The following is a 144179-nucleotide window of genomic DNA, read 5'->3' on the forward strand; positions in this document are numbered from 1 at the left end:
AATAAAAAATTACTGTTAACTTAACCGAAACTAATTTTTTCCTTCATTTCACGCCCACTGATGATGGCGCCAAGGAACTTTACACAATCTAGTTACGCCACAGATATATATATATATATATATATATATATATATATATATATATATATATATATATATATATATATATATATATATATATATAAATATAATATCACTATATTAAAATGCAGCAATCCAGTAAGTGAAGATTAGAATAAATGAAAAATAATTTGTAACAAAATGTTTATTAAGACAAAAGTAAAAAAATAGTATGGAATCTTCACGATTAGATCTTGACAAAAGAATAATGTAATCGTGTCCTTTCCGATATGAGCAGACGACTTTATTCTTTCCATTCATTGCCGATAGATGGCAGCCTCATTCTTAACCGGCTTGAATGGATCCAGCTTGGTATTTGCATATCACAGTTTTCACATCATCGCCGTCACGTTCTAAGGTAGGATGATACCGTATATATAGGGAGTTGACGAAAGTACCAGGGGAGCACTAAAATATAAAATAACAATAGAATCAGTCAAAGAAAAATTAAAAATATTATTTTCAGAGAAAAATGCACGAATTATAGGAAATCTCTATTTTTAATTATAATTTATAAGATTCAAGTATTGTTTATTTTGCTGGTTTTTATATACAAGGAATTTAATTTTTAATTTTAAATACTTAACCCTTTGAGCCCCACCTGGACATATTGGTCCCGCTGATATTTTTAAATCATCCAAAGGAATAAATAAGTATGAATTTATCGAAGTGAATGTCCTAATAGTTTTCTGTGATTACATTCATATGTTAGCGCAATTTTTGTTTCGTATCCACTGTATTTTATAGGGTCACCTCAACCCCAATGCGACACATGTGTCCCATTTAAAAAGACCATTGAGACACATATGTCCCACCTCCAAAATTTCATCTATAGTTAATTTTTGTTTTTATTTTAGCAGAATATAGCTATTTATACTTTATTTGACACATTAGAGCCCTTAATTATCCTAATTATGGAAAAGAAAAGGGTTAAAGAACAATTTCAGAAATTTTTTTAATAAAAAAACAAACTTCGACAGTTTTTTCATGCAGTGAAATGAGTTAAATTTCAAAAAGAGCGGGTGAAATTAAAAAAAAAAAAATTAATGCCGGCTTGTCGGAAGATAAAGGAGTGTTTCGAAAGTACAAAGAAAAGAACATTTCATTTCCTCGTGATACTTCCGTGTATAATTTAAGATTAGGAGTTTTGGCGATCAAAGAGAATAGAAAATAATCCATCTGATAAGAGCTTTCCAACAAGTTGAAATTAAAATGGTATCGAAATGAGAGTTTTAACATTTTAGTTTTCAACACCTCATTTCTATGAAATTACGATTAATCGAAGAGTTTTCAGAAAAATAAAAGTTGCTCATTATGATTAGGCGATTAATCGTTTAATTCGTATTATTTTTCTCTCTTTATTCTTAAGGAAACAATGATCAACTACAAATTCCACCTCTCCACCGTTCTCAAACGCTTTGAGCTAGATGAACTGCCAGTGATGTTTGCAAAGAGTTTTGCTTTTCCTACAGGTATCAGTCACTGGTTCAAATCCATTCAAAGTCAAAATCTCGCCTTTCTTAAGGATATCCCAGTCAGACACACAGACAGAGAATTGCTTATTATGCTATCTAGGAAATACGTATGAAACGAAAATAATTGATAGTTGTGGTAGTATCAGTGGTTACATTGGAACGACACTAAAATCTAATTCTTTTGAAAGAAAAAGATAAGCTCAAGAAATCCGTAATTCTTTAGCATGTTAGCAGATTTAAAAAGCAAGATTTACAAGCAAAAAGCGACGAGGTACATCAATCTATAGCACGACACAAGAGCAGAAGCGCAAAAAGAGAGAAATATTTATCCTCAATGATTATCCTCGAGATTCTGATAAGGATTTCTTTACGCGTGTCGATTTAGGTAAGGGGAATATAGATATCTTTAAAAAGAATTTGCGAAGCTAGACAGATTTTTATCCTTTCACTCGGAATGTGGATACTTGCCGATTTCGGCAGTTTTACAGAGCTCCTGTAGCATTAATTAAATAAAAAGGGTGGAATTGGATCAGGAAATAAGAGAACATTTTAGCATGAAGTTAATATGGGTTAAATTAAGAAATTAAGATAAAAACTAGGAAATTAATTAGGATTTAATTTAGATATATCACTACATACACACACACACACACACACACACACACACACACACACACACACACACACACACACACACACATATATATATATATATATATATTCTTTATTTAGTCATCATATTCTTTGATTTATACAGTTAACGTTATAAAACGAGTTCATAACTCGTTCACATAACCACATGGACGATAAAAGAAAAATTCATCATTCCGAAAATACTAATGGCATGTTACTCTCTTCGTAACTTTCTGCAACAAATTCTTTTTATGATCGCTCTAAACTCTTAGACCCAGCACTGTAATGGCTTTGTCACTAAGAAAAGATATTTATTAATCAGTAGTCTAAGGATAAAGCAACATACCGTATGTCCTTTGCAGCTTCCACAAGCGTCTGGCGATACAGTTAACGTATAGGAAGTCCGTCTCCTATCCCCTCGGAGGGTGCACTCTCGAGTGGCTTTGGGTCCGATTTGCACGACTCCCGAGAAAGGCTCGACGAAGTTCATCTTGAACACCATCTTGCCGGTGTCGCATGACAGGCTAACTAGAAAAGAACACAGCCGATTCATTGTGATTCAGTCTTATAAAATAGTAATTTTGAGCACTTCTCTTACTCGTTTACTCCATTTAAAGCAGTTTTATGATTCTCCATAATTCACCGTTTTTACTCTTTCCTATAAAAAAAACTTGTAAAAGGAAAGCAATTCAATAATAGCAATAATCAACCTCAATCATCTGTTGAATCTCTGTTATTTAGAATCCTTAGTGATTGAAACACAAATTTTGAACTTAAGTTTGTCCGTGAACATGATACCCCAACAACAGTATAAGACAAACGAATGATAATTGCAAGAAGAATTTATACTGCAATTTTAGATCTCTTTTAAATAGTTTGATGAAGGAATGCCTATATATTTGTCCATGTGTATCTGAACTCGTTAACTCAAACTAATAGGAGTGGTCTCGGTTCTCTCTCCATTAAATATTGACCGATGTCTGTTGGAGAAAAGCCTCTGTGTTTGCCCATGTGGTTTGAATAATGCTAACTTAGAGGGAGTGGTCTCTCCGACAGTTTCCCGCATCCTCCCGAACGAAGGTTTTATCCTTCCATAAGAACTGTGGATCTTGCGCAAAGAGTGCTCAGATTTTAAATGACAGAATATTTCACACGTGCGTTTTCTACCACTTATTATATCTCAAATTTATTGGAAATTAGGGATTTGCATAGTAAATGGGTGTAAGTATTATAAAACTGTATTAGTTATATGACTATCAAATTTAAAACTTAAAAATATTTTGCTGGGAAGTTATTGAAACTGAGTCGCATAAAATATTGAATTGAAAATGTTAGCTACCAGTCAACTCTGTAAACCAATTAATCACAAAAGGCGGTTAATATAGAAGAAAATAGAGTATATTGTTATTAAAAAGACAAAAACTGAGCCTCTAAAATCTAGCCAAGTGGAAAGAGTGAAAAATCCATTTCAAAATGACATCTGAACAAACATGAAATATTCGAAATTAAATAATATTGTGTAAAATAAGGCCCGGTATTTCAGTAAAGCATTAAAACTCAGTTTTTAGAGTTTCAGAGTCAAATTTGTAGAACGGCATTTCTGTAATATTAAACGCAGCATAATCATTTTATGACATTGTTATTGGCCACTTCTGAGACATTTTTTGGATTGAAGCTATAAAAAACTTGCAAAAGCTCATTTTTCGATGATACGGGTCAGCAATGTATTTTAGAAAATAGAATTCATAGGTGAATTATCAACTATTTACATCTCGGCCGTTAAGCGGAGAGGAGACTACAATCAGGTCGATTAAAAATTTTACTCTCCTATTTGCCAAATAGATTGGTAAAAAAAAAATAAAATACAAAAGCACTACGGGCATTTTGGATGTTTAACTTTCACTCATTTGGAATAAGATTCGATGCAATCTATGGACAGCATCGTACACCAGATTTCATTTTTATCTGAGCTAGCTATTGCTTTTTTCAGTTATCGCGCTCACATTTAAACGAATACACAAACCGACAATTTATTAACCAATTGATTGTCGAATTTGATCCAAAATTTAAAGCATATCTATAATTTTGATGAGTATAGCTAATAATGATATATATATATATAATTTTCATCCAAACAGACATCTTTGAGTTTTTTGAGGATATATTGTTTATATGCAAATGGACGAATACATCAATTTCAGAGATGGATTTCGTCTAAAAGTTTGATAGAAATCTACAAATTGCATCCATCTAGATCTTTGTAGTTTTAAGTAATCGTACTCATAGATAGAAAGACATAAATCTAACTGGTGGGAATAGTCTCCCCGAAATTTTCTCGCATTATACGTAATAAAGATGTTATCATCCCTTCCTCCAGCATAAAAATGAAGGACCTTAGGAAAGGTTGAAAATATCAAAAGTACTCAGATTTTTATTTTCAGAGTCCCACTCATAAGTATTTTGTGATACACAGAACAGTGGAGGAAAATGAGTATAGATTTTGGACGCCTTTTTTATCAAGCGGTTGAAACTGAAATTTGGCATAAAGCTACAATTTTAATATCACTTATTATATTTTATTTATCTAAATCGATGCATTTTTGAATAATGGTGTTTCATACTTTCAATTGTACAAACTAACAAATGGTCGAACCTTTTACGGTTATGGTTCAAAATCTGATATGAATTTACAATTCAGAAGCTAAAAATTGTACCAAATTTTATATAGCTCGTTACGTTTTTTAGTTATTGTGTTCAGTTGAATTTGGATAGATACACTTACTGTGAATAGATTTAATTCAGAATTTGATTTACAAATTTACAACTTTGGAGTAAAGACCACATACAAAATTTCGCCTGTACAGTTCATAATGTTTTTTAGCCATCGCATTCACGGACATGGGCAGATATAATTCCAAAAATGCGTCTATCGAATTCAGGAAATTCTTAAGCTTGGATATTTATCAAAATTTTGCCATCGAATATTTTCACGATTGCAATACACTCTTTGAATTTATCCTAAATGAATCAAGTTAGTTCATTAGATAGAATTTCAGTATGTGGTCTCTACATCAAAACCATAAATCCATAATAAATTTTGCACGAATTCACCAAAGAGATTTATGTAAGGAATGAATTGTGAGAATTCACTGGCAGATCAATATGATTTCTAGATGAATAGAAGGAGCTTTGCTTATGCTTTTATTACCAGATTGGTTGATTTGTATCAAATTTTGAAACAAATCTGTTAATGGTATAACTCTTTGTCTGTCTGTCTAGATATGTGCATGTAGACACAAAGACATAAATGAAATTTAGAATGCAAACAATATTGAAATAATTTATCAAATTCTGTATTCCACCTATCATCGGAAGATATCCAAACCATTTACTCGAACTCCTCACTATGCGCTAAAGCTCGGGCTGAAACACGTCCTATTGTGGAAATATGAAAGAAAACAGAAATAAAAAAAATGTCCACTACTTTCTGATGGTAATGTGCGTTATTGTTTTGATTTAAGAACTTCTTCAAAAAGTATGGTTGAAAAACTTGAAATGAGAGGTCATTTTGGATCCAACAATGCATCAACCCATTTTACAATAATACCTATGGGGAAGTTAGTTGTTATATATGAAGCACTTTCAAAAACCAATTAAGATCGTGCGAGACAAATAATAATCAAAGCAAATTTTCATTTTGTTTTCTCGAAAATTCAAGGAACTATATCAGTGCGGAATATAGTCGCGAACACTCTATTTGTGTGAAAAGGATAACAACTTACCCTTGCTTTTAGCTGACTGAAATTCGCTGTCCACTTGTGGTTTCGGTCTGCTGACCCACCGCTGGGCTTCACATAGCTGAAATAGGAAAAACGTATTAACCCAGTTCGCTAGAAAAAGTTAATCAATATACAATACCAATTTTTAACAATGAAGTATTGAGTAATTTTGTTAAACGATATCATTATGCAAATCGTATGTTGAGTGTATGATGAATTTAGTACAATAATCTGGATAATGGAGAACGACGCTACACATTATTCAACAAAAAATACGGAACACAGGTAAAGATAACGTAGCTGTGTTTACTAAGTACAACCCTTGTAGAAAATAATTACACACAAACAGACAACTAATCGCTTATTAAAAAACATCACAATCACTTGGACGCAATGCGATGAATACTCCAAAGAAAGAATCACCAAATCTAAGTTTCTTAAAGAGACAGGACCATAATTCTTGGAATTTCCAAAACCTTCGTTTTTGACTCCAAAACAGCCATTATTAATATCTTTTAAAACAAAAATTTGATATTATGAAATAAATATTTTGTTTAGAAATGCTAATAGCGGGTCGAATTTTACGAATAAATATTATTATGCGATAATTTCTAAGACAATAAATAAATTTTTTTACTTTTGGAGCGAATATGATAATCTGCAAGAATTTGATAAAGTTATGTGAATGAAATTGTACAGCTTTTCAAGGAAATTCTTCTCCACACTTCTTCTGCTTCAAACTTATTTCAAACTTAATCTGATTGAAAGTTAGCGATCATCATTCTCAAAATCAGATTTACTTCTTTCCAAGTTAGGTTTTTAATGTGTACCACATTTATATACACGGCGGCTCTTTAATGAAATCACGGTTTGAATCTTGAACCCAAAACTTCGAAATCGAAACTTACCACAATTCTTCTGTGGCCTCTTATCATGCTGTTACACTGACTGATAGAAAAATAATCTTCCCACTGACAAATTTGTCAAAAAATATGTACAACATTCGTATAAAAATGACATGATGAATTTTATGCATGTAAACTCACTTAGCCTTTTTAAATTATTGTGCTCATATACAAACAGACAAATATAACCCTTATAAACTTTAAAACATGAAGATTCATCAAAATCACAAAGTCAAGTTTTAAGACAAGTCCAAAATCTTCCCTTCATATACTTGGTATACGAGAAAATAAGAACGCAAATATACTGGAAATTTTATTCAAATTCGGACTGTTCCAATTCATTGGGTTCATTAATGGTCCATTTTCCTGAAAACACTTGTGGAAAATATTTAAAAGATTGGCTCCAGAAGTAGGCGCGTTCATTAAAATTGCCACTGTCACAAAGGAGTGGTGCGAGATAGCATATAATTTTTCATAAATGATTAAACTCGTAAAATAATAAGCAACCCTCTATTCATTCTTATTTGTGAGAAGTTGAATTGTTGGCAGTAGGTATCATACAATAATGAGAAAATCATTGCGAAAACAGCGAGAGGAAGTCTGCCCAAAACTTTAATCTATACTTCCTACTAAAGGCGCTATCATCCCTCCATTCGGCATAAAAATTAGGGACCACGAGCAAAAGCTGTGAATATTACAATTGCTCAGATTTTTATTTTCAGTGTTTAGCATCATAACCAAACACGTATTTTGATATCTTTTTGTTCACCGACTGAAACCAAAATTGGATAGAAAATGAAGAATTTTAATGAAAAAATCACATACCAAATTTTACTTATTTAAGCAATTGCATTTTTCAGTTATCGTGTCTAAATTCATGTGAATATACAGATGATCAAAGCTTTGATAAATTTGGCTGAAATGTGATAGGGAATTTAGGCTATAGTTTTTAAAAATGTATTCAAAATTTATTTATCTAGTTCTTTTATGTTTTATAGTTAGCGATTTCACTTGCATTTGACAGATAGGCAAATAAAACTTCCTTACAATTTTGAAAGAATCATACAAATTTATGTAAAAGTAACATCCGAAATTTCAGCCGTCTAGTTTAAAGAATTTTTGTGTAATTGTATTTACAGTCGTACTGACATAATTCCAAAAATGTATTTTTTTAAACTAGGGGGGACGTGGAAATTTGACAAAACTTCGAATTCAAATGCAGTTACAATACTTTCTCTTCATATACAAGGAGGTCAAAATCAAAAACACTCTTACTTTGAACTCTCTATACATTGAACTACTCAGAGTAAAGGTTCCAAAATGGTTGAACAAATGGGGAGACGGATTACGCGGGAAAAAAATTAGTTTCAGAAACACCGATAAATGGCGTTGTACAACAGAAAACATGCTGAAAAGACACAAAGAATTACAAAAAAACACACATGCGGTATGGAATTTTTTTCTTTCTAATTTCTATTGCTGAAATAAAAAAATAAAAAATAAAAAAAGGAAGATGAAAAAAAAAAAGTAAGGAAACTGAAACTGTTATTGTAACTGTAATTTCGCACTGTAAGTACAAAAATTTGTATAAACCCTTGATTTGCTTCTACTGTTCTAGGCATAAAAGGGATAAAGCTGGGAAAATATCATTCATATCAGCGATGGCTTCGCACTTTGCTTGTGAAGTTTTTTCATGAAAACAAAGGAAATGTTGCAGCTGCACTTCGAGAATTTCGTTGACTTGAGAATTTACGCAAAAGATCAGAAGATACCAAAACATGCTCGTAAACTTTGTTGTACTACAAATGCAACAGCGCCAATGTCTTGCTTCAATTACTTTTATGCAAGATGAAGTGCCTCCACACATTCGACTCTGTGTACAACAATTTCTTCGGGAACATTTTACTAATGATAGAGTAATTAGTCACGCGTTCCCGACACCCTGGCCATCTCGTTCTCCAGATCTTAATCCCTGTGATTTTTTTCTGTGAGGATACTTAAAAAATCTTGTTTATCGAGGACGTCTTTCTTTCGCCACAGAATATCCCCGAACTTCGAATCTCTAGGATTCCCTGTCGGTTGAAAGGATATACGTGAGAGTATTTATTAAGATAAAAAAATACACATAAAAAGACATAAAATATCAATATACACATAAAAAGACATAAAATATCATCAATACACATAAAAAGACAAAATATCATCAATACACATAAAAAGACATAAAATATCATCAATACACATAAAAAGACATAAAATATCAATATACACATAAAAAGACATAAAATATCATCAATACACATAAAAAGACATAAAATATCATCAATACACATAAAAAGTAACTATATACAATATTATAATGATGAAGGAGGCGTTCGGTGGGGAGTATGAGTAGATGAAATCTATTGAAGTTAATATATTCTGGAAAAGATCTTGGTTGGGAAATGAAACGAAAATTTATACTGGGCTTGGGTCTGGAGAAATCAATTCCTCTTTCTCTTGTAGGAACCGCACAAGATTTCTAATTTTAACCTTGGACAACTCGTTTCTCATAATGTTGGTCCACCAGATATTTTCTAGGTCGTGGGTGGGTTTTTTGAAAAGATGTGGTGAGAGGGCAGCTAGTGGCATAATGAAGGGGATCGCCTACTTCGCCGCAGCCACATTGATCCGATCCTTTAATATTGAATCTCTTGAAATATGAAGGGAAAGGGCCATGGCCAGTTGCAAAGATAATGTCAAGTCTATTCCAAGATCATGGGTTAAAGGACACTTTCGAGATGATTTGATGGATGCTTCTGGCAGTTGAGCCATTGTCCCATTCCTCTTGCCATCGCTGTAGGCTCAATTCATTTAGAATACTTTTCAGATGGCTTTTAGGAGCTGGGTATTGAACGGGCGTACCTGCAGAAATGGCCTGTTCGGCTAGGGAATCTGCAACCTCGTTTCCGTTGTGGCCCACATATGCTTTAACCCATCCTAACTTAATAGAAGGTTGGGGAGCAGAATGGCTTGAATTTCCTGAACAATTGGGCTTGAGGTGGAAAATGAGCTGATCGCATTTAAGCTGGACTCGCTATCACTCCATATTTTAGCGTTATGATCGAATTTGCTAGCCCATTTACATGCTTCCTTAATGGCCAGCAGCTCTGTCTGAAAGACAGAATTCTTTTCGTTCAGTTTGCCGAGCCACTGATGAGTAATCTATTCGTTTTGGAATAAGCAGTAGGCAAAGCCGATATTTCCCTCGAGTTTGGACCCATCTGTAAAAATATCCGTCTTGTTTGTAGATTGGAATTCTTGTTTGAGGGAAATTATGTCATCAAGAAGAAAGTCTGAGGGGAAGATTTTTGTGTGAGAGCATTTCATCTTGAAGTTCTCAGGATGGAATGTTATATTCTGAAAATGGCTAGGTAATTGAAGACGACTTACTCTTACATAGGTTGCTTCTGCTTGCGCTTTGATGTGAAGTGGAAGAATTCCTTCGATAACTTGTAGTGCTGCCGTGGATGCTGTTCGGAATGCTCCAGAAATAGGAGAAATTTTCTCTGTATTGAGATTAGGATTCTTTGTTGTCGGGATGAGAGAGGATAGGCCCAAGCTGATGCTTCATGTAGGATCATTCTCTCAGCAACGGTGAAGTAGATATGACGCCTGAATTCTTTTTTCAGACCCCATGTGGAGCCAGCAATTCTGCTGAGATTTTGATATAAAAGAGTCACCTTCGTTTTGGTGTTAAGGAGGTGAGGAATCCATTAAGCTTATTGTCGATGGTAACACCGAGCTATTTTAAAGAATGTTGCCTTTTTATTGTTACGTTATTCCATTTAATTATTGGCCCGTTGACTAATTTGCTTATCAAGATATTACATGATTTTTCTACGGAGATTTGAAGGTGATGCTTGTCGGCCCAGCACTTGAAGATTGAGAGAGCATCCTGGGTGGCTGATTTCAATTTTGCTCTTGTTGATTCCGCTACTACAAAAACAAAGTCGTCTGTAAATGCCTAGAGATCGAGGACGTCTGTTAACTTTAACAGATTTGAAAGACAGGATCACTCTGCACGTGTAAGGCATCACAATCGACCCATTACGATCCACAGTTGAACAAATTGTCTATAGAATGCAGATTTTATATCTTGAAGAAGGGAACCATATTGAGCAGTTTCCCTTGAATCGATAAGTTGTTGTTGTTGTTTATGGTATTTAGTGGCGCAAGGGCCATATTTGGCCATGCTGCGCCTTGAATCGATAAGATCCTTGTGATTGGATGTTTGATCTGTTCGAATAAAATGCGTTACAAATGTATTTTAAGTCTTTTCAACATATTTTTTTGTTGTGCAGTGCCATCTATCGGTGTTTCGGGAGCTAATTTTTCTTTCACATAATCTCTTTCCCCATGTCTTGAATAGTGTGTTCAACAATTTCGGAGCCTTTACACTGAGTAATTCGTTGTATAGAGAGCTCAGAGTAGGGGGTGTTGTAATTTTTACCATCTTGTACTTTTTATACGAGAAAGTGAACGAAAAATTAGAATAGCATTATTCAGTAAAATTCTATGATTTCAGAAAATATATAGTGATTGACAGTCTATTTCAATGATTGTGATATCCGTTAAAATCTGTTCAGTAAAAGTGAGTAAAATAAGAGTAAAAGTAAAATCTGTTTAGATTTAGCTAATTAAAATGCATTTTAACTACTTTTGCCTAACCTATATAAAAATTTATTGTTTTGCAAAAAATACTTGCTGAATGATTTACATAAAGGAGGCATGGAAAAGAAACAGCTATACCGGTCTGTGGCTGAAACTGTATATGAGCCACTGAATTACGGCGTCTTGATTTGCCCTTTAAATGAAAGTCACGATTCTTTCCAACGGAAAAGAAATATTTTTTAGCTGGTTTTTCTATCCTGTTATTCCTCTGACCTGTAGGGAAGAAGTTGTCATTAGTTCCGTCTGATGAATCGTGGGAAGGAAATTGACACCCGCCGACGCAAATTATGCGCAGGAAATCCCACCTTAACTTTGACCTTGGATCCGGGCATTTCGAAACGGGAATGAGGTGACGAGGAACCCACCTGTTTCTGGCTGAATATGCATCTTTTTTCATCAAAATGCGCAGATTAATGAACTCGGGAAGAATTATAGTTACTTGTCGAGAAAATGACATGCATTTCGAACTAACGGTGGTGGGAAAAAATGACATATGCCCTTTATTTTAGAAGAAATGTGATACACAACTATTGTAACTCCATGTACGAGAGTCAATTTTACTCTCTCGTATATGAAGTATGAATCAACTTCCTTGAAAATCAATCTCCTTTTTAGAAAAATGAAGACGATGAAATAAAAATCGATGAAATCGACGTTGAATGAAGAATCTCCACGTTTCACACCTCTCTAAATTAGAAAAACACATTTTTGTAATTATTTCTTTCTGTGGTAAAGATAATTAAAAAACACTTTGCTCTAGATGGATGAAATTTGGTATATGGTTTTAAATGAAATGTGTCGATCTCTACACATTTTGAGGAAACTATATTTAGAGAAAGGCAGTATGCCCTGCTTCTCGAATGCAAATAAACATGATAGCTACAAAACAAAGAGGACTAGATGAATAAAATTCGGTACACAGATTTAACATCTACTGCGTAGACACCTATCCAATGTTTGACAAAATCCAATGTTTAGCATTGAACATCCGTCATTCTGTACTTTCAGAAGCATGTGAACGGGATAATTTTAAAAAGAAACAATTAAAATGTTTCAAAGTTGGTATGTAATTTTATGATTGCAATTGTGTGTCAAATTTTGTTTTAGGTGGTTGGCAAAAACGCGTCTAAAATCCAAATTCGTTTTTCTGATAGTATGAACCACATGCCAGGGATGAATCATCAAATACCTCGTCAAGGATGGCACCATAGATTTAGAAAAAATGCTACATTCCCATTAAAGATAAATATGCCCTGAAAGGTTCACTTTGCCTTATCCAAGATGCACAATTTTTTGCGGGAGGAAGGGGAGGAATAAGACCTTTAATAAAGAATATGCGAGAAAATTTAGGAGAAACCACTCCGCTGGTTTCAACTTCTGAGGGGCAATAAAAAAGACAAGATTGGAGAATAAACTGAAATTGTCAAAAGTTAAGAACAAACATTGTTTTTTTTATTTGGCATAATCGCCACCAATTATCCTATTGATACGATATCCTCTTCGTAGAACATTCCTGCCAATGACGTGTTATCGTTCTTTCGAAGCTCCTCACAGTCTGCAAGCTTGATGTCTTAGCCAGTACTTCATTTCAGAGAAGAGAGGGAATTCATTCGGCTCTAAGCCGTGTTCTCTATGATGGTAAGGAAAGGACGCAAGTCTATTGCTACAAAAGATTTTGTCCATTGAAATGATCGAGCAGTTTAGAAGAAATTGAAGAGGCGGGAATCCCAAGTAACGAGTCAAAATTGTGACTTTGAAGGAAAAATGTCTAGACATTTCCCCTTAATTTTGTCTCCTTAAGAGAAATCTAAAAAAAAAATCTAATAAGAAACTTCAAAGAAACGTGAAGGCCCATCTCTCGTCATTAACAAATAAAATGCCTGAGTATCCGATTACGACGAAAAATAATCAAGCTTGTTTATAAATTTTGGTAATAGATTTATTTTTGTTCTCTGTTTTCGTCTTACTTTATGCTTCATTGGAGATTGAAAAAAAAAATATTCTCGTACTTACAAAGCTGTCTTTTTTGATGGGCTAATCAGTAGCTTAGCAAGGATAAGTAACGGCCGAGGTATAAGATGACCTTTTCTCTCCCAGTCCTTATGAGTGCTTCAGCAAATATACAGGGTATTATTTTTTTCGCTTCTTTTTAAAAAAACAAACATAAACGCATTGATGCTATGTCCCGAAATCGTCTTTTCAAGACTAGCATCAAGCACTTTTATATCGCTCTTTCACAACAATATTTAGGACTACTGAAGCCAGTTTAGCTAGATGAAAGAGTCATTGATCCAAGGGTATTTTAAAATCCATTATTTCGATTTTATTTTAATTTTGGACAAAAAAATTATTTAATTATAGTTCTAACCATGGTAAAGGTTTAATAAGCTGTGAATATGGCCTGTAACTTCACATCCATCCATTTTGCAATGTTTTAAAAGTCTCTGCCGAAACATACTAACATCAACAAAATAAATATTTCTAAAAATATTAAATTAGATAGAAAGTGTTTATATAGATTTATACAATATCGTTTTTATATTAATTAATATTGTTGCAGAAATTTTAATCCGAAAATCTAGGTTCGGTGTGTGTTTATGTTGGAACGAATGGAGCTATCGCTGTTCTTGAAGATTCTAGGATCATCGATCTGTTCTCCAAAATCTAATTCGTCACCAAATCTCCAAATAGCAGCCAAAGCTGGGGACATTCAGTGTCCAATAGAGCTATTTGTAAAATTGTCTTCCTTGCCAAGAGATTTGCTGCTCTAGGAAGCAAAATTACAAATTCGTAACAAATTGTATTACTTAGATATTAAATTTGTTTACTTTCTAAAATTAATTATTCGATTCTTATACCAAAAATGTAGTGCATATCTTTGCATCAATAAGTAAATAATTTTTAACATGTGAAATGAAATGCGAAATTTTTATTAATGTTTAGCTATATTAATTTAATAAATAAATATATTATTGTATTTACATGTTAAATAAATGTATTGCATAGAATAGAAAATTTAATTTTTTTGCATTTAAACTTATAAAATTAAACACAAATATGTCACTGGATGACGAAAACTAGCTTTCATTTTGATAGCTCTAACGTTAACGATTTAACTTTGCATGCATGAAATGATTTGTTTAGTTAAATAAAAAAATATGTAAAAATTGGAGCATAGCACTCCTGTGTAGTTTTTAATTATGCTTCTCACAAATGCAGTGGCGTAATGACTAAGAGAAGGAACGATACAGCTCCTTAGGTTTGTTGTGACATGAGATATTAGTTCTTCATATAATTTTTAAAGTTAAATGCAACAAAAGTGCGGAGAAATGGTGCTTCATGTCACTTTTTTAGCAATCTTTTATTCAAATTCTTTTTCTATGATTGTATTTTTTCATCCATTCTGTCATTGAAGAAGATCAAAAGCGGGGGTGGGGGGGGGAATTATATTATGATCGTGGTATCCACTACACTGCAGTAGAATCATTTCTCAACGCCGGCTTTTATTTACAAGAACTGAAGTCTCCCACATTGAAGTGAACGGATAGACTGCAGTCCCGAATCTGTTAAGAATAAAAAGATTTTTAAAAAATAAATCAGTTCCAGTTAAAAGTCAGGTGGGGGGGGCTGCAATATAGTAAGTTACACATCTACATCTAAAAAAATATAGTAGCTAATATATGCGGAAAATGTGGCAGTTAGAACTAAGTTTTATTTATAAACTCGTATGAAATTTTTTAATTAAATTTAATCGACATTTTGACATTTTTTCCTGATAATTTCCCAAAAAATTATAATGCATAAAATATTTTTGCTTCATCTTAACATTTAAAAATATCCATATATTTTTTCGATGATATCCATTTTTTCTTTGTATAATTAATTTTCCTATTTTGAATCAATTTTTTAAAAAGCATTTCAGCTTATTTTACAATTATATATTTCATTGTTTGAACGAAATTTAAATTGTTTTCAATGTTGTTACTAATATTTTACCTCCCCTTATTCCAGCAGCGTCATCCTGGGATTTTTATCATTGTTGATAATCAAGATTTGACTTATTTTTCAATGTTAAGCCTGTTTCACTACATAGTATGCTTTTAATAAATTTTTTGTAAAATTTTGTTGCGCTTAACAGGCAAGTGAGCATCAGAATCAAACAATGGCAAACATTTTTTAAAGTGTGCCCACTTTTAAACACTACTGGTCTTTCCTGTGATATATTTGGATGTAATAATATAAACAGAAATTGGGTAAAATGCAAAGCACAATGCTGTAAGGTTTTTAAAATACATGCCTGTCGGAGTCTAAAAGTATTTTGTTGAGAAAGCCTATAAAACATAGCGACACAAAATATTTTTTTGAAATTTTAGTAACCGTTAACGAAACAGTTGGTTGCCAAAGACGGTTTGTAAATAAATAAAAATTAAAACTGGCGTGAGAAATTTTGGACTAGCATGCATAAAATGGATAAAATAATAAATTTGTCTAATAAGATGCAAATGTACTCTAAACGGCCGAATAGCTTATCTTTAAACAGTAAGAGTTAGGCATATACTTCCAGTTGAAAAATGGCTCGCAATGACTCTGAAAAAAAATTAGTTTATGTATTTTCAGTCTATTGTACTGAAAAAAAAAATACGAAGTCTAAATTTTTTACAGTTTTCCGATCCTATTTGCCATATTTAGTAAAATATTCTTTATATGGCATATTAAGCAAACAAATGAAGAAATTCACATTTCTGTGACAAAACTGACTGAAATGGGATGATTCAATCTCAGTATTTTAGATTAGCTGGCTTCGAGGAAGATAAAACCAATCAGCACACGTTACTTCTTCGACCGACCGTTATTGGCCTAAAATAATGAAATTCCAGGCTTCATATTTCGTTCATTTTTTCATTTGATTAATCAGTCACCGATTTGTTTTTATCCGTATTAAAGAAGTAAAAATATATCATATTCACTCGATAGAGCACATATAAATAAACTCAGTCTTAAAAGATATGCACGTCCCTTCTTTGGTCAGAACGGCAGCTCGGGTGACAATAAATTCAATAATTAACAATTATACTAAAAATTATTACTTTGTATACGTTCAGATCAAATATATATTAAACCGTAGAGTTATGCTCTTCTATTCTTCATGAAATACAAAAAAAAAAAAAAAAAAAAAAAAGATTTAGACAAATTGAAATCAAGAATATAATAAACAAACCCCAACCAAATCGATATTGGAGTCAAACTAATGAAGAGAATATAAAAAGAGTACCGTCAGAATGAAATTTGAATTCTTTCAAAAAAAATGTAATGAATCGCAAATTACTATAAGTTTGTAACATACAGAGTGTTTCAAAAGTCCTTAAACGAACTTAAAGGTAGGTCAGAGATGCAAAATAAGTCATTTTTACGTCACATAAACAAGTCGTTTTTATAAAAGAACGTAAATGACAAAGGGCAAACACAAAGGACGGTTGCTACAGAGGGATTTTTGCCAGTAAATTAATAAATATTGAATAAGAGGATATGCCAAATAAAGTTATTACAAATTCATAATAGCACAACAAATGCAAAAGCATTGATAGCAACATACATAAGGTGCATATCGCTTTGCAAGACAGGTTACTTTACGCACTCTGAAGATTTGTTGGTGATCTAGGTTCCATTCGCCATTATCTCTCTGACTTCAGTACTTCTTCTACAGTGGGGCTGTTGCATTATCGAAAATTTGTATGCCATTAAACTTGTACTGCTTATTTTATCTAGTGTGTACCTTCCTTTTTCAAAATTAACCGGTCCTATTGTAAAATGCATTGTTTCTCCGTGCTTGACACATAGAAAACATTTCAGTAGCATTTCTACACTGAGTTTTCAGATAGGAGCCTGGTGAGTTTGACCTTTAAAGCTTGTATAAAAACTTTTGAAGCAGCCTGTATATAATTATTTTTTGTAAATCGTCTTCTACAATGAAGAGAACCGAGCACGCGTTTTGTTAAAGATAAAATTATAGGAATTCCTTGTCATTTTATATATTTTGTTTGAGAATTGTAATATTATTGCTATTCATACACCTGCACACTTTAAGAGATCGGGGAGGGAAGACAAAAGAATCCGACTCTGAAAATGTATCAAATGTATTAAAAAATGAATTCTCGGGGAGATTAAAGGGATAAAGTATAGGGAAAACCCAGTTAATCCAACCAAAGTGGGAAGGATGCTTCGGACAACGATTTTTACTCTCTCGTATAAGAAGTATGGAAAAAGTATTGCAATCATCAAAAAAATTCGAACTCCATATTTTGACGAATCTCCTCGTTTCAGATCTCTCTAAGTTTGAAAAACATATTTTTGGAATTATGTCTGTCTGTGATTAAGATAACTAAAAAACGCTTTGATCTAAACAGATGAAATTTGATACTGTCTTTATACCAAATTTGTTGCTTTCTATCTATTTTGCTCCCTTCAAATCAAATTCTTTGATATCAAAATTCCTTCTGAGGAAGTCTGTTTATTTGGATCCAATATAAGTTAACACGATCATTACAAAACGAAGAGAGTTAGATGGATAAAATTTAAAATACAGATTTAACAACTATAATGTAGAGGCCTATCAAATTTCTGACCGTCTATCGGTCTGTACTTTCAGAAATTTGTAAACATGATAATTAAAAAAACCCAAACAACTTAAGCATATCAAAATGGGTATGGTATTTTTTAATTACAAGTATAATTCTGTAACAAATTTTGGTTTCTATCGTTTAAGAAAAACGCGTCTAAAATGTAAATTCGATTTTCGAATACTCTTAAATGCATGCCAGGGATGAATCGCCAAAAAAAAAAAAAAAAAAAAAAAAAACTCGCCGATGATCACACAAAAGTAAAAAAGTTAAATCCAAGCCAAATGTTAATATTTCATAACTACTGTTCACCAGTGCCATGCAAGGCTTCCTCTGGGGTAAGCCTTTATGAGAGTATGTGAGAAGTTTTTGGGAAGACTCTTCCAGCTGGTTTGGATTTGCGTTTTCAGTGGTATTTCGGACAACCGGGTTTGGCTTAACGCTAGTTCAGTTAATCGGAGTTTTACTGCGTCAGGAACATTTATTTTGCTGTTGCTTTTGTTAGTATTTCGTCAGATTTATGTACATTAATCGTGGTAAGAGGATCATATTCTGTCTACAACAGAAGTTAGAAAGGGGAATTCTTCAGAAGCTGCATATTTTAAAGATTATTTAAAATCTTTTTATTTCTAGTTATTTACTTATAATACGAACTACTTCTAAGCATAAAAAGGAACAAATCTGAGGTGATTGGGCTGTCGATCACATTTCCTGCTTAAATGTTGGTTAAAAAAATGTGCTTTCATTTTTTTCAATAAAATAGTTTTAAGGAATTTCTTCGCTGAATAAGGATTAGAAACATTTTAAAAGAACTATTTACTGATAAATAAATTTCAAAATAAATCTACAGCATTTTTTAAATCCCCAATCAAGATTCGAGATTGTTTCGATTTATCCAATGCTTCGATTGAATGGTACAGATCTACAATTTTTTTTAAAAATCACGCGCTCAATTTCATCCTTCTTATTCTCTGACATTTTTAAGTTATGTGGCTCACAAAAATATGTCAAACACGTTAGAAAAATGAACGCCAAGGCGGTCATACATACACACCCAAAAAAGAAAAGAAAAAGAAGAAATATATATACACAAATTAACATACAGAAATCTGAAACGGAGATATTCATTAAAGATAACAATTTTTTTTTTGAAAATTACGTTTCTTATCTATGTTTATTTAATAAATGGGGGAAACATCGTGTCATAAAATATCATGCGTTCTTGCTTCATGTTTATCTATTCAATTATTTTATTTTACAATGAAGCGTGGGTATAGTGAGAAGCATCAGTACAAATAAACTTAAAAATGAATAAATAAATCCGAATTCAGGAAGTCTGAATGACAATTGTGTATTAAAATCTTGAGATCGAATATTTTGAAAGTTACGTTACCTTATCTATGTATATTTCCTATGAAGGGATAAAACATTATGAATTCTTAACCTCATAATTAGCTTATTTTAATTAAGGTGCTTGAGAAGAATTCTTATTCAAATAGTTCCTACTGGAAAATATTAAATGTTGGGTACATCTTCGAAGCGCAAATTACAACTTAAAAATAAAATTTCTCTCTCTCTCCCTCTCTCAAAAAAAAAGGGGGGGGAGAAAGAAAGAAAGAAATTCAGGGAAAAGCATTTTGAAAAATTTCATTCTCCGAATTTTAGCAAGAATGATGTAGAATTCAACAACATTTTCAAAAGAAAATGTTGTCGAAATTTTATATTTGGAATTTCCATCTCAACAATAAAATCCTCTCTTTTAAAACATTAAGCTTTTGTTCGTTAGATAAAATTGTGATAGTAATAAGTAGAGATTTCTAAGTTTTATATTTAATGCGCAGATTGCTTTTAATTTCATGGCAGCTATTTATATAAATTTATATTGCTTGCAACAAGGAATAATAAAGTCTTTACGTCTTTTTTTTTATCATTTGATAAATATTTTAACGCCATTGCGTCAGAGTTAAAATGCAACTCAAATTAATGATTTACATGTAAATCTTTTACTATTACTGAAAATTTCGTATTTTAAATACTATTTAAAAATTAAAACTTCTTTACAAATTTTGCCTTTTTTCTTGTGGATCCTCCTTTTAAAATATGAAAAATAAATAAATATTACTGACTAAAAAATAGTTTTTTTCTGGCTAACAACAACTGCTACAAAGTAAAAATCATTCGATGTAAAATAATTAACGTTAAATAAAAAAGAAACCTCATATATGAGAAACTTTTGAACATTCAAATTTTAACTTCTTTTAATCTTAAAAGTTCTGTTGCAAAAATATTTTTTTTTTGTTTCAATTCCGTGAAAAATGTTTCCATAACAATAATTTTTTATTTAATAAACACATTGCTGACAATATACTGACTTGTCAATATCTGAAAGTGAAAGCAAACAAATTTTAACAAGAATAAATAATAAAGTAAAGATCTTATAAGATTGAAAAAATTTTTAAACAATAAACAGTTATCTTTAGTCCAATACATTTTTTTTAAAAAAATTATGAATTAAAGATAGAATGGGAAAAAAAGTCATTTTACCGTGAAAACAAAGCCCAACGTTGCGAGAACCGTTAATATCCTCATCATGCAGTTTTGGAACCAGTTCTGAAACGTGAAATTCAGAAACAATAGGGCAACACTTGCAGTGACACCTTGTGGCCGTAATGCCTACTTTCCATGACCCACTTCGAGAAAGGTGACGTCACTTTCGAAAAAAAGAAGACAATTTATGCGTAGGAAAATGTTGATTTGTCCGCAAAAACTAATTTGACAGTCGACAGACCGGAATCGAAAATCTTTTAGAATAATCAAGTTCCGAATCGTCTGCGGTTGCAATAAAAATCGTTTTAGTGGGAGTTTTAAAACCGATGAAAAGAAAGTTTTCATTATCGTTTGTAAGAGGTGTAGGAAGATTTATTTCAACATTGTGTGAGGTGCGGTGATTATAATTAATTACCATTTTTGTTTTAAAAAATCCAACACGGAAAGTCTGCGTTTTAATTCGTGGAAATACAAAGTAAAAACATAATTATTTTTAATTGTAAACATCTTGTACTTTTAAATGAAGAGAGTTGGTTATATGGCAGATTAACAATCACGATTTAATGCTGTAGGGGAAACAGTATTTTCTTTCTTAAACTTGAACTATATTTTAAAGCTTTCTTTATGACTCTTGAGTAATGCTACATTTTATATGGCAAAAAGCCTTTTAAGTTAATTGTGGAGAGGGGCCATAAATATCTTTCCATTTTTCTATATATCTGCAGCTAAAATAAATCAAAAGAATGGAACCGAATTCCATATACATCTTGCGGATAATCCCATCAGAGACACTTTAGACATGGAGATTTCCCGAGTATGGAGAAATTTCAGGTATGGTGATTGATTCTCGCCCCTCCCTTCTGTGGGTACAGAAATGGTGTGGGGTCAGCTACCCACAACGGGACGTGTCTCCTACAGGAAGGCTGTACTGTGACCGTTGATAGTTCTTAGGACTCACCCTTAGTTCCCGCCAATGTTGCTGTTACGTCCGGTCATTCAGAATTATCCGTGTGCTTTCAGGCGAGTCGAAGCAGCTGTCTATGGTTACATCTTGCGGAAAGTAGGAAACGAATTCCGAACAAATAAATAAATCTCCAAATGTCATCGCAGTATCTTGTCAACAGGGGAGGTATATACATGACAATTTTCAACGCCAGATGCCGATTTCAGTGATATTAGAAATAAATTTTATAATTTTTGAGATCGATGAAAATCTGCATTAAAATTTTTTTGACGTATTCGAGGGAAGTAGGGTGCTCACGCAAAAAATGTTACTAGCATGCAAACCAAAACTGCACGTTGTGTGCAGATTTTACATAGGGCTCTAAAGTGAAAGAGTTAGGCATGATTCGCCAAAAGCCGTTCATTCTTCGAATGATGCACTGGGGCAAGAAGGGAGCTTTGATCACATTCTGGGTTTCAATTTCAACATTAGAAAGATTGTATTCTTTTATTTCTATAAATTCGTTTTATCCAATTAGAAAATATTTAGAATAAAGTGAAGCAACTACTCGCAATTTTGAACATAAAAGAAAGAGATCGCTAACTCACCGTGTATAAAATAAAATTATTTTTGCAATCTTCTTAACATTCCTTTCTTTTGTTAGTTATTTCGAATTCATTTCATTTTTTTCTTCTTAATTCTCTTATTTTGGGATGGCGATTGTTGTTTCATAATGTTCGCAGCTGCGGGTCTTTGATAAAAATGAAACAAAAAATTTGAATGTTACGACAAGACATTTTTTTTTTTTTTTAACTTAACGAAAGAAGAAAAAAACGAAATTGATGCATATGCGGAAGAAAGTTTAGAAAAGCTGGATAGCAGTCGAAAAGTGTTGTTCATTCTTTACAATCACTTTATGATAAAAGATAATTTGGTGCTATTGCTGATCATATAAGGAAAAAGGGGCCCATAAAGATATTTATTAAGAATGTGAACTACTCTTTACCAATCAATATTTTTTCCTGAGTCCATCATCGTCTACAGCAGCAGCAACAACAAATCTGTGCAAATGAATGTCCTTCTTTGTAATATAATCTGAAATGCTAAATCCTTAATTTTGACAGTTATTGCAAAACACAATTTGCCATTTTCTATGGCTGCCCTTCTGGTGAAAGGCCTTACTGTTTGTTTCAGTATTCTGAGATGACCACTTTTCGACGGTTCTATCTCACCAAGGGTGAAACCCGGAAGGATGAGCATAGTTCCGGAATTCTTCGCCATTCTTTCACTCTGATTTCTGCCCTATTAAATATTTTTTCTTCAATTTTTTTTTCACGTGTATATGAGTGTCATGGCTTTTTTGACCGTATTATTTCATTTTAATTCAAAATTTATTTATTTTATTGCCGAGAGTAATCCGAGTTTACTTTATTGTTAAATGTAAGTATTTCCTCCTTTTTCATCCTTTCTCTCACCCTTATTTTAACAAATTAAACCCATCCTAACGCATGAGCAAAAGCGCGGAAAGTTTTAGAATTCACTGGCAAACAAGAGCTGAAGATGGAAAAGCTTTAAATCATTTGTCGTTAAGTAGAAATTGTGAAATACAGAATGAAATTTTTTTTTAAAATTACAGATTAAATTTTTTTTTAAAGTTACAATCCGTTGAGAAAAATGAGTGAGATTCTATTTTAATTCTTGCATATGATGTGAAATAAGCACAATATGATTCTTGTACGTATTACAAGCGAAACCCAATTATTACCAATTAAACCAATTACGTATTATAAGCGATAATCATCTTTTTTTGTGTGTGTGTGATTATAAATGCGAATTTCGCTACATTGCGTAGGTCGTAAATTAAGCAGATTAGGAGAGAATGACAGTATTCCGCTCTCCTAAGGAAATTTTGTAGTATCAAATTTAATAATGATTTTTCATAGACAGATTTTCAGTATTCATTAAGTGCAACGATTAAATGCGAAGTGACAGTAGTTCGTTTTTGTTTCTAACCAACTGACTTTATTAAAAAAATAATTTTTGGATAAAGTTCATTTGTACAATAATATATTATGTAACATATATTATATGTACAGTAATATGTTTGTACAGTTCATTTGTACATTTATTTGTAATTCCCTGTGGCAGGTAATTCTGTGCATCGAGGGGGAGGAATACTGTGCATGTGACTTTGGGTTGAATTATTATTAAGAAATAACATAATTTTTTATGATATAGGCAGAGTGCATTAAGAAATAACATCAATCCATCCCAACTAGCTATTTTTATCTATTTATTAAAACAATTTTAAGTTGTTTTGGTACTTCAAAATTATATCCCAATTTTCGAATGCCCTCAAAATATCCTGGCTGATTTCAAAGTGAATGCAGGGAATTCTTATTCTTGAGAAACTGAGAAAAACCGAATTCCTTCTGATGTGATTTCCCGAAATATTAGATTGTAGAAATGTATCAGGTATAAGATAGATGAAGAGATTTTCCAAAGATCTCCCTCTGATTTTTCGACCCTCCTCTAAAACAAATTCAGTACCTGCTTTGAGTTGAGTCTAATTCCAAAATCGCTTGTTATTTTTAATTTCCAAATATTTATAGAAAAACCAAGGTGCTCACTAGGTAAAGGATTTTTGGTAAGGGATATTGCTGAGTAATAGTTGTCATATTGTGTGGAAATGTACTACACAGAATCTATTCATTCAGCAGTTAGGTATTTTTTATTTAAAAATCGCCAAAATGTCTACAAAAAGGCCATATTGCGTTGAAAACTGCTGGGTTTTACAATATTTCTAGGAGGGAGTTGTTTTTATTGCTTACCAAAATAATCTTTAATTAAAACCTGAAGGCCTGAAATTGTAAGGAAAACGTCGATTCTTTTCAAAAACTAAATTTAGGAAGTGGGGACGCCTATCCCAATCTTTTCCATCAAGTAAGCACAGAAATCAGAGCCATTCCTAAAGCTCACAACTACTGAAAATAGCTATTTGCGGTATTACCAAGTTCTGGGCTATTATTAATATTTAATCACAGACGGAACTGAACTGATAAAATTTACATTTAAACTGATACTCACACACACACACACACACACACACACACACACACACACACACACACATATATATATATATATATATATATATATATATATATATATATATATATATATATATATATATATATATATATAAATTAAATCCTAATTAATTTCCAAAACTTTATCTTAATTTTGCCCATATTAACTTCATTCCAAAATGTTCTCTTATTTTTTGATCCAGATCCACCTTTTTTATTTAATGTTACACGAGCTCTGTAAAAATGCCTAAATCTGCGATTCTCACCCTCAGAGTGAAGGATTAAAAATCTGCCGATCTAAACAAATTCTTTTGAAAGATAGCTTACTTAATTCCCTTACTTAATAGATACATGTAAAGAAATTTATATTAGAATTTCACAGTATATAATCATGGGGGATAAATATTTCTCTCTCTTTTCGCGCTTCTGCTCTTGTATCGCTTGTGAACGGACGTCAGTTCTCCATCGCTTCTTGTATATAAAATGTGCCTCCCGGGATGGAATAAAAGCGAAGTTTAGAAATTCAAAGTGTCTTCTCTCTCTTCGGCCACGAAACTGCTTAAAAAATGTGTGTGTGTGTGTGTGTGTGTGTGTGTGTGTGTGTGTGTGTGTGTGTGTGTGTGTGTGTGTGTGTGCGTGTGTGTGTGTGTGTGTGTGTAAAGAAGAACAAGGTAACATACAAGGTGTACCGCAGAAGTCAGTGTGAATCATCTAATGGCCGGTGAAAGCATTTAAAATTTAAAGTCATTTTCCATGAATGATGATATCACGTTATCGTTATCGTAGAAACCTCTAGTAGCCACTGATTTTCTTTTTTCTTTTTTTTTATTTTCAGCTATCCAGACTTTAATGGAATCAATGTATTATTATTATATTAGGGTCATCCTTTCGCTCGACGTAATTTACTCGCGTCGAGAGAAGGCCATGTCTGCTTTCAGCCACTCGCTGTTCGCGAGGTTGTCCATCAACTTAAGAAATGCATCTCCAAACCAGAACGCAGACCGATTTTTTAAAAGCAACTTGTAGCGGTTAAAGTTAACTTTCAGACGAGGATGGAAATTTTCCAGATTTTCTCTAACGCATTCACTTTTCAAACCATCGTCCGGGAGAGTACAGAGACGGCAAATTGTTTATATTTCTGGCTAAAGTGGCCTAGCCCAAACACCTATTAAATTCTAAATTCGAAACAGCCCTTGCACCAACGGCATCAATGATTTTGAAAACATCTATAAGTCAAGACTTCTATTGGGACAACAAACTGCGGTTCTCTTTTTAATAAATACAGTATTTAAACTTGTAACAACTTGATCATTGTTTTTAAGCTATGGCTAACCATTCCATGCGCACTTGGATTCGTTTTGAATTCGCAAACATAGAGATATTTTGAAATTTTGTATGCATTTTATGCTTGCCATTTTGTACTTTAGAAATTGGTTGGTTAAATTTTGCATTTTCCTACTCGATTTTTATCATACATGAAATTTGGTGATGTGCGTGAATATTTTACTTCCACTCATATATATATATATATATATATATATATATATATATATATATATATATATATGTATATATATATATATATATATATATATATATATATATATATATATATATATATATATATATATATATATATATATATATATATATATATATATATCTACTTTTCTATATATATATTTCTACTTTTATTAAATATCTAAAAATACTTTTACATGAAATTTGCAGTCACTCCTTCATGTTGAACGAATTCAAGTGAAAACATTAAAAAAAAATGCCATGGTTATGAAAACTCTGATAGGCTTTAGATTCTCTTAAAGATTCATCTGTCTTGGGTCTTTAAAATACTTACAAAAATGGACTATAAATAAAATGAAGTTACGTAACCAATAGATTAATCTTATTAAAAATATATCAAATATTTTTGAAATATAAAGGAAAATTAGCAAATAATAAATATAAATAAAATCTGTAAAATAAAATAATTAATTTCATGTCATTTGCTTTCTTCTTTAATTAGCTTCCACCTCATAAAAAGCTTCAAGTACTTGATAAAGGTTTCCTCTTATCAAATAGTTCCATTAACACTAAATTCCATAATTATGAGATCAAAGACATTCATTTATTATGTATTTTCAGATCAAAGATATTAATTCATTATGTAATCAACCAACGGAGATGTTCTCCCCAATATCTTTTTGCGCACTCTCTAATAAGGGTGTCATACACTTTCTTCCACATAAAATTCCAGAGTTAGGGTGAGGTCGAAAGTGTTTTGCATGACACTGGCAAACAATAGTTACGAAATAATGATATTTGGCATGAATCTGGAATTTTTTCTGAATCTATAATGTGATCTTTGGCGATTAATCACTGAAATGCGGTTACCCAATAATCGCATTCTTATTGCTGACGCTTTTTCTGCCATCAATGTTTTGAACCGTCTATTACTATTCATCGTGTACATAATGGAAGCGAAACGAACTTAACTATTAAAAATTGTTTCCGTGAATTCATTTTAATAGTTAATGGATTTTAGGGGAAAATAAATTTCGAAATGTTTATGTATTCAAAGAAATTGAGGAAAATTGATTGATGTACTTTTCAAACCATTACTCCCTAGTGACTTTTTTAAAGATATACAGGATGATTCAAAACTTATCGCTCAAATTTCCTGGGGAGGTAGGGAATATCTCAGGAAACCGATTTCACCTAGGAAAGTATGTTCGCAAACGTCATCTGCATGGACAAAATGGACAAGTAAAGTAAAAAAAGGAAACGGTAAAGTTAAGTGGTAACGAATTCCAAGAAAGTAAAGTGCTTTCGTTATCTTAAGGGGCTCCACAGTAGATGGTCAAAATTGCAACCATTTAGAATAACAGGGGCTCCGTTGCATCTACCACAGAACATTTCGAAAAACACCTGGCATATCACGGACAATACTTGCGGCATATCCGTCTAGATATGTGGCATCATCATGCCGGAGCTCCAGACAATCGCACACTGTTGGGTGTGATTGCCTAAATCGAACATTCGGAGCTCAATGGATCGGTAGAGGTGGACCGATTGCTTGGCCACCGATTTATCGCTCCTTTTTGTTCCGGGCCATGAAAGACTATGTGTACGAGACCCCCTTCGACAGTGAAATGGACCTTGTTGCATGAATAGTGGATTCCGCAGACATTGTCCGTGATATGCTAGGCGTTTTTGAAAATGTTCGGCGGTTAATGCAACGGCGCAACCATCCCCTATTCGGGTAAATGGTTGCAATTTTAAACACCTACTGTGTACTTGTACTTTACCTTGTTGGAATAAAAGTCATATTCGTTACCACTTAACTGCACTGTTTCTTTGTGTTCACTTCACTTGTCCATTTTGTCCTTGCAGATGACGTTTGCGGACATACTTTCCTATGTGAAATCGGTTTCCTGAGATATTCCCTACCTCCCCAGAAAATTTGAATGGTAAGTTTTGAATCACCCTGTATGCTGATGTCTTATGATATTGTGATATAAGTTATATGACTCATTTCATGTTCCTTGACCTCCTGACTCTAATCTGTTTGTTATGATTTCATTTTCATAAAGATCATCTTCCAAATGAGTTTGAGTATTATTATATTCAAAAAACAGATAATTATTTTGTTTTTGGTGTTTCAGTTCATTCTAAACTAAAATTCCTTACATTGGAATGAATGGAAACGTTTTAAGCATCGGTCTTTGTTTCGCCGCGTGGTTTCCATTCAAAGACAGACACATTAAAGCAAAGCGAAGCAAAGTTTAAGGGAAGAAAGAAACAAAAAGAGAGCTCTTTGTAGAAAAGAAAAGAAACAGTAAAAGCTCTCTTCCCAAACAGTTGTCTAGATATCGAGCCGAGTATTGAGAGAAAACATCAACAAACTGAACCAACCGAAGTGTTCTGTTCCTTTTTGTGTCTTGTCTGAAATCTTTGGTTTCTTTTTGATGGCCTAAGACAGAAAGTTTGGCCTTGTTTCACGTGAAACGTTCCAGAACATTCCAAATACAGTGGTCTCTCTTATAAAAGCTCTCTCGTATAGAACTGAGCTTGTTTAAATGAAGTAAAAAGTGTGGCTAGTTTTCATATAGAGCGATAAACGGTCTGGTATAAAAAGTAAACAAAATTTTAAAATTTCATAGTTTTTGATTTTATTTATTTGTTTTGTTTAGAAAAACAGACGTCTTTATACGTCAAATAAAAAGTTGACATTTAAAAAAATAACTTCATCAGTAATTACCATTTGGAGGTATATTTGAACTTACACAAATTCGTCCGATAAATGCATGCCGCAAATAGAGACAAACTTATTACTGATTTATTCTCATCGCTAACAACAAACTTATGAGTGAGCTGCACTAACAAATAAACAATACTATTCAATGAGCAGTCTTCACCGCTAATTAACAGAAATACAGTTCATCATTTATAAATTGGGACAAAATGCATAAACTTGAGTTTAAGGAAAGTTAAACAGTTCAAATGCTTATTACACTTGGAGAACGCTTAAAATGAACAGATCCGCCCAAAATAAAAATGGTAATAACAAAAAAAATGTGTCCAATCAAATTAAATACTTAGGAGTTACGTGGGACAGTAAATTAACATTTACGTCGCATTTTAGCAAGATCAAGAAAAAAGTGGATGCATTGACATATAAACTAGTGAGAGTTATGGAAAAATTTTATCAAAAGAAAATACCATCTAAGAAGAATTTACACTGGGGTCATTGAGCCATTTATTCTTTTAGGGAACGGAGCATGGGGATAAAGACTTAATCAGAAGAAAATCAAAGAAACGTTAAATGCCATCCAATGGCGCCCTCCCATTTTTATATCTGGGGCATATAGAATTATATCTACCAAAGCCTTTCAATAATAGGAATATTGCCAATGGATCTCAGAGCAATGGAAATGTTCACTAAATTTTAAATAAGAACTACTAGTAATAAAGTAAAAATAGGAAACAAAGGCTTCAATTCCCGAAATGGACGGAATAGAAAGTTTTATAGATGGTTCGAAAGGTGATAATAAAGTAAGAGTTGCAATGATAGTTTACTAGTATGGGAAAGAGATCACTAAAAGTCTTGTGAAGTTATCGAACCATGCCACAAGTTAACAGACAGAAATGCAAGTTCCAAAAATGGCCATTGAATATTGTGAAAGGATGGAAACGGGCAGAAATGCTCAATTTTTTCAAATCCTCTGTCAGTCCTACAAGCCATACAGTCATCTCACAATTGTAATAGGGAAAAATGGTACATAAAAGATAAAAAAATGTAAAAATTAACAAGTGAATGGAGTTAAATTGGGCTAATTGGATTGGAATATATGGTAATGAAAAGGTGGATGCAAATGTCCAAAAAAGGGAAGAGTAACTTAAGACTTTATTTCTAACCGAGAAATAAAAATAAGAACTTTTCACTGATAATCCAAATTATATCAAGACATGAGAGATTTTCCGCGTACTTCCAAAGATTTGGAAGAATACGGGAAAATTAATGCATCTGTGGAGGAATTAGAATGTTTATCATTATTTAAAGGAATGCGCAGAGATATTGAAATTTTAAAAAATCTAAAAAGCTTAAAATTATTATTTAAGTTCAGGACGGATGGCACCAGAAAATCTTAAAACAATGAAAGACATGATGTTGAAAATTGACAATTTTTTACCAACTGTTTGAAAGTTTTAAAGTGCCTGTATTTCTTTTGTTGTGGATCGAGAGTTTGGAGGAATATTGAAAGCATTGAGGAAATTTTCTTAAAGTGGTGGCCCGCTCCTTGTTTAACAGGAAGATAGGTGTATGGGAAGATGAGGAAGAGATTGCCTACTTTGTGGCTGGGGACCAACCACCTCGCTGATGTGAGTTCGGTGAATCGGCCAGGGTTATGGACGGGTTATGATAAAGGCAGTTGTCGGCCACATCAAATCCTGTCAATACTGCTTCATTCATTCTTGGCGGGGTGGTCGGCTGTATACATGACGTCACTGAGCAGAACACAGATAAACAATATTTATCATTAAGCAATCTGCAGCGCTAACAGAAACAATTTCAAAACCACTTATGAAATTTATTGTATTTCAAAGATATTAAATAACTAGTATAAGAGAAGAATTGTTTGTAGATTTGACAATAAAATATCAGGAGAAATTTGAAGTAATAGTTTAACATATTCAGAACCAGAATCTTCCTACCTGATCACATTCCCATTTCAGCCCAATCAGCTCGATAATGCTCGTCCTAAAATGAATATCATATAAACGATGCAATATTCATCATTTTTTACATGTACTATTTATTCCCACCCCCCAAAAAATTTCATCTGAATAACGTCTTAGAAAACTACTCACATACTTTTTTCGGAGAATCAATTCTAAAAAAAACTATTCAATGAAGAAGATGTATTTCTGTCAAGACGACAAGAATCGAAACCAAAAATAGTAAACATCTCATGTGAAAAACAGAAAACAAACCAGAGAAATCAGAGAACTTTGAATGGTAGTGGGGGGAAAAATAGTCCGTGCTCCAGAGCGGGTCTGTAAATACTACGAATCGCCCCTCCCTTTTTGCTAGTTGGTTCATTTAGTGTTTTTTAAACATTTTTTTATTTATTATTTATTTATTTATTTTCATTTTTCGTTGATCATTCAGACTCTCAGAGAAATAGAAATTAAAAGGTATCAAAATCTCAAAGCTCAAAAGTAAGAAAATTGGGCAAAAGAAAAATAACAATAACTTTTGAAAATGAGTTCAGGGAGTGCTGTATCTCTGCAATGCTAATGGACGAGCCCTCTTAATAATCATCACATACCTCAGATCAACGGTTTTTGGTACAGGATGTGTTTATGATCCAAAATACAAGAGGAGACAATTCACAGTTCTAATAATTTGCAATATTCACAAGTTATATTCGAACTTGCAAGCAATATACAGCTTTGCTCACAAAAGGTAGATTACTCATAAAGAAACTGGAATACAGTGCACATCGTCAAGCAGTTCTTGTAGGTTGTAAATAAACAAATATAATTCTTCAAAGTTTCACTTTTTTTGCACAACAAAAACAATTTCATAGCTGTGCAAATAAGCAAATCCTGAAGGAAAAGAAATAACATATTTTTGTAAAGTATTAGAAAATATTATTTGAGATAGTTTTACTGTTTGCTAAAAACAGGGCCAACACAGGAGTATTCAACGTCAGAGTATTGAGAAATTGAGGCGTTCCTTCTATTGGTATATATATCTGTATTGATACAAATGTTTAGCCTTCAGTAAAGTCACATTTTTTCGTTGTAACACAATTTTTTTTTCAATGTAATGCATGTTTAAACTGTAGTAGATTTTCAAAGATCGTATGTATGATCAAAAATTGTAAATGGCATATTGTTGTTTCATGTCACATAAGTTTAAATTCTAAGGGATGACATGTGCAAATTTAAAAAAGAAATCGGTGATATGCGTGCTATTCTTCCAGGCTAACCGTTTTCAGAAAAGTCATAAATCAACATTTTCAGACAAAAAAAAACCCTTATATAATATAATATAATTGCACATATTGATATTCATATTAGGAATAAGCGTCCTTATATACTTGGTGCTCTGTGTCGCGGCAAGGCTGCACACCTCCTGGAGGTGGTCCTAACTAAAAGATGGTAACTCAGATCGCTGTCATAAATCAACACAATTCCTGCAGGCAACATTCTAAATATCTTGTTTAGGACAATATACTGTAATCGTCGGAATATCTTATCTTTTCTCCAATATGAAGGAGAAAAGATAAGAACTCCAATATGAAGGAGAAAAGATAAGAAGAAAAAAAGAACACTCTTCCAAAACTTATAAAGCGTTTACAAGTAATTATAATTTTAAAGTTGCAATCATTGGCGAGAGATGAATATGACAAGAGGAATTAAGAAATTTGTATCGTGTTATATGTATTTCAATAGCAATGGCAGTCGTGTCCGGGATTACCTGCTCAGTAGGGCGGTGAATTGCATCACTTGGGTTGCGAGTTCGAACTCCGTAGGCCGAAGAATATCCGTGTACATGGTGGCTGGTGCGCGTATAAATCTGTCGTAGAACCGAAGTTCTCAAAGTCGAGACAATGGCACTGGGGCACTGGATCAGAGGTGATCGTTCTCTGTTTCTCTCCGATCTGTGGATAAGCGATTGAAGTTCGCTCCGTGAAAGATGCTGTGATGCGTGCGTTCTTGGCCCTAGATGGCGCTACGGAAATAAGGTTTAATATCGCTGTATTCACCAGCGGGCTTGTCTATGACAAGTGCCATGAACAACAAAACAATGTCGGTTATGTGGGAAAGCCGTACTAGGTTTAATATTGTTCGAAACAAAGATGTTTTGCTTTAATATCTTTCACTTCTGTAGCGACACTCTCAATCGTTCTTTACTTATTATATGACCCTCGTACTATACCTCCTCCGATCACGTTTCCATATTGCGCTTCTCTTCTGATGCAATTCTTTGATATTTCCTTGTGTTCAAAACGCCAATGAATTTTCTACAGCATTCATTTATTAAAGACAAGCCTCAGACCTTAAAATATGTTTATTTTCAAAGAACGAACCTTTCAAACTCCAGTAAAATACTGCTTTGAAATACGAGTTGCTTTAATGGGCAACGCCTTTCATCACTCAGTATTTCTGGAAAAGAAACGAACTTCTTTCTCATGCATGCTACTTTAGATTGAATTACAGACTTAAAAATGTTCTCTCAGAAAAAAAAAATTCGATTAATATTTTTGTATGACCTTTTCCTAAAATAAAATTAAGCTATTTGATTTTTTTTTTTTTTTTTTTTTTTTTTTTTTTTTACTTTCTGAAAGATAGCAGTTATAATCGACAAAAAATTTAGCCTCGAAATTTTTATAGAAGTCGATATTTTAAACATCTCAATATCCGAAAACACTGCTTTTTAAATTACATTTACAAATGTTTATACATTGTTGTTCAAACTCTAATGCAATAAATGGCTGAAATTTAGCTTGAAGTCACTGCACCCAGTTTTATATATCTACTAGCCGCCTTTGGCGCCCAGCCGGTTCGCCAATCTTAATGTTCGTTTAAATTTTAATAATTAAATAGGTTGAACCGGAGTTTAACCCCCTTCTTCGCCAAGTTTCGATAACGCGCCAAAGCTGGCAATCTTTATTATGCACTATAATTGAAAATCTGCTCCTTTGCTTTTGAATATTTCGCAAGGCCGTTGTTGGCGACTTTTAAAAATTGCCCCAAGCAGGGTGTTAAACTCCGGTCGTACCATTAAATATTTTACGCAATTCCAACTTTAATAGATTCTTCAGCAAAATATTTTAAAACTTCAAATTTTGATAGTCATATAATGCACTCCTAATATTATAAAGGCCTTCAGTCATAACGTGATATGTGTCTCTCTAATTTTCTGTTACCCCTCGTAGAATTTATGCTTTAAATTAAAGTGTAAATGATTAATCTGCAATTAATATAATAATATTTTTTACTGAAACAAAGAATTTTTTTAATAATATGATTACTGATAATAGAGTCACTGAGCATTTAAACTTTATGGACACTAAAGAATATCTTTCTTAATTTATGTAATATCTCAAGAATTTGTCAACAAAAATTTCTCAGATTCATCATGAACAGATCGATTAATTAACAATGTTTAATTTTAAATGCATCAAACACTAAGAAAATAAAACGAATCGTTTAAAATAATCGGTCGAAAACAGATTTAAAAAAACTACTTAAAAAACGATGTACTTAAAACTATAAGCATATACAAAAAAGTATATAACTAACATAAATACAATTTAATTACAAAAGCATACAACTAACCTAAAAATAATTTAAATCATTCGTTCGTTGTCATGTCAACAGTCAGAAAACAATGCGCATGCGTGAACTTTCTTCGCCAGTTACGTTAACGCAAATGCGTGAATTTTTCTACGCCAGTTGGGGTAACGCTATGCAGATTATACGTTTTTAATTTCCTTCATTCTGTGTTATTTTAATTCAAAAGTACTTCAGAATGAATCTGAAACATGGATTAATTAACAATGTTTAATTTTAAATGCATAAAACATGAAGAAAATAAACAGAATCGTTTGAAATAATCCGCCGAAAAATGTTAACCCTAGCCTCAATTCTGTTGGGAGAAAAAAAATAATTGAAGCCTTACTCATTTGGCGGTGTTTAAAATGGAAGATTTTTTTGGCGGAAAAGTTGGCGGTGGGGAAAATGGAAGATTTTTTTGGCGGGAAAGTTAGTTTTTAACTAATAATTAAAATTCTAATTAAAATTTCAAAAAAAGGGACCCCAGGTGCACATTCCCGACCTCTAAGGTATACATGTACCAAATTTGATAGCTGTATGTCAAATGACCTGGCCTGTAGAGCGCCAACACACACACACACACATTGAGCTTTATTATAAGTATAGATATAGATATCTAATTTAGGACAGTGCTTGTAAACAAGAAAATCCTGTTTTGTTAATCACAGCCCGGTTTTCAATTTGCCCTAAAATTATACAGAAATGAAAAATATTTACAAAAAACTTTAATATATGTATTGCTATCTGTACTAAATAAGAATGTTGTACTCGGTGAATTATCGAGTTTTATGCCTATATTCCACCATTCATGTCGATGGAAATTATCATATCAGTTTTAGTACTGTGTTACATAATAATTTGTGTGGGACTCCTCAGAAGACAATAGTGGATTTAGATATTCCGCTATCCCATGCGATGCAAGTTCTGGGGACCCTCTTTCAATAACTGATAAACTTGGTTTCGCATTTTTAATTTAATCAACATGTTAATAAGTTATTTTATTAACTTTATGGAAAGATATTTATTTATTAATTAATATAAATGTCATAGAAAACGTCTAAAACGATACATTATTGAAAAATTAGCCATAATTATTATTTAGTATTAATTAATACTAAAGGTTCTGAAAAAATTCTTGTTTTATCAGACCTGTCATGATTAATGATTTATTATTTTTAAGTATTTCAATTCCTACAAATTTATTTATTTGACAATATACTTAAGGATATTTTTTGAATCTCTATGTTGGCGATTCACCTTCATTTCAACAGCCCTTGACAGCTGCCTAGTGTCCCTAGAAGAAAAATCGTTACCAGGGCACAGAGATACATACTTTCAGAACCACTTGGTTGCATTGCGAAATGACAAACAGATTTCACAAATGAACCATTCAGTTACAGAAACAGAGCTCCAAAAAACATTTTTTATATTTGCGCTTCGTAATTCTTTGGACTGAAAAAACAAGAGAAAAGAGAATGGTTACAATGACAAATTCTTCAAGGTGAGAGACTCAAGTCGTAACGGCAACGCAAAACGTTATATACATTTCTTTTTGTTTGAGTTACTAGATTTTTTTTCATTCTATCCGTCCTGATATCCGAGAGTCTGGCCAGCTGCCATGCAGTCAACATTCGAGAATGACTCACCCAGGCTCGAAACATGATCATTAAACACACTGTTATGTTGCACTTTTGATGGCACCTTGCGAAAAGAAAGAAGAACGAACAAAAGCACCATTCAGCAACGCATTACTTTCCAAACCCTCCCCTCTCTCTCTTCTCAAGTAAGTTCTCCAGAAAATAAAGTGGGTGGAACTCGTATTCCATTTGGATATCTCCAGTGGGAATCGCACTATTGACTTTTCGAAGGGCAAATTTTATTTTATTTCACACCCGGGCTGTAACCTTGATGAGAAAGGTGAAAGCACTCCAACACCGTTCTGTCCATTGTTTTGAATTAAAGAGAAATGGCAAGGAAAAGCTGCAGACCCTCAGCAGTTCAACAAATATCAGATTAGAAACTCCTGGATTAACAGAAGAACATGATTAGTAATTCAATTACGAATCTATGTTCATTCTGTGATTGCTCTTCAGCAGAGGAAATGATGGTGTTGCAAAAAATATATATTTTTTCCAAGGAATTGCAATTTTTTTAAATAAAGAAGTTAATTTACTCATAAGTACCTTAAAAATTTAATTTCAAAACCATATATTTATTGCATTTCAAACATATTAAATAATCAGAATATCATATCAATTTCTTGTAATTTTGTCAGCAGAAAATTATGATAACGTTGAAGTAAAGTATTAGAATAGCCGTCAGTATAGTATCAGTTAAAAAAGTAGCTCATAAAAGTATCAGAATACTCTTCCCCATACGTACTTCCATCTTCACCAGTCACAATTTGGCCAGTTTTCAATACAGAAGAGAGGACATTTTAAAATATCAATTTACTGCATATATTTTACTAAATATGAAACATAATCAAAAAACTAAATGGATATTTAGATTCGTAATTTTTTCAGCAGTATTTTTATTGACTGGAATAACATAAAATATAATTCTTAGCTTCTTTTAGTGAGAATTTATATGCTTAGAGACAGGGAGAGGCTGAGGTTTAGAAATTAGCTAATGCACCATGATAAAAGAAAATATCTCATATAGTAATACCAGTTTGATTATCGTGCAGTTTTTTTTCTATAATGAATATTAGAAAATTTCATTTTCAGTCACAGCATCAGTGATGTGTAAGTAAATAAATGCGCTTTATTTTCAATGGATTGAATGTAAGGAAGCAAAGCATTAGTTAATCAATTGCTGCCATTAAATTAGGGCATGTTAAATTCACTTGTATAATAAGAAAATTTAACGAAGTATTTGTCGGTCAAGTGTTTTGTATATCGTCTAATTACAGCACAAAAGTGGGGATTTGTCTCTAGTAACATTAGAACATGAGATGTTAATCTGATCAATATATATTCTATGTATACAAAAATTGGTAGATTTTGCACAGGAATGAACACCTCAATGTAACACTAAACTTTTAATTTCTTTATGGTAAATGAATTAAAATGCTCTAAGCGCAATACTTTTAAAAAATAATAATAATTTCTTTGCCTCTCAATAATAACTTCTGTTTCAAACAGCTTTCAGAGAAAGATTTTCTTTACTTGTTCGCGGTTTAAGTAAAAATTATCATTACCTATACTTGGAAAGCGGTGTAATCCAGCAGTGAAGATAATAAATTCAAGCGACAGAAGCGGGCGATGGATGTAGGTTGAATTTAGGGAAGGTTAACAGGTCACAATTGATGAGGATGTCACTCGAGCAAGGCCAAAAGAAAAAAGGAAAAGAATCTGGAGTGTAGGCAGAGGGTTGAAAACGCTTTTCAGGTTCTCATTGAAGATGCTTTTAGATAACATGCCCTACATTTGAACCCTATATTGTAAAATTTTGTGAAAAACTAATACTTTTCAACTAAAAAGAACCTATTTCATCTTTTTCACAAACTTTATTTTGTTGAATATATATATATATATATATATATATATATATATATATTTGTCTTTATATACCGACAAAATGTCTAACTTCATTCATAAAATTTTTCCTGTTACGATCATATGTTTTTAGACTATAATTATTATTATACGGAACAGAAGTATTTATGATTTTAGTTTGGGAAAGGCATCATTTCATAAAATATAACATTGATTCAAGTTTCATAGCAAATGAGCTATTTAGTTTTCTATTATTGGAACTGGACTCTATTGTCTTACTGAATCACCAATTTTCCAGTTATTAAAAATTCGCTCTTTCACTGAAAGGTTGCAAAGCAAATTATATGTATATTGCAAAGGCGTACACAGAATAAGGCAAACAGGGCATGTGCCCTGGACCCATTATCAGGACAATATCAGTATTATTATTATTACCGTATTATTGTACCCATTATAATTATAAAATAAAATTTTACAATCTAAAACTTAAATCTCATTAGCTCTAAAATATTTTCTGTATTAAACTTTAGGTTTTAATATACATTCATGTCCATAAATTAAGGATAATTCAGAGTCGCGTGAAAATCAAACTCTAAAATACATATATCACCCGTAAAATGACTAAACACATCTTCAAAAATCATATGCAAATTGCAGGATGCCACAAGATGATACCTATAATATGTCACAATAACGAGAGCGTAAGAGAGTGATGTATAAGGAATACAGGAAAAGAAGTAGAATTTTTTGCAAGCACTTGATAAGCCTTTCAGTGCAGTAATAGCAAAGTTATGACACAAAGGAAGTATTTGGATGATTTTTTTAAGTGGTAGAATTATCGGCCATCTGGAATGGCGGTATACCCAGCTGGAAGTATACGAGGAACTCCTCCTCGTATCTCCAGGTTTTGGCAACGATTCCAAGATGATGGTAGTGCTAGTAGACATTACAGCACAGGTCGCCCCCGAGTTACAATGTCGAATAAGGACCGGTATTTGGCAGTAACTGCCAAAAGAAACAGACGGAGCACAGCATCAGTCCTGTCTCGTCAGTTCTCTTCAGCCCCTGGTACGACAGTTTCAAGGGAGACCGTGTACAGACGCTTAGGGCAGATTGTTCTATAGGCTCGTAGGCCTGTCAGATGTGTTCCACTTACTGCAACTCACTGTCGCCTGTAGTTAGCCTGGAGTACAGAGCATGCATTGTGGACACCGCAACAGTGGGCTTGTGTGATGTTTTCCGACGATTCCAGGATTAGCTTGCAGTCTAATTCTCGCCGGACTTTCATATGAAGAGCGCCAGGTACCCACTACCACCAAGAGAACATCATTGAGCGACACAGTTTCGGTGGTGCAGGATTGCTCGTTTGGGGAGGAATTACTCTGGGTTCCAGAATTGACCTGCATGTTCAAATTGGAACTATGACAGGCCAAATCTATTGAGACGTCATTCCGGAACAACATGTACGTTTGTTTCGGGGCGCTATGGGCGCAGAATTCGTGTTTATGGATGACAACGCCTGCCCTCACTGTGCAAACAACTTAAACAAATGCCTTCGATCAGAGGATATCACCCATATGGACTGGCCAGCCTTCTCGCCGGACTTGAATCCAGTAGAGCATGTGTGGGACATGCTTGGCCGACGAGTTGCAGCCCGTCAACCACCTCCTACATGTCTACCGGAACTTCGGAGAGCATTGCTTGATGGGTGGTGTAATATTCCCCAAGATAAGATCGATAATTTGATATTCAGCATGACTGGGCGTTGAACGGATTGTATTGCATCGTCTGAGAGACATACTATGTATAAACCATCATACCAACCCTGTAATATTAGTTTTTGTAAATAGGGTTGTTGTTTTTTATAATTTTCTCGAGGGAGCAAAATATCGCAATTTTTATTAATGATATCAAACATATAGCATCTCTTTTGCCCTTTACCTTTTGTTTCATAAATAGGCTTTACAAATAAGTCACATTGGTTTTGCTTCTGATTCTTTCTTTTCCTGAACTTGCATTATCCTTCATTTATGGACATGAGTGTCATTTCGGTCTTTTCTCTTCCTCTTAAGAATTTTTAGAAGAGCGCGAGCTATCTGTAGATTATAATTTTATAAAAGAGGAAGGCCACTTGCTTGATATTTAGACTGGGCGACACTTTATATAGGTGCGTCCCTGTTATATTGAATAAAACGGAAGTTTGAAGAACATGGCATTCAAAATTGAGAGCTAAGATTCCAACAAATCATGGCATTGCTTCAAATGGAAATATATTAGATTTTTGTCCGATTGCATTTATGTTGTTTCCAACTGCGTATGGAAAAGTAATCCACCCCTTTTCCCCCCAATGTTCGTAATTTTTATCATTCCTATTCCTTGAAATCACTTTTGAAAATTTCTCTTTAAAATCTATTCAATCATATAACTGAATTTATCTTATTCTTTCCCAGGCTTATTATGCGCGCAGGGGGAAAAGCTCTGAATTAAAGCACTCCATTCACCGCCGCCTCAAAAGAAGCACAACAATAAGTGGTGGAAAATACCTCCCTGTTTTTCATTCAGCATATTGTATAATTCAGCATAAATGAGCTTTCTTCAAATAAAAACAATTTATCATGTTAAAAATTGGATGCATCAAAAACAAATGTTACATTAATTTTAAAGGGATGGAACATCGTTATAGCTCAATGGCAATTTAATAGAACATTTCTCTTTATAGATATATCTGTTCTGTAGCTTAGCAACCAAACCAGGTATTAAATTTTACTTTTAGAGGCACTTTTTCCTTTCCTACACCTGAATAAATGTTCGTATGATTCCATACCATATTTGAATCCATGTTATCCACATTATTTATTGCTGATGCTATTAATATTTTGCGAGTTGTTTATATTTTGCTTCATTTTCCTGAGTAGAAAAAATGAAATTTTGAATATTGTAATACAAGTGTAGAAGAGAAGGGTCATTCAAAACCGTATTTCAAGCTGAGTTAAAATTATTTTTAAAACTCATAAGCAATTTTTGAGTCTATGTCAGAGTCAGTAATGTATTATTTTCAGCCTGAATATAATAATTCTAACCAACGTGCATAATACATGTATTTATTTAAAAATTTGTATAAGAATAGAAAGAAATCTAATTAATAGTTCAAATAAAATTGGTTCCATATATTATTTGTTCTAAATACCACTAATATTATTTTTATTTGATTCATTCAAATGGTGTTAACAAAAATGAATGATTCCACCATAAAAAGAAAACGATATTTAAAAAAACTATAATCGAGTTAAAGAATTAGCAAGGAGAAAAATCTGAATTCAAATCCTGATATGCAAACAGAAAATATGACGCAAAAAAAAATTAAACAATTAATCGGGTAGTAAAATAAATATTTGGCCTTTACAATCCACAACTGATCGATGTATATCAAATCAACACAAAAACAATCATATTCATGATGTGAACTTGAATCGACAGCCTTTAATTACGAATATTCGCTTAAGGGAATTAATTTATTCTGCATTTTCGATGAAATGTTAGTTAAATATTCAGTTCTCGGCGAAGCTCTTTCGTGATTTATATACCTTTGTCATCTGTAATAACTTTTCTGATTGTTCAGCCTATACTATCTGTATATTTGAAATATTCTGGAATTTCAAAGAACTAATCACACAGTCACAATAACCAATTCTTGCTTTCATATGACGTTCATAGCCCTTAAATATTTCATCGATAGTTTTGCATGCTCTCTACCATCCCCTATTTTTGAAAAAAATCTAAGAAGTGCTACTATGGCAAAAAAAGCAATATTCTGATTTATTTAATATGAAAGTTCATCATTTCTAGAGGCAACATCAATGGTCACCCGCTCCCGTAGGTCACCATTTCCGAGAGAAATAAATCGAAAACAATATTACTTCATTGTATATTCTCTGTCTAGAAAAAGAGTCACAGAGTTGTCCGATTGTCATCATTGTACCGATTTCGATGAATTTTGCTTCATTTATATGCTCATGATTCATTAGAAACAGAAAACCCCTTTCTTTTCCATTCCATTTCGACAGGTATTACAAAAAAAAAAAAAAAAAAAAAAAGAAGAAGAAAAACTGACAGAATCCTCAATCTCAACAAAAGAACCAATTTGGCAGTTTTCTTCGCCTCTTTGAAGAAAGATACTCTATTATTAATATGAAAATGCAATTTAAAATAATACTTTTTTGTTATTGCATAAGATGCAGTTAATCAAAGTGGATTGACATGACTCAATTAATTTTATTAATATTAGCCGCGTTTAATGATCATAATAATGGCATTAATATAATCATGTTGACAAATTCGGATGAAATACATTCTACTAAAACAAAAGTTTAAATTATGATTGCATTATAATCGAATATTCTGTATGGTTAACTACGCTTGCCAAGTGAAGAAATGAATTGGTGAAATCAATTCTGTTGAATTTCGGGGCACTCTCCAAATTTTTTGTTGCAATATCTCTCGAAAATGGAAGCAAAGAGGGCAGCTAACTTTTGATGAAGCATATAAGGGTCATGAACTTTCGAACAATATAAAAATTGGAGTAATCGACGCAATAGATATTTTATTTTGTAGTTAAAATCAGGGAGCTCTGCTGAAGTAGCTCTCTCCCGCCATAAAGGGTGCATATTGAAGTAGCGTTTTCGACGGTGGATAATGGAAACGTTTTTCTACGGATGGTGAGAAACAGCAGATCATTGATGACTTAAAGTGCTATTAAGTTTTATATCAAATATAAATTGAGGAAATCGGTATATATTTTGTGACTGATGGATTATTTCTATGATTTTGTGAATAATTTTAAATATGTAGATGGTGTTCAAACAGCTGATCTCCAAAAACTGCTAATCAAGTCATTAAAATTGCAATATGCATGAGCTTTTGAATATAATGTGAAACTAGTGTTTTTAAATAAAAACACAAGAATGAATAAATATTCTACAAGTGTTACATCAAAGCAACTAGAAAATATACTGCTGTCTGACTTAAGTATTTTATGTTCTGGTTCGAAATAACCAACTTTGGGTATAATTGTGTTCAAATGAACGGGGTTTAACAGTTTATTTCATTGAAACTCTGTGTTCGAGTATTGTGACTGTGTTACCCAAACACGGTCACGACACTTTGAGTCGAACGGTTCGTTTCTTACGGCTGGTAGGGATATTAATAGAATTTCTTTTCTTCCTTTGCTGAAAATAATTCGTCTGTGTGCCTTGTTTCGCGGCCTTCTGCTCTTGAGAAACGTGATTTACTCCCTCAGAAGAAAGAACTTTTTAAACTTTTCTCCAGACCTTGCTGGTGGAAGACAATATCTCTGCTTCTTTCCGCTGGCTCTCCTAAAATGAAATATTAGGACTCTAAGTGGCAATAATTTACGCCTGTTTACAGAATTTTAAATTTTGATGTTGAAGCCTAGTTGATGAATTATCTGCTACAAAAATGTTTTATATATTTCTTTCTTTAGTAAAATGCGTTCGCTCAAGTTACTCCATTGCTGTTCATTAATGAAACTTTAAAAAGATTTATTTCCTACATTTCAGTTCGTGAAATTTTATATGTTTTCTCAATGAAATGGATTCTTTTAAAAACTCGTTAAACCCATCCATTTTGTAGAAAAATTGGACGCAATTCAATGGTAAATTATATCGAAATAGAGCAAAAAAAAAAAAAGTCAAAAATACAAATGAAGCCATCGTTGCTTTTGTAAAACATTGCAAAAAAACGTTCTAGTATTTATTTCTATCCTTCTAAATTTAATTACTGCATTATAAAAGCTTGTAGCAGTTATATTACTCTATCTTCTCTTTTGGATAATAGATGGCGATGCCTGATTAGGTATGCATCCAATAGTGCATTGCGATTGTAAATAATGAAATGTAATGCTGTTTGTTTTGTGAGCTGTGTTATTATACATTATATCCAATATTGTTAAATAAAATTTGGTATATAGATTTTTTTTTATGTATAGAGGTTTGATAAATAGATTTTTTTATGTATAAAAGTTTGATATATAAAGAATTTCGATGCATAGAAATTCGATATATAGAGATTGTTAATGCACAGAAATTGCATATGTGGAAGTCTCATTATAATATAACTCTGGTCATTTTTATATAAACGGCTGAAACTTTCTCTGCATATTTGTTTTGAATCATTAATATAACTTAATTATTTTCGAAATCATTCATCGTTTTGAATCTACCTTAATGTAAAGGTCACACTCTACAAAGTATGACTGTTAAATGAAATAACAAAACAAACACAAAATTAAATAGTAGAAATGGGTCAACCATTTAATAAATAGAAAAAAAAAAGAAAGATAATTGCTAATTATGATGTGTCAGTGAACAAATCTTGAATACAATTTCACACACTAGAACAATATTATACAATATGCTACGTCCTTTTATTTTTTTTACTGTTTGAAAGTCAAATGTCTCTAATCTCAAACTCCATGGTCATAAACCTTCTTTGGGTTCAGTGGTCACTTTCTTTGCAATCTCTGCCACTAGCTCCTTGAAAATGATGGCATCTACATTCTGCCCTAGCATGTAAATGAGAAACCAGTCTCCGAAAGAGCCTTTCCGAACCAATGTGTGCAAGTTCTCCATGTGTGCGAATCTGAACCTCATGCTCAGAACGTATACTCGGACGGGGGGACAAGCAAACAAGACAGCGTGAAAAATAAGGACGAATCCGGTTAGAATGGACAATATGACAAACCAGAACCACAAGAAGATATATATCTTCTCATTGATGATGTTGAGGGGCATGACACATAAGGCATCGTGAGTTTCCAAGTTGGCTGACGGTCCATACTTCTGGAATCGACACTTGGTAACTCGCGGGAAAATCCTGATCATAGGATCCAACCTGTCCTCAGGATCAGTGTTGATGAAGTCAATGACTTCGAGTCCGTAATTCATGAATTCGCCATCGAAGAACTTGTTCATGAGAAACATCTGTCCGATGACATTGAAGAAGGCAAGAATCTCACAGATGAGGTACCTCCCAGCGTACCAATCGTGCGTCTTCCAGCTGGCTATGATGTAGTCGACAAGAAGCTTTTTCTTTTGTTTCTTCTCCGCTTCTCCGAGCATGCCGACATCCAAGTCCATCATGAGGGCCTGTATCTTGCCCCCCTCCCACATGCGCCACAGCCATCGAGGAATGTAGAAGAGGGTCGCCTGCAGGAAGAGCATGAAACACACCCACTGGTAGTATTTGTGGTAGCGGAACTGGGATTCGTCTTGTGTAGCATCGATGCCTGGATGGGGGATATCTTTGCCCACCTGAAGAGGAAGGAAGGAAAGAGGATTAATAAAAAAAAAGGAAAACTATATCAATTTATAATGCAAATATTGTCCATTTATTTGAAAATGCATTGTGATAGTGCAGATCATTTCACAAAATAACAGAACCAATATTATAATAATAATTTTATAAATTCTTCTAAGTTTAATTTAAATTAATTCATTAATAATCCTACATAATTTTGAAGTTTAAGAATAATAGCATTTGACCTGTAACTCATTATTTCTTACTATAAGAACAAAAGTCTACAATTATATTACTATATTCTTATTATAATTATACATTCGGACGGTAACTCTCTATTTATTTGAAAAATATATTGTTGCAAGAGCTAACAATTTAATAACGTTTAACGAGAGCTATTGATTTTAATGGATGATGAAGACTAAAGTATGTAATGTGTCAAGTCTTTTATCTATTAAAACTTTTAAAAATTCCTGCATAAGATAGAGATTAGCGCAGGCTCCTTGAGGGTTTTATCATACAATAATTATCACATGTTATGGAGTTTGATAGATCAAGTGCTAGCCTTTTGCTTGTGAAATTTCCCTTTCCCTTATTTCTTATTAATTCTTTTTCTTCACTGATTGTCAATTATTCTAGTTTGACATAAAATAAGCATATACTGTGAATTTTTTTTCACAAATTTGGTTTAAATTGTAATTTCATACGTGGTTAAATCAGGTTTGGATTTTATAACATAAGATGAATTAAAATCAATTGACAGCACGAAGAATTCAGTATGCATTTAAATGCATATTTTTAGTACGCATTTTCCGAAATTATGATGTCACAAAACATAGATAAAAGGAAAAAAAATGTTAATTTCCATTCAAAGAAAAATGAGCTCAGTCACGTTTCCCTGTAATAATAACTCAAACAGCAAATTTATACGATCTTCCTGCCAACATTGCAGGGCTTTTGATGATGAATATTATTATTGCTACAAGTGCACCAATTTACATACAAAAACTACGCAAAGTGAAATTTGAACAACAGTTCATATTCGTGCTATAGATGACAGAGAGAATGTTTGAACAAAGAAAATAAATTTCCTTACGATAATTGGTTGGTTTGTCTTTTAAACACGGTTTCTGCTATCATAGTTTCAAATTGAGTACATTTTTTTTTTTTTTTTTTGCTTCTGGTATTAATATCAGCAAGTCCTTTTTGTACTAAATTAAACTCTACAACTTTGTAATTAACAGTTCCCTCCTATCTTGTACCACTTTTGGATAGGAACGCTAACTCCATAGTTTCCCGCTAGGTGGTGCTGTAAGCGATATCAGATCGTAGATCATAACATCACTATACCCAGATATTAATTTCATGACTATTCATGTTATTGTTCAGAAGCTTAAGTGGGCACCTGAGTGTATATATATATATATATATATATATATATATATATATATATATATGTGTGTGTGTGTGTGTGTGTGTGTGTGTGTGTGTGTGTGTGTGTGTGTGCGTGTGTGTGTGTGTGCGTGTGTGTGTGTGTGTGTGTGTTTGTGTGTGTGTGCGTGTGTGTGTGTGTGTGTGTGTGTGTACGTCTTATAACAGTGAGTTTTGTTATAAAAACTTTGCTTTCTGGTATTGATGACAGGAATTCATAGAACTCCGGCCTATCCGGCTTTTTTGTTATCCGGCCAGTCCTTCTTCCACATTAGGTTGGATACACGGAAGTGTACTTTATATATGTACATATATGTGTGTGTGTTTGTGTCAGTGTACCACAGAATAAATTCATATCACTACTGAAAGCAATAAAGCAATAATCATTTATGATATTTTATTAAAGAATATTTTTAAGAGAACCGCAAAAAGCTCTTAACAAGGTTTCAAGACAACTGTTATCTCACATTTAACAAGCATAAAAAAATAAAATGCCGCTTAACAGTGTGATGCCTTAACTAACGGACAACCATGAAGCAACATCCTTTTTTTTAACATTTACTATCAGAATAAGATGCGTTTAACGTCTTTATATGATTTATAAAACCTTTGAAACAGTAAACCAGCAGGATCATTTTATATAATTGCAGAAACATAGCAACTCTTACCTTTTTAACTCCAGTCCATTTGCAATTTGAAAAGTAAGCATGACTTTGCTTCCTTAAATATAACAAGATATTTGCAAAAGCAGCAAAAATTAATAAAAGACAAAGGCGATAAAATCTGAGAAAAGCTTATTCATATTTCTCTCATCAAAAACCCTCATTTAAAAATCATTTGGCACTGGTTCCAAGTATTGTTGGTATGAAATAAAAGCTTCTTCAAAAGACAACGGAAGACTAATTGCTGAATATGGTTCCACCTTCGAGCCTTTTCCGCCGTACTTTATTCCGTTGCTAGCTTCTCGGAGAGTCAACGAACTGTTTCTTGGCACATAGACACACTGACATCAGTCACAACTGTTACTCAAACATTTTTTTTACTTGTCAAACATTTCTTGGCAACTTATCTCCAAAGGGCAAGTATCACGATCAACTCTAGGAAGAGAATCATAACAACGCTGGTGATGGCTGGGAGATTGCAACCCAGATAGGAATTTTATCGCCAAGTTTATTTAATGGAATTATAATGTTATTAAATCAGTTATGTAAAGGATTTGAAACAAATGGGTCCGAATGCCGAGTCAATGTTCTTTAAGAACTTATCTGTCACAGTTTTTTATTATTACATACAAATTTGCTCGCTTTTTATTCCATGGTTACAAAATGCACTTCATAATAACGGATTTAAATAATCATCGCTCTTAAAAAGTTTTTTTTAATTTATAGAGTAATTAGTTTTGAACCTGTTAATTGAAAACCAAATGAATAACTGCAATTGATTAGATTTCTTCAAATGCATACAAATTTCGATAATGTTGGGATATCGACTAACAGAATTTTGGCTTTGGATACTGTTAAAGGAGCTCTAAAAATGATGAATGTTATTAGTATCAGAAGCTTAAGTACTGGAAAATGACAACAAAAGAACTATTGAGAGTAACGACCCCTTTAGAAGTGTTTTTGAACTACTTAATGAATTACCAAACAACTTTTACCTATACTACATTACAAGCACATGTCATTTACCGCAAAAAACAGTTTTAAATTAATTTGCATCATTTACCACCCTCATTCCTCAATATATTGCTCATATTCTAATTTAACAGATTTGGAAGATAAAAATATCTTCTTTTGCCCATAAAGAGATCAAAGGTTGAAGAGATTTAATATGCCCCGTTAAAAGTGACCAAAAGTTCCAAATTTTACTTGTTCCTCCTAGGATAAAGATTCGCTTTTCTTTTCTTTGCTTTGTGTGTGTGTGTGAAAGAGGGAGAGAGAAAGAGAAAGAGAGAGAGAGAGATTATACGGAATTTTACTTACACATATATAGCTGATATAAAAAATATAATTAGATAAAGAAAGCGTAGCTTTTCCTATCGATCAAATCGTTTTTGTTCCATTTAGATAGTATGTAAAGTAAAAGACTAACAGAATTTTGATATTTGATAACAGTTTACTTTCCTGGGAAGTATTTCCTTTAAGTTACATATGAAGATAAACATCCAGTAAGCAGCTCTATCACCCAGAAACATTCTTGCTGTGGCATATTTTTTCCACCAGTTTTTCAACAACAATGTTAAGAGTACGATTGGGAAGAAAATCTATAATCTGCTCCACTGGATTGTTGAAAAATTTTATCTGTATCTAATAATCTTACTGGAATCGAGCTAAAATTTTTAATAAAGGATGTTTTAAGGAAACATACACTTCCGCAAATATCGAATATGAAAATTTCGAGTAATAGAGATTGATAATTTCTACCTTCTTTCTGAAGTGATCGTTGAAGTTGCAAACTCTACATCAGGGCCAGTTTCTCCATTTTTAATATCTAGATACTAATAAAAAGTTAGCTGCTATAATAACAAATGCAATACTTTGATTTATTTTAGTACAGCAGTGCATATGCTGCACTATATTAGAATAGAAGTTTATATTGTGTTATAAACCTATTTAAATTTTGGCAGACTATTTGAGTTGGAAAATTGCGCTACTATTCTTCTATTCGACGTCAAATCTTGAAAAAGAAAAACGATGATTATATGCGAATAATTTTTATAGTTGCCAATTAACAATCTTAAGATATTAGTTTCCGTGATCATTCATGAGCGTTTTACAAATGTATTTTAAAATTAGCAAAAATTAAGGTGCTGCTCGGGATTCAAATTTTTTTACTTACCTCTCCCTTTGTAATCGTTTTTACAACTAACTTTTCCCAACAAACATAAACATCCATTGCATATTATAAACAAAGTAATAGTTTTATTTTATACAAGCTCTGATTTTTCAATTCTTTATCAAAAATGAGTAGTAGAGGTTTAAATGTGAAATTGTATCACGCTGTACCTGTATGTGCAATCGCTCTCTACAATCATGATGTATTAGTCATTTGATCAGGACAGAGATACAATAGCTCTTATTAAGAGGAATGTAGGGATGATTTTCCAATATAATTTTCTGAGATTGTGTGAGCGATGGTCATTTCTGTATGCCATCCGCATTTGACACTATAACATGAGATTTCCATTGCAATCTTTATAAAATGAATGACGAAGTCATTTTTCTCTTTTCATATCTCTGCATATTAGAAGTTTATTCATGGAAGGAAGATTAATAAAAATATTTCTGGATTTTAAACTTAAATCTGACATCATTTGACGTACTTTATTTCGAAATGCCTGAATTGTAAGGGGTTTAATCTTAAGATTACTTATCCACCATAAGTTTGGCGCAGCATAGCCAAATATGTCTCTTGCGGTAGTAAAACTCAATCAACCAATCAATCAACTTAAGATTACTTTTCGTCTACTATTATGAAATTATCATTTTTAAATTACTTTTCGGTCTTAAAATTATTATATAAGACTATATTTCTTTAATTATTTAAGCACTTTATCGATCCTATCTGTTTAAGTCCTGAAACGCTTGCACTATTACACCTTGACAACCACGATATTTACGTAATTATCTCTGTTATTGAGTTCACAAAGAAAAGATGGTATGATTATCTTGATTTTCATCCTTGCAATAATCACTAAATGCATTATTTTACAGGGATGCATTTGACATAGTTAAATTTTATTACAATCAAGCAAGGAACAAACAACTGTATATGAACACCTAATATTAATCTGGTACCGTACATGATATAACTAAATTGGCTTTCTAAATCTGCGGCTCCAAAAAATATCTTAGAAGGATTCAATGTCATAGGTTTGTTCCCTTTAATAAGAATGTTTTTTCTGATTATGAGTTTCTATTTTCATCTAAAACTGACAGATCAATGATTCATCCAGATCTCATGCAGGATTCAACAAACGTAGGTTCGTAAATACTAATTTTGACCCAAACGATTATCAGCCTAACTATTCCAGTGATCTCCTCGTTCATGTCTCCTGAAAATGTTCGATTTTTCGTGGAGACTCAGCGAAAAATGGGATAAAGAGAAGAAAGAACGGAAATAAAATCAAAGATTATCACAAAGAATCCATAAAAGGTAACTTTACAAGCATTGAAATCATTAAGCATATGACGGCTTCAAAAATGTCGATAGAATTATTATGAATATTAAATGAATCCTAATAATTCTAAAGACCACACATTAGTAATGCTTATGTAAATGCAAAATGCTATTGAGTAAATTTAAAATTCTAAATCAGAACAAGGATTAAAACACCTAAAAAACTTTTATGAACAATAACAATTTCATAAAAAAATATTAAAATATCAAAAGAATTCCGATGTGCAATAATAAAATTTAAGCAATAACTTCCAAATTAAAAGGGATGAAATGCATCTATTCAGACTCAATTGCATCCGGATTTGAAACTGATTTTATAACTCCTGAGGCGTATGAATTTTAAACATAAGAAAGATCAATAAGTGACAGGCTAATAAAAAATTAAATATTAAAATATTAAGGAGGTTAGAAAACAAGGTAAAATTATTTTTTCACAAGTCAAGATAAAAAAAAAAATTTCTCCTCTCCTTTTTCTAACTCGTTTGAATATGAAAAAAACTTTTGGCTAAATTAATAGAAAGTTTATAAATTAAAAATGTAATGGGAATAAATAAATGACGAGAATTTTAGTCATCAAAAATAATTTTTTTCTGTTTCGACCGTTTTTATTTTTTAAAAATATTTTTGGAGTTTCTCACCAGCTATTAGACATCTCTGACACTGACGTCTGCGTTTTAAATGGCGCCAAATGTTTTTTGAAGAAAACACCAAGACTAGACTGAGGGTGTTTTAAATAGGCATCAGTCAAGGGTCTGTATTTGTGTTGGAGTGATGCTTCAATGAGTGTGTTCACACGTGTCACGCTGTTAGATTTGCATCGTAATAGAGGTGACACATTAATGGAGGAAATAGCGGGAACAGCCCACAGCGTTTCCTTCTGATAAAAATGCAGCACTCCATCAAGGTTGGCTGAGATGTGCATGTTTGAAGCAATTAATATGAAAAGTAATTTTGTTTATTTTAGTAACTATGTAAAGATATGCGTGTTTTCTTTATTTTTCTTTCCCATATATGAAGTATACAAAGAAAAAGTATTGCAACCATCAAAAAATTCAGACTCTAGATTTTAATGAGCCTGCAGACTTTCAGACTTTCCTGAACCCAAAAGATACATTTTTGGGATTATATATGTCTGTCCGTCTTCCTGTGAATAAGGTAAAAAAAGACGCTTTGGTATCCAGAGGTTTGGAATTGGGTATAGGGTCTTCACACCAAATTTGTAGATTTCAGGTAAATTTTAAACAAAATCCGCTTTGAAGACGTCTGCCTGTCAAGCTGCCGGAAATCAAGTTAAAATGACTACTTCAAAAAAGAAAAGAGCACGATGGATTAAATCCAGTACACAAATTTACCATCTAAAATGAAGATACATATCAAATTTTGAACCAAATTTTGACAATCTCTATTTTCGCTTACATATGACTCAAAAGCGCAACAATTTTTGATATTTGATTTTGTGATTACGATTTTTGTTTTGTATCAAATTTTGGTTTCAACTGATAGGAGGAAAGGTGTTCTAAATACATATATTCTTTTTTCTGGTACTTGAATGCTAATCCAGCAATCCAGCGCTGTATTGTCAAAGATAAAAAAAAAAAGCTGATAAGTTTTTCATGCCAATGGCATGTGGTTAATAATGCACAAGTACCAGAGTTTTTGCTCTTTTTATACTGGGAAGTACAAATTCTCATATACGGGACTCTAATAATAAAAATGTAACCATTCACGGTATTCATGGCCTTTCCAAAGCTCAAATTTTATAAATTGGAAAGGAGATGAACAGCACTTTTACCGGAGAGAAAGCGAGACAGTTTCGGAGGAACCGATCCCGTTAGTTTTAATTTGTATATCTTGGGAAAAACGATTGAAAAAGCAATATTCCTGAACAATTAACCTTAATTATCAGTAATAATTTTCTTAGATACCAATAAAAATATTTTATTATTAAAATAAATTATAAGGAAGTAATAAATTTTACAACAGTATGAAATGAAAGGAAGTAATTTTTTTAATTAATTTCATCATGTTCTTTGAGAAGATTGAAAAAGCATGAATTTAATTGAATCAGACTCTTATAAATTTAATACGCATGTAAATGAAAGAGTGTTAATACCACGAAATAAAAGAGAAAATGCAAATACTACTTTGACGGAAATATCCAAGGGAAGCATTTCTTTTTAAATCGGAATAATATTGATGATTTTTTTCTTTTAATATTGGTAAAAGCATGCTTTTAAATGTTTTGATGGATGAGATTGAATTTCGTCATAACATTAAAAATGTTACTACAGATAATGTTTCAAAATGAATCTTTAAAAGTTTTTAAAAATAGGGAAAAAATATACGGAAATTAAATGAGGTTATTATTATTATGAGGTAAATTATTATTAAAAAGGTAGTTTTTTTTTAATTTTAAAATAATGTAAAAAAAAGCATTTTTGTGAAATAATAGTTTAAAAAGAATTCCCACAGGCAAGTCATAACGAGTACTGTTTGGCGACGATGAAGCTTATTTTTTCGCTCGATTAAACCTTCCTTCTGACACCTTTTTAATTCCCGTCTTGATTTCTTTTCTTTCTTTCTTCCTCTGATTAAATAGAGGTTTCGGTCACACTTGCGAGTCCTTCTTCTAGCACTCCTAAGAATATTTTGTAGTTCCATTCATTAGTTTAGCAAATCGTTGAATCAAAAGTGCAGTTGTAAAAACATTCAATGAAGCAGTCGGAAAAGTTCGTACGTGATTTGCTTACATTTGACTGTTGCCATTCGGCAATAAGTAATTAAAACCATTTCTCTGCCAAATGCGTTAGCATTTTATATATATAGGGATGATATGAAGACAAATGAATCAAATCTAGAAACAATGTCATATTAAGATGCTTCATGTTAGAGTTTTTATCATTTTAATAAGAAAAATCTTTGGGGCATTTTTTTCAAGTAAGAACGAAATAGATTAAAATGAGGAGGTTCTGACTAATCTGACAATATGTTTACTTTAATTTCGGGGGTAATTATAAGAATAAGCTCAGTTTCTCAGTTTTAGACTACGCAAAAAAAAATGACTAGAGATAATGATAATATTTCTGTAGCATTGAGCACAAATTAAGAAATGAGGAGTATAATTGGAAGCCTATTTTACGCTTAGCTAGTCCATTAAATCAATGCAAAATTATTTTTTGGAAAAAAAAAGAAGAAAAAAACATGATGTTGATATCAACTGATAATCCATGATATCGACTATGTTATGTCGAATAAAATGTTAAAATCATGTTAATGTAAAAATATAGTAAAACTATAAAACAACAAGCATAAAATGGCACTTTAAAATATTAACATAGTTAAATGAAAGAATAAAGTTAAATGGACTGAGTAATATAGATAATGAAATCGTTTGCGTTTCAAAAGCAGCAAACACTGCACATTGAAATTCATGCACTCTGATAGAACAGACATATAACAGTAATATCACGAGAGCATGTGTGGGTGTTCTCCAAACAGTAAGTAAAGCTGAATATAGCGATTGTGCCCACTACCTAACCAACTAAAACCCTTGTTTGATTTTGTATTCATTAGTGAAGGCCAATGCTGCACAAGAGGTTTGAAAGCGTAAAAATTATTATTATTATCAAGGCCTAACTGTATCTTCCAGTTAGAATTTAAAAAAAAAAGCGTTTTAACATGCCTTTTTAAATCACTCTCAGAGTAAGTAACAATTGTGGGAATAAGCATCAGTTTAGCGAACTTGGCGGCTTTTCCATTTCCTAAAATTCCAACATAAGATGGTATCAAGCATAGTAAAATAGTGAAATCAGCTTATTAAAAACATCTAAAGCCAAAACATGAACATCGAAATAAGAAAAAAAAGTCCTCCAAATATGATATATATGAATCAAAATAACATTTACGTGATAAAGCTCTTCTGGCAATTGTGATTCATCGCGAATTATTTAATATTTATTGGCTCAGACAAAAACTCAAGCATCGGGTATGGTTTCCTATATGGTATTGGCTCATGAATCATGATAAAAAATGTTGAAGTAGTAGCATTAAGATTCTTTGAACTGACCCCGAATAACTCTCACCTTTAAAGCACATAAAACAATGCACTGCACTGAAACACTCTGACGACGACAATACGTTTCTCAATGCCAATAGCTTTATTCTTTGGCGCCAAATATTTTTAAAGAAGTAATTCCAACATTTGTAAAATTTAACAAGAAGTCTCAGAGGGAATTGCGATTATTTCTAAAAGCAGTGTACTTTTATAGTTTTATAATGTGTCTAATGAAAGTTCTGTACCTTAAAATGTTTCCCCTTGATCACCAAATGTATTCATACTTCCTAAACTGCCTTGAAACATTCAATATGCTGTTAAACAGAAATGGACTGTTCCAGGTAAGAGTTTAAAGCGAGAGACAGCTTCTATCGGCAAGTTTTATTTCTTGAACACCTTCTTGAATCCACCAACCCTGCCGAGCTGTCCACTCTTTCTTTCTCGCTGTCATTACTCGCGGAACCTTCACATAAATCCCTAGTCTGCTCTTCCTCAAGAGTTCTGACATTCGACCGCTGCCCCCTTGCCAAATCTGTTATCTCGTAAATGCATCGCGATATCTCTTGTGCGGAGAGGGAAGACGTAAATCGTGCCTCCCTGCCGATGACAGAGGGAGAGGCATGAATCAAATTTAGACGCTTTACGACGACGATTATGGCGAGCACCTCCAGCAAACTTACTTTTTTTGTCCCACATCTTTGAAAGGATGTTTTATACTCGAAAAGTTAATTTTTGTTCTTATTAATATGAGACATTCTAGAACCAGTTGCGCTTTTTCTAAGGCGCTGGATAGAGGCAACTAAGACTAGGCGATGACGGAACTTCATCATCGCGATATACCGCCCAACACATATCGATATTTTTCGATATATCATGATATCATTAATTATTTATAGCAGCTACAAATTATAAATAGCTTTTCTTAACATATTGAATGATCAGGACGACTCCAAATAAAAGAAAGTTTACACTTTGTAAAAAAAATAGAAGGACAGTCGTTTTCTGTAAATATTCTTTTATATTTTTATCCTGGCTAATAGATTCTTTTGTAGGTTTTATTTAACAATTTTTTCTCTATTTTCACGTAAAAATAAAATAGCTACCACTATTTATAGCTAAAAAGACGAGAATATATGATTTACAGTGTGTAAAAAAAGTAGAAGGATACCTACTACATTTTTTTATTTGGTGAAATGTGCACCAGTAGAAGAGTAAGTATAAACTTTTTAAAATTGTTTTTTCTCAGGTAAACTATTTTGTTAAAACTTTCACTGATGCCTTAATTTCAGAATTCCTAGAGATATACCCTAAAATGATTTTCAAAAAGATCAATTTGTTTTATATAAAAATGAAGATAAAGGTATTAGGGAAATCGCTCGTATACTCCGCATCAGCTCCAATATAGTTTCTAACTTTATTAAAAACCCAAAAGAAACGGAATAAGAAAGAAGATTGGTGGGCCTAAAATGTTAACGCCTCGTGATGAAAGAAAACTTGCTCATGAGCTTAAAAAAGAGTAGTGGAAGTGTTGCAAAGGCTCGAAAGCAAGCAGGACTTATTCATGTGACCAAACAAACAGTATACAACTACATCCAAAGATCCAAAAGTTTCTTTTTCAAAAAACGGAGGCATCATCCAAAGTGAAAACAAACATATTAATAATCGTTTGTCTTGGGTTAAGGAATACATATCATGGAATACAGAATGAACTGCTGTGATATTTTCAGATGAAAAAAAAGCTTAACTTAAATGATCCAGACGATTATCAATACTACTGGCATGGTCTGAAGAATGCAGAACAATATATTTCAACTAAACAAATGGGAGGAGGAAGTTTGATGGCAGCAGTTGTTTATGGAGGAAGAACAAGTTTGGTATTTCAACAAGTTTCTCAATGGTAGGCAGAAGCATACAGACTACATTAATGTTCTGAATTCTAAGCTTCTTCCTTATGCCTTCGAATTAGGAGAAGAGGGGATGTTTCGACAAAATGGGGCCTCAATCCACACCACCAATGAAGTTAAAAATTGGTTCTCTGCAAATAATGTCCAGGTTTTTACCAGCTAAAAGCCTCGATCTGAATATAGTAGAAAATATCTGGCCAATGCTTGTTCGTAAAATATACTCAAAATATGCTCTCTAAGCATTAAATATATCATGGGATAATTTTTTTTGAAATAGAAATCCAGTCTTTGTATGATTCACTTTCAAACAGAATATTCGAAGTCATAAAACTTAATGGAAAGAGTATTTCTTACTAAAACCGTTTATAATTTGTTCTTTTTATTACTGTTCTTCTACTTTTTATAAACTGCTACTACACGTTTCTTCTACTACTGCACGGTTTCAAATGAAAGAAATCATTTTTGTTGTAATATCATGGTAATGATATTAATATTTTTTAGGAGAATGATCTAAAAAATAATTCTTATAAATATAATTGCAGTAAAAATTTAAAAAAAAATCCTTATTTAAAAAAAATCTAGTGTCCTTTTACTTTTTGTACACAGTGTATAAATAAACATATTTGTTTTCTTTTGAATAAAAATAATTAGAAAATAATTGCGTTAAAACCCCTTTAATAAAATGTGTCAATGCCAAAGCAATGTCTACATATTAAAATGTATAACATTGCGTTTAAAACAAGTATTTTTATTTATTAAAACATGAGAATGTTTATAGAAATATTAACAAAAATTCAGTATGAAGGATAATAAGAATGAAGAGCAACAAAAATAAACATTAAACAATAACATTAAACATTTAAAAACGAAATCGAAAACGTAAATTAATTGTAAATATCTATTTATAGTATCGCGATTTATCGTGAACTATTATGTATGATCACAATTTCGATAGATCGATAGTTTTTCAAAAACTGGCAATCGAAACGATTTTTTTTTTTTCAATAAATCGAAAATCGACACAGTTCTAGAGGCAACTACAGGAAATAGTGAACAAAATCCATGAAATATGTCAATACATAAAAATAAAATAAAAGTAGAAAATAATTGAATAATTAACTTTTCTTAGAAATGGGATAAATTACACAAGTTTAAAGAACATATTTGCTATTGCTCATTTTTTTATTTTATTTGCAAAATTCATCCATGATGGTAGTATTAATTGACCGAATTCTTTATTAAACAAATTTTATAACCAAATGGCTCACCAAAAATATTATTGAGTTTTAATTTTAATTAAATTTTTTACTTACAACCTGATGCACATGATTATCTCAACAAGGGAACGTTTGCCTAATGCAGTCGAATCCCAAAACCATTAAAAACCAAAGTTTCTGGATAATGTATTTCAAATTGTCCACTGTCTTATTTGGTAATGTCATTTCACTTTTTGATTTCTCATTCAAATTAAGCAAAAAATTAGCAAACTCCTTCTATCTTTTATTTTCAACAATAGAGGAAAATTACGCAATTAAATAGTTCATGAAACATTGAAAACAATTTAAGTATCTTTGCAAAAAAAATTCTAAAGAATTGTAAAATAGCATACGAAAAAAAAAAAAATATTTTTGAAAATCTATTAAAAAATAGTATGACAATTAAATTGGTATCATTAAAAACAATTTTTAAACGTAAAAATCGGTTTTGTGTAATGATTTTGGAAATTAGTGCTGAAAAACGCTGAAATATTGTCGTTTTTAATTAATATCCCTAAAGAGCCACTCCGAAGTTTACATTTCTGGGAAACAGTGTAGATATGTGTCAAATTTTCTATATTTAATTCAAACAGAACATCCTGTAGAGATTTACAAATATCTCTTTCATTGTTAATATAGATATAACAAAAATTGGGGAGCAGACGTCTGTTGAAGATAATTTTTTAAAAGTTAATTATTTTTTATGTGATATTTTATTCCATTTATCGATCGGTGAAATACGTTACAGTCCTGCACATTTAATTCAAATTTGGGACATTCTTACCGAATTTTAGATCAAATGATCGAAAATAGAAATTGTTCGTACTGAAGTGTTCAATCATTTCATCCATGGAACACAAATTAAGAATTTATAAATAACAGTTATTTTCCTAAATTTTTAAACATTCAATCTAATTTTTATGTTGTTCTAAGCTATTTAATTATAAATATAACCTGAGACATTTAAGTATACTTAGGACCAATACAGCCACTCTTTCAATCAACGGCAATGAATCAAAATTTGGTATTGTGGTGCATAATACAGAACGTTTGTTGGGACATCTTAGCAAATTTCTAGGCGCTAGTATAGAATAATTTATTTCCCTTTAAGAACCATAAGTGGGAATTCGAGAACCTATGGTCTAATTATAATACCTACCAAATAAAATAATTCAGAATTAAAAAGAAGAAAATCTCTTATTCTCTGAAAATGCCTTATGATTTCTCGAATCTTTGACTTTTTCAACATTAAATTTTGCTAAGAAAATTCCATCACTCTTCGTCATATATGTAATAAATTCAAAATGCCACATTATAAATAAAAGTATTTGTTCCTATTCTATTCTTAACATTTAATAAATACATTAATATTTTTAATATTTTAATTAACGTAATAAAATTTCATATATATTCGTAGAGTATCTGTTACCATGAAAGATAAAAATTAGAGAATTTGTTCTTTCTTGGTAATATGCTAATATACAAAATAGTTCATCGGATGATCGAATATTATTTACTTTTTTATACATTCGTACAGCTGGTGCATGTCAACAAGCAGAGATGTGTTCACGGGAGAGCTAAATAAGAAGCCGAGAAGTAATGCCTAGTCATTGGTGAATCTAATAGTTTAACGTGGAACATTAAATAAGATTGAATAATTTTAATAACATACTTTTTATGTAAATTTATTGTTGGTATTATTTGCTTTTCTCATTTAGACTGTGCTATTCGCTTTAGGTTAAACATCTATTTACCTGTGCTGCTATTTAAGCTTTCACCTATCTTAAAGACGAAACTTAAAACAATTAATTAATAAAATTGTCATGATATCAAAAGATGGTCTAAAGCCAGTAGTAAATTTTCCAGCATACTTTTGTTTGTCTCTTTATATTAAATTGAAAGAAGATTTTAGTTTGAACTGAATAAGATTCAACAATCCGCAAGGGCCATGAACTACGGAATTCCAAGAATATATCCAAAACTGCTCAACCCGAGTTGGCGGACTAATGGATTGGAAGAGACCAAAATCATATTTTTGAACTCGACCTTTGAAAAGGTCTTCAGGACAATAACACTTGCTTGAAAAAACATTTTTTTAACGGAAGTGGTTTCATCTTCCCAGCATTTCCTACCTTCAAATAATTAAAGAATGCCTGTTTTTCTCTACCTACGTGTTGTTCTTGGAAGCAGCTCCTTATGGAAAGAGCAACGAGCTCTTCCATGAATTATAACTTTGTGTAATTATGTAAATACTGCGTGGCCAAAATGATTGGAAAGGAATAACAGGCTCTTCTAATTGGTGCAAACCCTTGTAACAAATCATTGCACTATTTTTTTGATGATGGCAATCCTTGCAGAAACTAACGAGAGCTCTTTCCTGGTAAATAAAAAAAGAAGCATCAACATCTGACGCAATTATTCGAAGAACGGTCTTCGGAACAAAAACCAAACGAAAGCTGCCGAATTGAGACGATGTTTCTTTCCCGAGTCATTCATCACAGAACTCTTTCCCTTCCTCCCCAGTCCCGTGACGTGGAAGAATGGAACCCCCCGTAGTCGCCATTTTGGTTGGGCTCCAGCAGTTTTTGAGCAAGATGGCAGTTATTTTTACTACAGTTTGTGACGTCGGCTGGATCTTGGAAAACAGCATGGAGACCACGTGTTCCGGTTGTCTTCGAACAACAAACAGGGCGACGAACACTGAATAAATGTTTAAAGGAGTAGAACATAGCATCAGGAAACATCTTCCGGAAGAAAACATTGTGTGATTGCTACTGAAGTAGTTTGGGAAACCTCGGCTGCTTATCATGTAACTAAAACCTATTAGACTTGTGATAAAGTTCGCAACTTCCAAGTTCATTGATCCTAACTTTCAAATGAATGGATGGAAAATAAAATGTCTGCTTAGGTGTTTTGAAGAGCCGAACGAATAGCAGTGGTGGATTTACCAAACAATTTTACTTGTACTTTAACACTGACGTAAGCAGATTAAATATCACCCATGGCAGTGATATTTTTTTAGTATCTTGTTTAAAAACTGATTTTAGAAAGTGAAAAACTTATTAATATTCGTCTTTTTGAAATCACCAAAACTGGCATCGAGGTCATCTACAGTTTCATTAAAATTCTACAATCTGAAAATTTCCTTTAAAAATCTGAAAAATTAGCCACTTTTGGCAACTAGTTTGTTTGCCCAGATTATTGACTTTTTAGAACTGTTAAATGATTAATATAGGGTGCATTAAAAAAATTCACCTTGCTATTCGATACGACTAAAAGACATAAATTCAACTGAATCATATTAAAAAATGTATAAATTACAAAATAAAAACGGAAGCGAAAATCCTATTACTGAGTTAATGATTGGTAAACGAGACTGCATATTCTGACGGATGAGTTTGAATTCCATCTTAGCATTTAAAATCATTGTTACGGATAATGTATCAAATTAAATTTAAAATATAATTAAAATTAAGAGGAAAAATTGTATGAAAATGAATTTGATATCATTAAAATGGTAATTTTTTCAGTCTTAAACTAATATAAAGACAATTTCTGTGAGATCATTGTTTTGGAAGATGCGAGCATCAGTTTCCCTAGACAGGTCATAATCATTACTTATCTGGCGATGGTTAAGTCTATTTGCTTGCTCGATTAAATTTTTTTATTTGGTGCATAATTTTTTTATTTGTATCTTATTTCTTCTGAATGAATGCACTTTTTAATAAAATTATTAATAATATTTTGCAGCTCCATTAATTACTTAAATGATGCGTTGGATTCAATGCAGCCATAAAAATGGTCAAAGAATCGGTCTGAAATTCGTTTGATGGTTTTGTTTACATCTGATTGTTACTATTCGACAATTAAGTAACAAGCACGCTTTCTGTGACAAGAACGTTAACGTTTTGTATATATAGAACTGTTTTAACATTTTCTTATTAGCTCATAGTTCCATGCTACTTATTCCATTTGGCCTCTTCAATAAAATACAAAAAAAAATCGTACTAGTTGTCTCCCTTATTATTACGCCATAGTATAAAGCAATAGTTTATTACCTTCTGACTGTAAAGATAACGTATTTCTTTTTTTTTTCTTTCAAAATTCCGAAAGGGAAAAATGTAAAAACTATGAAAATCGTTGAAGTATTGATTCGTTCGTTGTAATGAATTATTCTCTATTTAATAAATTAATATTTATAAATAATTGTCCTTGGAATGAAAATTGAAACCAATAAGTATTAAAATATAACAATATTTTTCAATGTCATTCAAACTACAGCAAACATTTAAGCATTTTTATAAATAAATATATGAATAAACAAGAGAAAATACAATTAATCGAATATATGCTAATTTAAGCAATATACCTGTCATATGGGCAGACATTCTATAAGAAACTGGAAATATTCTGTTTTTTTTTTTTTTTTTTTTTTTTTTTTTACTTAAAGAATATAAAGAATTCCAGCTAATTATATATAAAGCTAATACATTCAAAATAGAATACGCTGTCTCTGAATATGTATGAAAGTGATATAAAACATAATAAAATTACCAAAGCGTAGCTATTATTTGTCATCAGCCTAGGTGATAAATATTACCATTAGTTTAGATCTGACACTATTGGGAAGAAATGAAACAATTATTAGAGAGAATTTTCAGCAACAAAATATGACAAATTTTCCCTTAACAATTTAAATTTTCCATGATACATAAAACAACTTAGCTCTAAGACAATCCAAAATAATTAACAATTTTTATTTATTATAATTGAATTTATTTTATTGAATATAAAATTGAACTTCAAAATAATATCACAATGACTTATTCATAAGTATATTCAAGTTCAATTTGAGTTTATAAGAGCGTTATAAATTTAAAAAGAAACGCGTTTAAAAAACAACTAGCAATTATGATAAATCCCTGGATAACGATACTGATAATACTTGCGATATTTTTCAACCACTTTCTGACTTAAATGCAATCTCACCGCCCTTGCACGCACCGAATTCCTCTTCTACTACCGTTCCTTTCAAAAATAGCCGACTTCATGAGAAGGTTTGAGTTTTAAAATAATGCAGCTCCTCCTCTTTTGCATTATTATGACAGGAGTAGAAACATTGTTTATGGCGAGCTTCTACTTTAAACATTTGAGGGCGGCAGCTCTATGTTAAGCTAATTTTAAGAATTAATTTAAGAATGCCAGCAAACGTCAGAATACTGAGCGGAGTTTTTGTCCTAATAATTATACCCCCCCCCCTTTTACAAGATTTTGGTTTGTAGGCATGGCATGAAGCTGCTACCTGATCCCCAATATGCAATTTAAAATGTCGCTCTCTCAGTTACTGAACATCAGAATCAGGAGTGGGCAGGCTTACGGGTTACTTCTAATTTTTTTCAAGGTGCTGCAGTCCACCCAGTGGTATAGGGCTACAATATTTATTATAACTTAATAATAAATAGATAATATGTACTTACAACTGCAAACATAATAAAAATAGCACGATACAAATATAATACTTAAAGAAATACCCACAAATATATATATGAAATGATGCATTTAATATCAAACATTTCAAAATAAATAATTCTCATCTAAAAGTTCTTGTAATTATAGTTAGTAGAATCAGGCTGCAGTCCGCCAATCTTGCATATTTCCGTATATAATAACTAACTGCTTAACTTGCACTGGATTCTAAGTGTTCGCCTGTGAGATGGGAACGATGTGTTGTCTTAATTACACTCATCGTTGAAAATGCAGGTTCACGCAGGTAGGTAGTAGAGTCAAAGAGCGATGATAAATGATGTGCAACTTTTTTTTTAAATTAGGATACTTTACTTCGTCCATTAGATTCCAAAAGTTATTCTTAGGTTCTGAACTACGAGCTTTTAAAATGATGTCATTTTACATGAGAAAAATTTCGGTTCCCTGAAGAAATAAAGAACATATAATGTTCCATAAAAATGTTTCTTTTAGTATACGCATCTTAGGTCTTAGTAATAGTGGTCACCCCGAAATGTCTTGGTGGCCCATCGGTCGATCCCAATCAATTTAATACCCACTCCTGATCAAGATGTTGAGCGAATTTTAGTCTATATTAGCAATATCTTTCCCTTACAAGGTTATCATATGTAGAATACCATGAAGTTGATAATTAATGTATAAGTACCTGGGAAACCAAACTTAGCTCGGCAGGTTCTTTTGCTTTTCCTTTTTTTTTTTTTTTTTTTTTTTTTTTTTTGCAAAATCATAAATAATAACCGATCCTGAACATGAGAAAAATACATTAGAGTCCAAAGACCTAACCACAACTCCATCTCTACCAGGTAATGTAATGTCTTATGCAGGTAATGTAAAGCCATATGTCCATATTTAGTTATAAGAAAATGATTGTGTGTGTGTGTGTGTGTGTGTGTGTGTGTGTGTGTGTGTGTGTGTGTGTGTGTGTGTGTGTGTGTGTGTGTGTGTGTGTGTGTGTGTGTGTGTGTGAAATCGCGTTTTTCTGGAAAGGCACCTATACAGATAAACTTAAAAAGCAAAACCTTATCTAAACATAAACTTTTGTCCAAATCGTTAGAGCCGTTTTCGAGATATATATATAATATAAGAAATGCTCGTTTGAAATTACTAGATGTACAATCGAATTTAAAACATTACTCGCTCAGCTAGCAAATTTCGGAATTTTTTTCACTAATATTTATATTTTACTTTTACAAAATTATAGTATGTAGGGATGCTAAGAGATAACTAATATCTCTCGTCTGGATCGTAGCAAACTACAATTCATTATAGTTAATGGCCAATTAAAATGACTTTATGTAGACTGGGAGCTGTTTAATCGCAAATTCATGATACGTCATGTGAATATACTTCAACGAGTCTTAAATCTAGAAAAAAATATTATGAATCGTAACAATTGTCATTTTAAATATTGTTTCATTTACTGCTTAAAGCTAAATTCTTTTCAATCATATCATGTATCAGTTACCTTCAATTACGTTAGAACTTTATATACAGAGGAATGATTTGATCCTTTTTTTTTTTTTTTTTTTTGAAGACACTATCTTTACAAAATGACGGTGTGTAGGTATATCAAGAGACAGATAATTAATATTTCGCATCCGGGTCTTAGCAATTTACAATTCAGCGTAGTTAATGGCCAATTAACTATGTAGTTTCTAATGCCATAAATTATTTTGACTCTAATTCTTTATGCTTTATATCTGTTAAACAGAACAGAACGCCGTCTCGTACCTCCGTATCCGTAACCATTCTGGTCACTAAACCGTTGATGGGCATTTTCTTACGGGAATTTTATTAAATACCAAAATATTTACAGTAGGAAGAACAAAAATAACTATATACAGAATTAACAAACTTATAAGAAATGATAATAAAAGGAAACAGTTTAGGAGGGAATATTCGACTCACCTTCTTAGCAAAAGCAGAGGGGATCGTAAAAGTAGTGTGTATCCAGCAATACGTGTTGATGATGTTCGAAGGAATGTCATGTCCGTGGATACAGTCGATGGGGTCACCCACATACTGTTTTGTGGTGACCACTATGCAGAAGGCAAGGAGCACGAGCACGGTAAACGTGTAGTGCAGTCGGAATATTTCATTGTCGATGTGGGTTCGAGCTACTTTCACTAGACTCTTGAGGCTACGTAGGATATCCAGCATGGTCGTCAGGTTGCCTCGCTCATTTCAAGAACAGTCTTCACACCTGAGGATACCCAACCGGTCGGAGCGCGGTTTCGAATAATCTATGTTCGATGTCTGTCTGGAAGATTACAAGCATTGAGCTAAAGGCAAAACAAAAATTCGATTGCCAGATGAGGAACACTTCCTGAATGAAGATCACACAGCTGCCTTCTCTGATAAATTAATGTAAATCCTTATGAGAATCAATTTCTTCACAATGATTCCAGAAAAAGTTAATCAGCAAAGGGCAAAGAGATATTTCTTCATTAAATGCTCCACAATTGGTATCTTAAATTCAAATTCAAATTTATATAATCACCATCGTTTAGTGATTTATGTAAAGCATTCAGTGAAGAATAGTTTCACTTTAGAACTATTTTGTTATTTGTGAAGGAAAAATTAACAAAGTTCATAATTGCTCATGATATTGTATTCTTGATCATTATATCCTAGGGTTAATGCATCACTACACCACTTATGTTTCTTCACTGCCACCAAACTTTCCTTGTAATTATAAATACGTCAGAACACGAATTGTTTTATTGAGAGTTGATATCAGTTTGAAATAAATTCTGTTCGCGGAAAGCTTAAGTGAAATGGTTGGTAATTTGCTTGAATCTGCATGATGAGACTTGAGCTGGATTCCGCATCAAACATATTTTATTCATCTTCGAACTTTTCATTGACTTTTTAAATTCAGAACGATTGAGTGTAACAATTCTTCGTCATAAATGGGTGAATTGTTTCTTGGGCAAAAGAAGTGATGGATTAATTGTTAATTCCATGAAGCTATGCGAGAATTCATCCGTTGTAAGACCTGAAAATAAATGTTAAATAATATAAAGAACCCATTAACAAAAAAATATAAAAAAATTCTTGAAACAAAAGACAGAAAATCAATTCATTAAATTTAAGATTTGTTTGTTTTTACACTAAAACTGCAGTAACAATAATACTCTATTTCAGATACCAAAAAAAAAAAAGTAATAATACTTCTATTTTGTTTCACACTCTGTAAAAAAGTAGATAGGCAATAGACTTTTGTTTGAATTTAAATAACTTTTTAACTTTTTTCCCGACAAAGAAGACAATTTAAGAATTCATGTTACAAAAAAAAGTTAGCGCTAGAAATGAGAATTTCAAAAATTAAATATTAATCATAGCAGAAATAATTTATACTATTATTGTCTCAAAGTCTACTCTGAAGAGTAATAATGGTTCAAACTATTTTCTACCAAAATATATTCGGTGAAATGGCATTTCAAAGATATTTTTCACTCTATCAAAAGCAACATTTTCAACTGACCATGGCAAAACTCGCATATTTTTGACAAAATAAAAAAAGAAAGTTTTAACTTCACAGGCATTGTGAATGAATATTGCCGAAGCTCCTTTTTCTTCTCCGCCTAATTCTAACCTATAAGGGCAAGTTCCTCATTCAACAATTCAACATAATTTCTATATTTAAAGAATCCCCGTTTTCCCTCTATACCAAATTATTAACCAAACCGATACTTCTATTCCCTCATTTGTCAAATTCAAAAATATTCTCTGTTTTGTAAAAATGCCAGTAACATCGAAAACCTCCAGAACCATCTAAATTAATATTTTTTCATTTAAGAATGCAAAAGAACTTTCATTTGTAGGCTTGGCAAGCGTTTTTTCGGTTAAGATGGTATTCGTGTGGTCAATGGATTGGTCCTTCAATGTGCTTTTGACAACGCTGAATGATGCATTCCGCTTTTTAGAAAGATATGCACGTGCTCGACCTATAGTTGGAAACTGTTTGCCTTGATTCGTAACAAAGCCCTGTTTGAAATCAAGCCTTTATTATATCTTCTTTATTAAGTTCATAAAACATATTTCTTCCTTTTTTTTCCCTTTCCTATTTTTTCTTTTTTTATTTATATAAGTCTGGTTTTGAAAAGGTTATAAATCGCTTTGAGACTGACGTGAAGCATACAGAAGTCTCTCTAATACTTTACCACCTATTTTTATGTGCCCAAGCTTGTACTTTTGAAAATCATTTAAAAACAATTTTCTAAGTATTCGAAATAGATTACAAATGCAGTTTTTGACAAAATTAGTTTTTTTCGACAAAAGAAATTAAAAATAATCCACTCTTGCCCTTTTACTTGCAGTACGATCTAAAAATTCCAAATTGTTACCAAATGTCCTTTTATTTTTTATGCACTTAAAATAGGCTCATTTTTCAATTAATATTTGTAGTAAATGCTTAATTCATTTTTACCTATATCAAAAAATATTACCCCACTTAAAAATCCAATACTTGGAATAAAATTTTAAAAAAATACTGTAACTCTTTTTTCTACGAAGTAAAATTATGACCGCGACTCGTTAGCTGCTTTCATCTCCTTAGTCCTCCCTGTATTTTTTGAAGATCCTTTTCTTTAAGCAGAACTTTTAATATAAATAATAAAGCAGATTTGATATAGTTTATAAACTGTTAATACATTTTGTGCTATCGAAACCAATTACAGAATAAAAATGAGATTTAATTTTATCAAACAATAGAACGAAAGTGTGTGTCACATTTGCGTGTGCGTGTGCATGTGCGGTGTTGTACTAGACGAGTGCTTGTGAGATGAGTTAAGTTAAAGGAAATTGAATCTATAACATTGTAACAAAGGAGATTAAATAAAGGTTGTTTATTTGCCTTAAAAATTAGAAATAATATAAAAATGTTTAATTTGTTTATTTGTTTCTAAAATTTAAGAAAACGTAAAAATGTATTCTTTTAATTGTTAAAAAATATCACCAAAAATTTTATTTCTATAGAAACATTGTAAATGTTGTCATCAATAAATATAAAACACAAGTTTAAACTGCAATCTTAGTTACACGCATGAAAATTAATTATAATTTTACCATTACTGATTAAATAAATTCCAATCTGATTGAATTATAATGTTACCTACCCTCTTTACAACAAGATTCATTTTCATTTCATTCAGAAAATTTTAATCGGTACTTCCCATTTTATTTTTAATAAGGTTAGGAAATTTCCTTTATTGATTTAAAATTTTGGAAAAGTTTATTATAATACCAAGATACTTTTTTTCATGTTCCTTTTAGTAAGCTTTGCAGAAAAGTAACCCGTTTTTCCATTTATACATTTGATGAAAAATGACGTATCTCCTTCATTATTTATTAAGAATATGCTGACAGCTGTAAATTATGGTTTCCAAGTTCTAGAATATTTATCTGAGGTCAAACTTATTTACGTATCGTGATTTCTACTTCGTGAAGCTTGCGCGTGCCATTAGGAAATGATTCTTACCATTACATAGTTGCTCAACCAGCAAAATGGATCTCAATAAAGCGTTCTCGCATACTCTCTAATAAAGGAGTTATTCGAGAGAACACCTTACATGGCACTGGCGTACAATAGTTACGAAATATTAATCGTTGGTATGAATTTAGCATTTTTCTTGAATCTTTGGCAAGTGTTTCAGCGACCAATCCCTGATTTACGGTTAATAGTGTCCGAAAACAAGTTAGACACGTTTTTCCCAATTAAAACAAAAAACTGACACATAATTACATTTCAGACGCAAAATAACATATCAGATTTGATATACTTAAGTCCTTTATGCGTTTTTCAATTATCGCGTTTGCATGCTTCTGAACGTACAGGCCGACAGATAGTCAGCTCCTTGTTGAATTTGACTCAAAATTTGATAGATGTATACAATATAGATGTTAAATCTGTATACTGAATTTTATATATCTAACTGTCTTCGCTTTGTAGTTCTCGTGTTAAATTATTTTCGAACGACCAGACAGACAAACTTCTTCTGAATAGATTTGCTCAAAATTTGATTAAAATCGCCAAATGTGGTGTAAAGACTATACATCAAATTCCATCCATCTAACTAGAAGTGTTTTTGAGTTTCCTTTTCAGCAAACAGACATAATGTCACAAATGTGTTTTTCGAACTCAGGGTGGTCTAAAACGTAGATTCCTCAAAACCTCGTTTTGGAATTTTTTTGATGATTACAAATACTATACATCCTATACACTTACTATACATCCCATACAAAAAAGTTAAAAAAAAAGTAAGAAAAAATACTATCGGCTTGTTGTCAGCGGGATCAATCCCAAATTATTAAATTAAAGATGAATTCCAAATTATAAAATGTTGGTACCATTCAATCAGCAGGGAGAATTCAATACATATTTAATTATTTCCACTATAATACGAAATTAAAACGAAACTTCATGATACTATTAAAATATACGCATGGCTGTTGGGGCATGGTAATAAGGTCTCAGCTTTGGAGCTAGAAAGTTCTTGACTCAGAACCTGATTCCACCAAAGAACTGCCGTGCAAGTAGGTCTAGTGCATGCCAAATTTTTGAGGTCAAATGCATTCCCTCTTATGTGGCTTGGAAGGTAGGAGAGAGGGCGCCATCTCAGGTGTTGTCCTCGCCATCTGACTGGGGACCAAAATTATGAGGTCCATCATAAAATAGTTCTAATGTAATTCCGCTTAACGTAGCGCTAATATAAATAAAAATATATACATGAGGATCAAGAGAAGATTACTGCCACTGACTTGAACTGTGCTGGGCTGCATGTCAGATATATCAGCCTTTTCTTTCCTTTCCTATTTTCTTCTGGCTTAGAATTGACGATTTCGTATCAATTGGTTAGTGCAAAAAATAGCGCTAAATAAAGGCGTCTAGTACAAGCCAATTATAGTCATTATCTTAAAATATTCTTCTTTTATTTGTTGAATTAACAAAACTCCAGCCCCAAAAACAAATTCATTGCGAAATCAAACAAGAAAAAAAATCAAGAAATACGTTGAATGTAAACTCTTTCAGAATTATTTAAAACTCGTTTCAAAGTTTTATTAACAGAAAAAGCAAAAATAAACAAATAAATAAAAGGAACCGACTTTTAGAAGAAACAGTGAGGGTGGGGGGGGGGATTCCCTCCACCCTTACCTTGGCAACCATCTCGCCCGAAAAGTGTCACATCAAAAGAAGAGATCTCGTGCATAATTATAGCGCTCATTTCCGGAAAGGTGTTCCTCTCTGAGGAGTTATCACCTTGGCTTGGCAGATTGATGCCAGTTGGGGGTTTGGCACCCACAACAATTCGCCAAGATTGCGGAAGTGAAATCCGTTTATTTCTCTACGATGACATAATCAGCCAAGAAATCTGTTTTAATTACAACGAAGCCTTAACAAACATTATTTTTCCGAAGACTTCTCTCGTTTTTTTCCTTTGAAATTTCGAAAAAGTTTTTATTTGTATTTATTATGGACAGGAACATATCTGTTTATATATATGATAAATTGTCTTTAATAAAAAAATGGCAAATTATATTGTTTGTTCCATTTATACGAAGTATTTCAAACAATTTCCAATGAAATATAATCTCAATATTTAATTAGAAATTAGAATGTCTTTTTCCATTAATCATATTTTATATCAAATCAAAACTCATGAATTATAGCCACTATTTACATTTTACATATTTTCGTACAATAAATGTTAATTATCTTTTTACTTTTAAAAATAATTTAATTTATAATTTGTTACAGGCTGTAATAATCCCATAGAACAAGAGCTTCAAACTCAAAAATTTGTTCGAATTAGATAAACAATGTCTAAATTCCTGAAAAGGGGTATAAACTTCTATAGAAACATACGCATTTCAAAATCACAACATAAGAAAGAAAGAACAATAGAGAAGTTTCCTTCCGATTTACTGCCATCTTTCCTATTTTGAGGGCTATCTTATCCGCAGTGATTCATTTCAAATCTAATCCAAGATGAATGTTGGTAATTCTGATAGACTAATTTCCCTTTTTATGTGAAAATCATTGTTCGCACCAGTAAGTACTACTTAACATTGAAATAATATTATGTGCCAAAGTCCGAGTATTCAAAATTCAGTTGTAAAATATTTGAAAAATTTTGGTATTCCAACTCCAGTGTATTTTTACCTCAATATAGTAAGCCAAACCTGAACATTCGCTTCAGAAAAATTATAAAAATCGCTGATTGAAAAGATTTATGATTTGAGTTGTGAAATTATATTGAAAATTTTTTTGCAATCCGTTATACTTGCTGGGCGACGACTTAATGATAAGAGTATGCTCTTATCATAGAATATATTCAGTTTCGGACCGAAGAAAGTATCCGAAGGTTTAGTATCCAATTTCAACGAAAATCACCCGATGCTTGCTCGTTTAGATTCAGAAGCAGATTTTCAACAAGGTAGATTAGGCATATGCCTAAAGTATTTGAACCGAGGAAAGCCATAAACAGATAAGATGATGTTATTGTCCTAATTTCTAAATAAATCAATCTGTAAAACAATACAATTTTTATAAATAATAAAGTATTCGAATATTGTTGACACTTTGTCAAATACAATTGATCAATTTCCTATCTGTTTCATTATATTCACTTAGTTATTACAATAATTATGAACAACAAGCATCTATTTAAATGTAGTTGCGTACTGTTCGTCTCATTATCCAGAGACAAGAATTTTTCGGTGTTAGCACTTCGCTAACACCTTGCTTGCACTCCTTAATTCTGCGTATCATCTCCGTTCACCCCGTTCCTAAATATAAATATCTCCTCCTTTCATCTCTCTTGCCATTATTATTTTTTTTTTTTTTTGATGAAATACGTTTTCTTACACATACGCAAAAGCACGAATGAGTTTCGAATCTGAGAATGAACAATACAAATATTGATTTCACGTTGTCATGAATCATAACATATAATTAAATTAAATATATTTTTACGAAGTCATTAAAAAAAAGATGTCTAAAATAAATCATTAACTTGTTGAGTGTTGAAATGAGATTCTAAATCAACCATTTTATTAAAAGAAGGACCTTATAATGTGTTGTGCCTAAAGTGGTAAAATATCTAAATCCGCAACTTAATTTAGGAAAAATACCCATTTGAGACAATATAAGTTCTGAATGCGCTCTCATGCCCTTTTTTCTTGTTTTCTTTCCTGCCTTTGATGAATATGTATTTCCTGGTTATGAATTTTGCGATTTATTTTTGAAAGCTGATAAAAATTGAAAATGAATAAATATTTCATTGAAAGCATTCCTCGCCTGATCATTTACAGAAGCAGTATTATATACAACAGCTGAAGTAGGGGATTTTTTTTTAATTTCGAAGTACCATAAAAAAGGGCCAAGAACAAAATGAATTTATAACCATAAGTTTTATATAATCATGATTACTTTTAGCATATTCATCGTGAGGATTCAGGTATTTTTCACATTAGTGGATCAGATCTTACATCGCCTCTTCGAAAATAGTTGCCGCTCGTAATGTGAGATAGGTTTTAATATTTCTTTCAAGCTCCGCATCAATCATTTTAGCAACCAAGCAGATTCTTCAATTCAGGGAAGGACTGAAAACCACTCTGTTCTAAACCGCATTTTCCATGAAAAGGGAGAATGGCGCAATTAGGGATTACAATACCGGTATACCGGGATACCGAATACCGGTATTTTGAGCCATTTATACAATTTTGTAATACCGGTATTCACAAGTTTAAATACCGGTTTTTCGGTATTTACTAGAAATTTTTAAAATTGTCTCCACTATATGTTCAGGTAGGCGAACATAGCAAAATAGTATACGTCTTTGTTCTTATGTCTCCCTAACGGGCGAAATTAATTAGCTAATGAATGGCTTAATTAAGTACTTAAATCTAAATTAGCGAAACATGGATTATCCTTGAAAGAAAATATTGTATCCATAACGACTGATGGAACAACAATTATGAAAAAAGTTTTAAAGTTGATTGATGCAAATCAGCAGTTGTGCTATGCACATGGAATTCAATTAGGAGTAATAGATGTATTATACCAAAGAAATAAAGAACAGAAGAATCAAAATAGTATGGATATAGAAACTTTGGATTCCAACTTTGAAAAGAATAAGGGTGAGAGTGATATTGACAATGAAGATAATGACAATGTAATTGTTGAAGAAGATATTGCTAATGAGGATGAAATTAAGAATTGCTTCCTATAATTTATAAAGTTCGAAAAATTGTTAAGATATTTAAATGTTCCCCTATAAAAAGGATATATTACTGAAATATATACTAATTGAAAATAAAACAGAATATATGTTAATATTAGATTCTAAAACACGTAGGAACAGTTTACTCCTAATGGTGGAACGATTTTTGAAACTGAGAAATCCAAAAAGCAATAATCGACTTAAACTTGTAAATTAATTTTTCAGATAGTGAATTCTTCTTAATATTCATAACTATATCAGCTCTACTTCCAATATAACTGACTATTGAGGCATTATGTCGTAGAGATTCTAATTTATTAACAGCTAATGCAACAAGAAATTTCATATTGCAGTCACTGAAAGAACAGCTCACATCACTATCTGAAGAATTATATATATGGCATTGAAAAATCGCACAGAAGAAAGGCATACCGAAATAGAAAATGTTTTATAGTATTTACATAATTATAATGATTTTAAAAATCAAAATGAAAAAGAAGAAAAGAAAAGAACCAATTCAAATCTGATTACGTTTAGAGTAAATTTTCTTAAAATTTTTTTACCCACAAACCTATCCACATTCAGAAGAATTCGGTTCAATTATCGAAGATTATGATGTCACTACTATCGATTGTGAAAAGGAATTGTCTCTTGAACAAAAATTAGAATTAGCGATAAATAAAAAAAATTTCAACGAACCAAAATTCAATACAGAAATCTGCTATATCCAAAACCATCCGACGAGAAATCGATATATTTGAAAATAAGGGATTTAGAGGTAAATACTTGGAAAAAGTATATCGCGCATTGCTAACAGTACCACCAACTAGCGTAGATGCCGAAAGAGCGTTTTGAACAGCTGGTAATTTTTACACAAAATTACTTTTCAGGCTTAATGACAGTACAATTGATGCATTATATTTTTTAAGATCACATTTCAAAAATTTGTCATAGTACCACAGACTGAATAGTGATATTTACACTTTTTTGTGATTTAAATAAATAAGATGTTTCTTTACTTTTTTGTGATTATATACTGTTATAATTTATAAGTTACAAATTATTTTTTGTGATATTTACACTCTTGAACAAAACTGGCAAATAAAAGAAAGAAACACCTGTGTTTTCTTTCTTTTTCTAAAATTTCTAATACCGGTATTAAAACCGGTTCCCGGTATTAAGATTTAAAAAATACCGAATACCGGTATTGAAATTTTGGTCCGGTATTGCAATCCCTAGGCGCAATGGAAAATCTTATTCACGAGTTGATTAAGTAGTTCGAAAAAAAAACGAGGATGCTGAAATCCTTGGTAACGAGTTAGAGGACCAACATGCCAAAATTGTGATTTAGCAGGTTGAATGATTGGGCATTCCCTCTCCAAGTGTTTTCCCTAACACGAAAATTCAAGAAACTTCCAGAATAATGAGAAGCTTAAAAGGAATGTTTAGGCCTATCTGACAAAGTGGTCTATTGATAATGATGATCCATGAATCTTAAGGTAATGTAGAAAAAGTAACTGTGTTTATTCTTAATTTTCGGTAATCAATTCATTTTGTTCTCTACACATGTCTTTTAATGGTCTATCAGAAGTTTGGAAAAAAAAACATTCTTCACATATATTTACTCTAACAAAATAAATAAACAACAATGCATTTATCACTACTTTGACACCCATAAAAAACCATGTATTGAATGTAGTGTTTTCCTGGGGAAAAAGACAAAAATATCTGCGTTGTTTAAAAATTGTCAGTTTCGAACCTAATATAAACCGCAAGCAAGAGAAAGAGGGGAGGGGTGCAACTGTTAAATTGATGGCAGCGGTAAGATCTGTTGTCTAGAAATACAAAAGATTCCTGGAGAAAGGCATTTACAGATCTGCTATTTAGATAAAAACACGAAAATATCTCGCGGTGGAAGACTTCTGAAAATTGAAAGATTCCTTCCTCGTCAGCGAAAACAAAAGATTTTCTAAACTAGGAAACTGAAAGGTGTCGAAAGATTTGCTGTTCCGGAAAGAACATAAAGTTTCCTGAGTTTAAAAGACTGGAAAATGCTGAAAGATGCCCTGCGTAAAAGTGATCACGAATGTGGCTTCTGAATTCTCAAGTACTAAAAAATATTGGGTGGTAAACATGGTCGTCTATAGTAATTAAAGAATGGGAAATGAGGAAAATAATAGTTCATAAGACAGGTTATCTATTTTCTCATCGCTTCTCACAACAATTGTTCAGAAGACTTATTATCTTTTCTTTAAAGCACCTTTTCTCAAAACTTTGTTAATTTCTCAGAATTTTGAAAAATGTATATAACTGCCTGCAAAATTTCGTACAAAAAGAAAAGTTTTCTAAAACTGTAAAGTGAGTGTGCGTTCCCGAATATTCAATATCTGCCAGCATTCAGCAATCAGAGTGAAAAATAATCATAGAACATTACTTACCCCTCGGCATACGAATTTACTTAGCTTCTTAATTAGATGATATATCCTATCTGGGACATTCATTGTTATTTTTATTGATATAATAATATAAAGAGCGTTTTATGCATTGGAAGTGAATTTTGTTCTTCCAATTACTTAATACTTTCATTTAATTGCAGATTTAAAATTAAAAATTCAGAAATTCAATGCGCAAGTCATATGCGAACATCGGTCATCAGTCATTGTATGCGACGGTTGACTAGAACTGGACAAAGGCACTGTGGTTTGCGAATCAGCAGAAATATCAACTATTGTTACAATCACTGGAATTACTCTCCTCCGGATTTTCTCGTACATTTACATAATATACAAGTTTTGTATTTAGCTTCGTAGTTTGTAATGAAGAAAAATTGTTATATATTCTGGATCTTTCCCCAAAAATTAGTTGGATCCAAATATAATATATTTCTACAATTATGATCTCGAAAGAAAGTTCATTCATCTCGCTGTTTGCTCGACAGACATCTACGGATTTGATACAAATATAAAATTTAGATGATAATATATTGCGCTGACTTACACCTACAAAAAATTTACAAACTCATTAAGTCATCTTGTTCTTGTGCTTAAAGATAGAGAATGAGAATGAAATTCTTTTGAAGAATTCCGTCAACCTTTTGACACATTTCTATTATTTTGTTCAAGCCATGAATCAAATTCATTCGTCTAAGGGCTTCCATTTTTAAATTACCATACTGTCAAACAAATAAAATTTCAAACGTCATTTTCTTTTTCGGTCTTGAAGTTTCAATATATTCTCGAGTGCTTTTTTTTATGAATATAGTATTAATGCTATATCATTACATTATATTTGTACTTTGTACATAAGAAGAGAACGAGTTCTCTTCGAAAAAAGAAAGGCATTATCATGTTAAACAAAATTTCAGCAAAAAGTAACTTTTTAAATATGCGAAAGAAAAATTCTTTTGCTATATCGCACATGGAAAAAATGAATGTATTAATTATGCTAATTTCCATTTATATAACAAGGAAACGGAATTTTTGATTATAAATTGAGAAATATTTGCATATCAACATTTGAATGTCTTTTATTGGTAATTACTTGACGAAACTGTATCATAATTTTCCCAGGGATATATTCATTAAGCTTTATATTTTCTACTCCGAGGAAAAATACTGAAATAAATTATAATGAAGCTGACAGCAAAAGAACGCGCTGCATAAATAATTCATAACATAAGGGCAATTAAACTATAAAATTAAATGTTTGAGAAACAGAACATGCTTTATTCAGTGGTATTTAAAAGCTTTCTGAAAAAAAATATGAGCTTCATTCTCAGTTATTAAATTTTTTGTGACTTATGGCGCTTTTTAGCCCGCGATTTAAGCCGAGTGAGCGTTTCCTGTTTTTTCAGTAGCGCCAACTAGGTAAAAGAGTGCAACATAGCTACCTCCTGCGTCACATTCGCTTGAACAACCCCTTTTTACAGGAGGTCACATCCACGCACCTCACAAGTAGAACATAGAAGTATAGCCATGCCCGAACCGCGACTCGAACCCGGGACGCCCTGGTCACGGGGAAAGCGCGCTACCCTTATGCCAGGACGCCGGAATTAAATTTGTTCTTTCAGATAAAACGGGTAGAACAAATGTGCAGACAAAATGTTTCGGTATGAACATTTTTTCCAATTATAAAAGGATTGTATGGAAACTGATTTAAGAATGCACTTACAGTAGAAACGAAAAAAAAACAAAACACTATTTATATTCGGGACTTATTCGGAAAGATCTACACCGAAATCATACATGCGAATATAACAAAAGAATGACATATCGCAAAAATTTCATTCTTCAAATTGGAAAATTCATTGGAATTCTTGCAACTAAAGATAAATTTTGTCGTCAAAACATTTATAAAATCAAAGAACGCTTGGTTTCAGAAGATGAGCCGTCTTGATGAATTTTCGAGATCACTCATTTGACTCCCATTAAGTGTCTCATTTCCTTCGTGATAATCAGATGAACGACTTTTGGCTGAGAACCAGAAGTTAAGCATCTACCTTTCATTTCGCTAACATAATTAACATGGAAACACTTCGCAACTTTTGACAGAAATAATCATCGCACCTTGGATAAATCAAAATAATTTACAAACAAATCGAAAGTTCAATGGAAATTTAATAAATGAAAGATTCAACAGAAATGTATTGATTGATCATAAAATTGATTCGATGGAAATACATTATACTAGAAAACATTCAGAGAATTATTTTCATAATTTCATTTCATACATATTCTAAATAGTTTGTCGTGAAGTAAAATGTAATTAGTTATAAGTAAAATAGGTAAAAGCAGACTTTCAATAAAAGCCTTTATCGCTTTTTTTTTGGTAATTAATATTGTATTTATAAGAATTTGTGTGTAAGAAAAGAAACATCTACAAACCTCTTACTCACATAAGTACATCACCAAATATATAAAAAGAAAATACTCATAAAATTATGCATATATATCCTCATATTCTACATTGACTTGATGTGGACATTTGGGAAAGTGCCTGCTGAAGGTCGCTCTGAGCATCTGAACATAGTTCATAGTAACGAGATTTATTTCTGACAGCCTTGGTGCAGGCTCAAAATGGACATTAATTTAATAATCAATCCTTTCACATGACTGAGGGATATCTACTAGAGGTATTTTTTTTTTGCCGGAAAAATACCAACAAATTACCCAAATGCACTTATATAAGGAATATTTTTAGGATAACAGGAGGTGTGTTATTTTCTCATAATTTTTATTGTGGAAGTATACAATTTTTTTCCTTACTTAAAAATTTCTTTTTTCGTCCTTATTTATGATGAACAAGTTCTGATGTTGAAAATATTTAAGAATCATTCAAAAAAGACAGTGTCGACAATTGGGCTGGTTCTATTATATTCAGAAACTAGTGAAATAGTCTCATGAACAAATTTTTGAACCGATGACAAAAGTAAATGGGGCAGAAACTGGATTACTCAAAGAAAAATAGGTTAAGATTTTCCAACCTTTTCTGGTTTTGACAACGTAACGGAAACATTATTTTTTGCACTTTCATTATTTTTTGTGTTTGTGCAAAAAATAATGTTTCCGTTACATTGTCAAAACTTTAAGATATGGTGCCCGATGCAATTACATTAGTCGCCCTCTCTCTTCTTTTACAATGGCAATAATTGACAAAAGTCAGCTAGAATACAAAGCCTGTCTATGATGTTTCTTCACTTCATAATGTCAAAATAAATATTACATAAGGTGTTCGAAAAGTATCTATGGATTATAAAATTATTAAAAGAAATTAAAGCATGCAATTTCGATTCTTTTTTTGTATTTGTAAAAGCAGATTTTATGCCGGTGCTCCTCAGGACAACCAATTAGAACTAGATCTATCAATCGGACATATACACTTTGGAGGATGGGACTGCATACATAGCAGCAATTATTTGAAAATTTAGTTATAAATTCAGAGAACTTTTGGTTCTCGAAAATATTATTGCTGAATAATTATTTTAACATCGTTTTTAAAGTTAAACAAATTATCTTTTTAATGTTTTCATTTTAACTGTCAGGGAAATTTTTAATTATTTTAATTTAGGCAAAAGAATTTCGTATATCCATATATATTGAAATATTTTACTTGATAGATTTAACATGTGTCGTCCCGAATAACAGCGAAAGTATCGAGGAATCGAGTCTCGATTCTGATCCTCCAGTCAATGGAATCCAGAAATAATATGTGGGAGTATTTTGAACCATGATCAGGCCATTTTCATATTATGACATCATGTCAAACAGCATCTTTTTCATTGTTAAGAAAAGTTGTTGCCATTTTGAACTGTCCTTTAGTAGGAATAACAGATTATGATATTCAATAAAGAAATTAAAATAAATTTTGTGCTTTCATAAAGTGCCCTAGAAATCTCACTGAGAAATGTAAGGATTTTATACGAAATCCAAAATAATAATAATAAATAATTTTCTCAAAATGTAAATTATTTAAAAAAATTTCAAGAAGAAAACAGGAATAGATATAGGAGAATAAAGAAATGATTTTATTAATATGATTCCACGAAAAACAGATTTTATCACTATTTCTTCAATGTGATTTCTTCACCTTAATTATATTCAGGGTGGGTTTCGAGTTTATCCTCAGAATTTTTTTTTCTTTAAAGGAAATTTATAAAATGAATTCCAGGAATAATTTTTTTCGGCGCCAAAAGATAATGGTATTCCAATTTTGCTTCAAAAACTCTTTGCTGTGTCCATCAATGACAATACAAGCATTGGACAGAGTAAAATGGAATGTGAGAGCTAATTATCTTTTTAAAAAATTAAGAGAGTTTCCTGCTTTTATTTACTAAAATTAGCCAAAAAAGTCGTGCTTATAAAAAATAATTCTTCTGAAGTTAATTTTATTAAATTATATCAATCTTTTTAAAAATATTTTTGAATATGAATTTTTTTAAAAATATTGTAGGTGAGGAACATTCTCTCAAGTTGGCACTAGGGGTTAAAATCCATGATGCCCTTTAGAGCGAGACGTCTGTTCATCTTATTATCCTCCGAGGTTTTGAAGTGAATGCATGTATTCATTTTCTCTTAGTCTGAAGGCACAGTTAGGTAGGTATATGCAAAATGGATTGTAGAATAAAGGAACAGAGTTTGATACAAGATTTTCGGAGTTGAACGATCCGGGAATAATGAAAGCCGAAAATATCCCATAATAAAAGCTAAGACATGCTTTAGAGAAATAACTTCAAAATATTGAACAGTAAATGCAGTAAAAGATTTGGCTTCATGCAGTTCCACTAACCTCGCAATCTGATGTCTTATCTCAGACCGCCAAGCAGGAAATGAAAGGATGCGACCAGCAAGACAATCCAATCCTTCAAGGTGCTTAACTCGGCGAGAGAAACCCTGGGCACACACCTTTCTGCCGTCGAATCTCGTCTGCTCTGTGGCAACATCGTCTTTTTGGGGGCAAGTGGAAAATTTGAAAGGGAGAGAGCGAGAGGAGATATATTTTTAGAAGTTCGGCTACCATGTAGCTCCTTGAAGAGGAAGGCGCAGATTTAAGAGGCACCCACAGATTGCTGCAGGAATCTTCGTCGGTGGCTGGCGTTGTTCAACAAAGTGCCGACCCTCTGTTCTGCTGAGTGGAATCGATAGGGCAGCATTTTCTGTCCAAAACAAACTTCCGTCGTTGCTTCGGTGTCAGTATCGACAGTTCAAGGCTTGCAGTGTAAATCAGGTGTGGGCTCAAAATAAGAGTTGCTGTTTTGCAGAAAGGTTTGCTGATTTAACTTGCAGCAAAAAAGATCTGCATGGCTAAACAATCTTTCTTTGGGTTTGTATTGGCATCGTTTGGGAGATCAGAATTATTTTTCTGTTGGTGAAACCTCCTGTAGCTATTGTTATAAGAGCTGATGGCAAAAAAAAAAAAAAAAAAAAAAAAAAAACAATGGAAAGACGTCTGGAACTAAAGTTAATCGTACAATGCACAATTGACAGCAACATTTTATTTGCTTTTTTTTATTATTCTTATTAGCATAGGATTCAAAATTCAGTTTGAAAATGTTATATAGTATTTATAAAGTATTCTTTTTTTCTTTTATGTAATGTTCTTGAAACAAATAACTGACAGAACTTTACTGACAATAGTTATAAAATTCTTGTATAGCCCTGTGCTTTTGATTATGTAACTTTAATAATAATTTTAACCAGTAAAAGGCAATAGAAAATAACTACTATTAAATTTCTAAAAATGAGGCATTATGTTATAAAATCTACTTTTGTTATCAATAGCGTTTAAATGAAATACACACAGAATGACTAGCATTTTTAGTTTAGATACCAAAAGGGAAATGAAATTTCCATTTAACTCTATTAGGCACTTCAATTTAGACAAATAATTATTGTAACTTTTTTCCCCTTCTATTTTTTTTTCTATTTATCTGGAACCAGTGCTTTAATATGGTTTAAATAGAAGCAGTTTTCAATTTCGAATGTAAGAACTGTAAACTATTCTAAGAAATAAAAAGGCGTATTTTCTCTTACTATAGATTAACCTTTTGAGGACAACTCACAAGGAACTTGCGATTCGCCGATATTTCCAAGAGCACGTGGTTGCTCAAAGCAAACTTAATTTTCTAGTTAAGCCAATCTGCATAAAAAAATTCATAAAAATTTATATTTATATATATAAATATATATTATATAAATAATAATAGATAATGATAATAAATAAATCATAAATTTAATTTAATTTAAAACTAATAAATTAGCCCCAATTAAAATAATTTAAAACTCCAATAACCGAAGAAGAAAAATTTTAATAAGACATTCCAAGCTAATGTCAGTCGGTGATTTAAGGCCACAAGAGTCGTCTCATGTGACAATAGGGCAAAAACGTGACAAGCAGCTGGCACACCCCATGACAGCCTATTTCGAAGAGAAAATAAAAACAACTAACTTCGTTTCTAATCGTCCAGCAAAGTAAAATGAATGGAAATTCATTATTAGATTTTGGTGAGTTTGAAAAATGCATAAACCAATTTGGAAAAAGTTTTAATCATTAAAGAAAACAAGAAATTATTATTTAGTTTATCATATTAACAATTTTAAAACTCTCTAAATCAAGATAAAATACAGCAAAATGATAAATTTCTTAAAACTTGGAAGATATTGAAGATTAATTGTATTTATACAAGTCATTCTAATAATATTCAGCCAATAAAGAAAGATTCCTTGTCCATTAAATTTTATTTCTGGTATTGTCTTGTTCGCTTTGGCTCGTTTTCATAAGAAAATACCATCGTCTTCTAAAAAAGAAGCCCTATTTACTTATAATTCAAACTATTTTTTCATATCTTTACCATGCACTCATAAATCCTAGAGATGATATCTGACCTCGATAATATTTGATTTTGCTTCAGAAGATAATATTCGATCTTGCTCATCTTTAGAGAAGGATTAAACAATCACTCGTACTAAAATGCATAAGAATATTTGAAAATTCATCTTCTTTTCTTTGCGAAAAAACAAATGTAAGGGTTCTGGATTACGAAATTATTTGAAATGCTAATTATCACTGTTTGTATTCACTCAATTAATTCCCAAAATATAAACTTTACATTTTTATTAGACAAAACAGAACTAGATGTAAAAATAAATCTGAAACTGTAGTTCGGAAAAAAATATAAAATATATATAATGAATGGTATTCTTACAGAAATGAATGCTTGAATGCTCCATTTTCAAATCTAATTAAAGCAAATAATTAAGAATTCATATTAATGATCAAAATCAAGAATCCTGAATATAATCCTGATATAATAAAAAATCCTGAAAACTACAATGGAGAAAAAAAATCGACATTATTATAAATAATACATTTATATACATATATACACGTGAAATGCTAGAATCTGTTGTGGGAAATCAGAGGCATCATCGAATCCTTATATCAGTTTATTTAAATCTAGAAGCATATTTCTTTCAATCATGAAAGATAAATTTCATCGATGGTAATTTCAATTATCCAATCCATGGTCGATTTCAGTACGACGCAGCGCGCATGCTCGCCAGCGGAACTAAAGAAAGTTCGCATAGTGGTTTAAGCTTTTATCAGCTCAGAAAGGAGTTCCTATCATTTGGAATGAAAAACAAAGGAATTGCTAGATCAGCGGAATTAACGAGGCTCTCGAAATTGGGCGGCAGTGAAAAGTCGATCTGAAAGTTTAAGGCAACACTACTGGATTTTCGGCTGTGCATATAAAAAAAATATTTTTTAAATGTGGTTATATTAACTTTATTACATATATGTAATAAATTTATTCCTTCAGATTTAATTATTTTTCAATTAGATCTCATTTCTCGGTTTTATTGACTGTTTCTGCGAGTCTTCAAAATACGGAATCAATAGATTTTTTACCTTAATATTACTAATTGAAAGTATTCCCGCTTCCAATTATCCGAATTCTAATCTAATCTTTTTTATCTTTTCTATCATCTTTCGACAATTTTAAATTCTTTTTGAAGATAACAATTATTGGGTTGTTATTTTTTGGAGAAACTATAATTCTTTCCACAAATGCAAATACCAGAATTCTGGTATATATATATCTTCACTTAATTTCATTCGCGAAAATGAAATTAAAGGATAAAATCTAATTTTTATGCTCATTTATTGAAAACTTATATTAAATCCAAATTTTACTTATCTCTTTGCTTTCCAGCAATTCAAAAATTAACTTTTAGGTTCAGTTTGCTTTTGGGAAGTTCTGAGAATTCTGGCGTTAATTCTTTTTTTTTCCTTGCCAACAACTAGTAGTTCTTAAGATTCATTAGACATTTTCATGTAAATTATGGTTTTTCATTTAACATTTGAAACATTTACTTTGAACTTGAAATATACATATTAACAAACATCCAATATAAGAATCCATTTGGATCCCACGGACTTCCAGAGCAGTAAACCCATTTGCCCGTCGGCTTCTCCCTGAATCATGTATCGAACATTGTTATATTTGCAGTTTCATTTAAAGGAAATACTAGAATATTTTATTTAATGTGAATCAGTAATGTCTTGTTTCATATGCCCTTTATTTCCGTATATACACTTTTTATTCCTCAAACATTATTAAGATTTTGTAAAATTCATTTTCCCAGCGTTCTTTGTAATTATCGACCCTTTTTATTTTCTTGTATATGTAGTATAGAAAAAGTACAGAAATCCTCAGAAAATTCGAATTCGAGATTTTGACGACTCTGCACGTTTCAGACCTATCAAAGTGCGAAAAACATATTTTTGGAAAATGTCCGTCTGTCTGTCTATGAGCACGCTAGCCCGAAATTACTTTTAACTTGACGGGAGAAATTTGGTTTGTGGTCTTTAAGCCATATTTGAAGATTTCTGTCCATTCATGGAACTTCTACAGCAGTCCGAGTATTTATGGACATGACAATTGCAAAACATAATGAATGAGAAGGGTAAATATTGATTTAAAGTTTTAATTTCCAAAGTGTAAAACCATATCATATTTTGAAATAAATGAATCAAATAACGGGCCATCTCTAGGTCTATATTTTCACATATATATAAACGCAATAAATTAAAAACGCAACGGTTCAGTTAAATGGAATGTCTACTTGTTTCTAAAATTGTAGTTCTATGTTAAATTTCGATTTCAGTCAATCAATAAAAAGATACCAAAAAATGTTTTTTTTTTTTTTAAATCTGAGTACTCGTTGCATTCACAGTTTTGTCCGAAATCTACTATTTTATTTGTATAGAGAGATAATGCCTTTATTAGAATGCATGCGAGAAAGTTTCGGAGAGACCACTCTTGCTTGATTTTTTTTCCTCTGTGTATACGTTAATTCATTTTTATACATTATTTTTTTATTTTTACTTTTTATATTTATTTTTATATATTATAATCACTGTGTATACGATAATTTATAAACGGATCAAACTACAAGGATGAAATCTGGTATGTGATCTTTACATCCAAACTGCAGATCTGTAATCCATTTTGGACTGAAAATGTCCACTGGGTTTCTTTTCATCAAAAGTCTATGAACATAATACAAAAACGAATACAGGATTGTGTAAGGATAATAGGAAGGAGAGTGGAGAAATATTTCTTCACATTATATTTAAAGAATATTCAGAGAATAATTATTGAAAATGCAGTTTTTATGTTAAATATTAATACTTCTGTATTTTTTCAATAATCTGAGGCACTCATTCATCAAATCCCATAATTGTAAAGAAATCACAATAGACGAATACTTACAGTTGCGCCGAATGCATTCGAAAATCATTCCTCGTTTCCGAGGGACAAATGTTCCAGAAACGAGTGTGAAACATGATAGTAAATAACTTCAGCGCGTGAGAAAATATGCTGATGTACGCATTTTAATGAACATGAAAAGCAAGATGTCTCATTTAATAACTTCATAGTCACTGACGAGGAAAATATGGATTTGCCATATGAGTGATAATGCTTTAGTTTTTCTTCACGCTTGTGTAAGAGATTTTACGTATTATGGTTTGCTACATGTATATACCCGTCATCAAAAGTACACTTAACTGTCAATAAATGTAAAAATAACTGTCAATCGAGGAGCTATTGCCTCTTCATGCCTTCGCATCTGGGGTCATCTAAATGGTTTCACCACGAAAATTAAAGCGATTTTCGTGGTGAACACATTATACCGCAATTATGGCGATTCTCGTACGTCCATCTTTCACAGAGATACCACCCACTATCGAAACTATGGTACATTCTCACATCCATTGATGACTTGTCCATCAACCACAGCTCCGCTTGAAATTTTTTTTTCTGATATAGCATTTTTATTTTCTTTATGTAATTTTGCCCATTTTTTTTTTTTTTTTTTTTACATTGGAGAGCTCGATAATCTTTTTTATTATTATTATTATTATGAGATTTCAATAACAAAAATAGAAAAAAAGCATTAAAAATATAAAAAAATAAGATAGAAAATGAATTAACAAGCAACAGAATCGCATGTCGGGCATGTTTGAAAAAAAAAACCTGCACACACAACTGATTAATGGATTTGGAAGCTAAAAGAAACCCTTTATCCCTTTGAATTTAGAGGCACTAGAGCTGCAGTCGAGCCAGCTTCTTCTTGGAGCTAGGCAAATTCATTTCTTAATTTTTTTTCACTCTTTTAGTTAGCCTTCGTTCTCTCTGAATAGTTTTTTTCTCTCTTTTTCTTTCTTTCATTGACCTTTTATGAGTTTAGTTTCTGTTCTTGCTATATGAGCAATAAGACTGATGGTGCTGGCCTCCTGGTCTAGGGGTAGCACGTTTCCCCCTGAACTGAGTGTCCCGGGTTCCAGTTCTGATTCGGGCATTGTTGTTCTTTACCCTGTGTTCTATCTGTGAGGTGTGTGAAAAAGCCACACATCCCTCCCTTAAGGGGTTGTGCAAGCGAGCGTGTGAGTGTCATTTTCATGTGAACTAAAGTCAGACTTCTGCCTTCAGGTGCTCAGGGGTCCTTACCCTCAGAAACTACTGCACCTCTCTTTCCCCGATCCCATGGTTTGAATTGAGTTCAATCCAAGAGGGGTGAGCAACAACAACAACACACAATTGGTTCACTAAAGATTCATTTTCTTTTGATGAATATTTTGATTTAAAAAGGAAGGCCTAAGATAATTTTCTAAACTTTTATTCAGATGAAAATTCTTATAAGGAAGTATAATTATTATTACATTTTATATTATTGATCATTACATGCAAAAAAGATTAATATTGCAAATTATTTATCGCGCACCTTATTTTATATTCATCTTTGGACGAATATTATTGAGCAGAGTGAGTGAAAATAAATTTGATGGAGGGGGAGTAAATAATTTGGGAGAGGGGTTATGATAACTATATTAATTAATTATTGTTTCACAATTCACAAAATTTTCAATTAATAGAAAACCAGAACGAATTTATATCATATACTTATTATTTAATATATATAAAATATCATGAACTTCACATCTGGCAATGAAAATAAAAATCTTGACCACTTATGGAAAAAAGTAACATGTTTGAAAATTGAAATTTCTTGATAGATATTTTTTTACAGCACCGCTGATTTCTCAGCTGATGAAACATCCTTGCTCACGTCATCCTTCTTTTCACCAGGGAAGCGCCAAACAATCGCCATACCGGAAATTTCTCATTCCCATTGCTATGATAACTCCCACGGTAGAATAAATCCTAGAGGTGAACATAAATTCCATTTATTTCTTTCGAAAATTATCCATGAAGTTTTTGCAAAAAGCTTCACCATACTTGACAAAAATTTAATATCATAATTGCAATGAATCTTTATAATATAATTACATAGTCTTCCATTATTCTTTAAAAATTAGATTAATTCTTTAGAAATGTACAAAATTTTTCAGTATTATCTAAAGTTATCTTTTTCTTTAAAAATCTATGTTTTCAGCTTGTATATACTTATGCAAGAAGGCTCGCTGAAACCGCATTGAAGCCTCCATACAATCCCTTCTAAATTTCCATTTTGGTTTGTAAATATTCGTTAAGTATTCTTTATCAATTAAAAAAAATATATCTTTATAAAATACCTTTTTGGCCTCTTATCAGAACTTCGGTGACTTTTGAACAAAATAGCGACTGTAATTGCGATATGTTCCAGGTTTGAAATTCGATGCAGCCAAAGATCCACTGCATATCGTCATTCTGACATCAACGGTCATATGACTCAAGTATCATCCTCATCATTTGATCAAGGTTCGGAATGTTTAAGTTTGTCCAGAGATCTCGTGCTGCTTTAAAACGGGAAGCTAATATAACTATTTTTTTAATCATCTCAATATTTCACTGTCTTCATCGTTTATTAAATATAATTGAAGTAAAACACCAAATTTATGAAATCAAAAAACAACGGCAGAAGCTTATTTTGCATAAATTTTGATTTAAATATCACGCTTCAGATCCATGTTCTCTATCACTTTCTTGTAACGAACCTATCTTAAGTTTTTCGTAAATTTCCGCAAGTTGGAATATCTCCGCTTTTCTATACAATTAAGTCCAAATTGTGATGATAAATAAGCGATTAGTCATCTGTATGTTATTTGAAAATTCATGATATGCCAAAAAAATAATCTTGCTGATATCAGATTTTCATGTGAATTTTCAGATACTAAAAATTTATTATGAATCATGTATTGAACGATTTTCTCAGGTATAATTATAAAATATCAATATTGTAAACAATAAAAAGAATTCGCATGAAAAACAGTCAATAAGAAAATTAAAATAATGCATAGTTTCATTACAACTTTATTCAGTTTAGATTTCTTTATTTTCAGTCACAGATAATACCATCAATAAGAAATATTCATAATTGAAACATTGTTTTAGACAAACTTATAGACACAAAAAAATTAAACAAACATTATTCTCTAAAATAATTATATTTTTTTATTTGATTAGTAAAGCATAAACTGTACTAAAATGAAGTAAAACATTGGAGATGCTCGAATGCCGAAGACAGCAATTCAAGACGCTCGCAAGAGAGAGGGAAAGAGCATATTACAAAAAAAGCAAATGTATTATATAAATAAATAACATAAAATAAACGAATAAAATGTATAAGCAATAAAATAAAATAAATGAATATAGTTTATAAGCAATAAAATAAAATAAACTAATAAAGTTTATAAGCAATAAAATAACTAATCAACAAAAAAGTTCAATACTAAGAAATAAATAATCTCAGATAATTTATTAATTTCCATTTAATTTGTATTCACATTGGAGTTCTATTTTATAATCATTTTTAACCAATAATTTCGGTTGCGTTCAATGAATTATTTAATAATTAGAAAAGAAAAATGAGACAATTTGGCAAATTTACATTTAAATTAAATGCACATTTTTGATTCCTGACAAACAGGCAAAAAATAAAACTGCATTGTTTATTCCAAGACTCTCCATAACTTTATGAATGTAACGAATGTTTGGAGGGATTTACGCTTATATTTTTTTTATTATCTCAATTTTTTTAAATGAAATATAATTAATCCTTTTATCTGATCAATTTTTATAAGTAAAATTTGAAACTATTCAGGACGTTCAGTGAAAAATTCGAGACAAATCTGGGATTCTTTTAGAACCCGCGATGAAATGTCAAAATTGAAATTGTTCCAGTTAGTTTTGTCATTTTAATTTAAAAAAACTATGATTTGAAAATAATAATTTTAAATAATTAGATGAAAATTTTGTATTTAAATATTCATGAGTTTCTAACAAATATAATGGTGATAGAAGAAAAGGGTGTTCATATGTTAAAAATTTGGCTAATATTTTTAAGAAGTTTCAAGTAATAGCATTATAATTTTCTAATATTCTAAATAGTACTCTGCAACATTTTTATTTCATATCTAAGAATAAAAAAAAGTTTTCTAACACAAGCTAAAATTAAAAATATTTTCATGTTGCCTTATGTAGAGACAAATCCTCAGATGTTTGAACATTGCACGAATTTTTAGAACGAAAACAATAATCGATAATTTTCATGTCATGAGTAGTCATTTGCCATAGACTACTTAATATTAAAAAAAAAAAAAAAAAAGAAAAAGGAGAACGTTCTCCAATACATCTGTTTTTTATTTTGTCTACGTTGTAGGGCAGACTGAAAAAGCAGACGATATTATAAACTGAATAAAAATTTGACCGCGTCTGATTCATATTTGTGAAACGAACATTTCTTGCTACTTAGCATTGGGCCCGTGCGTTTTAGTAACACAGCTCGGCATTTACAACATCCTTTTCAAAAAATTTTCTCAAACTGCACTGTTACGAAGTTTGGAGTTGGTAAGTTTTGCATTTTTTAATAAATAGATAGAAATTTTTTATCGTAGGATTGGAAGATTATCCGCAGTCATAATTAACAACATCTACTTGAAATGATTTGTGAAGTTCGATTGATTCAACTTTTCTGTATCTCTTCATTGCAAAGAAAACTTGCTTTTCGTATAAATTTAATCATATATTCTATCAAAATCAGAGCTTTATACTTGGAATTTTCTAATTTAAAATTGTAAATAGTAAGTACTACTAAAAAAATTATGCCTCTTAAAACTTTTTTTTTGGGGGGGGGGTCTTGTCTAAAAGTGATACTGTAGTGATTTTTCCTTTAACAGAATGTATTTTTTCATATCCCTATACGATGCATTTTTAATTTCTAACAAAAGTTTTTATTTGTATAAAAATGTAAAGAAATTATTTAAAAGGAATTAGTTCAAAATTGTTCGTTGCATGTTAAAAATTCAAATAAAAAATCAAATATACATTAAATAAATAATTTTGTGGATAATTTATTCAAATTTAAGTGGGGAAAAGACAAAAATAATAATCTAAATGTGAATATTGTACAGTGTAATGTTATTCTTGAACGTTTTATTTTCAATTTTCACACTCTTTTGTTGTTGTTGTTGTTTATTTCTCATTAGATATGTACAAAACTTTAGAATCATTGATTTATTACATCTGAAGTTATTCGTTTGTTAAAATTTGTTGCAGATTTATAAAATTCGAAATTTTTTATATTGTATGTTGTTCTGATAGATTATAACAGCTGAAAATTTTGTACTCGGAACAATGATAAGTTTAAATAAATGAAAACTACTAACCAAAAACTAAAAAAATGTGCTTTGAAATATAATTTTCCCCGTCATATCTGTATTGTCAGACATACAAAATATTTCTGTTGTCCAAAAAAATTGAAACAATCAGATGAAAAGTGTTATGTTGAATGATCAAAAAAAGGGGAACAAGTATTTATTTCTGTAATATAATATCCGGATGTATACTTCCAGTTACAAAACTTCATTAAATGATGTAGGTAACTCTATTAAAACAGTTCAGTTGCTGTGAGAGGTCAGAATAAAAAGTTAAAAGAAATTGAATTTTTATATGACACTCTAAATGCTAAAACGACAAATATTAATATGTTCCTCTTTCGTTCATCATTTTGTGAGCAAATAAATTTTGACGCTTTTATCTGCAAAATTTGTTGAAATATATATATATTATAAAAATTTCGCGACTCTTTCATCGATCATTTATTCATGAAACTAATGTTTGATCGGGGCTTATGCATCTTAATTATACATCTTTCAGAACTAATTAATAGATTACAAAGTGTGAAATGAAAAATTTACTAATGCATTTATTTAATTAAATTTTTAAAAATTATCAAAAATACATTAATTGCAAATAATTAATCATTAATTTGTAAACAAAATTGTTACAAAATGTGCACCTATAATAACTATTCAATGTATTATACATAAGAAAACAACATTAATAGTTCTAAAATAAAAGAAATTTATTAAGTGCATTTTTTTAAAACACGTTTTTATTAATGTACTAAAAAGAAATTTTTTTAAAGTATTATCGATTTCTTGATATAATTTATATTCCAATATCATAAATATGTTATTTTAAGAATGTGTTCATCAAATCAATAGCGTGGCGCCAAAATTGAATTAATTTAATGAATCAATTAATAATTATAATCACAAAATATTAAAATAATATGTTGTCATTGGGTCTTATATACAATACACGATGTACTTACTATACAATGTTTATAAGCCTTAGCACATCAGCTAGTAAAAATAATAGGAATTTCAGAATTCCAACTTTATAAGTCGAATTAAATCAGTGTTTAAAAACAAATTCTTTTTTTGGTCCAAAAGCAGACCATTTGCTATTTTTTAGATTTTTAATGAAAAATTACTTATGAAGAAATATCTATAAAATATAATCCTGTCATTCAGATTTATTGTATAGTATATTTCGGGCAGGTCTGAGTAGTTTTACCATGATAATTACTCTTAAACGTGAAAAAAAAATTTACATTTTATTTTTTTACGCCCGCATTATTTAATACTTTCGATCTTCAATTGTAGATCTGACATATTTGGTACAAATTTACTGAAGGGTTGACCAAACTCTGGCAGCACAAAATAGTAGTGATAATATTCAACAGGAGATAAACATTTTGTTCCATAGATTCTATGGTCGCAGTCTGCTCATTTTGGGAAGAAAATGGCAATATTGGTTATCAACGTTGACCTTTTATAAAATATTAAAAAAATAAATTACTGAGAACCGTGAAATGCGTACAAGAGCTCTCAATTTTAGTTCGGAGCAATAATGAGGGCAAATATTTCTAAAGCTGCTCAGCTTTTCCTTCTGTAATTCCGGCACTAATCATGAATTTCCCTGTCCATTTTTTTTTTTTTTTTTTTGTTAATTGGTGTATTCTTGCTACATTTTATAATCCCATTTGTTATATTCATAAGCATCTTCGATGAAAGCAACCCTCCCCCTGTCCTTTTTAGTTCAGTGTTTAAAATAATATGTTTTGTGTTGCAAGGTGCTTTTAGAATTAAATGGAAATATTACAACAGTTGAGCTGAGATGTATGCGTACATTTTTAATAGAAATTTAAGAATTGTTCTGCCTATCGCGCTTATTCAAATAAAATATTTTAACAACATATTATTAATGCGATGCCTTTAGCGACCATTTGTTTTAGCGGAAATATTGGCAGTATTTAAGTTCATTCAAACTGTTATGTATAACTTATACACATGATTGTCTTAACAAAATGTTTCTAAGCATCCAACAGTACGAGACATTTAAATGTGTTATTTTTATGGTCTATACATTGAAACATGTTATTTTTATAATTCAGTTTATTGTATATATGAACATTCCTACTGGAGTTTAGTCCCAAGACATTAAATTAACATTAAAATATTCCTCTGAATATGTTTCAAATGGTATATTGCCTTTTGGGAAGACATAATTTCACTTTCTGATTCTTCATATGAATATAATTATGATTCTGTCCAAATAATTAGCAGAATCTTTCTTCCTTGGCTTTCAAGAACGGAAAAAAAAACACTGATGAATATTTTAACTCTATAATGAAAACGGCTTAAATTTCATTGCAATATAAAATCTATTGTGGGAAATCAGGTAAAAACTTATTCTTAAATAATTGCCAACATTCAAGAAAAAATTTCACAGAAATTAAAACTATATAATTTTTTAAAAACTGAATTTTAAATCATTTAAAATTTTTATAACGATTTGAGAAGTCATTGCGAAGAAAAACTTTAAAACATCGCTTAATTTTTAATTTATTTAAAAATTTTAAAATGGTTCCTCATAATATTATTTTATTCATTGTATGCACATTTCTATTCAGTCCTAATATCCGACAATAATATTTCTGTTGTAATATCTGTCAATCTGATAGTTCAAGGTGAAATGCTCTGTCTTGCTTAGAGTCAACACACATACACCTGCATTCTCTTAACTGGAGATATGCTTGGAAAATCTGTTCAGAGATTTTTGTATCCCTCCCCCTTACCATTCTCTCCTTTAGTCCACCGTCGTGAATTTTTGATGATATATGTCCTACTGATTATCTTAATTTGGTACTCAGAAAGTCTTTCACTTTGTCCTTCATTTGTCGTGTTTGATTCTTGTTGAATGTATTGAAATGTTAAATATAATGATTCCAATTGCAAAGAAATCCTGGATTTTTAAATAATTGGATCATTCACTCTTTGACAGAAGTTCAATAAAACTATTGCAAGCATTCTCCATCTTGAAGGGTTTCATGTGTGGCGGCATTTAAATCTTTTTCAACATATTGAAATTATAATAATGATTATCCTAATTACAGATCACAGGAAATTGTGGAGTTCCAAATAATTATGTCATTAAATCTTTTATAGAAGTTGAAGAAAACTGCTGCAAGCATTCTCCATCTTGAAGAGTTTCATGTGTGGCTGTGTTTCCCTCCTTTTGGACATATTGAAATTATAATCATGATTATTCTAACAACAAATTACACGAAATCGCAAATTTTCAAATAATTGTGTCATTCACTCTCTTGCAGAAAGTTCAAGAAAGAGAAAATGTTGCAAGCATTCTCCATCCTGAAGAGTTCCGTGACTTCGCACCGCCGGTCGACCGAGTCGTATGTCTTCTACCTCCACTACCGCGTCACGTTCCTGCTGCTCATGTTCGCCTGTCTCCTCATCTCCTCGAGGCAGTTCGTCGGGGACAAGATCAAGTGCCTGTCGGGGCATCACGGAGACATCAGCGTTGGCCTGCTGGATGCCTACTGCTGGGCTGCTTCCACCTACTCCGTCAGTTCGGCTTACCTCAAAGAAGTAAGGAAGTGCTAAGTCCATGAAGATCAAAAATCATTCCTGTAATTAAAATCAGCGGCGATGTTCCCTCCAAAACATCATCGCATACTCTCTAATAAAGGTGAATTTGCGCTTTAGATGCGTTTTCCACCAACTGATTCACACCAAAATTTGACAAAGAGCTACAATTGCAGTCACAAAATCATATTCCAAATTTGATAATATCAAGAGAGACTTTTTTTTCGTGTTCATTTTAATAAGCTTTGTAGAACGTAAGGACACGTTTTTCCACTTACATATTTACTGAAAAATGACAGGTCTCCTTTATCATATACTAAAGAATATGCTGACAGTCGTCACTATGAAACGTTTTCGTTCTAGAATGTTTATATGTGGTCAAAATAATTTACTTGTCATGATTTCTGTTCCATGAAATGGAATGAATGAAATTCCATGAAATGAAATGGAACATGCACGTAACTCTACTCTGAAGCATGCACGTGCAATTAGAAATAATTCTTATGATTAGGCAATTATTCAAACAGAGGAAGTGGTTTCCCCAAAACTTTTTTGCATACTCTCTAATAAAGGTGTCACTCCAAAGCACATCTTGCATGGCACTGGCGTACGATAGCTACGAAATATCAAGCCTTGGTATGGCTTTTGTATTTTTACTATATGTTTGGCGAGTATTTTGGTGATTAATCCCTAGCTTACGTTAATAGTATCCAAGCATCGAATTTGTGTCTTAGATGCGTTTTTCCCAACCGATTGAAACAAAAAAATTTGACTCGTAGTTTTATTTGCAGACACAAAATAGCATAACAAATTTGCTATATTTAAGTCATTGCGATATTGAGTTACCGCGTTTTACATGCTTCTGAAAGTACAAACCAACAGACAGACCGCCATTTAGATTTGGCTCTAAATTTCAAAGGTATGTACACTACAGATGTTAAATCTATGTGCCGAATTTTGTCCATCTAGCTTTCTTCGTTTTGTAGTTATCGGGTTAAATTATATGAGAACAACCGAGCAGGCAGACTTCCCCTGACAAGATTTTGCACAAAATTTGATACGAATCTACACATTTGGTGTAAAGACTCTATACCAAATTACCTCCATTTAGTTTAAAGCTTTTTTGGATTATCTTTATCTCAGATGGACAGACAGAGATAACACCAATAATGTGGTTTTCGAACTCAAGGAGTTCTAAAATTGGAGATTCGTTCCAATCTCGAGTTCGAATTTTTTGATGATTACAATACTTTTTCTATGCTTCGAATATGAGAGACTAAAAAGCATGTGATTAATATTTTAAACTATATTCTTGTTGACTGTGCAGGTGATGAATGTTACGTGCTGTGCTAAAATCAATAACATATTTTCGACTAGTCCGCTAGGCTGAGGAAGACTGCAACTGGATCGAACATAAAACTTTTTTTTCTTGTTTCCAAAAAAAAAAGTACACTTTAGAAGCACTAATTTTACTTTACTATTAATCTAACTATAGATTTTTATATTAAACACTTTAGATACTAAATGTGTGATCCAAATTTTATCCAAGTATCAAGCTATTTTGTTGTTATTGTGATCATTTGTAATCGGACAGGTTCTGATTTCATTCAATAATTTTTTAGAAATTCACAAATTTAGTTATAAGAGTCTTCCATTCAGTTTAACGCGTTTATGATTTACCCCTTTCACAGGCAGGCAGACTTATTCCAAAACTGTATTTTCCGGACACAAGGGGACTTGGCACTTGGAGATACGTCAAAATCTGAAGTTTGAATGTTTTGACGAGTAAAATCTTCCTTTTGTGAACTGAGTGTACGAGAAAGTAAAAAGAGAATTATCATAAGCAGAGATAGAAACTTGTTTACTTTGTATTTTAATGAAAAAGAAACATTTAACTATGCAGTATATATTTTGGGGGATTTTTAGGTCCCAAATTCAAATATATCGAAATGTAAGAGATTCTCTTATTCCTATCTTTCCGGGAACTTCTAAATCAGAAGAATCGAGGTACTCCAACATGAATTAGTTCATATAAACATCGAAATCATTAATCCAAACCTTCTCCCTTTTTGTTATCTTTTTATTTACTAGATGAGGACAATGACAGAGATAATTATTTACAAATATTTACATATTTCATTTTACGTTCGCGAATTCTTTATATACCATACAACCATCTTTGATTCCGTTCTTGCACACTTCATTAATCGAAACGGAAACTTACATCTGTTGCTGTGGGATCATGGGATTTTTTTTCCTGACGTTACCATTTGCACGTACACAAAAGGATACATCATATTATAGTTAAGCCTATAATTCCAACAATATTTTTCTTATTTTTCCTTCAGGCCTGACTATTATTCTCCTCTTTTCCAGGCAGGCGTCGAGGTACCCCACCCAGGAGTTGGAGGATCAGAAAGTTCCACTGAATACACCTTCAGAAATTATTACCAATACATCCATATAGTACTCTTCTTCCAAGCTTTATTTTTCTACCTTCCTCACCTAATATGGAAATCTACAGATAATATCTATACGAACACTCTGTATTCTTCCATTCAAGCTTGCAAAGAAGAAAACAATAAACCAGACAAGATAAAAGAGCCCTCATTTGAAATCGCGGCGTCATTCATAGAAGAAAGATGGGGGACTCATTTATTTTATGGACTTCAGTACATCTTTTGCGAGCTACTGTCCATTGCCAACCTCATTGTTCAGTCTTTACTCCTCAACATCTTTTTCAACGGCGAATTCTTAGACTTGGGATATTTCTACATTTCCCACTATAACGCTGATAGATTAAAGGATCCGATACGCCTGTTCCCACTCGTGACCAATTGCTATTTCAAGAAATTTGGGGCTTCTGGATTCGTGGATACTGTGGATGCGCTTTGTGTTCTACCAGTTAATGCTCTGAATGTGAAGATCTATCTCTTCATGTGGGCGTGGTTTGCTTTCTTGTTTGGGTTGTCAATTTGTAATCTCATTCATTTTTCTTTGGCATGGTTTGTCCCGAAGTATAGAGTACTGCCTCTAAAATTGAAATCCTTTTTTTGCAAAAAACGAATGGATCAGGATTCGTATATCCGTGTTCTAACACTCGGAGACTTTGGCGATTGGTTTGTCCTCTCTTGTGTCAAGAATAACATGGATCCTTTGGATTTTTCTCGATTGACGGAGAGCATTCATTATAAATTATCAAATTTGGGAAATGAAACAAAGGAACCCTAACTGCGCTGTCAAAAAGAGTATGATAAATTAATTTCCATTTCTCAGACATATTGACATTTCAAATTAAATGGTATGCTAATGTATATGTCATTGTAAAAGACCGATATCTGAAAAATGTCTATATTTGCTGGTGAATATATAATAGCCCACACATAACATTTGTCATCCCTAAATGTAACGAAAGTATTTGTTAAATATCGTTATTTCTCACTTAAACCAATAAATGTCGATATTTAACATACTGAATACTGAATTAAAATGTTTTTGTTTCGCTAATATAAAACTGCACTTTTAAATTCAGACTTCAATATTAAAACAAATTACGATATATATCAAAATGGGAAAAGTCTTAAGCAACAGCACGTGTTAATAAACTGTTGAAATGAATCACTTGTAAATAAATTGAACATTATGTTCTAAATGAGAAAGGAAAATAATACGAATAATAAGCATACATAAAATTCATGTTATTAAATTTTACAGTCTTATTTATTGCAAAACTGAAACTGCTATATTCGTCTGCTATATATAAGAATGCCACCAATTCATCGATGTATTTGTTGTAAGTCGATATTCATCGAAGAATGCTGGCCTTCTCTAATTTTGGTCTTTCACAGTAACATATGCATCATATGGTACTTTTATCCTAATTTGGTACTCTGGAAAGATCATCTTTTTTTTTTCTGGAAAAGAAATCCCCCTTTGCTTTTACTTTACATTTAGATCGATTGAATTTCTTACATTTTGAAAAGATAATGTTATTATGTCAAGGAAATTAAATTGGTATTTAAATAAAAGAAGAACAATCTATTATTTTTCCTTGAAGTGAAAAATTCTAAGATTCTTTATCTTCTCTTATATATCCTAACTCTATTAATTCTTTTTTAAAAAAAGAAAAAAATCATTACATCTCTTACAAATTAGATTAACTAATCTTATATGTGATTATAAATTACTTTTTAATTGATTATTTATTTATAATTATTAAAAATCGTTTATACTTCATTTCTCTAAATTTTTAATGAATGATGGGAAAATACAATTAATGATAATGAATGATAACATGACAATAAATGAGATAATAAGTTAAGGTAACAGAAAGAACTATTTGAAATTAAGTTATTTCAGCTTTAAACATAGTGTTTTATTGCACTGAATATATAACTGCTGTTTTTTAATTGATATTCTGCTCAAATACATCTATGGCATTTAAAACTTTAGGCCTACTTTCGGAACTATTTAACGAGGCATCATTGTATAAAATTGTATGAATAGAGATTCTAGTGTCAAGGCGTTCAATTGAATCTTTGCATTTTTCTTCATAGATAATTTCAAATGGTAGAAATCGCAATTCTGTCCTTTTCGAAGATACGGCTGACCAAGTAATTCTACCCTTTTCACATGATATCTGGAAAATGAATAAAATTTATACTTCATATTTGAAATAATTGAAAATAGTGCGCGAGCCTCGTTTACATTTTACGAAGATATTGTAAAAAAATATTTTTTTGTTTGTTTGTTTGTTTCTGTTAATTTGCAGCATTGCATTCGAACATAATTAAACGAAAAGTAAAGTAGACAGTTATTACCAGAAAACATTTGCATTTTTATTTTTCATTCTTTTGTTGCTTAAGTACATTGTCAAATGTTTATTGCTTTCTTAATGCAAATCATATTTTTTTATGTTATTTTCATTTTTATCTATTTCCAAATCTACTCAGTTGTTCAGTTAATTCATTATTTTAATATGGAATTAGTTCAATTGGTTGATATTGTTTGTGGAGTAATTTAGTAGAATTACACATACATTGTTAATTATATCTTATTTGAAATGAAATAAAATTCATCTTTCATTTAAAATGTGTTTCCCATTTTTTTCAGTTTTCAGCTCAATTATTCCACCGATTCTGCACCCGAAATAAAAAGTATATATAGAATATTTTTTTCATTGACATTAGGAATAACTTGATTGCTATAGTATAACGCTTATTTGAGTACAAAAAATCTTCCTTCAAAGAAAAAGAATGTGGAAAAAGTAGAATTCAATAACTACCACAGTTAAAGATGGCTCAATTAACGTGATTTTAATACAAACTTTTAATTACTGAAAACTGAAAATAAAATTCTCCACAAGTATAACATTACTCCATTTATATCTTACAATTTAATTTGTTTATATATATAAATTTATTTCGTATATCTCGGAAACGACTCTATCTATTTGGATGGAATTTTGTATCTAGATAAAGTTTTGCTTTTTAAGTTTATCTAAATAATTGTCTTTCTTGAAAAAACGAGATTTTACACACAAAAGAAAATTTTAGAACTAATTATTAGAATAAGTATATTCAACTTCCTGTGTTGGCTGTGTTGTAAAGCGATCAGTACAAAATGATTGACGCATGTGTTGCGGGTCGCGCTTTTTGATTTATTTTTTAATTATGTATTTATATTTAAAATTTTTGCTTTTCCAGTTTATCTCTATAGGTATCTTTGCCAATAAAACATGATTTTGCACAAACACACATAAAAAAAGCATTTTTTATAACTAACTATAAGAGCCTTTTTCTATCTGCTTTGATGCTGACAGTGTCACATAGCGCCATCGCGGACCCGATTTCAGCATGGTCAAACTTGAAATTTTATTACAAATATATAATACCATTTCTCTGCCATATTAATCACATAGTAGGAAAGAAAGATTTACAAAAAGGATGTCAAGTCAATGAACCCGGCAATAGCGACTATAGGTTAAAAATGAAAGCTCAGAAAAATGCAAGAATTCCATTTGACGTCACGCCCTGTCGTAAGGATTTATAAACCTGAGTGAAAGATTAAAAAATATATATACCTCTGAAGTTGCGTTCCCTGAATAAGAAAAAATGAAGCAATCTATGAATGCTGCGCACTGTTGTTAATTTTATTAGCGATTTGCTGACTGCCTGCTAACTTGTAGCTAACTTTGTTAACGACTAACTAAGAAAAAACACGATATACACAAAGATTCGGTTGTTTACGTACATCTTGTCTGTTTTCCCATTGCCTGTGCTTTATGTTTCTGGAATATTCGTGGAATAAAGCGTCGTTTCCCATTATCCAATTTGTTGGATTACATTCTCCCTACATTCAGCCGGATTTTCGTAATAATATCATTCTAAAGGAACTGAAACCTAAATTGACTTTTTAATTATTCAAGGCACTGACGTTCTTCCTTTGCTACTTCTGTCACTCTAAATTATAAATATAAGTGAAATATAAATTGTGTCCCAAACAATTATTTCAATTTCACGGAAAAATTAAATAAAATCAGAAAAGATCCTTTTTTTTTTTTTTGGTAATTTAAGGTAATTTTTAATTTTTAAAACAGAACTGTTCAACTAAAATTATATATATAAAAAAAAGATTGATTATAAAATATAACCCACCTCAACTCAATTGATCTTCCCCTCCCCCAGGTTCTAAACCTTTCTGTTCGCAGATTTTGAAATTTACCGAGCAAATGCTTTATTTTGGTGATTGTGTGTTTTTTTAATGGTAATAATCAGTAGCATTTCGTTGTATAACTTATGGGCACAATCTTTTCTGATGACACTTTATAAAAATCATCCGGATACGGGACCACTTGGGATAGGAGGGGGGGGGGACTCCTGATTTTTTTTCATTTTACATCCGAATGTAAATATGCATAGACGTATAAAGTAAAAATAGACATAAATCAATCAGCAGGAGAGTTTCCCCTTCGACTTTCTGGTACAATACGATACATTTAGTATCTAACTTGCGATTGTAGAATGCATTTGAATCTCTTGCATCTCTTTCTTATGCATTTTGCATCTCTTTCTTTTGACCAACTTGATAAAAATTTAATACAGGTGAATTTATAGATGAAAAATTAATATTTAACGCAGAAAATTAAACCTTTGTGTCAAGGCCACATATCAGATTTAATTTATCTATTTATAAACAACTTTTTTGAAACGTAAAAATCTATTTATGTAGATGTTTACGTTTTTGTGTTTGTCAATAGGTCGACAGCAATAGACAAACAGATAGGCAATTTATCCTTGATGGGTTCATCTCAATATAAGACTCGGATCTACAACTTTTGTTTAATGATCAGGTGTTAAAATATGACCATTTAGTTTGTTCCATTTTTAGTTTCTCGTTTTCGTATAGATACGACAAAGATCAACAGACTGTCAACTTTATGAGAATTTGGCTCAAAATCTGATACACATCTGTAATATTTATGATTAAATCAAATGCAAAATTTCATTCATCATGTTCTCAGCATTTATCTATTTACTTAAAAACGGACGGACAAACTTTTTAATGACCCATTTTGTCCAATATTTTATAAAATGTTACAATTTTGGAATAAAGACTACATACCAAAAGAAAAATCTATTAAGGGATTTTGAGAGTTCTAAAATGAAAAGATGCATCAAAATATAAAGTCCAGTGGTGTTTTTATGATCATTAGGTCGAGAGAGGCCAGCAAGCAAATAAATTCAAAAACTTTATTTTTTTAGTTATCAAATAAATAATTTCAAAAATTTAAAATATTTTTTTTAAAAAAACGCAAATTTTATGAATGATAAAATATTAGGGTGGCAAACATTTTATCATGTGTCATAGTTCCAGCTTTTATATATTTCACCACCTTCACTCGGTTATTAGAATATTTACGAAATTCAACATCTACTTGAATAATATTGTGTATAAACCTGAATAATGGGCATTCTGGAATAATAAGTGATAAATAAAAATACGTATTTACAAATATAATCTATATGTATAACAGAAATCGGCCTTATTACTTATAGCAACAGACTACTCCATTGAAAGCTTTTACAACTACATAGAATTCAATTTTCGTTAAGCTCATTATTGAAATGCAGATTATTATTTAAAATGACAGGATATAGAAAAGGGTTCGCCGTTTCACCCAAACTTGCATTCAGTTTGAGGCAAGAAATATAAACGGAATCAAGACTCTGGTGTCAAATAGAAAGCATAATCCAGATTAAAGATTTAACAATTGACAATCAAAAAATCTCAATGGCATGTATTATTAAAACATAAAAGCCGTTATTTTATGCAATATGATATTTCATGATGCATATGACTATGAATAACTGCAATATGCAATATGACTATGAAATAACTGTATTACCCACTCTAATGGTAACATATACATATTTTAATTTGCCTGAGCAGTCATTTTTGTTGGCTGATCTTTCTATGACTATTTTCTTTGATTCTCATATTTACTATTTTCGGTCTTGTTAGACTACAAAGTGAAATTTTAATTCATATATTCCATGTTAACAGTTTAACAGCCAGAAAAGTCAATATTCTGGGTGAACAAGCTAGTCATCAAAGGTGGCTAGTAAAAAAACTCACCCTCCAATAATCATTAACATGTTACAAATGTCCCGAAAGTCTTTTCTAAACTGACCAACTTATTAAAATGAGAACCCAAAAGTGTGCACTTCTTAAGGAAGCAGAATACTTAAATTCCTTACTAGTTGCATAAAACATAAGTACAGTGGTTCTCAACCATGAGTCTAAGAAAGTTGATCAGATGATATAGGAAAGATCTCAGGATTCATTACTTTACATACATGAAAGTTAATATCAGTGGACTATTTAAATGAAAATAGACATGAGAAAAGCAATTTTCAGAGAAATTCCTTGGTGCATTCCTTTATGCAAGGACGTGCCTAACCTGAAAAAAAATTCTGCAGGAGAGTGCTTACTTTCCTAACAGCCTCACTCTGCCTATTTTTGAAACACAGTATAAAGTGTCACAAAAGGCAAAGGGCAAAAAAAGAGGCTCATTACTCGTTGTTTTTTTTTCTGTGAAATTTTCTTTATTCTTGTGTCAAAGAAATGTTGTATTTAGCTAGGGAGAGATAGGAAGAAGGGAAAAAAATCCTAGTTTCTGTTAATATTTTAAAGACAGGGACCACTTAGAAACAGTTTGTTGTGTTAGATACGCTCTAATGCAAGGTTGCTGGCGCTAACAAAAGCACGGGAATATATTTTCTACAGGTTTTTGTTGGCATCAGACGTTGGAAATTTCTAAGGATTCCTTAAAGGTACTTGTTACAAAATGTTTAAAGTAGCAGTGAGATAGAAAAACTTTTTACAAAATGTTTAAAGTAGCAGTGAGATAGGAAAACTTTTTAACTTTTGCTTGTTAAATCATCACTTCTTACTTTATCATCGATTATCTTGGAAAAAGCTTCCCATTTATCTGCTAAACTAATATTTTTACTGTCGCCAACGAATTCGACAATACATTAACAAGATGATACTCCTTTTTTAAGTAATGCAGAGGCTATTCGCACATTTTTTTAATTTTTAATAAAATGTTACGTTATTTTAAAAGTGGTAATTTTTAAAGGGTTAAAATATTCTAAATTCTTCTGAATTTAGTTATAAGACATAGATTTGTGTTACATGTTTGATAATGTATTTGTCGATTATGTTGCTTTTTTTTAGTTGAAAATTACAAATAAGTCGTATCAAGTCATTTGATCACAAATTCACAATTAATGGAATATTCGGGAAATTGTTGTACATGCTGTAAAATCTAACGAATATAATGCAGCTTGATTTTAAAATTATATTGTAATGTTTCCAACATATTTACAGATTTGAGAAACACTTATAATCTGTAAAAGTGTTGTTAAAGTTGTAAAAATGCAACTACAAAATATGCAAAAAGTCGTAAAAGAATAGATTTAAGTTGCATATTATAAGAATGCAATAATTAAAACATAAAAATGTTCGAAAACAACAAATGATATTCTCGCGATTCGTTCTGGCCTCGAGATTAATGAATCAAAAGTAAGAAACCAAACGATAAATTAGCACGCCATCTAAAGATGGCGTCATTTCATAAAAACGATGAATAATACTAAAACAAGTCATCTTCGGATATTCGTTGTGTTGAATTCAGTTGAATTTTTTTATGCATAAGTTTTCTCGACAATGTATTTTTAAGCATTAAATTAAGAAAGGAATTAAAATACTATTACTTTAATTTCAATACTCTTATACTGTTTATTGTGTACGTAAACTCCTGTCATTCAATCAAGCCCCGCGACATTACATTAAAAATGTAACTGTCCATGTAGTCTATCTTCTAATTGCACACTGCTTTTCGCGGCTCTCATTCCTCCTGAAGTCTGCACCGACAATAAACAGAAACTTCCTTCGTTCACTTTCAGTATTAGACGAAAATCACAGATTACGTATTTGAAAAAAACAATGTAAATGATATGAATTTCATTACAACAAAGAAATGTATAGGTAAAAATAAATGCAATAAATAAATAAATAATAATCAGAATTCTGGAAAAAACTGTACAACTAAACTGACACCATTAAAAAAGACATTTTTTAAATTTATAGAATAATGTAAAAGTCACTTTTGTGCAATAATAATTTCGAATGTTATCACATAAAAATATCAAAATTTCGATTAATTTTTAATTAATTAAACTTCTGATAAAATCTTTTTAAAAAAATTCCTTTGAGGTGAATATATTCATTCTCCAAAATATACTTGCGCCGCTTTGAATAAGCTATCTACGTCTACAAAAATATAAATTAGACTAAAAAGCATCACAATGCATATGCATAGTCTTTATTGTCTGTAAAGATGTTAAAATGTAGACCTATATCATTGTATTTAAGTAATTCTCGCATTTTGAATTAGATTCAATGGTATGCTGTGTTTTTTTTAGGATTCATTTCGAAGTTTTCCCTTTAACAACATATTAAAGTGAAGAATGGGGGGGGGAGGAAAAAAAACCTTTTTTTTATATTACTATAAAGGGAAAAGTTGAGAAATTATGAGAAATACAAAAAGGAAAAAAATAACAAAATTGAATCGATATCTTCCGCTGCCACATAAGGCTTAAAAGTCGAAAAAAGTGGCAAAAATCCAATGTCTCATTAATTTTTTAAATTCTCTCTACCTGCTAATTAAACTCAGCTGTTAAAAACAATGTTTCATAGGTGCTATTTAGTTTATCAAAATCTTTTCATAACACCGGTTGCATTTTCCTCCCAAAGTAATCATAAAAAGATAATCCGACCCCTCCGAGGGCGCCTGAATAAATCTGAGTGACTGGACGTCTAATCGGCTGAGCATTGGCTGAATGACCCTAAGGTTGAGTCCTAAGAGTCATCACCGGCCACCAGTCAACCCCTAGAGTAAGAGGCACGTTTCATTATCAGAAGGGGTAGCTGACCCTATACTATTTCGTGACAACATTGGCGGAAACTAAAGTTAAGTCCTAAGGACTATCACCGGCCAAGATACAACCTCTCCTGTAGGAGGCACGTCTCATTACATGTTGGGAGTATCTGGTCCCACATCATTTCTGTATCCACCAGGGTAGCGAGAACCAACCACCATACTAAAAGCTTTTCATCTTCATGTTTGAGTTGCCCGTCGATGGGAGTGCCTTCCAAAGTAAGTAAAGAATAAATAAAATTACTTCAATACGATTTTTAATTACCAATCATCAACATAACTTTCGTGCATTATCTTCTCAATAAATTAAAATAGTATCAAAAATTAATGAACAGTGAATTTTCGACACTTTTTATGGCTTCTAAGCTCCATGTAAGAGCGGAAGAGATTTATTTATTTATTTATTTTTCATTATATTTCTCACCAATTGCTAACTTTTCAGCTATATAACGATAAGAAATAAATTTTCGTTTTTTTTTTCTGTCCGCCCTATTAAAGAGGTAATAAATTCTGTGACTGCAAACAGGCTTCTCATGAATTCTTCAAACTAATTTAAAATAGCTGTTTAAAAAATGACATTAAACACATGACCAAATCCAAAAAGCAGAAGATTTTGAGCAAATAGATGTGTCATCACCAGTTTCCACTAACCCAATTTAACTAACACCCTTTTGGGAGATACTGCACACCCACGCATCTCCCCCAACGTGCGTCAGCATACTTGAACTATCACGGGCCACTGATTAATTTCCAATTTTACACCCTACGCTCATTCAAACTGAAACCGCAGGGGTTAAGACCTAATTTTGGATGGACAAATTGACGTAGATTGGAGAGCCTGTGCAATCCAATAAATTTACGAGATTCTCCAGCAGTCTTATCTAGGAACAAAGCACCTCACCTTTCCAAAATACCGTTTTTCGCTCGTTAATAGCAGACACGCTATCGGCAGTCCCTGGCACCTGGATGAGTTCCAGGAGCACTTTTACAACAAAGGAAGGGCCTCTATGCCCATAAACATAATTTACGAGACACCAAATTTGTTGGAAATCCGTTCGAGTGGAGAAAGCCTAAGTGTACAAGTTACTTGAAACTTCGAGCCACGGAAGTTTGGTGAAATTCATTCCTAATATGAAAAAAATGTTGTAGCTTTTTTCTGACTGAGTTATCCCTTCTTTTCATGCTAATGGAAATTTATATCATAACATTTAGTACACAAAAAATTGCACCCAAAACAGGAGTACTGTAAATTGGTTGTTGTTGGCAACTTTTATCCAAGGCTATTGCAAAAGGACCGTAGCTGTCAAAAAAAAAAAAAAAAATCAAATGTCACAATCATTATAGCGGGTTTGAACTTGAACTTGTCATTCCGCTGTTTGTTGTGGTTGGAAGAGACGTGCGATTTCTTGAATATTTTTTTATAAATCTGAGATTTTTTTGCTAATAAAAGAGATTTACAAGAGTGGGACATTGAAGATTTTGTACTGAGCTTAACATGTAAATTTGGATGATGATGTATATTTCCATAATTCTGTTTTATATAATTATTTTACATTATATATTTATATTAGGATTTTTTAAATATTTTTCCTTTAATCTAGAGCATGAATTATATCACCCTGATTTATTTCACAAAAAAAAAAATCATGCAAAGAAGGGTTATATAACCATTTGTAAGTATTAGTGAAAGATTAAAGTATTTCCTGAAATGATGCACTTTAAGTATTTTTTTACTTTAGGGGGGAGGGGTAATATAATAAAAAAAATGTTAACCCTACTGATTATATCACAGCTAGGATTCTAAGATTCGCGATCTACCACATTTAGGGTCAATAAAGAATTTTTGAATAATTTTTTCCAATTCCTTTCTCATATGAGTAATATGAGATGTCATGAATATTCCAGTGGTGTAGCAAAGGAAAGTGGCATCTGAGGCATGGCATTATATTTTTACTACATCATGATATTTCCTTTAAAAGGCACTAATAAACGCACTAGAATTTTGTTTCCATGGTATCCTTGTGGTGCTGGGAGGGGGGACAAACATTTCTAAACAAGCAAGAGCTTATTTCCACCAGCCTCCACAACTTCTAATGCCAGATATTTTTTATCGATTTTAATTTAATTTTTATACCAGGAGTTTTTAAGTACTACTCCTGGTATACTCCTACACTAAATTTAAATGACAAAACATTTCATTTCCAGTCAGTTTTAAAACAATGAGCTTCAATCAGGGCTGCCACTCAAAACTGGAAAAAAATTCCCAGTGTTCTCCCTGTACTTATATTCAATATAGGAGAAAAAAAATACACGAATATCACTCCTGTGCTAATTATAATGCAAAAGGTTTTAAAGAGTGGAAAATGCAAGGAAAGAAAGCAACGATTCAGCATGATTCGAAATAACAGCATATTTAAAAAATTTGTTATTTTACATTAAAAAAACGATTTCTCTTTATTTATTATCAAGAATTTAGCAAGACAAAATTTATATATTAAGATGGCGGGAGAAATATATTACCTCTCATGCTCTTTATTTGTAAGTCGCACGAAATTAAGAACTCGGCTGAAGTAAAAGACAAAACATTTTTTTTTATCTCGATGCAAATAATTTAATAATTACTAAACAAAAAATTGTTACAAAGAAAGAACACTTTTTTTACTATTCATTTTTGACAATTCATGTATTTAGGCATCAATTTATGCAACTTCTGCACAATTTTTTAACCATCCGTTTCATGGAGCTAATCCGTAACAAATAAGGTACGACACATTTTTTAGCTATCTCACTATTAGTGACCATATGTTAAAATATTTCCGATATGTCATTGAAAGCATAAAGGGCGTGACGCAACAAATTTCAACATCCATAAAAATTTAGCTTTAAATTATTGTTCTTGAATTAAAAAAAGTTCGAAATTGGCTATTTTCGGACATTAGATTTGACGTTTTCGGATTTGATCTGCCAATTTCTTCTGTATTCCTTCTAAATACAAAGTCCAACATCAATGATGACTCTTTTGAACTAGCATGAAGTCTTGTATATTTTCTTTTTTCGGCCTGACTAATAAGTGCCTGTTTTTCCGTATTGTTTATGCTTATTATCTTCTTACAAAGCGAGCAGTACGCAACAAATGGATTTTGCAGAACTTCTCGAAATCATTCAGCAAAATCAGGATTGATTTTTTCTATCCTTCCCATTCGTATTAAATACGGACTTTGAGCTGCTCATTGATTTAAATAAATTCTCTAATCTATTTTGAATAAACTCACAGTTTCTCAAACAGTAAACAAACTATTCAATAAACTCAAAAATGGTACTATTAACAGCTCTGCGCTGCTTCCGCAGATTGAATGTTGCTATTCGCGCCAGAGAAATGTATTCTGTTCTTTTGCGCAGTTACAGAATTCCTACGCATGCTCATTAATTGCAATTCAGGAATCTCATGGAAAAGAGAACTGTCTCACAAATCGAAACTGAACCAAATTACAGAAAAAAAAGGGGGGAGAGAAAAAAAGGGGCGAATCTACGCATTACACAATCGCAAATGGTATTGTTTCGTTTTCAGAAGCTGTGATGACGATCTTTTATTCTTGAAAACGTTAGAGATCGACATTTTCTGGACGGGGGAAAAATAACTAAAAATCTTAAAATTCCCAGTATTTTCAAGATTTTTATGAACATTCTCAAATTTCCCTGCAGTTTACCTATTTTTTCTGTCAACTTTTAAATTCCATTTGTTTTCCTGGTTTTTTTTATGTTCTCCCGGCTGCTCAACACATGCAAATAAAAGAAATAATATAAAAAAGACAGTAAAAAAAAATTGTAAAACTTTTTAAAGCAACTTAAATATTTTCATGCAAAAGTTGGCAGAATAGGTGACCAACAGCAACAGAGCAAATTCTTTCTGTAGCTGGCAGTAAAACAATAAATTACTACATTAATCTGCAACCATATTTAAAAATAAATTGTTAAGGATCTTATTCTAAGAATTGTAACAAATTCCAAAAGGGAAAATTTGAAATAAATTCAAAAAAATTTGAAATTCAAAGAATAAATAATTGAAAAAAATTCTAAAAATTCTTATAAGATTTCTTAATAATAATATTCTGAAATTTAAACGACACCTGATGCCCATTTGAATAAGTACGACTACACGGCTCTTGTAAAGCAAATTTAAAAAATCAAAATAAAATTGCTTTAAAAACTAATGCAACAAAAAAAAATTGTATATATCGAGATCTCTGATATTTTTAAACAAATGTCTTTTTCAAAATCTTTTCCTAATTATAAACTTTAGAAAAAATTCTGGAAAACAGAATTCAGAATGTTTATAATTGTGGCATTGATACAACTGAGCATCAGACTGAAAAAGCTTTCAGATTCTGATTCTAATACAGAATCGCGCTGTATCTTACTGTACTGCTGTACTGTCGTGCTCATCAATGTTATTTACTGCGGTTCTTGAAATGTACATTAAAAACAGTGACGAGACAGGTTTTTTGACAAAAAAAATTTCCAAATACTAGGATGTTTCAAGAAAAGGCGAAATTTCACGCTTCAAAATAAGTTGATGAATGACACAATATATATATTAGTTGATAAAATTTTCGTCGAAACTCCTTTTTCTGACGTTTTCTCACCTACTTATCTACGTAAGCGAATTTCGAATTAAATGCTTTCTTGGGCTATGAATAAGTTACGTGAGTTACTCTGACGAAATCATTGGAGCACGGCATTCTGGTAACATAGGCCCTTCAGGATAGTCTTGGTAACATAGGTCTAAGTGTAGATAACATTCTTAACCTGGTCTTCATTTAGGATCTTAGTAAAGATCTTGGGCTCGAATCCTCAAAAGATCTGATGTCTGCATGGGCTTTGTATAAACTAAATGTGGTCAAAGATTAAATGCTCTAACATTGTAGTGGCATGAAAATTGTGAAAAATTAAGTACCGATTCAGATATCTCTTCGTTAACTAACTAAATTTGAGAATATGATGATGATCTGCAGTGAACTTTGCATCGTTTCAAAACGGGACATCATGAAATGGCAAAACAAATCAATTTGAATTAATAATTTTCGATTGACTGCAGTTGATATGCAATATACTTTTAATTAATCTTTTTCATTGCCTTTTCCTGATCTAGTTCTAAAAAATTTTATTTAATACCTACAGTTCATATAGAAAATAAGTTTCAACAATTAATGAATAAATTGTTTGGTGTAATTTACTAACCTTCTTAATGGGGATTTTTGGACAGGAAGATGCTTAATTATCTAACATATAATTTCAAAGACTGTACAATGGTAGCGTGTTTAGTTTAATGTGTATCAACGTCCCAATTGGAAGAAAATATTATTTGTGGATGAATCTAAGCATTTTGAACAGCAGTCCGATAATGTGGATGACATTTAAGTTGGCATGCATACATAGATTTTATTAAATAAAAAATAATAATTAACTTAATAATAATTATTAAATTAACTATCACGAACTTTCATTAAACTTTACAAAATTTATCAGCAAAATCTGAAGAAATTTTTTGAAATAATTTGGATTTCTGTAGTTATTTTTGAGTTTCAGTTTTATTTGCATAATAAAGGAATTTTACTTTCAGTTCACAATAATGAAATATTATAATAAATGCATAGACAAATTCGAGAAAACTAAAGTCTCTAAAATATGATTATCAGGCATAATTTTTATGCGCACACATATAAATATTTATGGGGGAGGGGGAGATTAGTTTAAAGGTTAACAAGCTAATAGTTGAAAGAAACATCATATATTTAATTTTTATAAAACTTCAAATTGATATAAAATTGTTTTTTAATAGGGATAAAAAAAACAAGTTAAACTGACATAGAGACACTAATTTTTGAGCAGCATTATTTTGAACTTTCATGGGATTCATAAATAAAACTTTTTAATGTTTATTTTATTTCATTATAATGTTCCAGTATTTATCTACTTTAGTTCTAAAGAAAGAATTTTTTTTGTATTCTTTCATGCTCATATTCCAAAAATATATCATAGTTCATCATGAGGAAAAATTAATTATTAAAAAAAAAAAAATTGGCATTTTTACTGCTAAATACATAGATGCAAATTTGCTTATCTTATTAATGTTGCTTATTCTCTTAGATGCTCCAAGTTACTAATGTTTTAAATTTTTATATAATTATATTTTATATACTATGCATACATTCCTTTCATACATATTTTTGAAAAATTCATGTTGTACTTTTATAGAGTTTAATGATACATTATTGAGAAATAAATTCAATATTAATTGTTAAGATACAAAAATTCTACTTAAGGCTTCTGATTTTACTGTAATCATATCTTTCTCATTAAGTACAATAAGTCGATTTGAAAAAAATCATCCCTACAGTCTTCTCAACATTTATTTCAATATAAAGACACTCCCTTTTTTAAAAATTAGATAGAAACAAATCAATCAATAACAAGTACAAATTCAATCAACTTTTTTCCCTTTGTTAAAAAATAGGAATAATGCATCACCATTGCAAAAATTCAGAAAAATACCTCTCAAAATCAAATATTCTTTGAAATTATTCAAAATGTTAATATTACATGTGCAAAGGTACTCATTTATCTCATTAATAAAATAAGATATTAATTTTTTAGAAGGAAGGAAGTACAAATTGTAATGATTCATGGAATATAAAGATTTTTTGGAAGTTGTCCTTCTATTGAGTCAATTTTTATCAACACTACCACAAGAATTTTCAAACAAAAAATTTCATGTCTATTCTTGCACTACCCTTTAACTTCACTTGTTATCAATAAGCAATTTAGCAAACCAGCTTTGCATATCAGCAGTCATGAATAGAAGATTCATGTTTGTTTTTTCAACTTATTATGTATGGCAGATTCAGATATCCACCAATAACCTGTGCACTTAAATACTTTTTAATTGACTTGTTTGTGTTTACTGATGTTAAAATGTCTAGTCTTGCCCATAATTAATGAAGATATTTTATAATATGCATAATATATATATATACTGTCATTATATCACACATATAATTAATAATATACTTGTAGAAACAAAATTTGAAAAAGTAAAAAAATTGGATTCAAACTTCAAGCAATCCTTGATTATCCTTATCAATCAACAAAATGATTAATCAGTTGTTCTAAGATGATTAATCACATGTAATCTAATGATTAATCAGATGTAACACACTCTCTGAATTTACTTTGTATAAACAAGCTGCAAAACGTTTTGAAACTCTTTGCTCTCCTACTCAAGATATATTTAATTTTTAAAAAATGAATTGCAAAAATAAACTATTTCTACAAATTAAGAATCTAACTTTACAATATTTTTTTAATTTAATTTAAAAAAATTTTTTAATAGTATTTAATATGTATTTTAAGACTATATCAAAATCAACAAATGAACATGATTTTACAAAAAAGATTTTCTTAAAAAAGCCACCCCAAACGATTATAAAACATCAAACTAACAAAAGTTATATAATTTGAATATTTGTAATATAATTTAATAATTCTTATTATTTCTTAATAATCTTACATCAATATCAAGTAATCTAGAAACAATAATTACATGTTTAAATTGTATATAATAAGTTAATGCAAAATACTATACAAATTTGTTTAATTAACATAAAAAATATTTTTTAATTAATTAATAAAAAATAAACTCATTCAGAAATATTTGTGACAGATTTACATTTTCAAAAACTTGAAAATATTTCAATATGTAAAAAACACACTGCTTTCTTTTATTCAAAACAAAGAGAAAAAAATATTAGAGGGAAAAAAATTATAATTGTGACAGACAACTGAAAAGCATATTTATTCTTTGAGAATAATCCATCCCATGTGTTCTCTTTTCATGCAACAACCCTAAATTTCTAGTTAAGATTTCTCAAATTTAGAATAATACTTAATACTTCATTCATATTCTTAAGATATTTTTAAAATGTTAAAATGTTCAAAGCAATAAAATGAAAACAATTCAGTAATTTCAAAATTCTTTTATTGCCTGAAATTTTATACAAAATATAAAATCTTATAAAGCAATTCTTTAAATTAATACTAAGTTATTAATTAGCACATGCTTACTCTCATTAAAGACAAGTAGCCACTTCTCTAAAAATGAACATAATTATGCTTCTTGGTGAAAAATCAATTTTAAGTATGAATCTTGCTTGTTGCTGAAAGCTCTAAAACATTAAGTAATAAATAAATGAATATTACATTATATTTTAAAATATTATATCATTTTAAATACTAAAATATTTTTAAACAATAATTCAGAAATGAGCAAAATGACATAATTTAAAAATACAAGAAATTTATTCCAGTTCAAATTTTTGATTTCTTAAATAATTTAAGAAATTAAGTATTCAATTTATTAACAAAATTGTAAGCTCATTTCTTAGATTCATTAAAGAATTTGTAGCATATCATACATTTTGCAGCCTATCAAAACAGCTTGTAAAGCATTTGCTTGTCCCCTTTAACTAATTATAACATTTATAAATCTGAATTCCATTTTCCCAATCTGATTCTATTTACGTTAATAATTTTTAGAACTTTCTTTTATTTTTTATTTTTTTTAAAAAAAAGTGGTTTTCAAAAATCAACATTATTTTTATGATATATTACTGGCTAAATAATTTCTATCATATTATAAATATTATAATGAATTTAAATATTAAAAGAACATCAAAAAAACAAAATGAATCAATATACTTTTGAACAGAAAATTCTGCAAGAATATACTAAAAATGAATTTTTAATTGTCCATATTAAAACAAAAATAAAAATGTGAAATATATTAATTTCTTTTTAAAAATGAAAACATTTGGGGAATGTAGAAGAAATTCTTTTTGCGAAGGGTAAAACACTAAACATTATCCATAAAATTACTTTAAATTGGTAAAGACACTTTGAAAAATAAAAAGTTTTCTTTGCATGATGTGTATGTGCCGTAGCAGCTAAATTCTCAACTCTGCAAGCAGAATTGTAAATAACTAACATAACTACTATAGTATATCACAAGACTTTAGAGTTGCACTTTGTCATAAAGCAAATTTTTTGGTCTGCAATTACTATGCAGAGAATTATATTTCTCTTTCTGACTAAATTTCTTACTAATAACAGAAGATAAGCAATCCTAAAATAAAATGAAAAAGAAGACGATTTTCAAGTAATGTGAAATGAAGGGCAGGCAGCATTTACTTTTTTCTTGATAAAAATATACAATTTAAGGGAATACTTGAGATTTAACCCAAATTAACTCATGAAAGTTAAAATGCAGTAACATGGCTTAATGAAATCAAAATTTCATAAGATCTAGATGAATTAAACTTTCACAGTTAAAATTTCACTTAATGTCTAAAAGCATATTTTCTCTGCTTAAACTACCTTTCTAAAAACTACTTTATACTAATAGCCATTTAAAGTAGGCTAGGATTATTTTAATCATAAGCACAATTCTACAAATATAATTCTTTTTTTAAGGAAATGCATAATTTCAGCATTAAGTAATACATTCAAATGAAATAATATTTTACAGCTGTAAATATGAATTCACTACTTTTCTACAAGTGAAATTATATGAAACACATTATAGTACATACAGCATTACTTAATTATCAATACAAATTATTAAATAAATCTAGTAAGGGAAAGATTTATATCAACTATAAGAGAAACAAAAAAGCAAAAATAAAAAAGCCAAATACAAAAGTATGAAGCATAACATTTCACTTGAATAATTTGCAAAGAAAAATAATTCAGAAATAAAATAATAGAAATTAATTTTAATTGAATTCTAGTTTTCTATATGTAAAGCTTGTATGGATAACAATAGTGGCATAGCAAAAATATAAGATGCCTAGATCAAAGTATTATTTTCCACTTTCCTTATCATATTTAGCCAATATACCAATTTCCAATATTTAGCCATTTTACCAATATTTTTCTACAGTAGATCTCAAGAAACTGATTAAGATAAATATATATTCTGTGCAAGAAACTGATTAAGATAAATATATATTCTGTGCAAGAAACTGATTAAGATAAATATATATTCTGTGCAAGAAACTGATTAAGATAAATATATATTCTGTGGTTACTGTACTGTATAACAATTATTGATTTTTTTAAAGGTCATATCACTTGATATTTACACTGCTAATCATCTTTCTAATCAAATTCATAACACATTTGTCTTCTTTGAACAGGAAGACACTTTATTATTCAATAAATCTCGTTAGCTATTCATAATACAAGCATTTATATTATGAAATCCTTGACTGCTTCAAAGATGTTATAGCAGTAAAAAAAAAAAAATCATTACAGGAACCTATAAGATTTTTTGAAAGAATTCTTTCATAAAACTGTATATAACCAAGCTGATAATAATGAAAAAAATATATTGATAGATAAAGATTATAACAGGAATGTATAATCCATTATGAACTTAATTCTAACCTCAAATATGTATGAAAATTTCTTAAAAACTGCAAGAGAAATTGCAAAGTATTAAATCATGATCACAGAAGACATTTAGATACTTCATGTGTTCATTTTTTTTTTCAAAATACAATAGAAAAGGCTAATATTAAAAATTTAATATAAAGATATGCAAAAAAGAAATTTTAAAAAACATTTCTCTTATATTCTTTTGTATTCTTATAATAATATTTCTTTTATATTCTTATAATAACATTTCTTTTATATTCTAACATTTTATTTTCTAGATAATAATTAGATGAGAGTAAAATATAATTTATAAGTGAAGATAATGATAAGGAAAGAATAACATACTTAATTCCTTTTTTGTCAGAAAATAAAATTTTCGGACCCTTTAAATTACCTATATGATTACTCACTTTTATCTTCCTTCTTCAGTTACAAATTTAGCCACTGCAACTTAAAAAAAACAAAGAAATAAATAAGCTGATTAAAATGAAACATCAGATTCATAGAGAGAAATGAAATTCAAACGAATATAAAATGTGAGCATTCTGTGATAACCCAATAAAACTTATATTTAATTGAAGTAGTAAATATTTAAAATACTCAAATAAAATACTTTAGATGAGAAAGAATTCACAAATTAATTTTAAAAAATTATGTCTATTAATGATAACTAGATACGATCAATTAATTAAAAAATTGAAATCTTATGAAATACATATATACTTATGTAATACATAAAAACCAAAAGTTGCAAATTTAAAATATATTATCAACATCAGAAACCATATAAGAACAAGGCATATTATTTGTGCTCATAAAGATCAATATCTTTCAACTAAGATGTACTTTATTTCCTAAATAAAAAGAAAAGAATTATTATATTATTTTTGCAAAATTATATTTCTTTTGTAGAAATTTAGAACTCAATAGAGAGAGAGAGAGAAGAAGAAGAGAGTCCAAGAGTCAATTCAAATGGAAATTTTAGCTTGAATCAAAAGTTCATTTATAGATCTTTTAATTTTAAATAATTGTTTAAAAAGTAATGTTTTAAAAATGTATAAGATTAATTTTTCCTTAATACAAAATAAATTATTATATTTTCAAAGAACTTTTTCAATAAAAAGGCATATGCAACTCTTTAACTTAGATTAAAATAATTATTCTTAGAACATAAGATAGATTTTGAAGCAACAGGTAGAATGGGTCTAATTTTTAAAGAATGGTTGTTGCAACCTAATTTAAAATCTTTTTTTCTTTCCTTTTAAATTTCCAATTCTAAATGCAAAAATTTTGACTTATGAGATTTTTAAAAATTAGATCTTGAAGTAAAACACATAAAAAGCACATAACATGAAAAAGAAAAAATAAATTTTTAAAAAAATTTGCTAATATTATCAATTAATGCGAGGCAATTTCAAATGAAGGAAAAAAAATCGAAGAATGTTTTTAGTTTTCTTTAGATTTCATAGTTTCAAAAATACCAAACATCTTCCAAGAACCATTGCTTATTAGAAAAAAAAAAAATTAGTTTCCTTACAAAAATGCTAGTTGAATTTCAATGCCAAATTGTTTTATACTAAATGACTGTGGCAACTAAATAGTTATCTTGGAATATTAGTTATCTAATTTCAAAGAAATATACAAAGCATAAATTGATTTTCATGTCAATTTGCCTAAGGACTTATATTCATGACAGACATATAATTTTATCATTCTTGAGGCTTTATTGTTATTGGATTTATCATGCCCATATAGTTCTTCTTTAACATAATCAATTCAATGTATGCCATTGGTGGTTATTTCAGACTTAATGGGGAAAGATGGAAATAAGGAAAATTCAATTAATACTAGGAAGTGAAATAAGATATGCAGGTAAGAATATTTTAAAAAGTAAACAGAATCATTTAGCATCAATTCTCTTAAGTAAAATATTAGAGAACTTTTATTAACAGATCTAATAAAATATTCACTGCACTGCAGTAGCAAAACAAGATTTGAAACAGAGAAATTAAAAAATTTTATATATAAAATGTTGGGACAAAAAAGAACAACAGCTCTTGGAAAGAACAAATGATAAATGAAATTTTCATTGCTGGCTTCCAAAACAATGAAATTTAGAAAAAAGAATCACAAACAATGAAACAACTAATTTATAACACTCAATTAATCTAAATTTTACAATTTAAAAATATTTTGTGTGCATATTTTACCTTTTTTCTTATATATGATGTAAACAACTTTTAAATTCCAAAATAAATACAAAACATCTTAATACACAAAGAAAGACAGCACAAATTCCTTTTTAATTATAAAAGTCCAGTGAATTAAATATTATATTTGCATTATTTAATGATCAAATGTAATGTGGAATAAAATTAAATAATAGTCACTTTTGATTAAATTCCAAAAAAAAAAAAAAAAAAAAAAAAAAACTTTTTTAATTAAGTTTTAAAAATATAAAAGATGCATATAAAAACTGCATCTAAAATGCATATAAAATATAAAAGATGCATTGAAAATGATATGTTCAAAAACAAATTTTAAAAAATGTTAAAATTAGATTTAAAAAAACTATAATAGTAACAAGATTACAATAATAACTTTAAAAAATTGTTAAAACTGTAATGGTATAAATGTGTAATGCATAACTAAAATGGTACAACTGTAAAAATTTTCTTTATATTTTAAGATGGTGCCAAAATCATTTTTTGCAGTAACCTTTTTTTTGGAAGTCATGACGGTGAAACACTAAATTTTTTATTCCTTTTATTTAATTATAAAAGTAATTAAAACTTTTTTTAATTCTTTCAAAATGCACATTTCTATCTTCTAAAAATTATGCATATGGCAAACATGGTAGATCTAAATCTAAAATCGGAAAAGTAAAAAGACAACAGACATATATACACTCACATTAATTTTATAGAGAGATCAATAAAAAGCAATGCTTACTGCTAAATAGCTAAATTGATTAACCCTTTATTTGGTGCCATTATTTGCTAAGTAGGAATGTGTTCCCATTGGCTCTTATGGGAGATCTACGGTTCCAAATGTTTTGCAATTGTAGATATATTTACATGGATATTATAAATATGTCTTCGTACACAAAGTCTGGTTAATAATTAAAATAAATTTCTACAAATTATTTAAATAATTTTAAAAATTCTAAGAACTTGTAAATTTGTATATCCTATCGACTAAGTATGTAGACTCAAAAAATTCTTTATTATAATATTTAACCATTTGCAAATTAAAGGGTAAATTCCTAGTTTTCTTCATTGCCAAATTACATTACACCATGAATGTTCCACACAGACTCCATAACAAAATCCACAGAATACAAATATGTTTTTGCATGTTACTGTTCAATAATTTCCATACACATTCTATTGCATCAAATGGCTGTTTCTAATTCTTGTACAGGATTAATGAATGCTCTTTATTAGCTTATAGCGTCTTAAAAATAATAATTTCATGCACATTTGGCAAAAGAAAAAAAACCTAAAAGGTTCAAAATTGGTTAAGATGCAAATCAGTGCATCGAAATTACTTCTAAAATGTATTCATTCACATATTCATATGCATAAAAATCATACACATTTAATCTTTTGAATTGCAAGCAAATAACAGTTTTAGATTGATTTATGTTAAGATGCATAATACAAAGCATGTTTGAGTTTTTCATATTTTTTATCTTGTTTTTTAATCAGTTGTGCTAATTTAACGTTTAAATCATATAATAATTTACTTATTACATTTTTTTAAATAAAAAATGGAAAAACATTATTTGAAAAACAGCAGTTCTTAACTAATTACAATGAATTTTAAGTTCAAAATTGATATTTAAAATTATTTACCCTGCAGTTTTTATAAATAGCAATATCAAATTACACAGCTAAGTTCGGGGGGGGAGGAATCATGCAATGTAGTACTAATATAAATTGCTTATATTCGTTCCAAACTTTTAACTATATTACAAAATATGGCAAATTATATACATATAATACTTAATATATAATACAAATATTTATGAACTGTCATAAACATACACAAAAATTATATAGTAAAATACCAACTTCCGTTTTGAATTTATTTTGAAAAACTAAAAAAATGGAATACTAGAATATACTGAATCATATCAAATAATAATTAATCAAAAATTAGAACATTTCTTTAGAAAGAATTTGCATATAAAGAATATTTATATTTACTTGCAAAAATCCTTATTAAATAATTACTTCAATGCTTAAAATTTATTGTAATTTATAAAAATTCTGCATAAGAATAAGAACACACCTGATAAAATATCCCCCCATTAAAGTTATATGAGTTAGGAATTACAACAAAAACTTAAAACAAATAAATGAAAACCTAAAATTATGTAACTCATTCTCCTTTATGAGAATATAAAAAATGAAACTTAATGCTAATAGTACTTTCAGGAAATGAAATATTGATATATTTAGGAAACTAATTAAATTTTGCAGCTTCATAATTTTTAATTACCATCATTAAAAATTTTATTAGCAAGTGAATTGGCATACCTGTCAACTACACAAATGTTTCTAAAAGAATGTAAATAAAAGAATACTTCATAAAATAAATGTGTTCATATAAACAATAAAAAAGTAACCAAAGTAGTTTCTAAAAATTAAACTGTTGTTCAATTTTAAATAGGAGACTGTATACAAATTATGTATAATATAAAATAACAATAAAATTCCTTTATTTTTTGCAAGTGAACTAGTATATCTGCACGTTTAGTTTAAACATATTAACTTACTTAATTCAATGCAAAAAAAAAAGGAATTTTCTGCAATATTTTCAAGCAATAAGTTTTAACTTTTTAAACAATAATTTCTTTACTTGTAATTAAACTGTTTAAATAGAAATATATTTAAAAAAATATAGGAATAAAAGTAAATTGGTTGCTATTGCTTACTTCAATAAGAAATAGGAGGGAAGCATAATTCCTATTTTTGGAGAATTACATATAAATATCAATACTATACCAAATAATAATTCTAACTCAAAGAATGTAGAAAGTTACATGTGATCTCATCAATGGAGAAGATACAATATTTGCTTCTACAAGTTTCACAGATAAAGAAAAAGCTCCATGAAATTAAACACCTTTCATTTTAAATATACGAGTTTTATTACACAGAATTTATTTGTTAGTGCTGAATGTGTTAAAATGTGTTCTTACATATCAGGTCAATAAAATATGTTATTAGTGACAGTTTAACAAAATTTAATGATATAGACATAGCTTACTTATACTGTCAAACTGACAATAGCAGTTATTGAAAAAAAAATTTCTATAATTGTAAGTTATACTAATTTTATATAAAAATCTGAAAACTCACTTGAAATAAGGAAACAACCACTTCATTTTCCACATTTTAGTGTTTATAGCAAAAAGTTTCAAGGATTGCAAGCAAAACCTGAAACAATATAGAAATTTTACTTTCAAACAAAATTTAACTTTTAAAAATGTAGATTATTCAATGAATAAATTCTGAATAGTTAATAATTTTTCATTCCAACTATAACCGAGAAGAGAGCAAGAATTAATTAAAAATGCAAATATCAAGGCAGGTTTTCATAAATGAAATATCATAATTTATCAAAATTTATGTCTAATTTTCAATGATAAATGTACACTGTAAGTCAGATTTCAGGAAACAGTGTGCAATAGAAAAGATTTATGTCTTGGAAGAGACAGGATAGTTATAAAGATAATAAAGTAACATCTGATTTGCAAATATTTTAATAAAAATAAAAATTAAATAATAAGGATTTACCCAATTTAGAAATCTTGATAGAGAAATTATTTAAAACCCTTCTAAAAACATTTTGGCATGCTACTTATACAAAGATTTAGATAACCTTGAATATTTAACATAGAAACATTTTATTACAATAAGTAATACTAATAATTACTGTATATTTCTATACATAATCCAAGAATTATTGGAACTTTTTGTAAAACAAAATTATTGGAGTAGACTTACATACAAATTTGCAAATTTTGCAAAAAGCATTGGTAAATTTTCACTCATCAAGCGCAAGCAATAAATTTCTAAATATTGTCGAATACAGCAATTTTTATTTCAACAATTTGTATTTCATTTCAGTAAAAAATTAATTTTAAATTAAATGAATTTTTTTATGAAAATGAATTGTTTTATTTATTAATGCTGGTCTATTGTATCAGACAGAAGATTTACAGAGGAGAGCAAAACAACCATGATATTAGAATTTTCGAAAGATGAGATCATCTATAGTTTGAAACTGGTTGTATAAGAATTTCTCTTCCTTCTCATTTTTCCAAACAAAAAATAAAATGGCACAGAAAATAAGACTAATGCATATACAATGATCATAATAGAAAACAGCAAATGAATGTAGGAAAAAATGTGCCACTTTCAGATTGAGTTATTAAAATTAAATCTATTGTCATATACATCAGGCATTTTACTTTACAGCAACTTCACTGAAAAATATTCCAGCTGTATTACCTGCTTGGCAATATTTTCACCTTCAACAATATAAATTTAAGAGTCACATGACTTTTTTTCTCAATTATATTCAGATTTTAAATCTTGGGTATATTTTTGAAGTAAAAATACACTCTTGTTATATATTCAGTAATTTATGATAAATGCTTCAAGGGCTAAAAAAATTTTCAATAATTAAAACACAGTAAAAAAGTGAAATTTATACATAAATATTCATATATTTATATAGAAAAAAAAGGGAATATAAATAGGATTTATTATTTGAAATAAAATATATCCATTTGCATAAAATTATTTCACTTATAATATTTTAATTACAACACCTTTCTGCTCTGCAAAATTATCCTGAATACCAATTTTAATCCTAAATATAATTCATAAATTAACATAATTAAAGTCATACAAGTAATAATTTAAAAAAAAATAAGGTGGAATTAAAATGCTTTAAATATTTCACATGAAAAGTTTAAAAATAAGTTAATCAAAAAATAAAATACTTTTTCATATATACTGATATCATTCAAACCTTTTTTTTTCCTTTTATACATGTCACAGTAAATTGAAGTCATGCCCTTTCCATTAGCAATATAACCTTAAAGAAGAAAATAAAATTAAAACTGAAATCAATCAAAAAGCTGATATGACAGAATATTAAATAATATAGTCGTATACATAAGAAACTTACAATTTCTATGAATTTTAAATTATGATTTTAGGTTCTTTCTCAGACTATTAAAAAGATAGATACACATTATTACAATTAATAACTCATAAATGCAATCAATAATTTTTATATTATTACAATAAGTCATTTCCTTCAAATTTTAATGGGTTTAAATAATAATCATAAACTAAATTATCTTTTTTTTTATTGGTAAAAAAGACCAATATAAAAAATAATTCTATCAAATTTTATTACATTCCGAGTTATTCCTAAAATTTACAGACAGAGCAGACATTATTCCAATACTAATTGAAAAAAGCTCAAATTATATCTTCTTTAGAAAAGAGATAAAGATATTTATATTTTTTTTCAGTATAACAGGAGAATAGAGCATCATGTTCTCGTCAAGGTACAAAAGTTTCAGTCAAAGCTATTAATAAAAAGAAAAAATTTTAAAGAAAGCTCGACACATTTGGTCACTTATCTTTATAATAATAATAAAAAAAAAGTTTTAACTTGATGCCATTCGACGCCGTGTACCGTGCCGCTTCTGTTGCATGGTCCTTTTTACACTTCAAAAATGACTATTAAAGGAATTTAATGACATTACAAAAGTTTTATTATCATTTGCATTGCGAATATTTCATCATTTTTTAAAATTATTATACCAAAAAACATAGCAAAAATATTAAAGAATAAAATTAATGATATCAGAACATTAAAAACCATAAACAAAAAAAGCACAAAAATTACAACCATTAACATGTGGTAACTGCTAAACAAAAGAAATGTAAAATTTTAACTATAAAATTCTCGTTTTCTGTTCTATTTTTTTAAGAAAGAAAATGAAAATGTAAATAATATTTTTTGATCTACTAATTCGTGCCATTAAAATTTTATAAATATCATCCTAAAAATTTTTAAAGAAGAATATTCAAGAGTCTTTCCTTTAAAATTGATTAATTATGTAGCTTTGAAGTAGATTATGTACCTATTAGAGATTTATCTCATTTCAGTTGCTTTATCTGAAATTATCCTCTGATACATTAGCAAGAGAAAAAATAAGATTCCGAATAAGATATAGCTTTTAAACAAACATAGAAAAGATTTGGAAAAATTTCTTTTAAAAGTTGAAGAATACTTTTTCTAGCTTATGCTGCAATATATCTCTTAAAATTTAAAAGCCTCCACATGAAACGAAAGGAAGGAAGGAATGAGGTTTGTTTTCCGGCGTATGCTCCTGAAAGGATTCTTAGCTTGTGCCGCGTTAACAAAAATCAAAACTCGAATATCACAAAAAAAAAAAAAAAAAAAAATGAAACGAAACTAATTCAAAACAAACTTTTTTCAACACGAAAGTTTACTTCACTTCTTATTGCTTGAACAAAGCTTTATTCGGTACTTCTTTTTTCCAGAAATATTAATGAAATAACTATAAACTGAATAAATATATTTTAAGTAACAGTCAATACGAAAAAATAAATTATTTCAGTCTAAGCAAGGAGGCTCACAGGCACCTTAAAGATAGATTAATTTATTATCAAAACTTTTTTTAAAATTTATCTGCTCTCAATCTTATCAGTGAAGTGTAATGAAATGAACAAAATATTTACTTTTCTGGAATCGTGCGGATTTTTAAATGTTCTTGGGAATTTATCATCTTATTTAAGATGATTTTCCTTTGTAAAAATCTGTAAAATTTCACTTCTTCTTTTCATGATAATTTTTTTAATGGAAATTATTAAAATTTATTAGTATTCCTCATAATAAATGTAGTTAGTAATGGATAATTCTCCAGATAGTTCAGATAATCTACCCGTCAAGAGACTTCGTTTTGATGACGACGCTCTTCTTTCCGACAGTTCGAATTCCAAAGCAGATATTAGCATATCAGAATCATTACCAGATGAACATCTTAGACCTTCATTACCATCATCGAGCAATTTGGAAGATGATGATTACGATGAAGACTCTCCCCTGGAAGATCAAGAACCTAGCACTTCTTGTTCTATAATGCTTCCAGCGCCGCCGACTAACGTTTCTAATGAAGAACCGCTTTCGTCACCTCCACCACCAGAAGTGGACAGTGATGATACGAGTCATCCATCAGACTCTCAGCAAAACAAAACGAAGGAACAATTAGAAGAGGAAGAAAGAGAAAGAATGCAAGTTCTAGTTTCAAATTTTTCTGAGGATCAACTCAATAGATATGAAATGTATCGTCGATCTGCATTTCCAAAAGCTGCCATTAAAAGGCTAATGCAGTCTATAACTGGTAGTTCTGTCTCACAGAATGTTGTAATAGCTGTTTCTGGCATTGCAAAAGTTTTTGTTGGAGAAGTTGTTGAGGAAGCATTGGATGTTGCAGAAAAAAGTAATGATACTGGACCATTGCAACCAAAACATTTACGTGAAGCAGTAAGAAAACTGAGAATGAGAAATTCCATTCCGACCAGTCGACCAAAGCCAAATATGTTTTTCAGATAATTCTTAGTAACAGTTTTGTACTAAAATTCAAATTTTAATGCGTTCTTCATTATAACTACTGTGCAGTTAAATATATTCAAAATAATCAAGTACTTAATGATAATATAATCTGAGAGAGATCAGCATGATCTAATGTGATTTGGCAAACAACTTTTACTATACACTTTTCTTACTTTTTTAAAGAAATTTATGATCTGTACAATTTAATTTTAATGAAATTTTAGTTGTCAAGCAAAATTAGAATCCAATCATTGGAAGTAGTTTGGAAAATTCATACAAATTACTAATCTTTATCATTTCATGTATTGATTCCATGTAGCTTTAGGGATGGAGTCGAAGACATCCTTTTAAATAAAAAATTAGGAATCCAAGAAAATATTCATACTTTATTTCCTCAATCTAATATTTAAAAGAAAAATTAAGCTCATTTAAAAAAAAAAAAAATATTCACCTTTTTTTATTTTATATGACAAAAAATGAATTTAATTGCATTAATGTGTTTACTATTTATACAAATTAAAATGTGTATATTCTACAAAATCAGAGCAGAAAATTCTGTTTCTGAATATCCCCTTTAAAACTTTCTCCCTTTTTTTAGTTTAAAAGAAGAATGTTGTTGTTTTTTTAATACTGTGTCAAGGTATATGAAAAACAATTTTGTTTGGTAGTGTTGTTTGACATTAATATAATAATATGAAAATTATGTATAGTAGCTTAATTAAAAATATAAATAATTGTAATGAAATGAAGAATAACATACTTTGTTAAAATATTTCAAATTAATGACTGGTGTAATCCCTCTACATGTTGTGTACATAGCAACTGAGGTATGCAAATTGCCTCACCTTCTCATATTAATGTAATCATTTAGTTGTTCACTGAAATTAGTAAATAATTTTTCTGAGAAATAAGATTACAATTTTCATTATGTTTTATTTATTTTTAAAATTTATACTTTCATATTGTATAACTTAGGTGATTTTATATTTCTTATATTTAAATAAAACTCATAAAAACTTTTTGAAAATGTATACTATACTTCCTTTTGGGACTTTATTTTTCTGTCATAAATTGTTAAAATATAAAAAAAATGTTTATAATATATTTACTGATAGATTTAGGCATTCTGGGCTGAAAGCAATGCACATTGGAACCTTCCTTTTTGATAAACTGATCAATTTAACGCCACAACATTTTTTAACTTAAGCTATTTTTTATCTTAATAACTTTTTAAAGTATTTTATTTATTTATTTTTAATATCTATATATGTCATCTATAAAATGACTAAAATAATAAATTTCTTGAAAAATTAGACACAAACATTAGATAATTATTTCTTTTTAGATGTATGAAAATAGTTAATTACAGCAGATTATAAAGAATTTATTTCTCTTTCTTTAACTATTTGTTTCTATGTTTTACCATTTATGTATATTCAAAGACAAATATAGTTCCTGAATAAACATAAATAGTTTTGTTAATTATAGACAATAAGTGGCAGCATGTGTACTGACCAAATTTATCATATGAATTGAATTAAATATATATTTAGTTATTGGATTCTTATTTCGAATCAAAGACCATTATATTGATTGATATATTGTTAGCATCATCATAGTATTAGTTTTTCATCTCTTTAATGGAAAAAGTGTCTCTAAAATTTGATTGGTCATATCGATTGCTTATGTTATCTAAAACATTAATCTTTTCCTTTGCCTCAAAATCCCTAATATAACAAATTTTATTATATATACAACAAGCTTCAAAACATTTTATTAGCATTCAACGTCTCTTATATACTTAAGATTATTTTGTTTTGTACCATTTGTTTAATTATTTTAAATTTATTTGTAGTTGTAGTTTGTATGAAATTGGACAATTTGCCATCTTGCATTCTACTTGTAAGCATTGTCTTAATTTTAAAAAATTGATCAAAGCTGTGAGAGTTTTTTTTTTTTTTTTGAATGAATAAGCGTTTTTATTTCTCTCTTAAACTTTCTTAAATTTCTCATGTGACTAGCATAAATTCTTTTTTTTTTTTTTTTTCATATTATTATTTAATGAAGCTTATAATGTTTTGCACAGTTAAGCAAGAAGAAACTAATTACAAAACTTGAATTCACTTGAAACATAACTTAAAACATTACATCACTTATCATGATATCAAAGAATGAGCTGAGATTCATTATTCAAATTAGCAAATGCTGTTTTAAACTTGAGCAAAGTTATACCATTGTCTGGCTTGACTTTCATAGAGCAGCTAGGCAGGCTCGTTGACATAGATTGTGAATTTTTCTTATACAGGTATGAACCATGTAACTCCATATGTACTATTTGTTCATATACCAGACTACATTCATGAATTGTATGTTTCTTACCAAAGTTCATTTGCACATGGTAACTTAAATCGTGTATTATCTAGTTCAAACTTCGTTTCCCTTGATATTTGTTGTGATGGTATGTGCTTTATAATTTTTTTATTATCAGGCATATAGTTGTTAAAAGCTGAAATTTTGGTAGAAATAAGATTAAAAAAAATTTCCTTTTGATAATTGTAGAGGAGTATGCAATATTTAAATATTAAAATACAAGAATTTTCTAAATTTTTTTATTTGAACTATAAATTCTTTGTTTGTGGGTTTCTGCATTAATTTGTTTCTCAGTGAAACCACAACAATAAATTACATTATAATTATTTTATTTAGGAAACTACTTGTATCAACTTGATAGTATTATATAAAAATTTATGTTGAATCACATTTTAATCATGTTAAGCATTCATTTTTTATCCTACTGTATTGAAAGCAAAGATTTGCTCATTAAAATAATGTTTAATACTTAAGTTACCAATAAAAGTTATATATTGTGCAAGAAAAAATACAATTAAAATTGGAAAAATTATAAATTGCTTTTTGAAATTTTCCTGTTTGGAAGCCAATACTATTTTTTTTTAACTCAGCAAAGATATATTCTTTACTATTTTTTACTGATAATTCAAAATACTAATATATTATTGTTGCTTATAAAATGTGAAAGACTGTCCAATAGGGTGAGACGAAAAGGCCTTAAAAATTATTTTTTAGATTTTAATTTGGTAATAAGTGCGGAAAAGTTGCCTTTTGGGTTCAAAAACAGTATTAAAAAATTTGGTTGTAGTATTACATTATCTTGAGGTGCTGCAAAGAGCTTGAAATTTGTAAAATAATTGAAATTTTTAAAAAGGGCCTTTAAAAATTTTTCTTCGATGTTAGTTTGGTGGCGATAGTAGTGAAATATTAGCGTTTAGGTTCAAAAAGAATTTTTTAAAAAATTCTGGTTGCAATACAACAATATTTCGAGGTGCCGAAAAGAGCTTAAATTTGTAAAAAAATTGGAAAATTATAAACTTTAATGGAAAAAAAATTTATGAATTTTTCGTTTGTATAATGTTACAAAAGATGATTTTAAATACATACATAAGCATTACAATTGGAAAAAAAAAAAATATTTATTGCAAAGTATAATAATGAAAAATATTTTTATGTCCAATTTTGTGTTTCTTGTTTCTGTATCCTTAATGATTACAAATGTTACAGCTGCAAAAATGTTTGTTCTTACTTCATTGCCACATTCAACATTTTTTTTTTTAGTTAAATTTTGGCATATTCAGATGTGAGTCAATTTTTGCTTTTACGAATCCTTCTCTTGCGATTGAACCACAGACATTTTGAGCCGATTCGACCACCAGTCTTCCACTGAAAGCACGTGACAAGTAAGCTAGGGAAAGTCGATGACCGAGTTTTTATACTATTTCGTTCAACTTCAAATGCCTTCTGTATAAAGTTTTAATATTAAACTGCACAGGCACTTGGTAGTTTTATCGCTTCTTTTCTATTTGATGGATCTGATTGGCTTGCCTCTTTTTGTAAAGAACTTCAGCGCTGTCATTGCCGCCAGTAATCGTTTCTGATGCCCTAGTATTTTTTGCCCGTTCTTGATTAAACATAACTATTCTCTGTAGTTCTTTACTCTTTCTTGCTTCTTTCTTCCTCAAAGCGCTTGTGGTAGCAATATCAAAATTATCTATAACCATTTTCTTGTTAGATCGTTTAGAACCTTTTATTCCATAACTGGACTTTTTTTTATATCAGCAATATCAAATAAACATCTAGCTTCTTCTCTAAATTCTGTGAAGGTTGAAATTAAACTTATCTGAACATTTTCTGTTTTTAGACTTTAATAAATTTCTGTATTTAGCATGATAAGCTTTCATCATTTGTGAATTTTTTTGCTAGAAGTTTCAATTCTTCTGCTAGAAGCAACGGGAATGGAAGCTCTTGACCATATTCGTCTATTATGGGAACTAAAGTGTCACATATTTTGCTTACAGAAGGATCCTTCTCTGAAGCAATTTTGAGATTATTATTTGACAGTAGTAATAGATTAGTCAGTAGTGTGTTCAATTTCAAGCAAATCACTAAATTTCCCAAAAATAGAACACTCTGATATTTGTCTTGTCTTCACTCATTTAGATTGAGCCATTTTTACTCGCAGCAAAGCACACAAGCACAAACTAATAAATCAGTTTCGTTCATCAGTTACACAATAGACTGAGGGGAGACGCCAACTCAACTGAACTCGGCAAAGCTACTGATTTGAAACTAACTCTGTCCTTGTTACTGGTCATAGACAAATCTCCACCTTACCTCAATAACAACCGCTCCGGCGACGATTCAGTGCCATGCCAGTGCAAGAGTAAAACTGTTTTTATGCTTTTATACATATGATAATGCCTAATGAAAGCTTTTTATTTCATAATCAAAGCACGCAAAAATCCTTAAAAAGTTGCAAAAAGTGCGTTTTTATGAAACTTTAATGTTCCTGCGACATCTCAAGATATACTCTAATATTTTTTATAATTTTTATTTATCCTATCTATACGAAAAGACAACTTTTCCGCGCTATTACAAATTAAAAGTCAAAAGTTGATTATTTCGCAAAAAAACTTTAAAAAGTAGCACAATTTTCAATTTAATGTCCTTGCAGCACCTCAAGACATACTCCAATATTTTTCATATTTATAATTTATTTTATCTACACCAAAAGGCAACTTTTCCACGCTATTACAAATTAAAAAATAAAAACTGATTTTTTCGTTCCACTTTACTGTGCAATATTCATTTAAGCAGTGCTATCTTAAAATATGCTTCAAATATAAATTTATGAAGATGCATTCTCGATGTATGCAATTATCAATTACCAGAATATAATGAACCCATTCAATATTGATTAAATAGCTCATGTTTTTTGTTTTCTAAATTAAGATGCCTTAATATAGTATAGTACTGTTAAAGAAGAATCTAAAATAACTACTAATACGAATATTCAAATGATTGTTTTTATAATATTACAACATCAGGTGTGATGTCTCAACGGGGCTTTTAAATCGTTTTATGGTTGAATCATTTGCAGTGCAATCATTTTGAAATGTTGATAAATCGCATATTAATGCCAAAAAGGTTGAATGAAAATGAAATGGAAAACTTAATTTGTTAAAGCATTTATTCGTAAATTGTAATATGCAACCATTCCGCTCTGTTTTATATTGTAATAGATATCGATCACAGAATGGATGAGTTTATTTCAGCATTTGATATAAAAATGTGATACTGCAGGTTTCTTTAATGAAAAGATTGGAATATTTTATTTAATACTAGCCGCCTTTGGCGACCAGCCGGTTCGCCGATCTTAATACGCGATAAAATTTCATGTTACATACAAAAATCTTATGCCACTTGTGTTCAATAGCTTCTTCATCAAAATATTTTAAGCTTCAAGTTTTAACAGTCATATCATTCCTTCATGCTACTAAAAAGTCCTTCATTCATAATGTACTATATACCTCTCTAATTTTCTGTCAACGCCGTCAAATTTCAACTTTATATTAAAGTGGAAATGATTAAACTGCAATTAATATACTTTACTGCAATTATATTTTTTAATGAAACCACACACATTTTTTTTTTTTTTTTTCCAATATGAGTACTGAAAACAGAATCTTTCAGCATTTCAGTCTTACATGCGCTACAGAATAATTTTCATAATTTATGTAGTTCTTAAGAATTATTCTATAAAAATTTCTCAGATTCATCTTAAAATTTTAAAACCTTTGAACCTTTTTACTTTTAAAAAGGTTCAAATGACGTTAATAACTATATTTTATTTTGTTTTTGTCTATAAATATACTTAAAAAATTATGAAATCTAAATTTTATACAGTTCTTTGGTCCTAAGGAATCCTATTCTGCGAAATATTCTTGACGCTGCAACTTTTAAATAAATATGTAAACGCTTCTATCTTTTGCTATCAAATAGGATCGATTTATGAAGTTTTGAATAGAATAGTTTAGAACAACCAACATTTTCATAATCTTAAGCCAATCAGTCTTGAGAAATCCGGTCGCTGATGGAGGTAACATCTTTGAGACGGCTGATGAATCACGGACATTGGACGGTGATTGGTTTAAAATCACCACTTTTTATTGAATAGTGATATTCAAATATTCATAAATCAGATAGTTTTAGAGACTGATTTAATGGATTGGAGTGCAACTCTTTTTATTTAGAATATGAGTGTCCCAAGAATATTTTATTAAATATGATTCGCCGGGCAGAGGATCTATGTAAAAATTTAAAATTCATAATTCATCGGAGCATTAGCTGACTCAAGTGACATGAAATAGGATTATTTATTTCATTTAGACCCTTTTCTTATCAGATATAGACGCCAATGAATGAAAGTTCTTGAAATGAGCTGTTGGGCCCTGATTAGAGCGGATATTCTATATATATTAAGCTATGTATGCTTTAAATAAAGCCGAATTATTGAATTAATGATACTATTTTAAAATGTCACAGAATATTTTTTCGAACTTTTTTTTTTATATAGAAGACATCACATTTATATCCTTTCATACAGACACATGCTGTAAATTACATTTTCCTAGATTCAGATTGTTGTAAGAGTTAATTTAATCTTTCATTTTTAGTTTTTGTAAACGTGATGACAACACGCTGATTAAAGCTAATTTTTTCCCATTAACGCGTAACGTAAATAGAATACTCGTAGTCGATGAAGTGGTCTAAAATCGCCAGTTTTTATTGAATAGTGAATTCAAATGTTCATAAATCAGTCAGTTTTAGAGACTGTTTAGTTCATTGGGGTGCAACTCTTTTTAAAATATTGGTGTTTCAAGAATTTTTGTTAAATATGATTCACAGAGCAGAGAATCTAGGTAAAAGTGAAACATTCGTCATTTTTCAGAGCATTTGTAGACTCAAGTTACATATAATCATTTAGATCATTTTACTGCATGTATTTCTATTATTGAAGGTTTACAAATTTGCCGTTGGGCCGTGCATTGAAAAGATAAATATTAAGCTATGTTTATCTTAAAGCTGATTTATTGATTTAATAATATAGATATTGTAAAAGATCATAGAAATCTTTGCTTTGCATTTACTTTTTATAAAATATCATATTTTATATTTATTTTATTTCATGCAGACACGTGCTGAAAGTTACATCTTTATATATTTAATTTGCAATAATAGTTGATTTATTTTTTAACTAGCCGCCTTTGGCGACCAGCCGGTTCGCCAATCTTAATGTTCGTTTAAATTTTAATAATTAAATAGGTTGAACCGGAGTTTAACCCCCTTCTTCGCCAAGTTGCGATAACGCGCCAAAGCTGGCAATCTTTATTATGCACTATAATTGAACATCATGAACAGATCGATTAATTAACAATGTTTAATTTTAAATGCATCAAAAACTAAGAAAATAAAATGAATCGTTTAAAATAATCGGTCGAAAACAGGTTTAAAAAAACTACTTAAAAAAACAATGTACTTAAAACTATAAGTATATACAAAAAAATATATAACTAACATAAATACAATTTACTTACAAAAGCATGCAACTAACCTAAAAATAATTTAAATCATCCGTTGATAATGGTTGTCATGGCAACAATCAGAACACAATGCGCATGCGTGAATTTTCTTCGCCAGTTACGGTAACGCAAATGCGTGAATTTTTCTACGCCAGTTGGGGTAACGCTATGCAGATTACACATTTTTAATTTCCTTTATTCTGTGTTATTTTAATTCAAAAGTACTTCAGAATGAATCTGAAACATGGATTAATTAACAATGTTTAATTTTAAATGCATAAAACATTAAGAAAATAAACAGAATCGTTTGAAATAATCCGCCGAAAAATGTTAACCCTAGCCTCATTACTGTTGGGAGAAAAAAAACTGAAGCCTTACTCATTTGGCGGTGGGGAAAATGAAAGATTTTTTTGGCGGGAAAGTTATTTTTTAATTAATAATTAAAATTTCAAAAAAAGAGACCCCAGGTGCACATTCCCGACCTCTAAGGTATACATGTACCAAATTTGTAGCTGTATTTCAAATGACCTGGCCTGTAGAGCGCCAACACACACACACACACACACATTGAGCTTTATTATAAATACTAGCAGCCTTTGGCGACCAGCCGGTTCGCTAAAGCCGGTTCGTTAAAATTTTAATAATTAAATATTTTATGCAATTCCAACTTTAATAGATTCTTCAGCAAAATATTTTAAAACTTCAAATTTTGATAGTCATATAATTCACTCATAATATTATAAAGGCCTTCAGTCATAACGTGATATGTATCTCTCTAATGTTCTGTTACCCCTCGTAGAATTTATGCTTTAAATTAAAGTGTAAATGATTAATCTGCAATTAATATAATAATATTTTTTACTGAAATTTATTGATTTTTTTAAATAATATGATTACTGATAATAGAGTCACTGAGCGTTTAAACTTTATGGACACTAAAGAATATCTTTCTTAATTTATGTAATATCTCAAGAATTTGTCAACAAAATTTCTCAGATTCATCATGAACAGATCGATTCATTAACAATGTTTCATTTTAAATGCATGAAACACTAAGAAAATAAAATGAATCGTTTAAAATAATCGGTCTAAAACAGGTTTAAAAAAACTACTTAAAAAACGATGTACTTAAAACTATAAGCATATACAAAAAATATATAACTAACATAAATACGATTTAATTACAAAAGCATGCAACTAACCTAAAAATAATTTAAATCATTGAAAACAGCTTAGAAAAACTACTTAAAAAACGATGTACTTAAAACTATAAGCATATACAAAAAATATATAACTAACATAAATACAATTTACTTACAAAAGTATGCAACTAACCTAAAAATAATTTAAATCATCCGTTGATAGTGGTTGTCATGACAACAATCAGACAACAATCAGAACACGTGAATTTTCTTCGCCAGTTAGGTAACGCAAATGCGTGAATTTTTCTACGTCAGTTGGGGTAACGCTATGCAGATTATACATTTTTAATTTCCTTTATTCTGTGTTATTTTAATTCAAAAGTACTTCAGAATGAATCTGAAACATGGATTAATTAACAATGTTTCATTTTAAATGCATAAAACATTAAGAAAATAAACAGAATCGTTTTTAAATAATCTGCCGAAAAATATTAACCCTAGCCTCATTACTGTTGGGAGAAAAAAAAACTGAAGCCTTACTCATTTGGCGGTGGGAAAAATGGAAGATTATTTCGGCAGAAAAGTTGGCGGTGGGGAAAATGGAAGTTTTTTTTGGCGGGAAAGTTAGTTTTTAATTAATAATTAAAATTTCAAAAAAAGGAACCCCAGGTGCACATTCCCGACCTCTAAGGTATACATGTACCAAATTTGGTAGCTGTATGTCAAATGACCTGGCCTGTAGAGCGCCAACACACACACACAGACACACACTTTGAGCTTTATTATAAGTATATAGATATAGATTTGAGCTTTTGTCAATATGATGGCAACATATTGATGAAAGCTAATTTCCCCCCCCCCCATCTTCGCGTAACGCGCTCGTGCAGCTTAAATTTTATTTTTATTTTATGCGAAGTATATTGTTGAAAAATATAATTAAATTGTTTTTTAAAAATTCGTTAAAACTAGAAATTTAATTTGTTAGTTAAAAAATTAGTATCATTAAAAAGATAATTTTTTGATCATTAAGTTGATTAAAAATCATTTTTGTGCAATAATATTTATGAAAGTTATAGTGGGAAAACGCTGAAATTTCGCTTAAATTTATTAATTAAAATTCTAATTAGAAATTCAAAAAAATGGTCCCCAGGTGTACATTCTAAACCTCCAAATTATGCGTATGCCCAATTTGGTGGCTGTAGGTCAAACAGGTCTGGCCTGTAGAGCACCAACACACGCACACATTGAGCTTTATTATAAGTATAAATATAGATGAATCAATGACAGCAATAATTATATCTTCCATCCTTTTTTCACCAGGATTTTTAATTTTAAATATCACGAATTCTTTATATTTTTGGCCTGGAAATTAAATTTCTTTGAGAAATTTTGCACCACAAGTCATTTGTTTTTCGTCATTATTTTTAAAAATTAATTATCATTTGTATATATGTAATGTTTGTTTTTTAAATTTACAATCGTTATGGACAATAAAGAACTATTACTTGTTTAAATGGAATACACAGACTTCATATTAAATTTATAACTGGGCCTAGACAGATTGTCCGTTATGAATTGCATAGAGACCCAATCTAGAGACGAAACTTCTATCCTACTAATAGAGGGATGATTACTCAGTTAAAATTAATCGGGGGGGGGTCATTAATTTATCTAAAAAAATTCACAGGAAAAGATACGCAGGATGGTTATGTTTCTCTTTCCTGCTTTTATCCATAACAAGGACTGAAAATAAACATTGAGCTAGTTTAACCTTTCACGTATTGCACATTTTTTTAAAACGCTGACATTCGACAGGAAAAGACGAGACTTGCCGGTTTCTTTCTAGAAAAATCGGGTTTGAAGCCATGCGAGTGGAATCAAATATTTGTTATGAATGAAGGAATATTACTTATTGAATAATATGTTGTTCTTGTTGTTTCTAATGGCACTTGTCATAGATGAGGCCACTGACTATTGAATAATATAAAAGCACTTGATGACAACCTTATATTATTTTGTTGTGATATGAGAAGTTTAGTCATATTAATGTCTCGTTTTAAAGCTATACTAGGGCTAATTCGGAACGTACCTCGTCATTTTGAGCCGCGGTCAAATGACGCCTGAGCTGGCACTCCCTCTCCAAACTTTCGCGCCACACCAGCGAGAGGACGGTGAGCCCTGGTGGAGTTAATGTACACGCCCCGTATTTTTCAGGGGAATCTGGTCTCGAACTTGAAACCCTCTGGTTTTGAAGCCGAGACCTTACCATCAGCCTCGGAAGGAGTATATTGTATGTATGTGAGTGGTGAAGGTATTTTTATAAAAAATAACGGTTGTTCTCAAATACAAAGATTTATAGTTGTAGTCATCAATTCTATCACTGATTTTATATTAATTTAAAACTATCTATTCGGAATCTATTATGCAATGAGGTACATAGATCGTCAAAATTGGCCTTTCTTGTACCACGTCTAGTGATAGGTGTTTATCGCCTTGCTTAAGTTAGCCGTATAAAAATAAGATATTTGAACTATTGAGTACTTCTTAAATTACCTTCAACTTTACATATATAAATTTTCTACAGTTTACTATTTAGCATAAAAATCTTAATACAAACTGACTTCAGCAATGCTGTAATTATGGGGGATGGACTAAAAGATATAAATTTCTTAAGTGTCATAAAGATTTTTTTTAAGCTAAACATGATTGGGGATAGCAAAATCAAAATGATCTCTCGCGCTTCTTACTATTGCTACGCCACTGCAAAATTTGAGTGAAAACAAAGTTCATAGTACTTTCCTACTTATATCAAAATTATTTTCATGAAAAGCGAAGCTTTAACTACCGATGATAAAATTTCGAAATTTTTAATTCGTGTTGTTAAATTTGCCCTAATGCCTCTCTCTCTCTCCCACTTTCTAAAATTTCAAAGTAAGACATAAATGACTTTCATAAAAATGTTTAAATATATTAATGAATTTTTTTTCTTGTTATCAATAATCAAAGCTTCACTTTTATATTTATTTTTCAATTCTGTGATTGGGATGGGCCGAAACAAGAAAGAGAGTTAATTAATTAATCTCAAAAAAAATTAAGAAATTCTATTTTGGTTTTTCTTATTTTAATGCTTCAAGTTAAAACGGTAAATAAATAAAATCAAACGTTTATTCAATAAAATTTATTCAATATAAAATTTAAATATATGTTTGAAATGCTCATTCAATACAGAAAGTAAACATTAAATAAATTAAACGTTTAAAAATGTCTAGCATTTATTTAAAAAAAATGTTTAAACTCGATGTGGGTGTAAAAGTCATTGACCGTACTGGCAGCTAAGAAATGAGGAAATAAAAGAAATCCCGACGACAGGGAATTGAATGATACGGTAATCGCGCCATTTTGCCCGATTGAACCTTCAGCTATCAAATTGCGAAGAGGAGGTGATGATAATGTATAGTGTCTTAGAGCCCTTTTTGCTATCTTGTGTATGAAGTGAAACTGGCAATCGTCAGAGGATAGAATCTCGGGACTTCGATTCATTTTCTTGCTTTAAACCGCCCTTAGATCACCCCCCCCTTGTTGGGTTTGACTCAAAATTTGATAGGGTCTCATTTCAGATGTAAAATCTGAGAACTGGATTTTATCCAGGTAGCTCTCTTCGTTTTATAGTTATCGTGTTAATTTATATTCAGACAGGCAGACAGAAAGACTTTCTCTGACCGGATTTTGCACAAAATTTTATAGATATCTATAAATTCTGTGTAAAAACTGTACAACACATTTCATCCATCTAGTTCAAAGTATTTCTGCGTTAATACCATTTAAATACGTCTGTATATGAACGCAGAAATACTTGGACGTCTGTCTGCACAAACAGACGTAATGCCAAAAAATGTATTTTTCTATCTCAAGGGAATCAAAACGTGGAGATTCGTTAAAATTTCGTATTCGAATTTTTTTTACGAACGGTAAATATTTCGATATGACTTCTAAGTATGAAAAAAAAACCTAAAAAGAAAAGTTTGCAGAATTTTTTAAAAATTTCATATATAATATTTTTTAATTAATATGTAATTATTACGAGTATTTTTAAAATTTTATAAAATGTAATCACTCTATAGTCGTTCCTCAATATGAGAAATATGAAACGGCGATAAATTTTAAAAACTCTCACCATGATGAAAATATTTTATTTTAATCTAAATCTATCCAATCACCTTATATTATGCTGGCAAACGTACGTATGGAATGGGAGAGTATGGTACACCTTGTCCAAAATAAGTTTTTCAGTTCTTGACAATACAACAAAATATTCTGCGGTTGGTTATTTTATAGAAGAGCAATAATATCTTAATAATAAACACAGTAATTATGCTTCAGAAATCAGAGTTTTCATAAACAGATAATTAGGTTTATAATATAATAAATCAGAATTTGCTCGTTGATTCGTTGCAAACTTATATGCCACATAAATTTAACGTAATTTCCATTTGCAATCACGTTTTTTTTTTTTTTTTTATTTATTTTTATTTACCTGATTGTTTCAATTTATTTTATTTTACGGCATTTATTTCTAGAACATTTCGTTCAGATGTTCTTTTATTGTTATATTAGTAACCGCCTTTGGCGACCAATTCGTTTGAGGAGAATATTGATAGAGATTCATTTCAAGTAAATCTCTTATTCATAACTTGATGCTCATGATTTGTTCAATCTTTTTAATCATCATATTATAAGAGACCTTGAGGTATCAATAACTTTATACCTGACTTATTTATTTTCTACACAAAGGCTTCTGGTGGTGTCTAATCCCAGGTCATTACTGCGCCAATAAAAATCAAAGTGTCTGGGTAATCTGTTTCAAATTGCCCTTTGTTTCTCGCAGTAATGTGGTTTTACCTTATGATTCCTCGTGTAAACTGAGTCGTTAATAAACAAAATATTTCTCCTTTAGCTATTAAATATGTAATGAAACAATGAAAACGGTTTAAATTTCATGAAAGCTACAAAATATGTTGTTAAAAATTATGCATAAACATTTTTAAAACTTGGCAAAATTCAAAAACTATTTATGCAGCAACTTATTCGGCACGTTAAAAAAAAACTTTAAAAATTTGAAACATTGTAAACATGAGTTTCTTTCAATGATATTTATGGAAATTATCGCAAAAAACCCACCAAGATCTCCCCCAATTTTATATTTCTTAATTCTAATAATTCACAAATTTTTCTTAATTAATTCCCCATTTAAAATGTCAAAGAATTAGTTCCACTACATATTTCCATAATTCAAAGTATATCTGTGCCAAACCACATCCAACATTTTGATCCATAGAGAATCAATAGACGATATTCTTTTTTTATTATTAGTGGAGATGGCATTATAATATTTAAAAAAATATTCGTCGTTTTAAAATTAAACCGATAATCTTTTCATTTCATTTATTGAACATATGATGTTAAAAAAATTAATCTTTTAACATGAAATATTTCTAAAATAACATGTCAAGTCTTTTTTTCTTCCCTCATCTGAAGGACTTATATGATATTAGAGATTTAGAATACAAATTTATCAAAACTTTATTAAACGGTGGAATTTGTAATTGTGATAGCATTTCCGATCAGTTTGTCACCGGTAAGATAGATTTCACAATGTTTCAATACCACAAATTACTCCACAAAGATGACAGCAAAACCAGTTTCTTGCATAGCCGACAACTTCTTCAAAGAAGGCTTGCGTGGGTGAGCTCTGTGATTTGAATTTTATACTTAGAAGGGACATTGAATTCTTAGAAAGAGAAACAAAGATGAAATGCCCAGACAAACGAAATCGACTTGCAATGACGCAATCGTCTGCAAGAGCCACACCCCCCTCGAGCCATGACCTCATCAAGGTCTTCATTAAGGAAGTTAGGAATGGCATCATTTAATGCAAGCAAACGATTTTAGCTTTAATTCGGTTCATGCTGTGTTTAGTTTCTTAATTGCTTTGAACATGAATAAAAGTTCTGTCCTGTTCGACTGAGAGTTTCTGAAAGTGGCTCTTTTTTAAATCATTATGAGAAGACGTAGTCATCATGATTCTGATCAGGTAGCGTCCTTGTCTGAAGAAGCGGGGTATTCCAAAGTTTCGAAATCTTTGCGGGCAGAAACAACAAATCATAGTTTCTGCTCAGACTGCATGCGGTGTTTATAGTCCCATTCAGAGAATTGCAATTAGCTTATAAATTAACTCTTGCGAAATAGAAAACTACTATACACTAGCAATTAAATATTCAATGCAGTAGTGTTTCATCTCTTGATTTATTTTATTTACGCTGCAAGTTAAATAAATTGGAGACAAACTTCGGAACTCAAGGATTTACAGAAAATAATATGAACTATTTAATTTTGAAAAATGTCATAAAACAGTTGTATTCAGCAATCTGTGTTTGATAGTTTGTTAAATCTATAAAAAAAGTGAGGAAGGAAGACAGCAGAAAGAAATTACTTTGGAGGAGAATACGAACATCTAAACTCGGTATTGTTCTAGTAAGAATTTAGTTCAAACAGATGTAAAAAAAATTAAGATGTAAATTTTCCTAATTGCTCCACTATTTCCTCTAATATATTTTAAAGTTCCGCTATATTAACAAGTTTTTTTTAATCCTTTAATTTAATCCCACGACTTAATGGTTAGACAGTAGTTTTTAAAGAGATTTTTCCCAAACCAGAATATATAACGAACAAAATTCACTATTGATAAAATTGCTGCAGAACTTTGTCAGAACTTAAATACGATTTGATTTTTTGTTCTATTTTCTTTTCACCGCCTTTGCGCAATTTACTGGAAGCTGCTCTTAGCGAGTTTTATTCATCCAAATTCTTAGAATAATGAGACGCGTAGAAATAATTTCGATAGAATATACTTTTGTGAGACTTTTCAATACATAAAAAATGAAAGTGAATCAATTTAGTTAAAATGTTTTTGGAATAGTTTGTTAAAAGTTTTCAATGAAAAATTTTGCTCATTGTTATTTTCTACAGTCTTACTTTCTAACATTAGTTTTTTCTTTTTTTTTTTTTTACCAAAAAGAAGTGAATGAAAAATATTTAAGATGTCTATAAAGACAAGCGGAAAATCAAATCACCATAATTTTCTAAAATGGCGAAAGAAAAAGAATTCGTGAAAAATATTTAAAAAGTTGATCATTTAGATGTTTTTTTTTTTTTTTTTTACTCGTGTAAGTTTTGCTTCTAAAAGTTTTAGTTAAAATATTACTTATCTTTTTTATTAATTTTTGAAATGATTATTTCACTGTAAGAAAACACAAACTGTATTCTTCGCTTGTTTGAAATAAATCCGTTGCTACTGTTTAGGAAAGATTTATAGATCATTACAAGAAAGAATAACATAGTAATCAATTTATCTGTACCATTTATCAAAAGTTGAATGTTTATGTATGTTGGCGCTCTGCAAACCAGACCTTTTGATCTATAATTGCAATATCTGGCACATATAATCTTTGGAGAATAGAATGCGCACCTCGGAGGGATTTTTTAAAAATTAATTATAATTTTAATTAATTAAATATTGAACTGCATTTTGACGTTTTCCTGTGATAGCTTCTAAAAAATATTATTGTACAAAATTGAATTTTGGATCGTTTTAGAATTGAAAAATTTTCCTTTTCAATGATACTAATTTTATCCAGGAAAGTTTTCTGCGTATTTCTTCAGAATATTGAAAAAAAAAATATTGTTTTATTATTTTTATTTATTTATTTATTTGCCTAATTTCAAATGATAGATTGCATTGTTGCAATGAAATTCAAAGGGGTTATTGCGTTTTTACAAGACGGATTAAAAGAATGAAATTACAATACTGAGAAATTCTATTAGACGAAACGCATATTTATGTTTTTAAATGCGCTATGTCATGGAATAGGTCATCATTAGAAAAGTCCATATACACAACGAATAGATGTAAGAGAATTAAAATAACATGGGTTTAATGTCTGCTCATTTAACGGAATCATGGGCATGATGCTATATCTAAATGATTTAACTGACATTAAACATAACCAATATCTCCAGCGAACCACCTGGTGGCCGGAGTATTAAATGAATATAATTAACAGAGATACTTAGAGATGTGAAA

The 144179-nt window shown here is 30.5% G+C and overlaps 4 protein-coding genes and 1 long non-coding RNA gene across 9 annotated transcripts; 2 read left to right on the top strand and 3 right to left on the bottom strand.

The window, feature by feature from the left end:
- Positions 1 to 247: 247 nt before the first annotated feature.
- On the bottom strand, positions 248 to 20942 carry LOC129984446 (uncharacterized). The gene is made up of 4 exons (XM_056094329.1): positions 20787 to 20942; positions 6011 to 6086; positions 2575 to 2756; positions 248 to 528 (listed from the first exon to the last, which is right to left on the bottom strand). Exons 1-4 carry the CDS (start codon positions 20832 to 20834, stop codon positions 406 to 408), a joined length of 429 nt encoding a protein of 142 aa, XP_055950304.1. The 5' UTR covers positions 20835 to 20942; the 3' UTR covers positions 248 to 405.
- Positions 20943 to 44473: 23531 nt separating this feature from the next.
- LOC129985182 (innexin shaking-B-like) lies at positions 44474 to 86415 on the bottom strand. 5 transcript variants are annotated; one of them, XM_056095110.1, is made up of 4 exons: positions 86329 to 86344; positions 82586 to 82691; positions 65740 to 66829; positions 44474 to 45498 (listed from the first exon to the last, which is right to left on the bottom strand). In XM_056095110.1, exons 3-4 carry the CDS (start codon positions 65989 to 65991, stop codon positions 44665 to 44667), a joined length of 1086 nt encoding a protein of 361 aa, XP_055951085.1. In that variant the 5' UTR covers positions 65992 to 66829; positions 82586 to 82691; positions 86329 to 86344; the 3' UTR covers positions 44474 to 44664. The 5 variants fall into 5 exon arrangements, with proteins under 5 accessions (XP_055951085.1, XP_055951084.1, XP_055951083.1 ...); XM_056095109.1 differs by lacking the exon at positions 82586 to 82691 and having other exon boundaries at positions 86329 to 86415; XM_056095108.1 differs by lacking the exons at positions 82586 to 82691; positions 86329 to 86344 and adding an exon at positions 81342 to 81683.
- A 4401-nt stretch (positions 86416 to 90816) lies between these two features.
- LOC129984484 (innexin shaking-B-like) lies at positions 90817 to 99042 on the top strand. The gene is made up of 3 exons (XM_056094375.1): positions 90817 to 90906; positions 95018 to 95294; positions 97668 to 99042. The coding sequence occupies exons 2-3, from the start codon at positions 95037 to 95039 to the stop codon at positions 98520 to 98522; spliced, it is 1113 nt and encodes a 370-aa protein (XP_055950350.1). The 5' UTR covers positions 90817 to 90906; positions 95018 to 95036; the 3' UTR covers positions 98523 to 99042.
- Positions 99043 to 117483: 18441 nt separating this feature from the next.
- On the bottom strand, positions 117484 to 125737 carry LOC129984487 (uncharacterized). Its single transcript, XR_008785491.1, has 4 exons — positions 125618 to 125737; positions 124339 to 124404; positions 122658 to 122735; positions 117484 to 117738 (listed from the first exon to the last, which is right to left on the bottom strand). It is a non-coding gene; the product is annotated as an uncharacterized LOC129984487 (long non-coding RNA).
- A 356-nt stretch (positions 125738 to 126093) lies between these two features.
- Positions 126094 to 128314, top strand: LOC129984485 (transcription initiation factor TFIID subunit 11-like). Its single transcript, XM_056094376.1, has one exon. It carries the CDS (start codon positions 126259 to 126261, stop codon positions 126961 to 126963), a length of 705 nt encoding a protein of 234 aa, XP_055950351.1. The 5' UTR covers positions 126094 to 126258; the 3' UTR covers positions 126964 to 128314.
- The last annotated feature ends 15865 nt before the right edge of the window (positions 128315 to 144179 follow it).

Source organism: Argiope bruennichi, chromosome 9 (assembly GCF_947563725.1).
Source record: "Argiope bruennichi chromosome 9, qqArgBrue1.1, whole genome shotgun sequence".
In the NCBI taxonomy this organism is placed as follows: Eukaryota; Metazoa; Arthropoda; class Arachnida; order Araneae; family Araneidae; genus Argiope; species Argiope bruennichi.

Bases quoted from the DNA above. Each gene is read 5' to 3' on its own strand.
- LOC129984446 (XM_056094329.1), bottom strand. From the start codon at position 20,834: ATGATGAGGATATTAACGGTTCTCGCAACGTTGGGCTTTGTTTTCACG. The intron at 2,757-6,010 runs GTAAGTTGTTAT...GTTCTTTTCTAG, and splicing joins TCAGTCAGCTAAAAGCAAGG to TTAGCCTGTCATGCGACACC. The intron at 529-2,574 runs GTATGTTGCTTT...TTTATATTTTAG, and splicing joins GAAGCTGCAAAGGACATACG to TGCTCCCCTGGTACTTTCGT.
- LOC129985182 (XM_056095109.1), bottom strand. From the start codon at position 65,991: ATGCTGGATATCCTACGTAGCCTCAAGAGTCTAGTGAAAGTAGCTCGA. The intron at 45,499-65,739 runs GTGAGTCGAATA...CTTCCTCTTCAG, and splicing joins CCTCTGCTTTTGCTAAGAAG to GTGGGCAAAGATATCCCCCA.
- LOC129984484 (XM_056094375.1), top strand. From the start codon at position 95,037: ATGTTGCAAGCATTCTCCATCCTGAAGAGTTCCGTGACTTCGCACCGC. The intron at 95,295-97,667 runs GTAAGGAAGTGC...CCTCTTTTCCAG, and splicing joins GTTCGGCTTACCTCAAAGAA to GCAGGCGTCGAGGTACCCCA.
- LOC129984485 (XM_056094376.1), top strand. From the start codon at position 126,259: ATGGATAATTCTCCAGATAGTTCAGATAATCTACCCGTCAAGAGACTT.